We start from the raw sequence: 144179 nt of genomic DNA, 5'->3' as shown, positions 1-144179 counted from the left end.
TTAAGCGCTAAACCGGACAGAGACTTTCTTTGCTACTTCGTTTCTTTTCTTTTTGAAGTAATCTACGCCGTTTACGTGGATCAGCGCTACGCTCTCATCTGAGTAAAGGCCGCGTGAGGAGCTAACACACCGCTAAAGCGTTCTACCGCCAAGGAACTCCCCGACATCGCCTCCGCTGCCGCCGCCGCTTCAAGGAGGTCGCAGCACACCGCTCCACGCGACCCCTCGCTCCCCGGCGCAGCACACCGCTCCCCGGCGCCAAGGACCCTACAGCACGTCGCAGCACACCGCTCCCCGGCGCCAAGGACCTTACAGCACGTCGCAGCCTCCTCCGCTCCACGCGACGCATCGCTCCCCGGCCGCCGCCCGCTTCACGAACCTTCGCCGCCACACCGCTCCACGCGACGCCTCGCTCCGGACCTCGTCCGCGGACCAGGACCAGTCGGACCGAGTCTCTACAGAACCGTAAGCCGAGTCAATTGCGTGCGGTCCGTTTTTGTGGCGTGATTTGGGTAGAGCTCAGCTGTTCCTCCTCCCTTTAGCTTCTCACTTTCCCTCTTGTTGATATAGATTAGCATAGACACGTTTGGTTATCAAAGGCAAAACCCTGGTTTAACATCATCTGCATGAAATCTGCTGTTAAATCTGATATAACATCACCTGTGATTTACCTGTGCGCATTTCTGCTCCGGTGTTTTGATTACCCTTTTGATAAATAAACTACACGAAAGAGTTATTGACTATTGTTTGTTTGATTAGACTATGTGTAAGTCCCTGAATCGTGAAACACCCTTCAGACCTTTTTAACGAGCGCGATTAAGGACCGTATCTTAGCTCTTTGGGTTTAACCCTGGTGCCCCGTCTTGTCTCGTTTCCGCTAAGAAATCTTCCTTAATCATAAACTGAATGCATGTAGTTTTGAGACCCTACAAAGACAACTCTTTATATAAGATAAGATAAGCCTTTATTTGTCCCACAATGGGGACAATTGTATTTATACATTGACAAATGATGCTCACTCACCAATATGAAAGAGAAGTTGAATTACTTGAAAACTGCATTAGTTTATTAGATTGACCTAGAATATTTTACCTGTAAAAATACTATTCTTCTTATTTCTTCTTATTTATTTATTATTTGACAATGGGGTAAGAATGTTTTACTTACCTCATGGGCAAATGTTTTTTCTTATTTCAAGCTAAATTATCTCGTAACCAGTCGAAAATGTTTTGAAACCAGTGAAAAATTCCACGCCACAAAAACTTTAACATCCAACCTGATCAAAACGACTCAAATTAAGATCGTTTAAGGTCATTTTAAGCACGTCTAGACAGGCCATTTCCCCCGTGTGTCATGCGGATGTGACTCGTCTGCTGGTTTTGTCCTTTTCTGCACACACCACTTCAGAGTTGTTCACACACATTTGTTTTCTGAATTGAGAATCGAGACCTGCAATGCAAATGTAGCTTTTATCTGTGTGTCTCTGTTTCTGTCTCCGTAGTATTATGATCATCACATTCAGACATCTGAGTAATGCGCGTGACATAACGATGGCAAATACACTCGACAAAAGCAGGTGTTTAGCTCAAAAGTTGGATGATGCTTAAGTTTCCCAGACGCGTTGATCACTTCAGAGGAAGACAAACTGGTTTTATCTCGTCGTTATCATCGCTCGCTCAAGCCCGAAGACGGATCTGACACACGTACTTTTACAGCCTCGTATTATATTACTGCTGCCGTCTTGTTCATTCAGGCCCGTGGAGGTTACCTAATTCACCAGTATGATAATTATAACCTGACTAAATGGTGAATGCGCCGTCTGTTGTTGAGACACGGACCATTTTCGAGCTCTCCTCCCCCGTCTCAGGGAAAACCTGCCCAACCGCAACTCAATTCTCGCTAAAGGAGAGACATCCGGCGTCGCCAGTCTCAACCTGTCCGGTGACAAAGGAGTTTAGCAGGAGAAAAGGCCACGCTGAATGACATCTGGTCAGTGGGTTAATCCGTTTCTCGATCTCAAACCCACAGAAACCACAAGCTTGTTTGTCTGTGTCTTCCCGATGACTCGACTCTAGTTTGTAAAAGGATTAAAACTTGATCATGTGTTTTCATTACGTTTGACTTTTAAAATCACGTGTCTCGGATGTGGGGCTCCGGCGATGCAGAGGATGGATGGATACTTGTGGAGTGGACTTTAGGTTGCAGCAAAAAAAAAAGGCAATAACGAATAAAAAGAGGTTAATTGGGACAAAACCCCCAAATACTTCTAACTTAATCATGGGACAGATAGAGACATTTTATATTCTATTTCCTTTTGATTTAGTCTTTTCCCTCTCTGTTTTTATGTGTTTTAATAATATATATATTTAGAAAAAGAAAGAGAACAAAAGGAGTGAAGTTGGAAGTAGCAGATTTGACCAAAAGAACATCAAACTACCGTATTTTCCAGACTATAAATCGCACCTTTTTTCATAGTTTTGGCCGGGGTGCGACTTATACTTATATATATACTTATATACTTGTACTCCGGAGCGACTTATATGTGATATTATTTGTTATTTTCACACTTGCAACCGCATTTCATCCTCCAGTGCAACTTATATATGTTTTTTCTTCTCTATTATGCATTTTTTGACTGGTGCAAAATACGGTAAATCTGTGCAAAAAGCTGCATCAATATGGCAAAAAGAGTAAGTACGTGTTTAAATCCACTCTCTTAAATCAGACTTTATCAGATGACAGAGTGAAGCAGGGGTGGCTCCTGTTTGAAGTCTTGAAGAATGAAGTCATCTTTATTTATTTGACGTAACTGTCTTGACTGTAATTGTCAGTACACGCTCATTCCCGACTGACAAAAACAATTATCCACATGCAGTCTGCAACAGCACTGGACAAACGAGTTTAAAATGATTTACAACGCGATTAAACTTGTAAACGGAATGACAGAATGACCAAGCTCCATATCGACTCGAGATAACAAGGTGATAATAAAGCATTGTTTAAAGTATCTAATCAATACAGTTACATTCTTGAGTACTTTTAACATGTCACGCCCAATAAAAGGCAGATCAACGGTGAATCCTTGAGTCAAATTCTGCAGGTGGTTTGGGACAGAAAGTAAACTTGTGTTCAGAGTTGTCGGGTTTGGTGGATTAGTATTTTAACAAAACCAAAATTGATCTTTCAGTGAATATATTTGACAAGGAGGAGCAGTTCCAAGAAGATTTGGTTATGTACACTGTCCGAAAAAACAAGTCACCACAGGAAAGAATTGTCACACGCTCTAATATTTCATAGGAAGCCTTTGGCTTTGATTACAGCAGAGTTTCACGAAGCCTCTGCAGTATTAAAAGATTTATTTCCATCAGTGTTGTATCGTTTTTCACTAATTGATCTTGTATTGATGATGGGAGAGAGAGACCACTGCACAAAGCCTTCTCCAGCTCGTCTCAAACACTCTCACTGGGGTTCAGACTGGGTTCAAATACCGTGAAGCAGCTGAAAGATCAGCGTCAATAAAGTACAAAGTGATTCAAATATTATAAAAGCCAAATTTGTCCTGAAACATGTCAATAGTTTTTCCACTGAACCTTAGAATTTGATGTGTTACAAGCACAAACGAACAAGAGTGAGAGACTATTGCACCATTAATGTCTTTAAGTCTCTCAGGATTCAGATCAGCACGGTTAAATGAGCCATAATGTGCTTTTAATGTAGAATTAATGTTACTCATTACACTTTAAAATCAATGTGGTGTCGTGCAGTACTTTAAAATGGCTCAATATCTTGACTCTTCTTGTTTTTGCGCACAATAGACAGAAACTTTAGAGGAAGTCTGCAGGAATCTGTGGCATCCTGGAGTCAAACGTGTGGGGCTGAGGGGAGGAGGGCGTTACCGGGACGCGTGGGACGTCCCAACTTCTGCCCTTATTTAAGAGAGAGAGAGCAGAACACGCAGCGGGCATCTCCTCACTAATCCCAGCACCGCTTCAAGTGTGTCGAGCCGGATAGAAACAGGTAAGACGACTTATTAAGCTGTAAAAGGTTGTGAGTGCGGTAAAGATTATTATTACTATTATTATCGTGGTTGAACAATGCGTGAGGGCTAGACATTCTAAGTGAAATAGCTAACTTTATATTTCCACCCAGAGCCAACTCCCAACAGATAAAACAAGCAGTGCAAACATTCCTGCTCGATTACCTTTGACCGCAAGTGAGTGAACAGTAGTGCGGCGTCAACCACGACAGAAAGGCGTGTATCGAGGAGGAATGGGCTCAAAATGTCACCTTTTATTGTCATTTACTGCGTTTGAATTGACATGTCATGTGTTTGAGCCGAGTGTGAGGTGCAGTGTGTTTGGGGAGGTTGTGATTTGTGTGCAGTCAGAGGGGATGAAGTGTTTTGTGCAATATAGAAAAACTAAGCAGTGTCTGGCTGATATTACAAAGGTGTTTCATTAGATTGTGATATAATCTGGCATCGGCTTTAAAGATGCTGAGCAATACTGTGGAGTAATTGGTTGACGGATGAGCAAACCGTGACCAAGATGTAATATACTGTGTCTGTCTAACATGAATGAATATGCATTTTGACATATTTGTTTATTGTTTTATTGCGTTTTATTGAAAGAAAAATGTATGCATGGTATGCACTTTTATGTATTTGTCCCAATTTGTCCAGTGAAGGGTGAATTTGTCCATTTTCTGGATTAATAGAGAGTTTAATTTCTTCATTTGTTGAGTCCAGTCCTTAAAAGTTAAAGCATTTGACTTGTGAAATTACAGTTACATCTGTGTCAGGCAGAGGTTGAGACACATCCGAGTCACTACGTCATAAGAAATATCCAAAGGGAAAATCCACAAATGTTAAAACAGATAATGATGTCAAGGTTTACAGTATCTCGGTAAACATTAATTAAAACGCATGTCAAAATCTGCCAAAATTTCCCCCAATTAACCACTAAAAGCCAAAGAGAAGTTGCTGTGATGTCATCCAAAACGATAACGTCAGAGATTATGTAATTGTTCTGTTCCAACTAGTGGCTTTCTCTGACGTGCAGCACTAAAATAAATGTATTTAATAATAATTACTACAGTATTATTGTTGTTCTGGAAATCTTCACACAAAATCCTGAAGCGGACGTATTTTAAATGTCTTTAAAAAACACACTAAATTGTCCCTAATAATGAAATATTTATAGATGTAATGTTCAATAAAAATAAATAAATAAGATGAACACAAGAAATATTTAGTTGTAAGCTAATAACTTTGTCCTGTAAACTCACAAAATGTTCTATAATTGAGCTAATATACCAAAGAAACTGCAGAAACATACGGCCCGACCAAATATGCAACTGTTAATGTTCTAAACCTCTCAATATTTACAAAAACACCATTTAAATTGTTCTAAAAACGGACTTTCAGAGCAGATTTTAGACCTGGATATCCCGTTCACTGCCTCTTACGTGTTTTATTGCCGGTGATTGTGTGAAGGAATGCGGTGTGATCATGGACGCTGACAGAGGGAAAACGGCTGCATCCCATTGGCAGCCGGCTCAGCACACCTGTCAATCATCAGACCGAGCCCCGCCCCCAATTAAATTTATGACGTCTTTACAAGGCGATAAAACATCTGCAAGTTTGTGTTCTGACGCCACTGATTTATTGATTATGTCTGGAAGAAATGTTGCTGTATAAACTGTAGGGTTACAAAATAAATTAAAAAAACGTATCAATAAAACTATAACTATTTCTATAACTAGCAGATTAATCGCTCTTTTAGTTTGAGTGAGTTTGAAAGCAGCTTTACATAAACAAAGTCTGCATTTAGCCATTATTATTTCAGTTTTTTTATATGTGAATTTAAAGTGGTTACCGTATTTTCCGGACTATAAGTCGCGGACTATAAGTTTTTTCATAGTTTTAGCCGGGGTGCGACTTATACTTATATTTATACTTACATACTTATACTCTGGAGCAACTTATATGTGATATTATTTGTTATTTTCACACTTGCATTTCACACTCCAGAGCAAATTATATATATTTTTTTCTTCTCTATTATGAATTTTTTGGCTGGTGCGACTTATAGTCCAGAAAATACGGTAATTGTTTGAATAGTGTGGACATTGTTATTGGGGGGTCTTTGAGTTGGTAAAGGCAGAAATGTCACATAATTTAAATATGCTGTCTCTGGATAGAGGTAGCTGCAATTCGAGATGTACTTAAAGGCGCGCTACGTCACTTTTCCTGAGATGTTTTTGCTTTGCCTGGAACGTTTCACAGTTTGAAATGAAAGCGCACGTGACAGATCGGACTGCACACGTCACTAAAACGTAGTGATCCTGAATATATTTAAGATTTTACGAACATTTTGCCCACATTTTTTCCAGTTTGACAATCGTGGTGAAGTTTATAATGTTACTTCCTGGTTGGACACGGGCAGAAGATGTGATGTAGAGGTTATTCTGCAACTGTAACCTAGCAACCATTCTGTAAACATCTATATAAATTACACTAAAGCTGTGATCTGACAAATAATACTTGTAATAATACTCAGAAAATGATGTCAGTTGTGTGTAAATTAACCCTGCGTTTTGTAAGTAACGTCGCTTATTGATGACATCACAGAGGGATTCTGTTTCACAACTCAGCGCTTCTTTCTGCCATTTTCAACTTATTTTGCAATTGTTCTCGACAATCTGCAACTTAATGTTTATTATGTTTACTCTCCCACAAACATGAGAATCAGTCACACAGACTTTAAACTTATCTGTCTTCCGTGTATTTAATTGGTGTTTATTATGGCAAAGAAAGTACCATAAGTAACATGCATTTCTGCAGTTGGAAATGTCCCCCCTGTCCTTGTCTCCATGGAGATAGATAGCATTAGTACCATACTCTGGGGCGTTCCAAGCACAGCCCTAACGTCTTCATGCATCACCACGAACACCAGAAAAGGCACATAAAGCACCTATAAAAACAAAATGTATAAAAAACAAATGAAATAATTCTGCGTAACTATTTGGACAGTAAATGTTGTTCAGCTCGTGTTTGTTTGTCCGTCCCACAGGAAGAGACAGAATCTGTTTTGGCTCTCACTGTGTTCAAGTGGTTTCAGATCCAAAGATAAAAGTGTTGAGGGCGTGTGAAGATTCATGTCTTATCTGTTTGATTACATTAGACAAGAGGCTTGGCTCAACTCAAACACACCAGACATTACTTTTATTATCACCATCAGCGCTTTCACTTGTACTAACACTATTTTTGTCGGTGTAATCCCTCATTTGTCCAGGAGTTTTCCATTGCAGAAAAACAACTACAACTGAACCTTTTTCTACAACTATTTTTTGAAGCATTTTAGACTCAAAGTTTCATTTCCAGATGTAGATTTCCCAAACATTTTTCCTAAAGACTTTGATGGATAGATTTAATTATTATTTATAGCTAATCAGTGATAACTAACGTCCATGATATGATTATTTTTTAGTGATATTGACTTAATCGCTCAATTACATTTTCTTATTCAATTATGTCTCTTTGATTAGCCTTAATACTAAGATTTTAATGTCTTTTTTTTTTTTTTTTTTTTTTTTTTTAAGCCTACAGAAAATATTTCAATTCATCTTATTTCCAAACTCCAAACGAACCCCTAAAGTTCTTTATTAATTGTGAATATATTGTATGTCAAAGTAGTTCACATTGTCCATTATTTGTGGGTTTCAACTTCCTTTTGTAGTTGACATTTTGGGACTCATTTAGTTAGTTATAATTTAGTTAAACGTGTTCACAGCAAAGATAATGGTCCTAATTTTACATCATTCTGAACCCAATGGATAAACTACGACACGCCTATTTACTCAAACAGAGTCAAAAATAGTTTCAAACCGGTTCACAAAAGACCCAGAGGCCTGTGTCAAAAAGCTCCCGTAGATTAGTGTCGAAAAGCTAATCTTTACCTGCTAAAAATTGCCCCTGAAGACAAACATTCCAAACTCTAATGTGCAACAAGTAACAAGGCAAAGTTATGGAAATACAATAGTGTGGTCGGCACATTAGCGTCCTTATCTAAGCAATTAGCACTAAAACGCCAACAGATACAAGAGGAGGACAGACCAGAGCGTGTACTTTCAAAACCAGAGAGTTTCCCTGATGCAAGAGGCGACTCCATAGATAAATATGTGGAGGAAGGACTTTTGTTACTTAAAAATACAGATACAGAGCAAATTAATACTTAAGTAAAAGTATCACATACAATTATTTAGTTAAGTAAAAGCATTGCAGTACTCATTTGATTTATACTTTTAGATTAACCAGAAGTATTTCACTCGATTTGAAGTCAACACTTTCGGGGAAAATGTAAGAATTAATATGCTTAAAACGCAAGAAAAAAAGACTTTGCACCTTTCAGTCGAGTTCAACAATATACAGTGCGGTAGAAAGTATAGATTACTGCATTACATCCTAGAGAAAGTCCAAAACTCTAAGTCTTACCCATTCAAACGTGCATTCCATTGATTTTTGCACCACAGTTGTCTTTTCACTTTGTTTCTCATATTGTAAAGCGTCTGTGAGTGTTCAAAAAGCACTATATAAGATCTGTTAAATAGAAAGGTTAATGGTTATAATGTTACAGCCACATTCAATTCAAATTTCCTCAAAGTAAAGGAACAACATAGCTTTTTTTCTTAAACTTTCTGTAACTTATTTTCCAGAGCTTTATCCCCCCACTTATCACTTCAAGAGATAACATTTCCTTTCCCTGTGCGTAGTTAGTTTGTATGCACTTATGACACGGTTAGACACGACATGAGATGCAGTAAAAGTCAAACATGGCTCTGTTTAAAAGCTCAAGTCATTTAGAGACTGAGTGAAAGTGTGTCAAGGTGATTTGTATCAGCGTCGAGCAGCAGTGCTTATATAACAATAAAACAACAGGGGCTCAACATATGCTCAGACACACCTTCAGCACACTGTGCAGAAGGCACGGCCAAGTCTAAATGTACATTCACTTACAAGGTTGTAACTTCAACTTCTAGCATTGCCTCTTCTGCCTGAGGGAAACGACAGGAAAGGATTTGTAGGTTAAACCAGGACAACGACAGCTAAAAACTGTATCAAAGAAGAGACAGAAGTGACTAAAAAATATAGGAAACATTTGCAAAAAAAAAAATAAAACTCAATTTCCGCACATTCTGTCAGCAACTAGTAATATGAAACTACTGCTGTTTTCATCACAATTCACTTACTACAATATATGTGAACGCTACAGCTGCAGTATTGTTCACTTTCAAATGGAACGTAACATCATATTTAATACAGATTGGGGGCAGCTTAGCTAAAAATGGTTAAAATGCAGAAGCCAAATAAAGTGCACTTTCCTCCACTTTGCTCCAATACTTTACAAAGATGTGTGCTCTTCTGGAGAATATAGAACCAGTCTGGATCCCAGGCATGCAAGTTAAAGGTTGTCACTAATATAAACGACCAAGTTCAACATTTGTGAATTTGCCTTGGACATTTCTTACAGGGAAAAGTGCCTCTTGCTCCACCCTCACAATCTGGACTCCAAAACCACCATAACAAGGTTCAAAATAGCCTTAAATCGCTCTTACATCTTGCAAATACTGTACGTTTTCAAGTTAATATATGCGATTAAAACATTTGGAATACTCTGGTAGTTATTTCTTACTGTCTTTGGCCTTATGGAAAAGTAACATGTATCAAACAGTGGGTCTATTGTGATTTGAGCTGAGAAAGTTTCATGCATGAGTTGCTCCGCACGCCCAGTTTCCCTTCACCTTACATTTCACAATGACATCATCCTGTACAAAATATCCCTGACAAATCTGACCAATCAGGTGCCAGGACACAGCTTTCTCTTTCCACTCATGTCTGGATATGTTGCACAACTAGAACGGCAGTTTTAATTGCACAAATGATATGATGTTACATTTCAGTTATTGCTACGGGTGTTTCGTGTAAATACAAGCTCTTCTGTCATGTCCCTGAATTATGCAGCTGTCAACATTGCAGGGCAGTTAAGTAAGCGGGCTGCAACAATACATCAGATTAAACATGACAAATTGATGATTGAAGTAAGGTTGGGCTGAAAGATTGTTGAACTGGAAATCAAATCATATGTTGCAGCAGCAAAGTGTGTAGGGAGGAGTCTTCTTGTTAAATTGCATGATTCTAGACTCATTCAAACTTTGAAATGATGGCACTATTATTAATGCTACTGAAAACTTAAATGAATGCATCTATCTACTTTGACTACTAGCAAATAAAATAGATAAACCTTTTCTTTCTTTCTTTTTTTTTGTACTTTTCTGTCATATTCATGTGCAATTACTGTCATACTCACACGCAATTAATGTCATATTCATGTGCATACAACTGATGTAAATAAGAGTGTTTACTTTACCATTATTATCAGTATTATTTGTCTTATGCCAGCTATTTTTATTATTATTATTATTATTTTATCTTTATTTTTATTTTCTTCCCTCCATTCCCTGTTAAGATATGAGAGGACCTGTTTATAGGAGTTTTGTTAATAAGAGTTTTTGTTTTTGTTCACAAGAGTTCTTCTATTAAGAGTGTTTTTTTAAACTTCCTATAAGTTATCTGTCCTTTCCCCCTGTATCTACTGCGTTGCAACACCAAAATTTCCCCATGTGTGGACAATAAAGGCATATCTTATCTTATCTTTTTGTGCCACTGAAGTGTTAGATTGATTACTAAAATATTTATTGAAGCGATCAGAAAAAGTCAGAAAAATGCTCAAATAAGAAGCATGCATTAAAAAGAAAACCCAAATAGATTAAGTATTGTTTATTATAATTGTTTATCATTATAAGTGACTCGTGAACAGTTGAAGTGTTCAAGAGTTCAGTGGCGGAGGGGAAGAAGTTCCGGCTGCTCAGCTGGTTGTGCTGTGTCACGCCGCGGTTTATGAAATACAAAAGACGTGATCTAAAGAAAAAAAAAGTCTACAGGGAAAGTCGTATCTAGAAACCAGTTCTACAAGTCATTTCTCCAATTAAACAAACTTTTATTTCTTTTTTTGCAGGAGCAGTCCATCAAAGACTTCTGCATCAAGTCCTAGGACCCATAACATAAACAACTAAAAGGTACAGTATTTACTATCTCTAAACGAAAAACAAATATGTTGAGAATGTGAGATATGAGCTACCAATTAAAAAAAAAAAAAAATCTGCTCTACCAGAGAGAGCTTTACAATTGTCTAAAAAAAAGAGTCTTGTACATCAATTAAACGGCCTCAATAACAATTGACGAACTTGTGTTTCTTTCTCAAAGTTGAAAACAAAACAATTTATTTGTGTCAAGCAGAGTGACCCAACACACCACAGAGTTCACAACTAATTCCTAATAACCAGTGTGTCCAGTATGCGGCTTTGACACAACACAGACGACTGCAAAAACAATTAGAAACAAATATGTAGCCATAAAAGCATCTATTGTGTTAAGTCACAGAACAGTTATGTCAGGCTCCAAGTGCAGTCGACCGCAGAGTTTGAATCCCGACGATTGATGATTCAATGCATGTCTTCCCCTCTCTCATGCCCCATTTTACCCTGTCATCTCATGTCTAATAAAACCTTCAGGCAACAAAATCTTGCAAAATATTTTTCTTAGAGATAAAGCATGGGTAATGTTTACCTAACTCCCCTGGGGTGTTACACCCCCTCCCTGGAATAAACATTCCTCTGGCCCATCTTTACGATATCTTCACAAATGCAGTTTGTCACACATGCCATTTTTCTCTTAGACTAATGATGCAGATAATATACAAATATCGTCATATCACTATTATGCAGATAAAATACATCACAGAAATATAATCATATATTTACATTTTATCACATTTATGATTTTTACAGTTTGGCATTTTTTTTTACTGGACTTGAACAAGTTTAATCTAACTTCTCTTAATGTGTGAATGAAGAAATGTAAAATTGCAGTGCTTAAATTAGTTTGGACTGAACGATAAAAAATACAAGCGTCATGAGAATTCAGTGAAATAAACTCAACAGGAGCTGAGATGAAAGTCACGGTAAACATGCATCAAGACAAAACATGTAGCGCTTAAACAGAAATATGTGTCATGGCCTGTAACAGATACAAGCTTTTCCTATGACATCTGGGTACATTGCTTTAAGCCATGTTTAATGGGCAAAATGTATACAATGAGTCGGATCAATTATTAAAATCAATTATTTTATTCAAGCAATTGGTTGAAATGTAAGACATTTAAGACCATACATCAGGCTGGGAGTACACAACTGCTCACTTTTTCTTACCCCTTTTGAGAACCTAAAAGTCATACACTGCTCAAACGAGAAAATGCTGTATGCAGCAACTGAATCTGCTAGAATAAATGAAATTACATTCACCTAATTTGTCTTTCTGATTTTTAGCTCAAGATGGCTCCCACCAACCATGAAAATGACATGAAGTCAAATGGCTCCGCACACACCCAAGGTCCTGTGGCGGGTGTTTATCTCAACAAGGCCAAAGAGAAGATCTCGATTTATCAAGCCATGAAGAAACGTTTGCTCAAACCGTCAACAGCTTTAGCTCTGCTCGAAGCACAGGCCGCTACAGTCGGGATAGTTGACCCGGTAACAAACAAAACACTCCCTGTTTCTGAGGCACTCAAAGAAGGAATAGTTGGGCCAGAGATGAGAGAGATACTCATAGCAGCAGAGAACGCCCTCAAAGGATACAAAGACCCCTACTCTGACCAAAAAATATCCTTATTTCAGGCCATGCAAAAACAAATAGTGACAAAAGAGTATGGGCTGAGGCTACTTGAAGCACAGACTGCCACTAAAGGCCTGTTCGATCCCATTGAGAAAACATGGATGTCAATTGACGATGCTGTCCAAAAAGGCTTTTACGAAAAAGATTTGCTCAACGACCAGATGTTAGAGCTCAAAGTGATTTACAACCCAAACTCACAAGAAAACGTCAACTATCAAAGTATAATGGCACAGTGCATTGTGGACCCAGACACAAGCCTGTTGCTGTTTCCAGTTCACATCACTTTTAAAGGTCTCAGAAGAGGGATATCGTGTACAGAACTGCTAGAGTCCAAGATTATTGACAAAGAAACATTTGATGATCTACAAAAAGGCAAAACCACAACTCAGGATGTCATGTTACTGGAGTCAGTGAAGGAGTACTTGGTGGGAAAAGGCTGTATTGCTGGAATTGCAGACCTTTCCAACAACAAAAGATGGAGCATCTATCAAGCCATGAGACAAGGTGTACTAATGCCTGGGACTGCCTTGGTTTTGCTGGAGGCCCAAGCTGCTACTGGCTTCATGATCGATCCTGTGGAAAACAAAAGATTCACAGTGGACCAGGCTATTAAAAACAAACTGGTGGGTCCAGAGTTTCATGCCAAACTGAGATCAGCAGAGCGAGCAGTCACAGGATACAAAGACCCATACACAGGCGAGATCATTTCCCTGTTCCAAGCCCTGTCTAAGGATCTCATTGTGAAAGATCATGGGATTCGTCTACTTGAAGCTCAAATCGCAACAGGTGGGATAGTCGACCCAATCAACAGCCACAGACTCCCAACTGAAGTTGCGTTTAAAAGAGGCTATTTCGATGAAGACATGAAATCCATCTTGGACAATTCAGGAGATGACACTAAAGGATTTTTCGATCCTAACACAGAAGACAACCTTACTTACCTCCAGTTGTTGGAAAGGTGTGTAATAGATCCCATTACTGGACTGTGCCTCCTTCCTCTCCATGATAAAAAAGGTGTCAACAACTTCATCTTTATTGAGTATGATGTAAAACTGGCCTTCAAACAAGAGATGGTAAAAGTGACCATCGGCAAATATGCAGGGCTGACTGTGTCTCTATGGGAACTGCTGATGTCCGAATACTTTGATGAACACCAGCGACGGGAATTCATCAAGAAATACAAAGATGGGACACTCAACATCAAGACAATTGTAACGATGGTTTTAGAAGTTATCGAGAAGTCTGTGAAAACAAAAGAATTTGTTTTTGAGGGCATCAGGGAAACAGTCACTGGAAAACAACTTGTAGAAGCAGATATTATAAGTGCAGAAGTATTAGAAGATTTGAAAAAGGGTAAAACATCTGTCAAGGAATTAACAGAGGATAAAACTGTCCATGGGTACCTACAGGGAAAAGACTGCATCGCCGGTGTTCTTCTCCCCAACTCCCAAATAATGAGAATTTATCAGGCAAGACAGGCTGGACTGCTGATGCCCGGAACGGCTCTGGTTTTACTGGAGGCTCAGGCAGCTACAGGATTCATCATTGATCCCATTAGAAAGAAAAAATTATCAGTAGATGATGCTGTTAAAGCTAAGATTGTGGGCCCTGATGTTCATCAAAAACTACGTTCAGCGGAAAGAGCGGTCACCGGATATATAAATCCTTATGATGATGAAAAGATTTCTCTGTTTCAAGCCATGCAAAAAGACCTAATAGTTAAAGATCATGGTATCCGTCTTCTCGAGGCACAAATTGCCACAGGGGGCATTATTGACCCTGTTAACAGTCTTCGTATTCCTGTTCACATGGCATACAAAAGAGGATACTTCAATGAGGAAATGAACCAAATCCTCCTTGACCCAAGTGATGACACCAAAGGATTTTTTGATCCCAACACCCATGAAAACCTGACATACCTGCAGCTCCTGGCCAGGTGCGTTACAGATCCTCTGACAGGTATGTGCCTACTGCCGCTCAAAGGCAAAGGAAAAATAATTAACATTGATGACAACATAAGGGAAATATTCACAACAACTATTGTGACCGTCCGATATGGGCGTTTTAGAGGTCAGCACACAACACTTTGGGAGCTGATCAATTCAGAGTACATCTCAGAAGAGAAAAGACAAGAGTATTTCAGGCTCTTCAGATCCAGGAAAATCACAGTTGAGCAGCTACGTACATTAATATTGGAGATTATCCACACTAAAGAGCTAAAACAGCAAGAAGGAATGACCTTTGATTGTCTTAGAGGAAAGCTTTCTGTTGTGGACCTTTTGGATCTGGAAATTGTGGATGAAAAGACATACAGCTGTTTAGTTGAAGGAAAGATGTCAACAAAAGATGTTACTGACAAGGTGAGGTGTTATCTTCAAGGAAAAAGTTGTGTTGCTGGTGTGGTTCTTGAACAATCTAAGAAGAAGTTGAGTATCTATGAGGCACAAAGAATTGGCCTACTTACCCCTGGCACTGCCCTCTGTCTTCTGGAAGCCCAAGCAGCTACAGGCTTTATTGTTGACCCTTTGCAAAACCAAAAGTTAACAGTTGAGCAGGCCCTCAAAGAAAAGATAATTGGCCCACAGATGTATGAAAAGCTGTTGTCTGCAGAAAGGGCAGTGACTGGTTACACCGATCCTTACTCCGGACAAAAGATTTCCCTCTTCCAAGCCCTAAAAAAGGATCTAATTGTAAAGCAGCATGGCATTCGTTTGCTAGAGGCCCAGATTGCGACCGGAGGCATCATTGACCCTTTGAAATGTCTTCACCTGCCTCTTAATGTTGCATACAGGAAAGGGTATTTTGATAAAGAAATGAATCAAATACTGAATGAGCCAAATGATGACTCAAAGGGATTTTTCTTCCCAAAGACAGCAGAGAACCTCACCTACCTGGAGATGTTAAACAGATGTATCAAAGATGAGGACACTGGGCTATACCTGCTTCCACTGAGTGACAAGCCCAAAGCAAAAGAGCCTAAAGTTTACACCCAAGAAGAAATTAAGACAGAATTTGAAAAAATAGCTGTAAATATGAAAGTCGGACGTTATGCTGGAAAATCAGTGTCACTGTGGGACTTGATTCACTCAAGGTACTTGACCGAAGACCAACGCAACGAGCTCATTGAAAAATACAGGACAGGAACAATGACCTCACAGATCATTATCACAACAGTAATCTCTATCATTGAAAAACTAGAGAACAGTGAAACTCCTCAAACAGTGATGGGTCTAAGAAAGCCAGTGTCTGCACGAGAATTACTCGAGAGTGAAATTATTGATGAAGATACATTTAAAAAGATACAGGAGGGAAATCTCACCTTTCATGCAGTAACTATGTGGGAATCTGTGATGACATACCTAAGGGGAACTGGAGTCATTGCTGGAATAAAAATGCATCCATCGCAGAAAGTTATGAGCTTTTATGAAGCGAAAAAGAAGGAACTGTTGACCCCTGGCATTGCACTGCTCCTACTTGAAGCTCAGGCAGCAACAGGTTGGATTATTGATCCTGTCAGGAATAAAATCTTGACCGTTGATGGCGCTTCAAGAGAAGAAGTGATTGGACCTGACATGCACGAGCAGCTTCTCTCAGCTGAAAGAGCAGCCATTGGTTACAACGATCCATACACAGACACCACTATATCACTCTTTGAAGCAATGAAAGAAGAACTCATTCAGAAAAGTGATGGTACTCGTCTTCTTGAAGCACAGATGGCAACTGGAGGAATTATCGACCCAATACACAGTCACCGGTTACCCCTTAAAGTTGCCATTAAAAGGGGATATTTTGATGAAGAAACTAACAAAACCGTTCTAAACCCAGATGAGAACACAAAGGGATACTTTGAACCAAATACAAAAGACAAAGTGACATACCATGAGCTGATAAAGAAGTGTGAAAAAGATACTGAGACTGGCCTCCTTCTGTTGCCTCTATATGAAAAGCAGGATCAGGAATTCCACACTAACGAGCAAATAGAGCTTGCATTTAAAAACACAACGGTCAACATTGATGCAGGAAAATTTAAGAACAAATCCACAACCTTATGGGAGGTTTTAATCTCTGCGTATATATCAGAGCAGAAGCGCAAGCAACTCCTGGATCAATACAAGACAAAGACAATAACAATCGAGGAGATGATTGAAATACTTACTGTTATAGTCACAGAAGTCTCATCAAAAGAAAGAAAATTCAAAGGTCTGAGAAAACAAGTGTCTGCCAGTGAGCTTTATGAATCCAAAATTATTTCTAAGGAGCTTTTTACACAGATCATTCAAGGAGAAGTGACTGAGGAGAATATCAACAAAATGGAATCAATCCAGAAGTATCTTGGAGCCACAAACTGCATTGCCGGTGTAAGAGTGGAGTCCTCAAAGAAAATCTTGAGCATTTATGAAGCAAAGAGTAAAGGCTTGCTAACCCCTGGAACATCTCTAATTTTGCTAGAGGCTCAAGCTGCTACTGGCTTTGTCATTGACCCGGTGAAGAATAAGAAACTTTCAGTGGAGGAGGCTGTGGCTCAGGGAGTTGTTGGCAGTGAATGGAAAAAAAAATTGTTGTCTGCAGAAAGAGCAGTCACAGGGTATAAAGACCCCTACACTGGAAATACAATATCTTTGTTCCAAGCTCTCCAGAAGGACCTCATAGTCAAAGACCATGGCATCCGTCTGCTTGAAGCTCAGATCGCCACAGGGGGCATCATAGACCCAGTTCATAGCCACAGAGTGCCTGTGCAGGTGGCCTACCAAAGAGGATACTTTGATGAGGAAATCAACGTGATTTTGTCTGACGCTGATGATGACACTAAAGGCTTTTTTGACCCAAACAATCAAGAAAACCTCACCTACCTACAACTAATTGAAAGGTGTGTCATAGATCAAGACAGTGGTCTAGTTTTACTCCCCATTGTGAAGAAAGGAGAATTTTACTTCTTTGTTGACGAGGCAACTAAACTCATTCTGAAATCAAAAACAACCAACAAAGCAGATGGTAAATACAAAGACCTCACTGTGTCAATGTGGGAGCTACTCTACTCCAGTTACATCACAGAAGAGAAGAGGAGAGAGCTGGTTCAACAGTTCAAGTCTGGAACAATAACCATTGACCAATTATTAGAGATCCTCCTGACAATGATCCAACAGAAGACTACTACCACAACAACCACAACCATCACCACCACAACAATGATGGAGACAAGCCAAGCTCCTAAATTTCATGGGATCAGGAAGGACGTCAGTGTTACTGAGTTGTTTGAATCAGAGATCATAAACGAGGACCTTTATAAAGACATTAATGCAGGAAAACTGACCGTGGATGAAGTTAGTGAGATGGAATCAGTCCGAAAGTATCTTGAAGGAACCAACAGCATCGCAGGGGTTTATCTGCAGTCCACTAAAGAAACCCTGAGCATCTATGAGGCCAAACAAAGGCGCCTTCTAACTCCCGGCACTTCATTAGTTTTACTGGAAGCACAGGCTGCTACCGGCTTTGTCATTGACCCAGTGAAGAACATGAAGCTTTCAGTGGAAGAAGCCGTGGCTCAAGGGGTTGTTGGCAGCGAGTGGAAAAACAAACTGTTGTCCGCAGAAAGAGCAGTGACGGGGTACAAAGACCCCTACACTGAAAAAATGATATCTTTGTTCCAAGCTCTCCAGAAGGACCTCATAGTCAAAGACCATGGCATTCGTCTGCTTGAAGCTCAGATCGCCACAGGAGGCATCATAGACCCAGTACACAGTCACAGAGTGCCTGTGCAGGTGGCCTACCAGAGAGGATACTTTGATGAAGAAATGAACCAAATACTGTCTGATGCTGATGACGACACTAAAGGCTTTTTTGACCCAAACACACAAGAAAACCTGACGTATCTACAGCTGGTAGAGCGATGCTTCATGGACCCAAGAACTGGTCTAAGCTTGTTAGTGATTGCGAAGAAAGGAGAATTTTATTTCTTTGTTGACGAGGCAACTAAACATATTCTGAAATCAAAAACAACCAACAAAGCAGGTGGTAAATACAAAGACCTCACTGTGTCAGTGTGGGAGCTACTCTACTCCAGTTACATCACAGAAGAGAAGAGGAGAGAGCTGGTTCAACAGTTCAAGTCTGGAACAATAACCATTGACCAATTATTAGAGATCCTCCTGACAATGATCCAACAGAAGACTACTACCACAACAACCACAACCATCACCACCACAACAATGATGGAGACAAGCCAAGCTCCTAAATTTCATGGGATCAGGAAGGACGTCAGTGTTACTGAGTTGTTTGAATCAAAGATCATAAACGAGGACCTTTATAAAGACATTAATGCAGGAAAACTGACCGTGGATGAAGTTAGTGAGATTGAATCAGTCCGAAAGTATCTTGAAGGAACCAACAGCATCGCAGGGGTTTATCTGCAGTCCACCAAAGAAACCCTGAGCATCTATGAGGCCAAACAAAGGCGCCTCCTTACTCCCGGCACTTCATTAGTTTTACTGGAAGCACAGGCTGCTACCGGCTTTGTCATTGACCCAGTGAAGAACATGAAGCTTTCAGTGGAAGAAGCTGTGGCTCAAGGGGTTGTTGGCAGTGAGTGGAAAAACAAACTGTTGTCCGCAGAAAGAGCAGTGACGGGGTACAAAGACCCCTACACTGAAAAAATGATATCTTTGTTCCAAGCTCTCCAGAAGGACCTCATAGTCAAAGACCATGGCATTCGTCTGCTTGAAGCTCAGATCGCCACAGGGGGCATCATAGACCCAGTACACAGTCACAGAGTGCCTGTGCAGGTGGCCTACCAGAGAGGATACTTTGATGAAGAAATGAACCAAATACTGTCTGATGCTGATGATGACACAAAAGGCTTTTTTGACCCAAACACACAAGAGAACCTGACATATCTACAGCTGGTAGAGCGATGCTTCATGGACCCAAGAACTGGTCTAAGCTTGTTGGTGATTGCGAAGAAAGGAGAATTTTACTTCTTTGTTGATGAGGCAACTAAACATATTCTGAAATCAAAAACAACCAACAAAGCAGGTGGTAAATACAAAGACCTCACTATGTCAATGTGGGAGTTGCTCTACTCCAGTTACATCACAGAAGAGAAGAGGAGAGAGCTGGTTCAACAGTTCAAGTCTGGAACAATAACTATTGACCAATTATTTGAGATCCTATTGACAATAATCCAACAGAAGACTACTACCACAACGACCACAACCATCACCACCACAACAATGATGGAAACAAGCCAAGCTCCTAAATTTCATGGGATCAGGAAGGACGTCAGTGTTACTGAGTTGTTTGAATCAAACATCATAAACGAGGACCTTTATAAAGACATTAATGCAGGAAAACTGACCGTGGATGAAGTTAGTGAGATGGAATCAGTCCGAAAGTATCTTGAAGGAACCAACAGCATCGCAGGGGTTTATCTGCAGTCCACCAAAGAAACCCTGAGCATCTATGAGGCCAAACAAAGGCGCCTCCTTACTCCCGGCACTTCATTAGTTTTACTGGAAGCACAGGCTGCTACCGGCTTTGTCATTGACCCAGTGAAGAACATGAAGCTTTCAGTGGAAGAAGCTGTGGCTCAAGGGGTTGTTGGCAGCGAGTGGAAAAACAAACTGTTGTCCGCAGAAAGAGCAGTGACGGGGTACAAAGACCCCTACACTGAAAAAATGATATCTTTGTTCCAAGCTCTCCAGAAGGACCTCATAGTCAAAGACCATGGCATTCGTCTGCTTGAAGCTCAGATCGCCACAGGGGGCATCATAGATCCAGTACACAGTCACAGAGTGCCTGTGCAGGTGGCCTACCAGAGAGGATACTTCGATGAAGAAATGAACCAAATACTGTCTGATGCTGATGATGACACAAAAGGCTTTTTTGACCCAAACACACAAGAAAACCTGACGTATCTACAGCTGGTAGAGCGATGCTTCATGGACCCAAGAACTGGTCTAAGCTTGTTGGTGATTGCGAAGAAAGGAGAATTTTATTTCTTTGTTGACGAGGCAACTAAACATATTCTGAAATCAAAAACAACCAACAAAGCAGATGGTAAATACAAAGACCTCACTGTGTCAGTGTGGGAGCTGCTCTACTCCAGTTACATCACAGAAGAGAAGAGGAGAGAGCTGGTTCAACAGTTCAAGTCTGGAACAATAACCATTGACCAATTATTAGAGATCCTCCTGACAATGATCCAACAGAAGACTACTACCACAACAACCACAACCATCATCACCACAACAATGATGGAGACAAGCCAAGCTCCTAAATTTCATGGGATCAGGAAGGACGTCAGTGTTACTGAGTTGTTTGAGTCAAAGATCATAAACGAGGACCTTTATAAAGACATTAATGCAGGAAAATTGACCGTGGATGAAGTTAGTGAGATGGAATCAGTCCGAAAGTATCTTGAAGGAACCAACAGCATCGCAGGGGTTTATCTGCAGTCCACTAAAGAAACCCTGAGCATCTATGAGGCCAAACAAAGGCGCCTTCTAACTCCCGGCACTTCATTAGTTTTACTGGAAGCACAGGCTGCTACCGGCTTTGTCATTGACCCAGTGAAGAACATGAAGCTTTCAGTGGAAGAAGCTGTGGCTCAAGGGGTTGTTGGCAGCGAGTGGAAAAACAAACTGTTGTCCGCAGAAAGAGCAGTGACGGGGTACAAAGACCCCTACACTGACAAAATTATATCTTTGTTCCAAGCTCTCCAGAAGGACCTCATAGTCAAAGACCATGGCATTCGTCTGCTTGAAGCTCAGATCGCCACAGGGGGCATCATAGACCCAGTACACAGTCACAGAGTGCCTGTGCAGGTGGCCTACCAGAGAGGATACTTTGATGAAGAAATGAACCAAATACTGTCTGATGCTGATGATGACACAAAAGGCTTTTTTGACCCAAACACACAAGAGAACCTGACATATCTACAGCTGGTAGAGCGATGCTTCACAGACCCAAGAACTGGTCTAAGCTTGTTGGTGATTGCGAAGAAAGGAGAATTTTACTTCTTTGTTGATGAGGCAACTAAACATATTCTGAAATCAAAAACAACCAACAAAGCAGGTGGTAAATACAAAGACCTCACTGTGTCAGTGTGGGAGCTACTCTACTCCAGTTACATCACAGAAGAGAAGAGGAGAGAGCTGGTTCAACAGTTCAAGTCTGGAACAATAACCATTGACCAATTATTAGAGATCCTCCTGACAATGATCCAACAGAAGACTACTACCACAACAACCACAACCATCACCACCACAACAATGATGGAGACAAGCCAAGCTCCTAAATTTCATGGGATCAGGAAGGACGTCAGTGTTACTGAGTTGTTTGAATCAAAGATCATAAACGAGGACCTTTATAAAGACATTAATGCAGGAAAACTGACCGTGGATGAAGTTAGTGAGATGGAATCAGTCCGAAAGTATCTTGAAGGAACCAACAGCATCGCAGGGGTTTATCTGCAGTCCACCAAAGAAACCCTGAGCATCTATGAGGCCAAACAAAGGCGCCTCCTTACTCCCGGCACTTCATTAGTTTTACTGGAAGCTCAGGCTGCTACCGGCTTTGTCATTGACCCAGTGAAGAACATGAAGCTTTCAGTGGAAGAAGCTGTGGCTCAAGGGGTTGTTGGCAGCGAGTGGAAAAACAAACTGTTGTCCGCAGAAAGAGCAGTGACGGGGTACAAAGACCCCTACACTGACAAAATTATATCTTTGTTCCAAGCTCTCCAGAAGGACCTCATAGTCAAAGACCATGGCATTCGTCTGCTTGAAGCTCAGATCGCCACAGGGGGCATCATAGACCCAGTACACAGTCACAGAGTGCCTGTGCAGGTGGCCTACCAGAGAGGATACTTTGATGAAGAAATGAACCAAATACTGTCTGATGCTGATGATGACACAAAAGGCTTTTTTGACCCAAACACACAAGAAAACATGACGTATCTACAGCTGGTTCAAAGATGCATAATTGATCCAAAAACTGGACTAAGCTTGCTTTCACTAAATAAGAAAACATAAGACTATTGTCGGTGTAATCCCTCATAAGACTATTCCATTGAATAATAATTGAGTTGATAGAAAAATTGTGACATAACTATTTTAGAAATATAGGTGATGTTTAAGTATTAACATTTTGTTACCTCTTCTGCCTCATACCATCTTGCTTTTGTGCACTGGAAGCCGTTTAACATGTTTGTTTTCATGCCATGTGTATTATGTGTATTTTCTTAGCTTCGGCCCCAGCCGTTGCTATTGATAATCAAAAGTATCCTGAGATTTTAAATAAATGCATTTTCACACATTTACATGCCTTTTTATTTGTGGAGTTGTGGAGTCGTATTTTCAAATTAGTGGCAAATACACACAGTTTCATCAAAAGAAGAGTCTAGACTCTTAAATCAGGGGTGGGCAATTATTTTCCTCCGAGGGCCATATTCGAATCCAGGCAAGTAGCGGAGGGCCGGCCCGCCATCATTGGTGTGAAAAATAATAATAATATTAAATATCAAACAAAATATAACTTTTCTGTCAATTATAGGCTATTGAATCTATTATTTAATTGATTTAACGTCATATGTATTAAGGATACACGTGCAGACAGATCCCTGAGGGCAAAAAAGGAAAAAAAAATAATAATATATATATATTTTTTAATATTACTTGGACAAGCTTGGCGGGCCGGATTGAAAGGCCCTACGGCCCCTAGTTTGCCCACCCCTGCTCTAAATTAATCTTTGTGACTCAGAAATATGAACATCTGAACGAATTCCCTCTTTCCGCCCTAGAATTTGCAGAACACTGACCTCTAGAGGAGAAAAATAAAAACACAGAATGAATATTCAACTTTGAACATTCTTTATTTTACAAAACAATCAAACAATCTAACCATGTAAACCTTGTTTATATAAAGTATTTGGAATATTTTGTCTGGTATATTAAGATCCCTTTATTGAAGAAAATACACTTTACAGTGTGTTTTCCTCCAGAAAAAAAAGAACAATAGGTTAAATCCTCCAGCAAAGGTCCTGATCAAGCTGAGCTTAGGTTCTGTAGATGGGTCACCGGGTGCAACCCCAACCGCACTGGTTGAAGGATGGGTCAAATGCAGAGAATGGATTTCCATCCCAAGGTATAAATAATGAATACCTTAAGCTTAAAATAGAACAAAGAACAGTAAAAAAAACTATTCCAACTTGTCAAGTAGCTGCCGAATATCTTCCTGATCTCTGTAAATCCGCTTTAGTCCTCTTGGGAGATATCGGCATGACGACAGGTTGAGGTAGTTTATTGAACTTACTTGTCCAAGTAGAGACCTGTAAATATAAAGTTCACAAATCACCATTATTGCATTTTAACAAGTGGTTGAGTTCAAACTATCCTAACTATCCTACTATAAACTATTCTCTGGTTTATTCATCAGCTTGATTTCAGTGGCAACAATGTATAAAACTTAAAGATTTTTAAAAACAATTTTCTCACACAACAGAACCTACAAAATACTAAACTAAACCTTTAAAGGTTTTTATTGGCATCAGCCCTCCTGTACGGTGTGGCCTGCTGAAGCAGCAGCATCACAGAGAGGGAGAGGAAGAGGCTGGACAGAGTCATCAAGAAGTCCAGCTCCGTCCTGGGCTGTGCTCTGGACTCGGTGCAGGAGGTGGGGGACAGAAGGGTCCTGGCTAGATTCACATCTATGTTGGACCATGAGTGTCACCCCCTGCAGGACACTCTGTCCGCTCTGGAGAGCAGCTTCAGTGAGAGACTGATCCACCCTCGAAGTGAAGGAAAGGTTTCGTAGGTCTTTCCTTCCTGCTGCTGTCAGACTTTATAACAAAAAACTGTTAGTACTGAACACTCGCAATACGGACCTAACCTAATACTGATGTGCAATTCTGTCATATGTGCAATTGCTGTTGGAATTCATGTGCAATTTATGTGCAATTACTGTGAAATTCATGTGCAATCTATGTGCTGTCGTGACACATATTCATGTGCAATTACTGTCGTGATCACATGCAATGGTATTTATCTATTTATTTATTTGTCTATGGGAGTTTTTATTTATTTATAGGAGATCTTCTACTGAAAGTGTTTTTCAGACTTCCTATAAGTGATCTGTTCTTCTGTATCTACCTCTGTATCTACCTGCGTTGCACCAATGAAATTTCCCCATGTGGGACAATAAAGGAATATCTTATCTTATCTTATTGTAATTGAAATGTGTTTTTCAGTTTTTTCTTGTTGCATTTATTTTACAGCTTTCAATAGAAGTGAATATGGCTAATTTTAAAGTGAGCAAAGGACAACAATTCCAAACTATTTAGTAGCACTAACTATAAAATAAAATCTGAATAAAAACATTGAAATAGCATGCATGGCTATAAAATGCATTTACATACAATTATACCTTTACCAAAACATATTTTGGGAGTAATCAGTACATTGGGATATTTTTTAAATTTAAGAAAAAGCAAATGATGATAGAAAAGAGGTTATGCAGATGATGTCCCAAGATGACAGGTGACAAAACTGTATTAGTGTCAGTGGTGAGTAATACAATCTGCTCTTGTGTCTTTTTTTGGGGGGCATTTTATAACTGCAACTCTGCTACATATTGCACCTGACAATAAAAAAAAAGCAAAGTGAACAGTTGTAGAAAACAAAACCACGGGACAAAATGGGACACTGCAGGCTTCGCTCCTTGAATAAAATGTTTCTGAATCTGTGTGTTAAGGAAATGAATTGTGCAACACCATAACAGCATTTGGACTGACATACTTGAGTGGTGCCTGCGTGATCCTGGTGCCACAGAGGTTGAGTGAGCGCAGCGTTTCGGGGCGTTGGGAGAGGAAACTTATGGCACACTCCAGGTCCTCCTCCGTGAAGATTTGGTTGGCGATGTCCAGCTGCTGCAGGGTCGAGGCCCATTTTTGAGTCAGCAAATGAAGTCCAGTTTTAGGAGACGACGACGATGACCAAATACTGCTACTGAAGTACAGGCCCCAGAAGAGACACTCCAGGTCTGGAGAAGAGCAAAAGGGTGAGAGACTCAAGGGAGAAGAGGAAGTGGATGAGGTCCTCAAAAGGGTAAACGTCTGATCATACAAGTGGGCTATAAGAACTCATTGAAAAATACTGTGTACTAGGGCTGAACAATGTTGGCAAAATATCTACCGGTAATTACAATTTTTCAGTCAAGCATTGTGACTGTGATCAGATTTGTGTTTCAAGTTTCAATAGTTGCTTTTGGTCCAAAGAGCACATTTTAAATATGTTCAGGAGCATTCATATTTGAGACAGAAACATGAACTCGTCTACGATTCATATTCACTTCAGCAGATGTTTGTAAATGACAGGATTAGCACAAAGTTATGGTACAATCGCAGTCCTTTGTGATTTGCTAGTTGCAACCATTCAAATTGGTTTCGATATACTCTATCTTGCAGCTCTAAACTATAACTGCGAATACTTTTGGTAGTACTCCTTTTATTACTACAACCATTCAACAATATATGCTACAACTACAGGATTTGAAGACTAGTATGAAGTTACTTTATTAGAAAACAGCATTTAAACTTCTACGTAAGACAAGTAAAAACACATTTTGTAGGATTTGATTTAGTGCTACATCAGACCTTTTCAAGTCTTCATGTCAGGTATAACCCTGGTTTAGACTACTTAATGCTGAATTCCTGATTTAGTCAATTTCTTTCCTAGAGTTGTCCTGGTTTAGTCCCTGTTTTGTCAATACCTTTAGAGTACTAGAAAAACACTTTTTATTAAAGCATACCGGAGCAGGGTAGATTAGCCAGTCCAGCTGGTGTAATCCTGGAACAGCCCCTGAGGTCAAGCACCCGCAGTTTGGTCGACCCGAACAGGATGTGGAGAAGGTCTTTGTCAGAGGTGAAACCATACGATGTGGTGGCTAAAGAGAGCTCCTCCAACATCTGAAAGCCACAGGACGACTCCACGCCGCGCATGTTTTTGTTTATTGGAATGACATTCATCATCCGAAAGGTCTGCGGAAAAACAGTAACTAAGTGAACAGTGGTTATGATCACATTATTCAACTATATCAATAAGCTCCTTTTTGAATTCATGTGGAACAATATGTATAACAATGCATGACTTTAATGCACAAAAATGTATCATATAAACATTTAAATCATCTTACTTTGAGTTTAGGGCAAGCCATCTGCAGTCCTTGGATACACACATGTAGTTCACAAAGTTTAGTGTCCAGTTTTCGGTTTATCTCCAACAATTCTAAGTTGGGACAGCATCCCCTCTGGAAAAAAAACACACAACAAAATGACATTTCTAATATAAATGGAACTGACAACTTTCTATTATTCAACAGAGTCTTACGCCGAGGGCAGCCAGTAATCTGTCAATCTTTTGTCCGTGTGTGAATAATATTTCTCTGATCTGGCCGCCATTAGATTCAAGGAAATCGAGAAGACCTTCAACCTGAAACTGCAATAAAATACAAATTAAGTAATACTGAGGTACAACTATTAGAAAATTCTACCTTCTCATTTACCTCGGAGTACTGAAGGTCGATCCTTTGCAGGGATTGGTTATGGAGACTGAGGCTGTCGAAGGCCATTTTTGTTAAACCTGAGCAGTGTGACAGTTTCAGCGAGCACAGGTGAGGGCTGAACTTGGACACAACCTGGAAATGATGGAGTACATCACCCTGTGTTTCAGATGACATCCCCCAACACCCCTAACCCTGTGTAACATGGAGGAACACTAACTTGAACGGCATGATTCACATTACGTATCCAGTGGCACAGAGAAAAGTCTTGCAGTTGTGTGAATCTGCATAACAAAACAAGACTTTAGGTCCTGGTTTGGTCCTGGTTTAGTCCTGGTTTAGTTTGGGTTTAGTCCTGGTTTAGTCCTGATTTAGTCCTGATTTAGTCCCAACTTTGAAGTGGGATTTGAGCAGATAGGAAAGCACCCAAATGAAAAATTATCTTTGACAATGTAGTAACAGTCATGTTTAGTCTTTCTTAATTTAAATATGATTGCATTACAGTACAAGATACAAGTATTAACATTTAACTACCTGTTTTCTGCGAGCCAGTTGAGGGTGTCCTTGATCCTCTTCTCAGTTTTGGGCAGTTGACTCCTCCTCGGCTCTATCCAGCAGTGGCCGATAGTGACACTGCGCCACAGGGCTGGACTGGACGCTGCAGTGTGCCATAATCGACACACTCGGGCAACTCTAAGAGACCAAAGACAAAAGTAATTAGATTAATGAGGACAATAATGTAAACAAAACACAACTGTGTAATGCAGTGTTACCTGCACAGAAATGGTACAGCTCCATCTTGGACCACTATCATGTGAAAAATGTGTATGAGCACCTCTTCTGGGACACTCTCTCCCCATCGGTTGTCTGATGCTGCCAGTGGCGAAAGTGGGGCAGTTTCATCTTTTTCTTTTTCTATTACGACAGCTTGTGAGAGAACAGGCTTTGGACGAACTGTCTTCTTCTTTTTTTTCTGGACCAATATCTTTTTGTCTTTAACAAGCTTCTTCTGTTTCTTGCCCTTCTTTGGCTTAGTCCACTGTGTATCTTCAGATCTACTACTGGACACAATTAGGAGCATATCTTCACCTTGGTGTACAGTGTAGCCGAGTGGAGCCATCCTGGCGACTCGTGACTTCTTGGCTTTCTTTGTTCCCTTCTTCTGTGCCGCCTCAGACTTTCTTTTTAAACGTGGTTTTGATGACACGGAATTGCCTGAGTAAAGACAAGATCTGTGAGTGATCATTTATCTCTTTAGTTATAGTGCATGGAGGGTTGTACGGCAACAATTATGGTAATCACAATAACTGTGACTAATGGACTACACAAGCTCTGAAGAATCTTCCTGGTTGGGAGCAAAAGTGTTATAACTAAGTAAGTTCAGCTTTTTATTATTAAAATAATGATCAACTATTTATGTAATAATTGTTATTGGACTATACAGACTCTAAAACTTTTTGGGTGATTTTTTACTTTTTAAAAATGATTTTTTGGCTCATACGCTTTTATTAAACAGGTCAATGGTGACTGGGGTAGGACATACAGTGAATTGTTACATCAATAATGGATTTTGTTTGTTAATATTCTATATCTAGAAGCCTTCTGTAAGCATATCTTTACTAAGCTTAAAATTATTGGGAAAATGTAAATTTACAATTGAAATAATATTTTGACCAACTACAGGAGCCCCAGTATAGGGGTGGGCAATATTGAAAATACATACATACATCATGTATAGACATATATGATGTACTATATATTGCAATTTAGAAAAAAATCTACCCCAAATTGAAAAAACAATACATGAATATGCATAATAATTTAAATGCAAAGGTGAAGTATTCTGTGCGTCCAATTACCTGTGTCATCTCCAACTGAACGTGATGATCCTTGCGCTGACGCCTCATTTCCAACCTTTGGCTCTTCATCTCTGGAGTTCATGGCCTCTACCTGTATTATTTATCTGCTGATTTCAGGGACAGGAAGAGTGTAAGTGGACATCTAGTACCTTAGAAAAGAGAGAGGGGGAGATTAAATTGAGAGATTCTGAACATAATCCGTAATAACCATACAACAAACACAAGATGCATGTAAGCATAATGAAATAAACAATCTCTGTTCATTCCAGACTGGTGTTTTGTTGAACTGACTTGTATTACTGTTATGTGTGTTTTGTATAGCTCAATCAATAAATCAATAAAAAATAAAGTAAGCATACGTAATAACCATCCAAAAAGGCAAATAAAACCAAATATTGCGATGCATGTGTAACAAATCTCATGGTGCAACACGTTATAAGCATTCAACACTCAACCACAAGCTAAACTTATTATACCTCTAATCAAATGTAACAACATGAAATGCTTTTTGGAATCGACAAAGGGAATAGCTAACACAGTACGACTCAAAGAACACATTTTTACAACTCAAATAACGAAAGCTCAGTAAAGCAGTAGTTGCACGAGCAGCGAAATTCTACAACACTGGCGTTTGGCGTTAAAACACTAAACTACTAAACACTGAGCCACATTTACCAGATAGAGTCTCCATGCAGGGTTTGTAGCAGATTTGTTATGCTTCTGTGCTGTTTCCAAACAACCGGGTGCGCTCCCACAATGCTCGGCGACAAGCTCACACGTGATTGGAGGGAGAAGTCTCGCGAAACCCCTTTTCCGGGAAACAGACCAATCACAGCGCTGCAAACGGATCCGGTCGAGGCTGTCCCTGTGGCTACCTGCCTCATGCTGTTGAAAACCATCAGTAAGATATTTCATTTTAATATTTTATCCCGATTTTAAAAACGTAATGCAACGATACGCTAAGTGACACAACTGTAACACTCAAGGCATATGAACTTTCTTGTTTTTGTGAGATGTTTTACCTCGTTTGTGTGACTGTCTTAGTTAGCCCACCATGCTAACTGTAGCTTGGAGTGTTGTTAGCTTTAGCATTTTTAACAGACTGTTGATTTCAATGTTATTTACGAACATTATAATCAAGCTAAGTAAGAAAATCTTACAAAATTTTAAAGCTCATTATTATACAAATTGTATTTTAACGCAAAATTAATTATGTATTTACTTTTTCATCATCTTTTTGTCTGATGAAAGGGTGGTGCACCATTGCTTTATCAAATATACAGTACATATTATTTAACTTGTTTATCATAAAAATAATGATAAAGTAACTGTTATTGTTTTGTTTTTAACAGATAATCATGGACGTCAGTGAAGACTATTCTTTAAGCGGGAAAGCGGTTGTGGATGAGGCTAATCTGAGTAAGTTTGAACACGCTCATTGCAACTTACCACAGCTAAATGTTATTGTTGTTTTTTATTGTTATGTTGTTGATAATGTTACATTGTTGTCTTATAACTTATATTTACGTGAAGATTAAGCTAATTAAAATAACGTTTTGTATAAATTATTTTTAGCCTTGTTGAGTGTAGGGGTGGGGCCACTATCAGCTGCAACAAGCCAAAAACTCCATACAGTGGAGGTGTTGATTTAAATATAATATTTTAAAAGTATTCAAGCAATTATAATATTAAAAATAATTATCAGTTGTAAGTGTAGCCGTGATTGCTTAAACATGTATATATTTATTCATTTTGTTTTAATTCCACAACTTGTTTTTCAGGAGATGAATATTACTGGAAGCTTGTGGCGGACTTCATCGGTCCTCAGTCCGGGGAGGGATTGGATCTTGAGCAAGGGCCCTGTAGAAACAGAGTCTTAATTCAAGTGGGACTTCTGAGGGAGGACAACAATTTCCCCTGGGGGTCTATTGTCAAATGGCTCAAAAATATTTTTCCTGCTCATAAAACTGCGGACTTTCGGCGATTGATTGAAAGAGGCGTTGCTTCTGCACTGAGTCTGCTCGGAGATTCCAGGCAAACTTTTCTTGAGGAAGCCGTCAATTTTGATTTTGTAGGACCAATCTGTGATAGCATAGGCATTGAGCGTAAAGACCTCCTGGAGTTGAGGGATTTTTCAGAGAGAGCACAGTTGATAGAAGTCACAAATGGTTTGGTCCTGGAATTAGATGACTTTGTCCAAAGGGAGAATATTGCCCCTATTGCCATAATTCACTGGCTTATAAACTTTGATTCCAACTTTTGTAAGAATGCTGAATATTCAACAGTGCTTTCAGAGCTAAAGACAAGGATCAAAACACTGAAAATGTACTGCAGTAATTCTGAAACTAAAAGCCGGAGAAACAGAAGGTATGTTGCAAACGAAACTTTACTTCTAAGTCCATTTGATCTCATGTCCCTTGAGGATTCGAAGGAGGAATCAAACCAAAGCCAACCAGTGTCAAAAAGACGTAAAAAAGAAGACCAGCCTATTCTTAAACCAGTTACTGTAAAAGAGGAGCCTGAAGATTATGAAATCACAGAGGAGCAGAGCGTCTTGTCAGAATCAGATATTAAACAAAACAGTCAAGACGAAGACAAAGCCAATGATTTAGAAGAAAAGGATTACTATGACGAATCATTAACGTTGCTCGACATTGCAGTAGAGTCAGTGCACAAACTGTCACGCGTCTATCGTGGTGTCACAGAGGAATGTCAAGGAGTGTGTCTCAACCTCCTTAAAAAACAGTTTACATTGATGCGTCAAGAGAAACCAGCAGCGGATGAATTTGAGAAAACTTTGTCTGAACATCCCTTCAGGGTTTCACTCGGTACACCTGTAGAGTTTATACATCACAACGCCAACTTCATTGTCGAGCTACATCAGTTAGTAGAAGAGCAGATTCTGTATCTGGAAAAGGAGGTCATCCAGAAAACAGGATCAAAACTAGGTCGAGATAAAATGCCAAAATTTCATAGTTTAGTAAATTTCAAAGAAAGCGCAACGTCCCGTTACATCCACATGGCGTGTGCGTTACTAAGTCCCAAGTCCTTGGACAATTCAGCTTTTAGAAAACATTGGCTGGCATTTTGTGTTGAAAAGGGAAATCCTTCAGAATTAATGGAAGAATCCACCACCAGAATCAGCAATTACTTTGAAGCATCTGCTGGACTCACTCACCATCACAAAGAGGTAGGGCTGTTTTTCTCTGACATGCTGGCTCTGGAAAGTGAAACAGACCCAAATATTATTCTTGAAAGCATCGCCAATGATGCAAGTGATTCAATAATTCAGAGCTTTGTTTGCGTTTTGGCCTTGATATACTGCAAAATACTTGGCCCTTACTTTCAGCTGTTAAAAAGTGCTGCAACATTTACCATGTATCCCACGTACTTGCTGTGGCTGTATCAAACTTTTCTGGATTGGTCCAAAGAGCCGGCTACCTTGCTTGAGCCTTACCCCAAGTCAAATGTGTTTGCCATGATTCCTACTACAGAGAAAATCTACAGTGGTGTTTTCAGTTTCTGCAGTCATGCACACACAAATAGAGAGCTAATAAGAGCCAGTTTGAAGCGAGTGGTGAAGGTGATTGCTGCAGCCACAGACAAGCACCTCAATAATTATTTACCAGGAGGAAAATATTCACATGTGCCTTCTCCAGAGATGTGCCGCATACTGTCAAGATGCACTTTTTCAGCTTTGATGGCCGAAAATCCCTTTGGTCAAACATTTTTTTATAAAAAGAGGCAAGCCAACAGTGATACCTCCTCTGCTGGCTCTGAGGATGAAGAAGACGATACAAAAAGTCAACATGTACAAGAACATGTTAAAAATAGACGTAATGAGACTGAAGTGGTGGAAATTGAAAAGAAAACAAATCCTAAAGGACGGCGGCAAATATGTTTTCCAGAAATCATGGACAAAGATTATATCATTGAGATGGTCAAGAAAAACGGAGGGCCGTGCAGGACACGCGATGACGCGGAGAAAATGATGCTGCGCTTTGCAAGTATGAACAGAGCCCAGAAGATGGAATGCATCCGCTGTGAAGTCTTCTACCAAAAGATGATCCTGAAAAACACAAGTCCCTCTCTGAATGACACTCAGGGAAATTCAACTACCCTCGCATCGAGACTGAAAATGGCACTGCCGCGTGTTAAACCGGGGTTCTCACTGGTCTTAGCCCCAAAATTGGGTTGTCCAAAAAAGTACCCCAAACAGCAGCAAGCAGCAGCGGATATTCAGCCACCACTATCGTAACATAAGTATTTGTTAGGGCTGCAACTAACATTTATTTTCCTTATCGGGTAAACGAGAGACTATTCTTTTGATGAATCAATTAGGCCCAAGAATACGAGATTTTTACTGAATTTGATCAAGATTATGTTAAGCTACTGATGAAGTTGATTAGGTTTCTCATTAATGTTTCACATGTTTCATGTGTCATTTTGGTGTAATTCCTGCTCTCAGGACATGACATGTTTTGGAGTCCGTATTCGATTACTAAATTAGTTTTATCGCAATAATCGATCAGTTGAAATTAATCAGCAAATTTTCTTTAGCCCTAGTATTTGTTGTTTGTTTACCTTTACATGTACATTTGTCACACGCTTCTGTTTTGCACCTGCCCCGGATCATAAAGACAATCTTGAGTATTTCTCTGATTTATTAAAAGTAACATTTGCTTGTATGTTGAGTAATCTAGCCTTATTTAACTTGTTTTTATTATACCACACTATATTCTATTGTTTATTATATACACAGCTCTTTTAGAGATTTTACAGCATGTGACTGTCTTTGTCTGCATATAATGTTACAAAAACAAGAAGCTTATGGAAATTGGGACTTAATTCTCCCAAGGTCAGGCCAGTGCAAACATTATGTATTGAGTTATTTCCCTGTAGGTAAAATGTTAACTCGAGGGTCTATATATGCTTTTTATTCATATTCATAATTATTGTGTGTGTGTTATTTGTTACAGTGCTTTATTTTTTAGCAGGCCTGATAATGGAGAATGTTTTTTGAAATTGTAATCACAGTAAACTGCAATTACCTCATTTCTTGAGTAAACAGACAGAAAGTACAATATGGTTGTTGACATGAGGCATCATTATTAAAGCACCACACACAAAAACGATGCGGCATGTTGCTCTCAAATTCAGCATAATGATTGTTGCCCTTAATCTTATAAAAAAAAATAATAAAACCAGTAAATGTTTATAAAAATAAATGGAAGAATCACGAAAAGCAGATTAGCTAAAAGAACTCTCCCAAAGGCAAAAGGGGGCGGGCACTTCCTTTGCGTAACTCGTACTTGTCGTTACGTCGACGTGTACTTAAGCGTGTGCCTCTTCTCTATAGATCCATGAGGCTCTGACCCAAACACCAGTCCAGAGTCCGTCTTTCTCTCTTTGTTTCAGCCGGACACAGAGGCACGATGTCGGGAGGCTGGTGGGACAATGCGGCCGTCACTCACGTGCTCACGGCGCTGTTCGCGATGGGCTCGTGGGTCTCCGTGAACAGTCTGTGGGTCGAGCTGCCCGTGGTGGTCAGTGTGCTGCCCGAAGGTCAGTGTCTGTGCCGCGGACAAGGCTGTGTCCTGAGGTGGCCTTTGGTCCACTTCAGGCACAACTTGAAGCTCAATAACTGTTTATTTTGCTCACCGAGTGTTGTTAGCATCTTAGCTGCGATTCAATGGAAGTTCAGTGGAAGAACAGTGTTGTAACCTCTACTAATACTACACATGGACACATACTACATAGTACTACATATGGAAACATATACTGCATAGTATTACACATGGACACAGATACTACATAGTATTACACATGTACACATATACTACATAGTATTACACATGGACACAGATACTACATAGTATTACACATGGACACATATACTACATAGTATTACACATGGACACAGATACTACATAGTATTACACATGGACACAGATACTACATAGCATTACACATGGACACATATACTACATAGTACTACATATCGACACATATACTGCATAGTACTACACATGGACACAGATACTACATAGTACTACACATGGACACAGATACTACATAGTACTACACATGGAACTACACATGGACACAGATACTACATAGTACTACACATGGACACAGATACTACATAGTACTACACATGGAACTACACACGGACACAGATACTACATAGTACTACACATGGACACAGATACTACATAGTACTACACATGGACACAGATACTACATAGTACTACACATGGAACTACACACGGACACAGATACTACATAGTACTACACATGGACACAGATACTACATAGTACTACACATGGACACAGATACTGCATAGTACTGCACGTGGACAGATACTACATAGTACACCATGAAAGTATGTATGCTGTATGATTTGTTCATTTCTAATCATTAAAAAATGAAAATACAATATTGCTTAACTTAGTTTAGTAATATATTCCTACAGGTCTAGTTAACAGATATAGTTAACTTAACTACTGTATACTTGTAGGAATGTCTATGGAAGGGTTAGGTTACTCCCACATAGTTATTATCAGTAGTATAATTTAAAATAAACCAATTGGACTTTTTGTTGGTTCATCTCTTTTTTGCAGTCAGTTTATCCTGATTGCCATATTGGTTTAGGTCGATGTGAAGATGGTTCAATGACTTTGTTGTGTTTAGGGTGGAACTTGCCGGCGTACCTCCCCGTCCTCATCGCGTTTGGAAACCTGGGACCCATCGCAGTGACCATCTATCACCACTGCTCTCCCGGGCGGCTCAATGAGCGCGTCGTCATCCACGTCATTCAGGTGTTGGCCATCGTCACCGCAGCATTTTTGGCCATTTTCTGGTCTTACACCGTCACTGTGGCAGGACAGGACCGATCCATACCGTTTTTCCTTTTCACTTTTGTTTTGTCTGTTGTCTGCTGCACGTCCAATGTCACCTTTCTACCGTTCATGTTCAGATACCCCCCTCAGTACATACGCACCTTCTTCATCGGACAGGGTTTAGGTGCCTTGTTCCCCTGCGTCGTGGCTTTGGGACAAGGCGTCGGCAAACTGGAGTGCGTATCTGTCAACGGCACCACGCAGCCGGAGTATCTGAAGGAGAATTTCCCTGCTCAAAACTTCTTCTGGTTCTTGTTCGTGATGCTCGCCGTCTCCGCAGTGAGTTTTCTGGCGCTGACCAAAAGACAAACGGCTCAGATTCGCTCGTCGCCGGAGCTGGACAAATCCAATCCGTCGAAGAGCGAGGACGAGACCGACCCCCTCCACAACGGGACGCCGGTGTCAGAGCAACAGGTGCAGCTGGAGGAGCAGCAGCTGACGGAGCAGCGGCTGGAGGAGCAGCAGCCTCCAGCGCAGATGTTTTGGACGCCTCATAATGTTTACCTCCTGATTTTACTGGGCTTGTCCAACGCTTTGACCAATGGAGTCCTGCCGTCCGTCCAGAGCTTCACCTGCCTCCCCTACAGTTCCATGACCTTTCACCTCTCAGTCGTCCTCGGCAACATCGCAAACCCGCTCGCCTGCTTCCTGGCCATGTTTTTTGTCATGAGGTAAGGATTTGTCTTATCTTATTTGAGGAGATATGTAATATTATCATTATGCAGTGACTAAGGCCATGGCCATGTTTACATACATTCAAATGTCATGGAAACAGTTACATCTGATTTGAGTAATCTGACTTCTGTCTGACACATGTTCACACGGGAAGGTTTAAAGAAGGAATCAAGAATGTTATATATTGAAAGAGTTATGCTAATATGAATCTATTTATTAACAGTTATTCTTTAAATCCACTGATTAACTGGTGCATGGTATTTTTGATGATCAGATTTATCTTTAAACACATCAAAAATCAAATCTACTAAGTGATGATTATTATTATCATTTAGTGTATTATTCTCACAATTCAAACTGAAAGTATCCCATCTATGGAAACTGCTTTTGTTCTACTTTACATAAAGGAGGCCTGGAAAATGATTTGAATAATTTCTGTCCATCCTTGGACCACTACTATTTACAATTTATCCAAACTCAACTGGACAGAGTTGAAACCATAGTAGCAGCCGCTCGTAGCAGTGCAAACGATGTGACTCTGTACGCTCAGGGCACATTCTGCTCCTTCACCTACATTTCCCTCACTTGTAGATTATGGTGACTTTATATATATACATTCTACAGCAGCTGTTATAAAACCTCTGAACTCAGTTTAACAGCTCTAAAGTTCATCACAGCAGAAGGACACAGAACTCAACATACTCTATAAAGTACGATGCAATCATTGGATGCAAGAACAGCTCTGCATTCTGTTTATAAAGCTCTCTTTGGAATAATGAAAATAATGTAAATGTTCATGCAGTTTCCCATTACTAGAGGAAGCTAGGGTGACCACCCCGAGAATTATTTGATTGATACCAAATGGTAATTTTTGCTTATTTATTCTAAACATTTAAAAAGGATTGCATGATTTAAAATATGCTTTCTGATTTAGTATTTTCATCGTTTCAAAAGGACTGGATTTTATATTCTTTTAACTCTAGACGAGACTTTTAACATGATGATGATGTGAAGTAAATCAGTTATGTTTGTGTTTAATGCGTGACGCAGTTGAATGTATCATGTGTAAAGCGTGTTGCTATGGTTCCTCAGGACTGTGAGTGGCCTGGGCTGCCTGTTCATCACTGGAGGAGTCTTTGCTTCATACCTCATGGCTCTGGCCGCTCTCAGCCCCTGCCCGCCGCTCCTCGGATACTCCTCTGGCACCGCTCTAGTGGTGAGCTCCCATAACTACACATATTTCATGCTCATGTCCTTGTCCTTCCCGATCAGTCTGTCATATAACTATCATGGCATGTTCATGATTTTTGTCTGTATTGTTGTATATTTGTGTCACTCTATAGTCAAAGTCGATTCCTGGCTAGTTATCGATACTGAATGTCTCCTACACTCTTCACTCTTCTTTCACTTCGCTTGCTGTCCGGTCTGATATGGCCAGTGTTATGGGTTCGCAGTATATGTCATTGCAGTATTAGTAATGAAATAGCATACTTTAGTTTTATTCCCTTTTGACATGAGAACAAACATAATCAACAGCTAAAAAGTTAGATGCAGTACAACATAATATTTTGTGCCATTTACACCATATGAGAAAAGGCAAACTTTAATTAATTACTTAGACTTAATCACACTTATTGATCAATGAGGGAAATACAAACAAAATAATACAATAAAAACAATTTTAACTACTGTATTTTAGTAGTCAGCAATTATTTTTTTGACTAGTCGACCAGTCAAACAATTATTTCTATTGGACATTGAGACTTTTAAAATAAAACTTTTACCAAATAAAGTTTGCAATATGGTGACAGAAAATGTCTGGATAGAGAATATTTACAAATAAAGAATAATATTCATGAAAATCAGAAATGGTTTAGGATTTTTTGACAATTTGACAAGAGTAGAGTTTTTATAGTCTATTACAAAATATTAACTATTAAGAAAATATGATGATGATATTTTAATAGTCGATTAGTCAAAGAGCGGCCCTGTCAAAAATCGCATCAAAAATAGTAGTAACGTAAGCACAAGTAAGTGCATGTTTTCGACTATGACACGCTGCTTCAACTTGTTTCTTTTTTAAATGGCCTTGATAAAATGAAGTGTTTTGACAGTGTTGTGTGTAACTCTCCGTGTCCAGGTGCTGTCGTGGATCATGTTCACGGCCGTCCTCTCGTACCTGAAGGTGGTGATCGGGACGCTGCTGCACGAGGTGGGACACTCTGCTCTCCTCTGGTGCGGCATCTTCATCCAGGCCGGCTCGCTCATCGGAGCCTTGGTCATGTTTCCTCTCATCAACGTCTACCACGTGTTCTCCCGCGCGCACGAGTGTGTAAACAACTGCATGTAGCACCGGGACAACAACAAGAACATCCTTTTTCTTATGGGATTTCACTGCTCGTAGACTGAACTAAAGTGCCGACCTTTGTATCCCAGAGACAAGGATGGAGAGGCCTTGGAAAGGTTGAAGCGTCTCCCCGATAATGGCGTCTTTGTGAGCGGAGACGAGCCACGGGGAAGTGAATGTGCTTCGAACCACAAGTGCTTTGTGCTGTTGCTGATGGCGAGGAGTTGACTTAGGTTGAGTGCAGTCATGTGAAAACTCAGGGAGACAGGCTCTTTACTATTCTACTGTTTACATCTTTGCAGTAACAAAGCACAATTTGCCTTCTACAAGTACTCTATATTCTTTATTTGATCTGAAATAACTGGATAATGGATATTTTTCCTCAAGATGTATTCACCTTGTTTCACTGTATTCTTCAGTAATGAGTTTAATTATACTTATTTATCTATTTGAGCTGTGTAGCTCTGAAGTGACCGGATCTTTATGAGATCACACATGTTTAACCCTGTGATGAGCTGGGCCCTGTCCAGGCTGTGCCCCGCCTAAGGCCCAAAGGTACCCACCACCCACGACCCCTGACGGGAACAAGCACTAGAAGATAAATGAATAATTACTAATTTGAATGAATATTTCCTACTTTTTTGTAAATTCAATGCATCAGTTTTCAGATTGATGTATTTGGATGTTTTATGCTGTTTTTAAAGGTGTATTATGTAACTTTTCTGATGGAAGGGCAGTTATCTCCATGGAGATGCTATTGCTTTGTCTTGTATAGCATTAAACCTATCTCCATGGAGACAAGCAGGTGATGCTACCAAACCAATTTACAATTTACAGGTCAGATCTGTGGACAGGCCACAGCAAGAATGATGATTAAAGCACCTGTAATATTTTATTATCCGTGCAAGATCTATAAGTTAAATGCCATAATGTGTCCAGACAACGTCTCCATGGATACAAGTCAGTGGTTGTCCCTCCACTAGAAAAGTTACATATTACACTTTAACATGTGTCCTTGCTTTACGGTACATTCCCTTTAGTTTCACCTTATCTTTAACAAATGTTTTGCTCATTCCATCTTTACTTGAAAGGAAGTGTCATTTGTGGCTGAAAACCTTCTAAACTAATTCATGTTTTTGTGTCGTTAACAGTGAAACTCTAAACTGTGCCACATTTCTGATTTGAGTTGCACTGATTTGTCTATGTAACGTCTGTAACTGAACGAAGAGGTTTTTGTTTGTATCTGATCTCATGTTTGTCATTTTATGGAGAATATGTCAATAACATTTATGCTAACACTGCTCTGTGGCCTGCATTTGGTGTCACGGTTATTCATGCTTTTCAGCAAGATGATACCGTATTTTCCAGACTATAAGTCGCACCTTTTTTCATAGTTTTGGCCGGGGTGCAACTTATACTTATCTATATACTTATATTTAGGCCCGAGCACCACAAGCTGGCGAGAGGCCTATTAATCTCGTAAGGCCGTGCGAAGCGAAGCGCTCGCCCACTTCCAAACACTCACTAACGCACTCCTTCACTCATGCACGCCCCGTGCATACTAATTAGTAGTAGGAAAATGGAACATTACCGTTGTAAACGGGCGAAGCCCGTGCAAAAGTGCGCACTAAACGAGCACTTTACATACCCCATATAAAGCACTCATTTGCGCTAAGTAGCTCACGAATACGTTCCCCATCTCTTGCATGTTCCGTGCATATAAGCATGTAATGCAAAAATTGAACATTATTACTGTATAGAGGGCCAAAAACACAAAGTGGGCGGAGCCCACTCAAAATTAACGAAAGTACCCGTCAGTGACCAGGGACCCACACCATGAGGTAGGAAAGCGCGAGCGCTTTCCGAAAATGTATAGTTTATGATATTTGAAAAATGGGAAACATTGTTTTCGCATCGGAATATTATTCTTTCTTCTTCTCGGGACCAACCCCCCTATTTTTCACCCAGTGAACATTGACGAAAAGTCACAAAAATGTTCACATCTCTAAAAATCGTGCCTCTCTACATTCTGGCTATTTCCCTTTTCTAAAATAAAAAAAATTGGCGCGTCAGCGCCCCCAAATGTACCAAAAATGCATTGAGAGATGGGAAATGACCCAAAAAAAATCTGATCGTAGAATCATGAAATTTGGCGCAGAGGTAGATGGTGACAAGAGAAGTAAAAAATATTATTACGGCAACGCCGTCCGACCAACCAAATGTCGGCCATATTGCTTCAAAAATGGCTAAACATGACTTCGGAGTTTTTCCAAACGTCGTACTTTTACGAACTCCTCCCAGGGCGTTGGCCCTAAAAAGCTGAAATTTGGTGAAAATGCTACTGAGGAGTGGGACATCAAAAGTTATCCAAATTACATTGATACCTCTCACGGTCTCTGAGCGGCGAAGCCGCAAACTGTAGCTAGAATTTCAGAAATCTCCCATATTTAAAATTTCTGCCGTTTGCGCAGATAAAGTCCGAATTGCGTCAAATTAGAATCAGTTGTTAAACTCTTTGCCCTAAACCTACTTGAAGTGAAATAAATTAATTTGGCGCCACAGCGCCCCCTACAGATTTTATATGGAGGTTAAATGTTTAGTTATGTTTAGCGTGATAAAAGGACAATTGGGGCGCGTAAGCGCCCCCTCCTCTTGCGGCGGTGTGGCGGCGGCGTGGCGAGGGCCGATCATTGCCGCTTGCGGCTATATTTATACTTACACTTGTACTCCGGAGCGACTTATATGTGATATTATTTGTTATTTTCACACTTGCAACCACATTTCATACTCCAGTGCAACTTATATATATGTTTTTTTCTTCTCTATTATGCATTTTTTGGCCTGTGTGACTTATACTCCATAAAATATGGTACATAACAAGACTCTCTCCTTCCAACATAGATACAAGATTAGTTAGACAGAAATGGACAGTTGTGACATTGTAAAGGTACAATACTTTTAGCCCAAATATAGACTAAATAGACCAGGACTTATTCTATTGGCGGCCCATGATGGTAAAGTGGGTTATGGGCCGGGTGAACTCTCTGGCCTGAGCAGCAGAGACTTCCTCCCACATCCACACACATGCACGTGTCGGCTCCACTGTTCCTCGTGAATGAATGTGAGAGTCAATGTGTGTCTGTCTCTGTGGGAACCCCGCGACGAGCCGGGCCCTGTCCAGGGTGTGCCCCGCCTCAGGCCCAAAGTCACCCGCCACCCCCCACATACAAGCCGTAGAAAATTAATGACTGAAAAGAGCAATATTGTTTTATTTTGTATTTCCTTCAATGAAACAGTAGATTTGTGTTGAATAGTTCCATTGCGAGTTGTTTATTGGATATAAATGATACAATTGTGGTGGTCTCCTTCACTCCCCATGTCAGCCACATCGTCAAGACCTCATACTTCCACCTCCGCCGCATCGCCAAAATCCGACACTGCCTCACCCTCCCCGCTGCTGAATCCCTCATCCATGCCTTCATCTCCTCCCGCCTCGACTACTGCAACTCCCTCCTCACTGGCATCTCCTCCCATTCCCTCCACAGACTCCAAATGGTCCAAAACTCCGCTGCCCGCCTCCTCACCCACACCCGGTCCCGTGATCACATCACTCCCGTTCTCCGCTCTCTCCATTGGCTCCCCATCAAGCAGCGCATAAACTTTAAAATACTCCTCCTCACCTTCAAAGCTCTTCACCACCTTGCCCCCCCCTACCTGTCTGACCTCCTCATCCCCCACCGCCCCTCCCGAGCTCTCCGATCCTCCTCCTCTCTCACCCTGACTGCACCAACATCCCGACTCAAAACTTTTGGCGATAGAGCATTCTCCCGAACAGCACCCCGACTCTGGAACTCCCTCCCCCAACCTGTCCGCCACTCTCCCTCACTCACAACATTCAAATCCCGCCTAAAAACATACCTCTTCACCCAAGCCTATGACCAGGGCCGGCCCAAGCCTTCAGGGGGCCCTAAGCGAAAACATTTTTGGGGGCCCCTCACCACGTCATCAGAATCAGTTTTATTGCCATTGTCAGTGAACAATTCACATATGGGAACTTTCTTCAACGCAAACAAAGCGCACCAAAACTCCAGGGCATCTGTTTGCCAGTTAGTTTATTCTCAACACCTCACAAGCTCAAATATTGCTAACTTAAATCCCACAATGCAACTTGGTTTTCCGCTGACATCACCTCTACTCCCTGTACAAATAACACACGTCCCAGATATGTTTTTGGGCGTATTTGGGGGCGTTAAGGGTCGACAGCCACATTAGCAGTTTAAATTAATGAACAGGGGGGTCTGGGGGCTCCCCCCCAGAAATTTTCAGACCTTTTTTGGGTCTTCTGGTGCATTTTAATGTGGTCCAGCCGGCTAAAGTAAGAGTAAAATGTTGAGGTTGTAATGCTATAAAATGATGATGTGATGAAACTGTGCCAGGAGAAAATGATTAAAGCCAGTTATTAATACATTAGTGTACTTAATTACTCAATACAATATTGGCTATTAAAAATAATTATGGTCAAATTGATTCATTTTAACTGAAAATGTAAAAGTAATAGTTATCCTTACTAATTTATCTTTTACAGCTCCCAACTGTTCCTGCTTGCCAAAGTGACAAAACAAGTTATATTAAATTAAACAAATGGCATAAGCATTGCTTGATTAACAATTAACACTGATAAAACAGTGCAAACATGTTATTCCCAGAGAATGACCAGAACGAGAAGTGAAGGTCCAAACCTCGCTTTAGTGAAGCGACTGCGTTTCTGCAACTTTGCCACTTTTATATAAAAATATATAGTATTATTCTATAACAGACGTAATCATAATATGTCTGGTTATTTTTCACTATCAATTTATTATAATTTATAACAAATAGTCTAATGATGCTTTTTAAATAAATGTAAATGTTTTATTGCTCTATTAAAAGTTAATTACAATATAAATGTTTGTTCTGATCAGAACACCACACACTGGACTCCTGCACCTTTACGTTCCTCTCATTGCACGTTAAGAAGTCAAAGTAAAACAGACACCACGAGTCACGATTGATCTCACACATGGTGATGTGAGAGAGAGGGACGCAAACTCAAACCCGCTCATCTCTAACTGAGGCTGCACAGGGACCCGGGACAGGGGCCCGGGACAGGGGACAGGGGCCCGGGACAGGGGCCCGGGACAGGGGCCCGGGACAGAGGCTGCACACTGTTCACTCCAAAGTCTCACGTCAGAGGTTCCGGACGAGACGGCGCTCGTCCGGACCGGATCTCCGCCTCTTAGTGACCCGGGACATAGAGGCCCCTCACCGGCCTCACCTGCAGCTAACACTACGGGGCTGGTGTAAATGTCAAGCTTATTATCTTTCATTCAGACACATATTATGCGCGGGGCAGATCTCTCGTCGCCTCCAGCCTGAGCGAACTAACGTGACAGAATCGTGTTGTTTCAAACAGCAGCATTAACCGTCTCTTGTTGAGTTTGCAGTTTCTTTACATCGTCAAGAAGTTTCTTCTTTCGTTTTTCGGCACCGGGAGATATATTCCTCTGGACATGAGGACCACGCAGGGACCACGTTGTGTTGTGTTTATGTTTTACTCTCGTTCTGCTCGTGCACATTGAAGTTGCCCAATCAGCGCAGGTTTGGTGTCTCGGTTGCCAGATTGTCATTACAAATAAATGCGGTTTGTGCGTTATATGTTACTGCTGCCGCGCCAGCAGCGCTCCTACACTAGTGGCGCTCGCTGCGCTTGCACTTCTCATAAGACGGGTTGCCAGATTGGGGGCCCTATTAACGGCCCGGGGCCCTACGCGGCTGCTTAGTTCGCTTATAGGCTGGGCCCTGCCTATGACCTCCCCTACCCCTAGCCTCCTCTACCCCATTGCCTACTCTTCTACCCCCTGTTACATCCCCATCTTTTTCTCTCTACTTCTTCTGTCTTGTTCATTTTATCTGTATATTAATGTGTATTGTACGTGTTGTCCCCCCCTGTCTGTAAATACCCCCCCCCCCCCTTTTTTTTATTATGTTCAGCGTCTTTGGGTCACTGAAAAGCGCTATATAAATAAAAGTTATTATTATTATTATTATTATTATTAGTTTTGTCTCTGAATAATAGTTAACCCTGAAACGGACTAACATTTTTATTTTTCTGACGGTTTTATTGCACAAAAAAACAATCTTTACTGTGAGCAGGCTTGCGTCTCCACAAATCTGACTCGTACTTGGCCCGGTGGAGCCTCAAACATGCTTGTATCCTTTAGCTAGAATATTCCACAGTATGGCATAAAACCTGCATGGAGAATGTTCTGAAGTAAGGGTTTTAAATGTTTATTTCTATGGAATTGTGCAGGTGATGCCGCCTCCACAAAGTTACAGACTGTTCCTTTAAGTCTTTTTCTTTTATTGTATAATTTATATTCGCACTTCATGTAAAATATGGGAAGCATTGGCATTTGTTTGTCAAAAGACTTTTCAAATGAATGCCCCATGTGACCAGAGGCTTACTGAAAAGGAATTGTTAATCTAAATTAATACTTTTCACAGTCAAAACATTACACGTGCGAACAAAGAACCGTGTGTTTATGTAACTCTCCTGTGCGATCGCATTAAAATAATCATTTACCACACGCGCCGTCCCACCAAACCAAGTCACAATTAGAAAAAGAGTCATGTAGACTTCAAGCAGAATTGACCAACTCCTCTGCCTTTTTAAAACGACCCCCGAGGCAAAACGCTCACGGATGTGTCAAACTCCAAACATGTGATGTGCTGCCCCCCGTCCCGGCTGTGGACGGGATTTGAAAAGACAATGATCTGCTAACTGGCCCGGACGCGAGCGCGAGGGTTGGCCGCCTATTTCAGAAGGAGGGTCTAATCTAACCTCTGCGATTTAGCACCAGGACTTTGGATCAGAAAGCCCAGAACTCTGCTGCTGCTGCTGCATGTGAGTACTGACCAAACATAACAGACCATTCATCATTTTTAATTGCACTTACATGCATAATACGAGATGCAATCCGTAGAATATTGCATGACTTTTGCAGTAATATCACAATAATATATACATTTGGTGTCGTTTTGAAAATTATTTGAACTCGGGATGTGCAATATTTTAAAAAATCGTATGTATTTGCAGCCTTTTTGAACACTTTACATGATTTACTTTACATTCTAATTTTGCACGTGTCCAAAACTGTCATTTGTTTTATATATTTTCCACCTCTAACTGGCATTAACATGAATATAAAGAGAGTTGAGTCTTTGCATCAGCTTTTTTCATCTCCATAGGCTCCAATACAACAACTATTTTACTCCTATTTATAGTATTCAATTGTAGCAAAGCAGCACAATTCAATGCTAATTACTCCAGTTGATTATAATTAATTATATGTGCGGTTAAATATGTACGTAGTTTTTCGTTTTGCACCACTAAAATCAGCGTTTAATTGATCCTGTGTGACTGTAATCCGAGATTTAAACAGATTTTAATACTTCACACTAAACATTGTTATAATACAGTAATAATAGTAGTTAAAGATCAGTACAATGTTGATTACAGAGGGAGGTTTGTTCTTGGGTTGTAATGTTTCTCTCTTTCTTTTTGTGTGTGTGAATTTGTACAGTATTACCCAAGATCAGGCTTGATTGTGATTGCGTCCGAGTGGCTGACCTGTTGTTGAGCGGACAAAGCAGTGGTCAGAGGTTGCTGTGCTTACATAAGGCGTTCCTGAGCCGCATGAGGCCGTGTTGTCTCGGACCAGTTTTAACCCAAACTCCCCCCGAGATCAAAATCCAAATCTCGACGAATTGAATTGATTGTTTGCAGTACATTTGGGTAACTTTACTTATTAAACAAAAGTGTAAAAGCAAAAAGTAACAGCTGTGCGTTTGATAGTGTGATTGTGGTCGTTTGTCGCTAAAAATCATGCAAAATCGATGCAATAGTGTACTAATATTTCACTTATTGTTTTGTTCTTTAGTATTAACATACACACACACACACACACACACACACACTGAGACACACACACACACACACACACACACTGAGACACACACACACACTGAGACACACACACACACACACTGAGATACACACACACACACACACAGAGAGACACACACACACACTGAGATACACACACACACACACACACACACACAGAGAGAGAGACACACACACACACTGAGATACACACACACAGACACACACACACAGAGACACACACACACACTGAGACACACACACACACACACACACACACGCACACACACACACACACACACACACACACACACACACACAAAAAGAGAAACATTGCAACCCCCAAGAACAAACCACAAACTACTTTAACTACTATTATTACTGTATTATAATACTGTTTAGTGTGAAGTATTTGAATGTGTAGTGTAGGATTACAGTCACACAGGATACATTAAAAGCTGATTTTAGTTCTGCAAAAAAACACATATATATATTTAACCGCATACGTAATTAATTGAATTCAACTGGAGTAATTCATCCATCTTGGGTATTTACTCGTCAAATCTCATTGGCCGATCTTCATCCCCTTCTCACACGTAAACCTTACCTCATGTCGTTTTTACTGCAGATTTCCCTCTTTTTTTAATTGCTCTGTTTTTACGACTGTTGTGTACTGCACTTTGGTCATCTCTAGTCTTTTTAAAGTGCAATAAAAATAGAGTTGGATTGTATTGTATAGTATTTAAGTCATCAAGTCATCAAACATTGACTCAAGCGCGACTCAAGTCCACACCACCTCAGATCTGTTTCCCTCCTTCTTACGCCTCGACTCGTGTGAAGATTGTGTCCCGAATAATATCCTCCACGGGCGCGATGGCGATGTTAAACCGCCGTCGTTGTATTTCCTTTTTTCCAGACGCCGCCCTCGCTCCGGGATGTCTCTCCTCACGCACCTCCTGGCCGTCCTGTTCGGGATGGGCTCCTGGGTCTCCATCAACGGCCTGTGGGTGGAGCTGCCTCTGCTCGTCCCGCAGATCCCCGAGGGCTGGTTCCTCCCTTCTTACCTCTCCGTCCTCATCCAAATGGCCAACGTGGGGCCTCTCTTCGTCACCCTGATGCACCGCTTCTGCCCGGGAAAGCTCAACGAAGCGGCGGTCATCTACGCCATCATAGCCCTGGGCGCCGTGGCCAGCCTGTTGCTCGGGTTCTTCTGGAAAGAGACTCTGGTCGTCGCCGGTTCGCATCGCAGCGTCGCCCTGTTGGTCCTCACCTTCTTCCTCGCCGCCGTGGACTGCACCTCCTCGGTCACGTTCCTGCCGTTCATGATGCGCTTGAGGCCGGAGTATTTGACCACGTATTACATCGGGGAAGGCGTGAGCGGTTTGCTGCCGGCCTTGGTCGCCCTGGTTCAAGGCGTGGGCGTCGTCCGCTGCATAAACAGCACCCGAACGTCAAACCTAACGTCCAATACGTCTGCGTTCGAGCTCCAAGCCCAGTACCAACCGGCCAACTTCTCCGTTGAGGTCTTTTTCTTCTTTTTGAGCACGATGATGCTCGTCTGTCTCGCGGCGTTCGTTCTGCTGAACTACCACCCGGCAGTGGCCAGAGAACTCCCCAACGGGCGCTACACCAACGGGGTAAAAGCCAAAAGTCACAAGTGGGCCGAGCAGAAGATGATGGCGATAGACTCGTACAAAAGCCCCAAGCGGAGGAGTCGGTTTGGGACGGGGGCGTACAGCGTGCTGGAGGTGGTCTACATATTTGTGATTCTGGCCTGGGTGAATGCGTTATCCAACGTGGTCTTGCCGTCGGTGCAGTCCTACTCCTGTTTGCCCTACGGGAACAACGTGTACCACCTCTCTGCCACTTTGGCTGCCGTGTCCAACCCTCTGGCCTGCTTCATCGCGCTGCTCCTGCCCATAAGGTGCGTGACTGTCCCAAGGTGTTGTGCAGCGGTGGGAGAAGTACTCGCATTTGGTGCTTAAGTAAAGCTACAGATACAGGAGCGAGTAACAGTCAAAGTTACAAGTATTTCATGCGGATTTAAAGTGTAAAATGTGGTGAAGGATTGTACATTTGGTCAATCAATTTCTCAATGTTTCTAGATCATATATATATGTATATTCTGCACTGTAAAGGTGCTTAAAAAAAAAGAAAATAGTTCAGATACCAGCTCTGACATGTAGTGAAGTAACTGTAACTGAACTCACTGTCAAATGTACTGAAGTCAAGTAGAAAAACCTTTCCGTTTTACTTTAGTACTTTCAACCACCACTGTGCAGTAATTAACACCTGACTTGTATTTCTTCTAGATCAAGAAAACACCTTTACTCCAAACTGTATTGAAAAAGTTTTATGTGAAAAACAAACATACAGAATTTATTACCTGTAAATTTGAAAAGGCATTTTTGTTGGATGAGGAAACAATTACAGATGATTTTATCCAATTGGAACCGTGTAGAAACTCCCTCCAGACAGTTGTTTCTCTGTCATGGTGCAACATCAGAGTAAGACATGGGTTCACTCGTGGTTTAAAATCGAATACTGGCACTTTAACAAATGTAATTGTAGAAACTGAGTGGAATATGTGCAAACAGTCTGAAAAAAACACAAAAATCCGTAGGCCTAGGTCTATAATAGTTGATTCTACATGGCTAAACTCTTGAATAATAAACTGGGAACATATTTTTTAAATGTCTAATATCCTGCATGAAGAGGAAAGAAGCAAACTGTTTGGAGTCACCACTCGATGCACTTTTCATGGGTGGTTTATTCTTTCTAACACTTGAATCACGGCGTGGTGCAGTAAAAGCTCTCATGTTTGTATGTGGCAGGTCCCTGGTGGTGATGGGGGCCCTCACCGTGGTTGGCAGTGGAGTCGGGGTCTACATCATGTGGATGGCCGTCCTCAGCCCATGTCCGCTCCTGGTCCACGGCGCATGGGGAGGAGTCATTATGGTGAGTATCAGAGCATGTGTTACAAACTGTTACTCTACAGCTTGTTACTGCACTAACTCTTTCTCTTGTGGTACCTCTTTGGCTTTAATTAGCCTATTTTATGTCAATAATAGGAGTGATTTTAACTGTAATATTAGCATTTACTGTCCATGCCTTGGCCTTGTTTTTTCTGCAACAGCAGAACTTAAAATATGTAATTTGACTTAGCAGTACGACAGTTTCTGTTCAGCCTGCGTCTGTAAATTTGCACAAAATGTAAAAAAAGAATGAGGATATACAATAAACGTAATTAAAGGTCATATAGGCCCTTTAGTTTTAAGTTAAAGAGGACATATTTTGCTTTTGTCTGGTATGTATTATTATAATCTATGACACATGTGTATCATTATCCTAAATTTAAGACATATTAAATCACAATATTGATACAAAATGACTGGTTTGAGGAAAGGAAAGACGGAAATGTTTGGAGCAAAGTTGACTTGAAACCGGGAGTAAAGAATGAATCAGTCTACATGTAACTTTGAAAGGCCAAATTAGAACGCAAAGCAATTATGACACGGTTAGAAGCTCTTTAAAGTCTCCTCTTATGTTTAACTAATAATCTATAACATCATTAATGACTTGAGGCTCCACATCTGTGTGATCTGGATAAATGATCAACTCAAACTGAACTCTTTTTAGGTGCTGGCCTGGGTGCTGTTTATTCTCACTCTGTCCTACGTGAAGGTGATGGTGGGTGTCATCCTGCGGGACGAAGGCCACAGCGCCCTCGTGTGGTGCGGGGCCGTGGTGCAGTTGGGTTCTTTGCTCGGAGCGGTCACTATGTTTCCTCTGGTCAGCATCTTCAGCTTCTTCTCTTCAGGAGAACCCTGCAACACCCAGTGCCCCTGAACTAAACACCATCAGACTTTTACCAAATCAAGCCTTGTTTATACAGGAAACAAGACTTTACATTCAGATTGTTCCAAGGCTAAGGCTGAACTCTTTTCATCTGTTATTTTTTATAGAACAAGACTATCATGATGTGCATTCAATGAAAATAGTGATTTAAGAAGTCTATTGACAGTTAAGCAAGCTCAAGGATGTTAAATTATTTGTGCAGATATCACCACCGGTGTTTCACTTGTGGTCTCAGTTGTTTTTTATATGATGGGTTTCCTATTTAGCCGCACATTCTTCTTCTTGTGTAAATATTTAAGCTTTTAAATCTTTCTAAAACATTCCTCTGACACTTGTGATTGGTCAAAGTCCTGCCCAAGGTAAGATTATCTGAAGATTGTGTAAATGACATAATCCTTACAGGCCAGTGTGTATCATGAACAAGTGTAATATCATGAACTTTACATTTGTTTTGGAGTTATTTTTATTTAAATACATTATGTGATGGAAAGTACAATAAACAAACAGGACCAATAGTGTCATTTTGAATAAATAAAAACATTGTGATCAATCTCATTTAGCATGAAAACTACAACACAGTTTCACAAAAAGATCACTACAAAACAATATTAATAAAGAAACACGTTTTTTGGAATAGGACAAATATAGAAGTTATAGTTATGTCTATTCAAGTCACGTGGCATATCAACATTATTTAATTTCAGGAGGTAGAAAAAATGGTGTGTTCTTACTTCACTGCAGTCGTGTCATTGGGCAAGGAACATTTCACCCTCAAAGTTATTCAAACATTCAAAAAGCTTGTCCTCTGACTGCCACGTCTCTGCAGTTTGCCCCAGGGCAGTTGTGGCTGTAGATTTGTATCTTTAATTTCTTGGAATAAGATCAAACTTCAGATGGAAAACAAGTGCACATTTTAAACTTGTTCAAAAGCCTTAACCAGGGCCGTTTATAGCTTTGTGGAGTCCAGGGCGAAATGAGGTTTGGGGGCCACTTCCTGTTTTCTGTTGTTGTTCAATCTGTTAAGCGTCAGGAGAAAATATGAACACATAACAGTCTTAAACTTTAAAGATGATACATAAATATAAGCATAATTTATCAGGTTAATAGTCTGCTTTGGGCCCCCTTCAGGTTATGACTACGAAACACTGCTAATAGCTGTTCAAACCCACAAATACATAAATTGCTAAAAGAATCTCATGCGTTTCAGCACGTTTGTAGAGCTTTAACTAGAGCTAGCAGGTTTTAGAATACGATCCGCACGGCTAGCTTGGTTTCTTGCAGCATCTCTTGCAGTTGAACTCTCCTTTGTTGTACAGATAAAACAGTGGGTGCACAAGACTCGCCACCGACAAGAAAAATATGCAGGTTGGGATCATCCTACACTTGTACGTCCTCTCACTAACCTTTAAGTAACTCACGGCCACGACAGGGACGTAGCAGCTCATGGCAGTGACAGAGGTGACACAGATGGTGATGAAGACTCGTCTTTTGGACGGGGGAAGCGAGTCTTTTCCTACAGGAGAATTTCTGAGAGCTCTGGCCACTTTGTAGGTCGTGTACACCATTACACAACTCAAACAAAGCACTAAAAAGACAAGCACATACTGCATACTTTTCTCCAATGACTCCGTTTTTTCATCAGGTAATAAGCACACAACGGCGAGCAGGAGTGTGACGATCCAAACTAAAGTTACAAAAACCTCTCTGCACTTGTACTTTTTGATCAATGGAAATTTAGTGAGGTGGATTACAGCGATGTACCTCTCTACGCAGATAAAACACAACTGCATTGGTCCACCGACTTCGGCGAGGACAAAAATCAACTTGTGGATCTTGGCCAGGGCCTGAGGAAAGAGGAAAAGGACGACCAGGTGATAATACGTCAGGCCGTAGAGCAGCTGGTGGAAAAGAGCCAGGTTAGAGTTGAGGATGTCGGGTTGTTTGGAGGTCAGGGTGATCCAGAGGAGGCGGGCCGACATGGGCTGTCCCATCAGCAGAGACAGCAGGTCAAAGCAAGCGACCACAGACTGGTACCCTGGGTGTTTCTGACACGGCACATCGTCAGGGAGGGATGAGTTTGAGGGGATTAGGTTCTCATCGCGGTCTTTGTCCATCTTTAAAACACAAACAAACAAACAGGGCGTTTTGTGTCGTACAAACCTCAACTAAAATGAAGTCATGGCGATCCAGTTTCTTCTAACAAACCCACTCACCTCCCCAGCACTCCGGGCACAGTTTCCCCCCATCACTCCGGGCACAGTTTCCCCCCATCACTCCGGGCACAGTTTCCCCCCAGCACTCCGGGCACAGTTTCCCCCTTTCACTCCGGGCACAGTTTCCCCCCTTCACTCCGGGCACAGTTTCCCCCCTTCACTCCGGGCACAGTTTCCCCCCATCACTCCGGGCACAGTTTCCCCCCTTCACTCCGGGCACAGTTTCCCCCCTTCACTCCGGGCACAGTTTCCCCCCTTCACTCCGGGCACAGTTTCCCCCCTTCACTCCGTGCACAGTTTCCCCCCTTCACTCCGGGCACAGTTTCCCCCCTTCACTCCGGGCACAGTTTCCCCCCTTCACTCCGGGCACAGTTTCCCCCCTTCACTCCGGGCACAGTTTCCCCCCATCACTCCGGGCACAGTTTCCCCCCTTCACTCCGGGCACAGTTTCCCCCCTTCACTCCGGGCACAGTTTCCCCCCATCACTCCGGGCACAGTTTCCCCCCATCACTCCGGGCACAGTTTCCCCCCTTCACTCCGGGCACAGTTTCCCCCCTTCACTCCGGGCACAGTTTCCCCCCATCACTCCGGGCACAGTTTCCCCCCTTCACTCCGGGCACAGTTTCCCCCCATCACTCCGGGCACAGTTTCCCCCCAGCACTCCGGGCACAGTTTCCCCCCTTCACTCCGGGCACAGTTTCCCCCCTTCACTCCGGGCACAGTTTCCCCCCTTCACTCCGGGCACAGTTTCCCCCCTTCACTCCGGGCACAGTTTCCCCCCATCACTCCGGGCACAGTTTCCCCCCTTCACTCCGGGCACAGTTTCCCCCCTTCACTCCGGGCACAGTTTCCCCCCATCACTCCGGGCACAGTTTCCCCCCTTCACTCCGGGCACAGTTTTCCCCCCTTCACTCCGGGCACAGTTTCCAGCACTCCGGGCACAGTTTCCCCCCAGCACTCCGGGCACAGTTTCCCCCCTTCACTCCGGGCACAGTTTCCCCTTCAGCACTCCGGGCACAGTTTCCCCCCTTCACTCCGGGCACAGTTTCCCCCCATCACTCCGGGCACAGTTTCCCCCCATCACTCCGGGCACAGTTTCCCCCCTTCACTCCGGGCACAGTTTCCCCCCTTCACTCCGGGCACAGTTTCCCCCCATCACTCCGGGCACAGTTTCCCCCCTTCACTCCGGGCACAGTTTCCCCCCTTCACTCCGGGCTCCGGGCACAGTTTCCCCCCTTCACTCCGGGCACAGTTTCCCCCCATCACTCCGGGCACAGTTTCCCCCCTTCACTCCGGGCACAGTTTCCCCCCTTCACTCCGGGCACAGTTTCCCCCCATCACTCCGGGCACAGTTTCCCCCCTTCACTCCGGGCACAGTTTCCCCCCTTCACTCCGGGCACAGTTTCCCCCCATCACTCCGGGCACAGTTTCCCCCCTTCACTCCGGGCACAGTTTCCCCCCTTCACTCCGGGCACAGTTTCCCCCCATCACTCCGGGCACAGTTTCCCCCCATCACTCCGGGCACAGTTTCCCCCCTTCACTCCGGGCACAGTTTCCCCCCTTCACTCCGGGCACAGTTTCCCCCCATCACTCCGGGCACAGTTTCCCCCCTTCACTCCGGGCTCCGGGCACAGTTTCCCCCCTTCACTCCGGGCACAGTTTCCCCCCTTCACTCCGGGCACAGTTTCCCCCCTTCACTCCGGGCACAGTTTCCCCCCATCACTCCGGGCACAGTTTCCCCCCTTCACTCCGGGCACAGTTTCCCCCCTTCACTCCGGGCACAGTTTCCCCCCTTCACTCCGGGCACAGTTTCCCCCCTTCACTCCGGGCACAGTTTCCCCCCATCACTCCGGGCACAGTTTCCCCCCTTCACTCCGGGCACAGTTTCCCCCCTTCACTCCGGGCACAGTTTCCCCCCATCACTCCGGGCACAGTTTCCCCCCTTCACTCCGGGCACAGTTTCCCCCCTTCACTCCGGGCACAGTTTCCCCCCATCACTCCGGGCACAGTTTCCCCCCATCACTCCGGGCACAGTTTCCCCCCTTCACTCCGGGCACAGTTTCCCCCCTTCACTCCGGGCACAGTTTCCCCCCATCACTCCGGGCACAGTTTCCCCCCTTCACTCCGGGCTCCGGGCACAGTTTCCCCCCTTCACTCCGGGCACAGTTTCCCCCCTTCACTCCGGGCACAGTTTCCCCCCTTCACTCCGGGCACAGTTTCCCCCCATCACTCCGGGCACAGTTTCCCCCCTTCACTCCGGGCACAGTTTCCCCCCTTCACTCCGGGCACAGTTTCCCCCCATCACTCCGGGCACAGTTTCCCCCCTTCACTCCGGGCACAGTTTCCCCCCTTCACTCCGGGCACAGTTTCCCCCCATCACTCCGGGCACAGTTTCCCCCCTTCACTCCAGGCACAGTTTCCCCCCTTCACTCCGGGCACAGTTTCCCCCCTTCACTCCGGGCACAGTTTCCCCCCATCACTCCGGGCACAGTTTCCCCCCTTCACTCCGGGCACAGTTTCCCCCCTTCACTCCGGGCACAGTTTCCCCCCTTCACTCCGGGCACAGTTTCCCCCCTTCACTCCGGGCACAGTTTCCCCCCATCAGCCCCAGGCGCGACAGGCAGCGGCGCCTCGAGGGTGACGTTTGATTGACCACACCCAGTGGTCAGAAAATTATGAAATTTAAAAATAAGTTTTAACTTTCCTGATTTAAAGGAGCCTACTGTAAGAAGTCTCTGCCTTAATTTACTTACTGGACAAATAAATAATAAAAAGGTGTGAATGGAGCAAATGTGTAAATCACAATGATTGATGATGATATGTTAATGTCAATGATGATAATGTTTAACTTCAACTTATTTATTGATATATCCCACATGGGAAGGCTAATTAACATATAGGTTATATTCTGCCGATTTCAATCAGATTTCAAATTGAATTTTGAAACAAAAATAAAATGGTGAATATACAATTATGCAGAATATATTAACAATCTTTCCAATTTAGAATGTATTAAAATAAACAAGTACATTTACTTTTAGAATACTTTGAAACCACCTAACTCTACACCAGAGAACCGTTTGTTTAGATCGCATACTTACCTTTTTATAGATTATAGATAGATTCCAGGTCAGGGTTTGTGAGGTGCGTCCAGCCGTGTGAAAATCCCTTTGACTGAAGACCAAAGACCCTTGATTTTCATAATGATGTGAAACTGGAGCTGTGCATCAGAACTGAGTCAACAACCCAAGGTTCTGAGGCAACCGGATTTTCATAAACCACACGTTTACTCGGAAAAAACATAAAGGATATGAAATAATAGTTTAACTCAAATACTGTTATATACCATAATTAAATAATATATTGTGTTCAGCTGCAAGAGTAGCTCTGGCCTGAAGAGGGCAGTGTGCACCTAAACATGACATAACTCGCTTAATGCTTGCCTAATACAGAAGGAAAGGTATTGACAAACTTTAATGAAAAAGTATCACATATACTTATACTCTACCCTGTTGTTACAAGAACTGACTCAAAAAGTGAAGTATATTGACTTTAAATGTTACTTCACAAAATATCTGATCTGCACTTTAAAATATCAAACAAAACAAAATGACCCAAATTTTCTTTTTTGATCTTTCACAATCAGTTTTTTGTTTTTTTTTACAGGGGAGGACTTAACATACGGAAAATATAAGTATGTAGTGATAGGTGTATAGTCCAGATATGTCTGACTTATATTGTGGTAGATGTTATGTATGTGCTATAAGTGTACATGTAAATGTGTGTTTGTATTGTATGTGCAGCTGGTTGTGTAACATCATTATATACACACAGGTGTGCGTTTGCATGTGCTTTGCATTTATGGCAATACTTATATCTTTAGATTCTATTTTTAAAAATGTTTAAATTACATTTTACATTCATACACTAGATTTGGATATATTTATACAGATTTAAGTATATTTTTAAGGACGTTTCTTTTATTCTTCTTCTGTTTCTAATCTGTCTATCCGAGCCTAATCTGTGTTGCAACACTGGCATTTCCTCACAGCGGGACAAATAAAGGTTCTCTTATCTGATCTGATCTGACCTGCTACTCAATGACCAGGGCCTGGTCAGCACTTGTATTGGAGACCAGGAGCCACAGTGGGGCGCTAGAGGAAGTGTTGTGGTGTCCTTAGGCAAGACACTTCGCCCACACTGTCTGGTAAAGCGCTTTGAGTGCCTTGAAGGAGGAAAAACGATATAAATACACTGTAATAATAATATGTATGTGCTATATGTGTGAGTGTATTTAGCCAAAGCCCATTTTAGTCATTTGCATCTCACAAAGAAAAAACAAAAAGTCTTGTGTTGCAAATAAAATGCAATGATTAGAAACAAAGCTTCTTGTAAACACAACACAGAAAAGTAAAAAAGACTCATAGACAATGGCATCGGCCTGTGCTATGACGGCCGCAAAAGATTGAGGATTGGGAACGATTGTTGAAGTAAAACTAGTGATAATGATGTAGTATGTACTTAATAGTATTTGTACATACTTTTACTTAGTATTGTTCAACTATGTGAGAAATAAAAGAGGCACAATAACAGATGATGCTTGTTTATTACAAATACACAAAATGAGGATGAAGCAGGATAATAACTTCAGTAAATGTCTATGGCTTCTCCCATTGGTTAAGACTCTTAAATACAAAATACATACAAAGCTGTGAATATAAATGTCTTTAGTATTATCCACAGTGTCAGGTAGTATGAGTTAAACAGGGTTAAACAGCACTCAAACATTTTATTTGGACTTTAATTATGTATTTTTTCCCATCTAAATATTGTATGCTATTTTATCTAACAATTTAAGTTGATGAACATAAAAAATGCTTATGATCAACATAAAAAATATAACTACATGGAAAAAGATGACATAATAGTTTGAAAATCAATGAATTTCTTTAGTAAAAAAGTCATGCGAAGAATAAATATAAAAAATACAAAATGGTAGGCTATACATACATTGCTATATTTAAATTGCTTTTGGCAGTATTTCTTTGGGTAATTAACATTTGCTAACAATGCTAATCTTGCATATGTGTCGTTTCCAGGTTCAATAATTGTCCAGCGTCATTCAAACTGAGATGAATTACTTGTGCTGTAAGTGCAACTGGTTCATAAAAGTAAAGCGAGGTCCAAAAACATTTCATACGCTTCATTTGGTTGGGATTCCCTTGTATATTTGTACTACAGTTAAATTAGTTTGAGCAAAGTTTAGTTCATTATTGACTGCATAACATCCAAACGTTGTGTGGCCTTTATTCAACAAAGGGGGTGAAAGCGGGCCCCGTGCAACTCGGCCCCTCCACACTCTGTCGACGGCCCTGTCAGTAACATGTTTTCATTGGACTCAGAGCCACTATTATATTATAAATAGTAATGAGAATATTGACCGTTCAAAGGACTTGAAACCGATGGATACAAGCGTTCTAAGGATTCTTCTTACCGTATTTTCCGGACTATAAGTCGCACCTTTTTTCATAGTTTTGGCCGGTGTGTGATTTATACTTATATTTATGCGTATATACTTATACTTCGGAGCGACTTGATAATATTTGTTATTTTCACACTTGCAACCGCATCTCATACTCCAGTGCAAATTATATATGTTTTTTTCTTCTCTATTATGCATTTTTTGGCTGGTGCAACTTATACTCCAGCAATTACGGTACTACGATTGTCACGATTGGACCTCCAGGCAGCTTATAGGCTACGCACAGGATTTTAACATGTTAGAAACACCCTGATTGAGAAAAAAGTTAAATGCATTGACATTTTAGTGCTTTAGTTATATATATATAAAAAAGATTGCATTCATACGCATACAAACGTAGCATTTTAAAATCCGAGATGGACCTTACAATTCCAGTTAAAGGCACAATTTGACCGGTATAAAACGCTAGATATGGAGCACTGCAGCTTACATTATATACAAATACACGTGTCGTATAGTAGGCACTGAATCATTTACAAACCGTAATAATAAAGACACAGAGGGAATGCTTGGCGTTGGTCTAAAAGCTTAACTACGGTGGCGGCTGCTTCATTTGTACACGTCGTTACGCGGTCGTTAGTCATTCTTCCAGATAACGTCGAAGGCAAAAATCCAAAAATCAAGGCACGTTTTGTTGGACCCCGGTCGTCGTTAATGTTCAAACTTCATTGTCAAAGTTTGTGCAGTTTGTGTTTATTTCTCCCGTCCGATGGCGAAAGGCAAGGAAGGGTAGTGTCTTTGGTGTGACCTTTAACCTCTCGGACAGGAAGCTACGCGTGGCTGTGGACGGAGATGCTCGACAAATCGTTCCTGATGATTTCATTCACTGAAACAGACAGAGAGTGATAAATGTTATTAAAAAAAGCAGAAAAAGACAATGTTGTCGCATAAAACGGTGGCGTGAGTCAATAGTTTGTACTTGAAAACGGCAGGAAAAGATGAAGAGGATGAAATGAAAGGAAGTTTTAATTAAGGAAAGAAAAATATAGTTGCTAGTGTTGAAGATGCCAGTTTGAGCAGCGAAAGTATAAAAATAAGTCTGGTAAAGATGTGTACTTTAAAACCAGTGAGGAGCACTTTAAGGATTGCCAATTAATGATGTCACTAAGTGGAACAGAGCTCGATACAGGGACACAGACTCAATATATGCAGGATTATTTGAACGTGGATAAAGCAAAGCACACGTATTTGGTAAGAAAACTATTTTATGACATGTATTTAAATTAAAAACCCTTTAAAAACGGCACAAATTGAAACTTTTTGCACAGAGAAAGAGCATTAAATGTTGTTTTATTTGTTAGTTTTTCCATTTCAACATTGATTACGTGATCGATGAACACATTTTACTCAAAGGAAATAAAAAAATACAATAAAAACAGTGAGGATCAAAAGTAAAATTGTCATAGTAAAAAGTAAAAAGAGAAAAAAAAGCACAAACTTACACAGAAGACGTTAAAATCATCCCTTCTGTGCCACCGAAGGACTCAAAACCCACTTATTTGTTTAGTGTATGAAACTCATAAGAGAGCATTTGTCACCGTGATTATCGTTTGGCAATCCTAAAGTAACGTGGATCCTAAACTAACGTGGATCCTAAAGTAACGTGGATCCTAAACTAACGTGGATCCTAAACTAACGTGGATCCTAAAGTAACGTGGATCCTAAACTAACGTGGATCCTAAACTAACGTGGATCCAAACGCGCTTGTCGGGTCTAAGATCTATTTGTGGGTCTAATTGCGGTGGGACGTGTTGTTTCCTACATTAGCCTCCTGCGCGTCCCACTGAGAGCGAGAGCGTCTGGAGAGCTGACGCAAACTCTGCCCCAGGTGTTGTTTTGTTCTGGGTCTTAAACAGCAGCTGAGGACACGCGGGCACGGGGACGGGGCCAATACGAGCAGAGAGATGGGGCCAATATGAGCAGAGAGACGGGGCCAATATGAGCAAAGAGACATGGCCAGTACGAGCAGAGAGACGGGGCCAATACGAGCAAAGAGACGGGGCCAACGCGAGCAGAGAGATGGGGACAGGGCCACGAGCAGAGAGACAGACGGGGCCAATACGAGCAGAGAGACAGGGCCAATACGAGCAGAGAGACGGGGCCAACACGAGCAGAGAGATGGGGACAGGGCCACGAGCAGAGAGACAGACGGGGCCAATATGAGCAGAGAGACGGGGCCAATATGAGCAAAGAGACATGACCAATACGAGCAAAGAGACGGGGCCAACGCGAGCAGAGAGATGGGGACAGGGCCACGAGCAGAGAGATGGGGCCAATATGAGCAGAGAGACGGGGCCAATATGAGCAAAGAGACATGGCCAGTACGAGCAGAGAGACGGGGCCAATACGAGCAAAGAGACGGGGCCAACGCGAGCAGAGAGATGGGGACAGGGCCACGAGCAGAGAGACAGACGGGGCCAATACGAGCAAAGAGACAGGGCCGATACGAGCAGAGAGACGGGGCCAACACGAGCAGAGAGACGGGAGCAGAGAGACGGGGCCAATATGATCAGAGAGATGGGGACAGGAACCCGAGCAGAGAGACAGACGGGGCCAATACGAGCAGAGAGACAGACGGGGCCAATATGAGCAGAGAGACAGGGCCAATACGAGCAAAGAGACAGGGCCAACGTGAGCCGAGAGAGGGGGGCAACAGGAGCAGAGAGACGGGGACAGGGACGCAAGCAGAGAGACAGGGACAGGGACCCGAGCAGAGAGATTACGGTGCCAATACGAGCAAAGAGACAGGGCCAACAGGAGCAGAGAGACGGGGACAGGGACGCAAGCAGAGAGACGGACGGGGCCAACACGAGCAGAGAGACGGGGCCAACACGAGCAGAGAGACGGGGCCAACACGAGCAGAGAGATGGGGACAGGGACCCGAGCAGAGAGACAGACGGGGCCAATACGAGCAGAGAGACGGGGCCAACACGAGCAGAGAGACGGACGGGGCCAGACGCGGGAGCTCAGGTGGAAAATAGAGCGAGCCCGGAGAGACACTAATCATTTTGTGTCTCATTTAAAGACTCTGAGACACTGCGGTTCTCGAGGGTTTAGGCGGGACCCAGAGCTCATTCATTATTTTGTTGGGAAAAGGGCCCTTTAGCAAAGGTGGGAAGCACAAAAGCATGTGGCACCGGTAACAGTACTATAGGATTAGAAGGCAGTATATGTAGTAATAGTAGTGCCAGTAGTAGTACTTCAAGTCATCCAGTTCTCAATCTAAACTCTCAGTTGCGGTGATGCTATTACATTTTGAATTTGTCACCTTATTGACCCACTGGGGAAGAATCTCTCTCTCGGGGCATCCAAAAGAAACCTTCACAGACACAGGCAGAAAATGCAAACTCTGCACAGAAAGGCCCCTGGGAATCACCGCCTCAAAGCCAGAACGATATCTCTTTCTGTATTTTTTACACAGATCGATATCGGCGTAGAGTTCAGATGAGCTTGATTGACAGGTGAATTAGCCAATCATGGACATCTAACGGTCCATATACATCGCGACAAATATGGCCGCTTATGAGGAATAAAGAAAGGGGGAAAAAATATATCACAGGGACTGAAAAACATGGAGGATTTCTGCAGATCAACACTCGCCACTGAAATAAACAAATCCGATCGCTCTGTCCGGTTTGAGTTCGACTCGGAGGGCGGAGCAGGGCGGAGCAGGGCGTGGCGACCGGACCCGGGCAACGGGAATCAAACGCAGTAGATTCTCACTTCCCTTTTCTACAAAACGATAGAGACTGAGTGCATATATTTCACGTCTCCCGCTCTGTTCCCAGGGGCCGGTGCAGCTGTGCGTGATATACGAGGCGGCGTGAACGGGAACAGCCCGCCGTGTCGTCCCGGGACAGCGGCCGGTCAGAGCAGGTCTTCCCTCTGCCCTCGGCTCAGAGAACCAAACCCTCTGTAACCCGAGCACCCACGCGCTCGTCGCGGCTCCATTACGCCGGGATTTAGGGCCCTCCTCAGAGAAAATAGAACTCACTTCCAGCAAACGGAGAGGTCAGAGTGGGGACGGGACCACAGAGAAGCCGGGTTTCTGTACACACTCTGCAGGCTCAAATTATGAACATATTTTTGGACCAGAAGGACGGCGTGAGCCTCTGTTTTTGGCTCTTTGCTGTTTCCCGGGGTCCAAACGGTCGGTCTGAACGCTTCTGGAAAGATCTCTAATTGCAATTTGTCGAGCCGATCTTGCGAATAGCGATTCAAGCTTCTGAAGTACCGTATTTTCCAGACTATGAGTCGCACCTTTTTTCATAGTCTTGGCCGGGGTGCGACTTATACTTATATTTGTACTTATATACTCTGGAGTGACTTATATGTGATATTATGTGTTATTTTCACACTTGCAACTGCATTTCATACTCCAGTGCAACTTATATATGTTTTTTTTCTTCTCTATTATGCATTTTTTGGCTGGTGCGACTTATACTCCAGTGCGACTTATATATGTTTTTTTTCTTCTCTATTATGCATTTTTTGGCTGGTGCAACTCATAGTCCGGAAAATACGGTAATATGACAATTTACATGCATTTCAGAGCATATTATAAAGGTCTAACTACCTTGAAATACCTAAATAATTGCAACTTTTGTGATTTGACTGGCTGTTGGTAAGCTGTAGATTAACATTTACAGAATAATATCCATTCTAACGCACTCCGACGCCGTTAAAGAGATCCAGACGTGCGCCTTTTTTGCACAGATTTGAGTTTTTAAAAAAGAAGATCCCGGAGCGATTCTAGCAGCCTGAAGTCATTACAACGCGAGGACAGCGGCCGCACATCTGACCGAGAAAACCTGGCAGCCCGGTCCGCGACAGAGGTTCAAAAATGCGCTTTGAAAAGATCCAGATTTTGTCAAGCTTTTCAAGTTTGAATACTTTCATCACATATTTGTCTGAAGCCGCGGACTCTTGCATAACCCACAGACAACCCCCAGGTCCCAGTGATATCATCAGCATCAGATAATACACTCAAAATGCCTAAGAATCAACTCCAATGAGGAAAATATAACTAAAGGGTGAAACAAAGTGATGGATTGGTTTGGAAAAGTTGTAGCTACAAAGCAAAAGTGTTAATCATTCATTTCTGTCGATGCAGAAAGCGAAACGTTTTCATGCAGAGAAGTGATTTTGGCCGTTTTGGACCAATATTTGGGACTAAACCCGGGACACAATCTGAACTAAGACAAGATAAGATAAGATATTCCTTTATTGTCCACACATGGGGGAATTTCATTGTTGCAACGCAGTAGATACAGAGGAAAAGGACAGATAACTTATAGGAAGTTTAAAAACACTCTTAATAGAAAAACTCTTATAAACTAAACTAAAGAAAAACTCCTATAGACAGAACCTCTCATTTCTTAATAAGGAATGGAGAGGAAAAATAAAGATAAAATAAAAACAGCTAGCGTAAGACAAAATAATACTAATAATAATGGTCAAATAAACACTCTACCTAAATAAACCAGAACTACACAAGGACTGGAACACGAGGACTACATATCTCAGTCCGTAATGCATAAAAAATGTACTCAAACCAGGAAAAATCAAGATAAAATCAAGAGTTAACACAATAATCTAGTCCTACATGTGGGTGGCCTGCTTGAAGAATACATATTATGCATGTTTCGGGTTTAAATTTATGATCTAAAAATGAGGTTATTGATCTAAAAACTGTGCAATGGATCCACTGACTTCCTGTTCTAAACCACGGCGCTGCCAGCTTTGTCAACGTACGTCGCTGTAAAAGCTCTTAAAAGTCAATTGGGCGTAATATGTCTCCATGAAATAAAACAAAAAGGCTTCTCTGGAACGGGTCGACCTCTGTGTCATATTTGATTTGGCTCTGACCTCGGCCACGTCGGGATTCAAAACAGAGAAGTCCGACCCCTGGAGAGCCCGCTGTCCCGCTCCGGAGTCTCCGCTCAAGTGAACCACGATGGCGGCTGTAAATATTCAACTCAGTCATCGCTCGGCCCCATAACGTCTGCGATTTAGGCGTTCAGACGGTCCCCTCGTGTCCCATTGTGGAATAAAAGGTGAGCGAAAGGCATCCACAGAAAAACACAAAAAGAAAGGGTGGGTGGTGTTGTTATTGACGGAGCAGCAGAGGTTGAAGTAGTAGTAAAAGTAGCAGTAATAGAAGCAGTTGTGGTGGTTAAAGTACGTTTAAATGTACAAAAGAAACAGAGTGACATCGAACCTTACGCTGGGAGCTGGATTGTCACGAGGTTTGTGTTTTTCAAACCCACGAGAATCCATCTTATACAGCCAATTTGAAAGTTACTATTACTACTACCGCTAAAGGAACTATTTGGGATTTTTCTTTCAAAACCAGTAAATCTCCCACAGAGTTAAACAGGCTCCTAAACGCCGTCCAACTGAGATTATAACATCATCAAATTATAGATAAAGTATAGATACGTCTCTCTGTCTTAAAGGAATAAGACATGCCTAAAACCCTTTAATAATAATTAATAACAAGGTACAAAGTGTGAGAAACAGAAGATATGGCTCCACACATGATTATAGACACATATTATACTGTTTTATTGTCAAAGTTTGTCAATTGGCTGCTGCGATTGACTAAAATTCCACTTAGAGTTGCTCCATTTCAGATTGATGACGAGTAGAGCTCAAATAATCAATCAATCAATCAATCAATCCAGCATTAGGTAAAGTAGACACAGCAGCTTGGTTGTTATAAAAGGACAGTACTTGTTGCTAGTGTATTACACCAGAGGTACAATAATACTAGATATAATTAAAATAGTATTCCCAGCAGTGACATTAACGCAGTGATCTAAGTCGTAGTGCATAAGTTCACTTCTTCCACAATAATAAAAGGACAAGCGTGTGTTGAGTCACAGCCGCAGTATTGAGGCCACCACTTCCTGTGTTGCCGAGTGCGTTGCCATGGCCCAGTTCTAGTGTTGGTGCTAGATTTGAAGTGGAGCGTCTAATTGGACTCAGTCAATGTATCGATCAACGCGCGCCACAACAGTGACCTAAAACGGGCCCCGGCTCCAGAGAGTCGGTCGCTGATGAAACGCGCAGCAGCTTTTCAGTGCGCTTTAGTTTAGGTCCGCGAGCTTTGAGCCGTTTAGTCGATTAATTGGCCGCCGAATGAACCGCCCCGCCCCAATTGTCGCCGTGACACTGGGGACTTGTGCGACGATTAGAAGTTTCTATAAATCCAACGCGTTTACTTGGATTTACTGCCCAAAAGCCGCTCAGACATCGCCTCCTTTCGCTGTGGGAGCAGGAAACCGACAAGATCACAGCGACTTCAGCCAAGAACATCCAGTGACTTGTGGCCTGGGCTCAACACAAGGCTGTAATCCACCTCTGCTTGTTCTTAGTGCTCTGTTTAGTCACATGCCAGCACGGCGTACAGACCTGGGATTGTGTTTGCAAAAAAACTGCAGCGCTGGGCAAACTGTGCACGAGTTCAAACGAGTTCAAACGTACATTCTTTTTAGGCTATAGATGTAATTTTCAGAAGTAGAGATGTCATAATATCACGCCACACAGATCAAAAAGACCTCACGTGTGGTTAGATATGTCTTTTACATCACTGCGATTGCCTGTTTTGGTTGTTTAGTGCAGAATTAAGCAGCTATAAGGTCAATTCAGCTGAAATGTTGTCACCGAAACCACAGATTTACAAGATGTGACGCTGTGGAAAACGTCAGATCCAATCAAAAACATTCTAACACTTTGTAATCTGTTCCATTTCGCGATCGAATATTTCACCCGTGGCCTAATCCCATAAACAACCACGAAAACTGCAGTTCACTTAACGGCCACCGGTGTCGCCCGCCGGAGATTTTACGGCGACGCGTCCGGTCGTTCCAAACCACGCGTTGCCGCTGGTGACGCCGCGTTAACGTTTATGAAATCTTGCAAAATGTAAACGTCAAAACTGATTATGAAGAAGCTCAAAAATACAGTGCGTTTTTGTTCTAAGTTTCACCAGTTTTTTTTTATCAGATCAAACAAAAAGTCTGTAATATGTTATTCATCTTTGTCCAAATATTTCAATCAACTCTCATGTTACTTAGATTTTGTATGTTTTTTTAGCTTATTATACTTCATTTTTGGTAGACTACTTGTACCTGTTTATATATACATATACTTTAACTGAAGTGCAGTACATTATTAGTCATAACTGCACTACTTCTACTCGAGTACAAAGTTTCATAGCTCTTCCCACCACTGCAGTTTTAATACCCTCATAACAATGCTTTAATGTAATTTTTAGCACAAAATAATTCTTTATATTATCACGTGATCTTCTATTAGTTCTGAGCAAATCAAGAAAAGTCTAAAACTATTTCGAAAAAAGTCAAGTTTTGTCATCTCACTGTGACTTTTTGTCCAGCGTCGATACTTTTTCAAATAGTTTTAGCATCGATTCGTATTTTCTCCAGCCAACCCCCATAATGCAGTTCAACCCTGGGACTTGACATAGACCTTGTGCTCCCAGCCTCACCACTGTATGACTAACACATGTGGAAATGAACAGCCCTGGAGACAAAAAAATGAAAAATCAAAGCTTTGCAGGTTTTATGACGCGTCACCGTGGCTCTGCTCAGGACTGCACAGAAAAACCTCTTTATGTCCCACATGAAAACGTTTGTGAATTAAACCAGCAGCGTCTCAACAGGCAAAAGGGTTTATTTGAGTTATGGAGTTTATGGTACTTTTGTCCTTGTCGTCTCACACGGAAGAGGACAAGGGTTTAGAGGGATTTGCAACAGCTGCTCAAAAGTTGCAGTGAATTAAATATAATATGAGTTTTAAATGGTAGAAAATATCAGTACAGAGTCGAGCTATTAAGGTTAGATAATGGTTCAACCCTCACCACAGTCAACACTCGATTCCTGCATAAACGTGTAATAATATGTGTAATAACGCAACAACGCATGAGAGCAAGTTAGATATATATATTAACATATGTACTTCTTGTTGTTGATATTGTTTGGGAGCGACAATGATAAAGCCGCCATACTGCGTTATTACACATATTATTACACATTTATCACACATATTATTACACATGTATGCCACTTTAGAACAGCAGCAGTGGACCAACATTGCGTGTATTTTAGCCACACGCAATGTTGGTTAATGGTTCAATCCTCACCACAGTCAACACACGATTACTTTGACACACGATTCCTGCATAAACGTGTAATAATATGTGTAATAACGCAACAATGCATGAGAGCAAGTTAGATATATATATTAACATATGTACTTCTTGTTGTTGATATTGTTTGGGAGCGACAATGATAAAGCCGCCATACTGCGTTATTACACATATTATTACACATTTATCACACATATTATTACACATGTATGCCACTTTAGAACAGCAGCAGTGGACCAACATTGCGTGTATTTTAGCCACACGCAATGTTGGTTAATGGTTCAATCCTCACCACAGTCAACACACGATTACTTTGACACACGATTCCTGCATAAACGTGTAATAATATGTGTAATAACGCTGTATGCGAGTAACTTGGATATACGTATTTAAATATCTACTTCTAGCATGTCGTTTGGGAGCGTCTCGACAATGACAAAACCGCCATATCGCGTTATTACACATATTATTACACATTTATTACACATTTGTGCCGCTTTAGAACAGCAGCAGTGGACCAACATTGCGTGTATTTTAGCCACACGCAATGTTGGTTAATGGTTCAATCCTCACCACAGTCAACACACGATTACTTTGACACACGATTCCTGCATAAACGTGTAATAATATGTGTAATAACGCTGTATGCGAGTAACTTGGATATACGTATTTAAATATCTACTTCTAGCATGTCGTTTGGGAGCGTCTCGACAATGACAAAACCGCCATATCGCGTTATTACACATATTATTACACATTTATTACACATTTGTGCCGCTTTAGAACAGCAGCAGTGGACCAACATTGCGTGTATTTTAGCCACACGCAATGTTGGTTAATGGTTCAATCCTCACCACAGTCAACACACGATTACTTTGACACACGATTCCTGCATAAACGTGTAATAATATGTGTAATAACGCTGTATGCGAGTAACTTGGATATACGTATTTAAATATCTACTTCTAGCATGTCGTTTGGGAGCGTCTCGACAATGACAAAACCGCCATATCGCGTTATTACACATATTATTACACATTTATTACACATTTGTGCCGCTTTAGAACAGCAGCAGTGGACCAACATTGCGTGTATTTTAGCCACACGCAATGTTGGTTAATGGTTCAATCCTCACCACAGTCAACACACTATTCCTGCATAAACGTGTATGTGTAATAACGCGGTATGCGGGCAAGTTAGATGTATATGTATAAATATCTACTTCTTGCATGTCGTTTGGAAGCTTCCCGACAAAGTTAAAACCACCATACCGCGTTATTACACATGTTATTACACATATTATTACACATTTATGCCGCTTTAGAACAGCAGCACTGGACCAACATCGCACATCCAGAGTGTATTTTAACCACACGCATCAGGCTCTTTCTCCTGCAACATTTCACCCGTTTACAAGTCGAAAAGCTTAAGCAGGTTTTAAGCACATTTTGAATAATATCAGTAGCTTGCATAACATACTACAGCCCATTAAAACGCCTCTCTCGCACCTAAAACACAGACTCGGACGTCACCTCCCAGACAAAGCGGTACCAGTCCAGCTCTAATTGTAACTGGGGTGAATTTAAACGAGGGACATTCGTCCGTTTCCAGTCAGACGTTCCCATGTGTTATATTTGGACCGGTGTAATCATTAGACGCTAAAACATATAATACGGGGACGAGGTCATTTAGGGATTATTACTGAAACATACCAGCGTTACATAAGGCGAATGCTTCTGCAGATGTCTAATGGGGGGAATGCAGTGCGGACGGCGGCCATTTCTGAATAATGGCGTCTCATTTTAGGCGTCGGTTTCAAAGTTTCAGGTATCGCGCTCCGACCGCAGCGCACCTGAGCCGGAGCCATACAGGAAATCACCGCATCGGGGCCCAGCGCTTTTAACGAAGTGAGGGCCGCATGACGTTAGCCGCAGGCGCTACGGTTTCACACAAACACCCAACACAAACACAGGCCAATCACGGGCTCACTGCCGTAAAGTGCAGCGTGTTTAGGGCTGAGCACCAGAGGCAGAGGCGAAACGAGACGGAGAAACGCGAGAAATACATGAGTGAAGTAAAAGTATTCAGGGAAATAGTAGATGAATATGTAAAAAGTGAAATACACAACTGCTAGTATTGATTTTTATATGTCTATTTCACCAGTAATGTCCCACTGAGATCTTTTTCAGGGGAGGAGCCTATTACGCATGCTTTTAGTGGTAGAGGAAACCTACGCAGACACAGGGAAAACATGCAAACTTTAAACAAGCTTGGATCAAAATAATACACGATTTAGACCCTTTAAAAGTTTCAAAATGGAGGAAAAAGTGTGATTTCAAGACTTGGAGAGGCCACAGATGGTATGTTTTGGTTGTTTCTGATGTTTTACAGTGCACTTTTAGCTTTTTACACATATCTGTACATTAAATTACAAGTACAAACGGCAAATAAGCTAAACTAAGAATGTATTACTTTGACTGGACAATCGCTGACAGAACTCTTGACTCCACAATCGTTTTTCGTTGACTCTAAAGATCTGTCCATTACATCCTGTGTAATAGAGGTGCAAACTAACTGACTTTTTAAACATTGTACATTCAAATGTGTGCTTACTTTTTGTTTTAAAGTCATAAAACAATTTGTATTTAGATCAGTCAGTTCGTAAAGAAAGTGTCATGCCTCTTGTCGCCCACATTCTGAAGTATACATTCTTGAATATTTTTACACTTAAATTGCAGTTAATTGATTGTTTTCAGAGTCTAAAATATGAAGATACAGATTTTCTTATTGATTACATTGTACTACTAAAATCTGATTTCTAAACACGACTAGGCCCTAGAACTCACTTTATTACAACAACAAAAAATATTTCAACATGATTAATTTTACTCGCCCCCATCTGTTCTGAATATCATTGGCCCGTGATGAAACACAGCAGTAAGAAAGGTGACTACTTTTTACTACAACCTATTCAAGTCAATTCAGTTCAACAGCCTACAATAACAACAATGTCCCAGCTTTATGCGTCTCTCTTACAGTTAAATGAGACCACAGACAGAAAAGTGGTGTGAATGTTTTTACTCCAGACACAGAGTGGAAGTGACACGGGACCAGCCCAAACCAGGAAGTCCGAGTCTAGACCCAGTACAGACCAAACAATGCCCGAGTTTGGGGAACATTAAAGCACCGCTCACATCCACTGCCCTATTATAAAGCTCCAGTTCACATTATTCTGCAAAATGTACATATGATTAAGACAAAATGAGACGAACGATGGATTAAAGTACAAGAAAAACTGCAATTACTGTATTTTCTGGACTATAAGTAATAGTTTTTTCATAGTTTTGGCCGGACTGCGACTTATACTTATATCTATACTTATACTTATGCTCCGGAGCGACTTATATGTGATATTATTTGTTATTTTCACAATTGCAACCGCATAAAAAAAAAAAAATCTTCTTTATGCATTTTTAGTCCGGAAAATACGGTAATGGACAAGAAAAACTGCAATCACACATATATATACCTCCCAAAGACAAAAACCGTACAGTTAGGCTTAAAAATGAACTTTAGGGTCGGTTCAAGATCACACTCTGTTTCCATTATGACACTAAATCCTTGAAAATACTAAAAATACAGTCATTTACATATTTAACCTCTATTTGTACTTGCACATCTCCTTTGCACTTTGTTAAGAACACAGAGCGCAGCGAGACTGTGGACGAAGAGCCAGGAGCGGGGGTCAGATAGACGACTTTTACGACGCGATCAAACTCTGGGCAGCTTTCTCAGGAATCCAAATCCCGACGTAGCAGCGCGAGTCCCGCTTTCTTTCATTAAATCTCCACAGAAAAGGAGAAAATACAAAACGTGTCAGGAGCCCGAGCTGTAAAACCAAATCAAACCCGACCGCAGTGACCTCCCGTGTCCCTCGAACAAATCTGCTTGTAATAAAACGGACCGACTGAGAGGTTTTTTGGGAGAAATGTGGCGCCTTTGCCAAAACTTCACAATAAGCAACGTGTACAGTGAGGTCAACGAAAGGTAAAAGACTCTGTGAAAGAGTTAAACGTGTAGATTTAGGTCACAAATGTCTTTCCAAATCCTACAGATGCACATTTTGAGTCATTCTTGGCACATTTTGAATCATTCTTAGCACATTTTGAGTCATAATTGGCACATTTTGAGTCATTCTTAGCACATTTTGAGTCATAATTGGCACATTTTGAGTCATTCTTAGCACATTTTGAGTCATTCTTGGCACATTTTGAATCATTCTTAGCACATTTTGAGTCATAATTGGCACATTTTGAGTCATTCTTGGCACATTTTGAGTCATTCTTAGCACATTTTGAGTCATTCTGAGCACATTTTGAGTCATTGTTAGCACATTTTGAGTACTTGTTAGCACATTTTGAGTACTTGTTAGCACATTTTGAGTCATTCTTAGCACATTTTGAGTCATTCTTGGCACATTTTGAGTCATTCTTAGCACATTTTGAGTCATTCTTAGCATATTTTGAGTCATTCTTAGCACATTTTGAGTCATCGTTAGCACATTTTGAGTCATCCTTAGCACATTTTGAGTCATTCTGAGCACATTTTGAGTCATTGTTAGCACATTTTGAGTACTTGTTAGCACATTTTGAGTCATTCTTAGCACATTTTGAGTCATTCTTGGCACATTTTGAGTCATTCTTAGCACATTTTGAGTCATTCTTAGCACATTTTGAGTCATTCTTAGCACATTTTGAGTCATCGTTAGCACATTTTGAGTCATCCTTAGCACATTTTGAGTCATTCTGAGCACATTTTGAGTCATTGTTAGCACATTTTGAGTCATTCTTAGCACATTTTGAGTCATTCTGAGCACATTTTGAGTCATTGTTAGCACATTTTGAGTCATTGTTAGCACATTTTGAGTCATTCTTAGCACATTTTGAGTCATTTTTAGCACATTTTGAGTCATTCTTGGCACATTTTGAGTCATTCTTAGTAACTTTAGACATTTGGGGTGCACTTTTCTGACTGAGGGTCCGCCACCTGCTCATCTCCATGGTGTCACTTTGACTGAAATGTTCTACAGTGCGGGAAATACACGGATCTATCTCCATGGATTTAAGCAGGCGAGGTCAGATCTGTGGAGAGGCAAGTCAGAATGCATGTTTTAGGCCCAAAAAATGCTGTGGTCAAAGTACGTTCTGACAAAATCTGCCCAAATTGGAAAAACAAACGTAGCTTTTGACACTTAATAACAGGCCAGGCTTGGTTTGCACATTTATTTCTGCACATTTTGACTCCATAAAGATAAAAACACCCTTCAACGCCGTCTATCCAACAGCTTCTATGAAATAGTTCTGGGCGCAAACGCAACGAGCCGGTGCAATCCTGTGAAACGCTCTCGTCTGAAACGATTTGATCTGAAACGTCTGCTTTGTTCATTGTTATATTTAAACGAAAACAGAGGGACATTTCTTTTTGCTCTCGGACTAAACCTGCAAAGTCACTTCTCGGAGCCAAAGCTGTCCTGGCTGCACACGCTGTGACTCATGCGATACCTATTAAAATGCGGCGCGCACCTGCGGACGCTGCGCAGGGCGGAAGCCATTTTGGGCCTTCGTACAAAACCTTATTGTCATTTAATTTGGCGACTTAATATTTTCCACATTTGAAAACGGAGTGTTTGGTTTTTGAAAGGCTTTGCTCACTCGCTCTGAGCTGCAGCTCTCACATTGACTCTGTGCCATTCGGCGCCGAAGCAATTCATTATTTAAACAGTAAAACGTGAAGAATTTGTCATCTTTACCCAGAGTACATTGCAGTATAAGTACTCTTTTCCCTTGTGTCTGTGTTCAGTGGTGTGTGAAGAAAGGACAGGTATGACATCGTCTGCATTTGCTTTAAGGAGGTAAACGCTTCGATATTAGCGTAACGACATGTTAATTAAGACATATTACGCTTTTCCCCGATATTTAGTATTAGATTCAAACATATGATTTATAATTTGTTCATTTTAAACCGCAATATCAACACTCAAGCCTTGAAAGCAGACAATGACCAGACTGTCTTTAACATCACCATCCGCTTTAACTTTGGAATGATGTACTTTGGCCTCAAACCTCCTGCAAAGGACACAAAGGAAGACGATCTGTGGAATATACTGCTGGCGGCTGGGAAGAAAGCGCTTACACAAAAATGGATGACTCAAACCGCTCCAACGCCACAGGACTGGATAAAATAACAGACATACGCAAAATGAAACAAATAACCTCAGGACTCAACTTATAAATAGACAAATTTAAAAGACAATGGTCAAAATGGGACAATTATCTTGAATTATCTTGAGTAATTCCTCTTTGTGTATGTATATGTATGTGAGAGGTACGTATATGTGTATGTATATGAATATATGGCCGACTATGTGCACATGTGTGTAAATATATATATATATATATATATATATATATATATATATACATATATGTGGGCGTCTATGTATGGATACGTATACCAATGAAATGTCTTTTTATTTATTTATTCTTTCCCCCCTTTTGTCCCTTATTCTCCCTTATAACTTTTGCTCCTAAAACTTAAGCCTCAACAAGTCCAGCACGCTCTTGAGTTTTTAAATGTATTATTATTATTATCATTATTATTATTTATTTTATTATTATTTATTTTATTTTATTTTTATTTCCCGTATCATTTGTATCATTTTTTTTACCCCCTCTTCTGGTGTGATAACTGTTGTTGAGTTTGTGTATGTTTTATGTTCTGCTGAAGAATAAAATAGTAAAAAAAAGAAACCAGGACAATGCAGGATTTACTCAAACATGAATCAAAACACAACTTTAAGTACATTCTGATGAGAGAATACTGTTGTAAATTTAAATGTTCATCAAGTAACTTTTTAAGTGCTTTCTTAACTCCATGGGGACTTTTTTGCTTCGCTTTGTGCCGTCAAACAAACCTGTATTTACACGTTTGTTCCACTAAATCCAATTGATTTCAGACACCGACACCACACAGTCTTTTACCTCACGTCCTCTCAAAACTGCAGAATATGGAAGAGAGTAAGTGAAAAACCTGGTGCTCACCGTCGTCGAGGTACATCTGGTCCAGCTCCTGCGGTTCTTGCTTGATGCTGACGGGGACGACCTGCGCGGGGGCCCCGGCCTCGTCACGGCTCCTGTCTTTGGGTTGGAGTGGCGAGGCGCTGGGGGCGGGCGGTGGGACGTTATTCGCGGTCGTTTTGGTGGGAAAAGGCGACTCCGGGCTCGGCGTGGACGGCGGAGACAGCGGACTCGGAGCGAAGCGCCCGGGGGTCTCCTGTATGATTGACATGTGCGGGAGGGGCAGGGCGAAGGTCGCTGCCGTGGGCGACAGACCGGGTGAGACGGGAGGGACGGGCGGCGGTTTGGCGTTGATGCGCTGGGGCGATTGTGCGGAGGAGAAGGGCGTCCCGGGCCCGCTCAGGATGATGGGGGTCAGAGCGGGCGGAGGGAAGTACGGTTTGGGGTGCAGAGGCAGCGGGGGCCCGACCAGAGCGCCGTCAAAATCATCGCGAGGCTCCGTCTTTATGGTCGGGACTGAGGGGCCAAAGACGAGAACAGGATCGTTAGGTTTCAAACGACTTCACAGCGTTTTATAGGGTTATGATTATGGCTGCACAGTAATAAAATAAATAAAATAAATAAAATAAATAAAATAAATAAAATAAATAAAATAAATAAAATAAATAAAATAAATAAAATAAATAAAATAATAAATAAAACAAATTTAAAATACATTTAAAATGAATCAGATCAATTAAAATAAATGATAAAAAAAATTATAATAATATTTTTTTTAAAAAATGAATTAAATAAATATTGAGTGTCAGTCATTCCATTCAAATAAACCTGTATTTTTTTGTAATAGACAAGGTACAACCAATCCTCAGTAAGTAAAAGCACGTAGTTTGGAGCAGAGTTCAGACTTTGGAGAAAGAAATGTAAACTAAAATTGTGTTAAAAGGGCTGTACTTGATTTTTTGCATGTACTAAAGTTAAATCTGTTTTCTACCAGTACATATATATATTGTTAAAGCATCTATTCGCGTCAAAATGAGAGCCCAGCACTTTCTCTACATCTAATTAAAAAGTGTTTTGCTCTTTATAGCTTTACCGTGGCGGCATCTCTGGCCTCAGAAAGTGGTGAATGTGCTTATGAACTCATCACGGTGAATATTCGAGCTGTATTAGGTAAGTGAGAAAAACATGTTGCCCAAGTGAGAAAAACATGTTGCAAACAGTTTAAAATGAACAAGTCCTGTTTTTCATGTTTTAAGACAGTAAAAATCAGGTACAGCGCTCTTAAACTGAAGTTGTACCGGTTAAATGACATTAAAACTTAGTAAATGAAAGAAAAATGTCCAGGTTCAAGGCTGAGCTCCTCTGCTGTTACTTTGAGCAGCGCTTGCATTTACTGTTGAGCACATGATGGACGTGAAGAGGACTCCATAACCTCAGACATGCTTGATACGTCTTTTGGATGTACGACGATGCTAAGATTAGTCTTGGTCCCTGTCCCACACGAGATTTCCCCCACGATCTGTAAAATCTCATCGCAGACGGACAAACTTGTGCATGAGAGAGAGTTTAACTGAGATAAGAGCAGAAACACTGAAATCCAGCCCTGTTCACAAGTCTTTAAGAGCTATTTTGGGACCACTCTTCCACTTTCTTTGACAGAGTGCTAAACGTTCCAGCTTGAATTCAGAATCTTATCCTGGTTTTGGGTATAATTAAGTTTATTTACGCCTTGCCGTTTGGATTTCTGACTCGTATCAAGATCTCCAGATATTCCTTTTTATCGCAGTGTGTTAAAGTCACAACGCAGGCTCCAGTTTGTTGCACGAAACGCCGCATAACTCGAGTCAACATTATATATAGCCTTGAACAGTGAGCGAGTTGGACGTGGTTTCTTCTATGACCGCTCTTACTTTGAAAGGACTCCAAACCTATAAAAGCACTGAGTCACCAACATGAGAAACGTCCAGCAGCTCTGACACTAAAAGTCCTGTTTGAGTTGGATTTAAGGTCGCGATAATTCTCCTAAATGTGCTTTAGGAAATGTGTCACGGCGGCAGGAGGGATTTGTCGCTCTGAGATGAACGATTCTTCACCGCGGACGATGGAACGGGGGGAGAACGGACAAGAGATTCCTCCCGTGTTCAAACCTGAGAAGTAAAACAGGTGTCCCACTAGGCGTTGGACGTTTATCACCATGTTACGGTTTCCCAGACGCCCCCAAAACAGCTTAAAAACATGTGGTTGAAACGATGGAGACGATAAATAATGATTCTGTTGTTTGGTCAAAAGCTTTACATTCAGTTTGGCCACGGACGATGTAACTGAATGGAAAACATGTTACTGTGAACGCTCTCGCCTCGCCACAGATCTGACCTGTAACTTGGCCTGGTGGCGTCTCCTGCTTGTCGGCATGGGGACGTTTGATGCCATACTGTAGAGCAGGGGTGTCCAAACCTTTTTCACAGAGGGTGGCATTTTGCAACTTATACAGAGCAGAGGGCCATAAATAACCCGAAAATGTTAATTTTTTGCATTTGACATAGTTTTGATGCCTCCACACCTTTAATAAGACTTGGAACATTAATGTTATGTTGGTATATCATCCAAATGCAACAATCTCTCCAATTTAACAGTAAAAACTACTACTTTTTGTTGTTTGGACCAACTTAGCAGGAAGCCGGAGGGCCGCCAAAAATTGGTCTGAGGGCCGCATTTGGCCCCCGGGCCTTAGCTTGGACATGCCTGCTGTAGAGCATTCGTGGCTAAATCAGAGAATTAGCAGCATTGATTCCTTTAATTAATCGACCAATCAATAGTCGACAGTTTAGACCTTTAGTTGTTTAAGTTTAAAATGTTTGGTCAAATCTGTGCGTAATCCACTGTAACAAATAGAAACATTAACTGGATAAATGCACCTACACATTCACTCTTTCTGTCCGTGTTCTCATGCCTGAGTCTGTGTGTGTTTTGTCTCTTTATTTGTTTTATGAAGCCTCAGTATCATTATCTCGTCCGTAAGAACATGTGGATGAATCAGAATCGTCAATGACCCATTGACAAAACTCTTGGCCGATCCAAGTATTTCAAGCCCTTCAGTATAAATGACTAAGCTCTAAATGCTAACCGCTAGCGCCACTGAAAACACTGCCTATTCACGTTTTAGCCCATCGTGCCAAACCACTGTGTTTTCCCCCAACTTTCTCCTACATTGACCTGTAGAAGACGCTGACCACAGCCTCCCCGTGTCCCTAACTCTCCCTCGTCTCGCCCTCTCTCTCTCTGTCTTCCTCGCCCTCTCTCTCTCTCGGTCGCAGGACAATGACGTGTATTCACTTCGGGACAGTGACTCGCCCGTACATGCAGCAGCGGGGCAGACCAAATGAGTCATGAAGCTTTGAACCTCCCACTCCAAAACGGCACCAATTACTTTTTACATTCAAGTTGGTGTTTATATTTAGCTTGGCTGTCGCTTCCTTACGGCAAAGACTCGCCGTTCCCATGTCCGCTTGTCCCCCCTCGTTCCTCTTCATCCCCCCTCGTCTCCCTCATCCCCCTCGTCCCCCCTGATCCCTCTCGTCCCTCTCGTCCCCCCTTGTCCCCCTGGTTCCTCTCGTCCCCTCTCGTCCCCCTCGTCACCCCTCGTCTCTCTCGTCCCTCTCGTCCCCCTGGTTCCTCTCGTCCCCCTCGTCACCCCTTGTCTCTCTTGTCCCCCTGGTTCCTCTCGTCCCCCTGGTCACCCGTCGTCTCTCTTGTCCCTCTCGTCCCCCTCGTGCCTCTCGTCTCCTCTCGTCACCCCTCGTCCCTCTCGTTCCCCTCGTGCCTCTCGTCCCCCCTCATCCCCCTGGTTCCTCTCCTCCCCTCTCGTCCCCCTCGTCACCCCTCGTCTCTCTCGTCCCTCTCGTCCCCCTGGTTCCTCTCGTCCCCCTCGTCACCCCTTGTCTCTCTTGTCCCCCTGGTTCCTCTCGTCCCCCTTGTCACCCCTCGTCTCTCTCGTCCCTCTCGTCCCCCTCGTCCCCCTCGTCCCTCTCGTTCGCCTCGTGCCTCTCGTCCCCCCTCATCCCCCTGGTTCCTCTCGTTCCGCTCGTCCCCCCTTGTCCTTCTCGTCCCCCTGGTTCCTCTCCTCCCCCTCATGCCTCTCATCCCCCTCGTCTCTCTCGTCCCTCTCGTCCCCCTCGTTCCTCTCGTCCCTCTTGTCTCTCTTGTCCCCCTCATGCCTCTCGACCCCCTCGTCACCCCTCGTCCCTCTCGTTCCCCTCGTGGCTCTCGTCCCCCCTCATCCCCCTGTTTCCTCTCGTTCCTCTCGTCTCCCTCTTCCCCCCTCGTCGCCCCTCGTCCCCCTGGTTCCTGGTTCCTCTCCTCCCCCTCATGCCTCTCGTCCCCCTCGTCACCCCTCGTCTCTCTCATGCCTCTCGTCCCCCCTCATCCCACTGGTTCCTCTCGTCACCCCTCGTCCCCCTCGTCTCTCTCGTCCCTCTCGTCCCCCTCGTCCCACCCAAACGTTTTCAGCCAGAGCAGCTACATCCAGGTTTGAAAAAGAGCATGTTTTATTGAGGGTTCCCTAAACAATGCCGTAGCTTTGTTCCTCCCTCACAAACCACAAGACAAAGGGCAATACAGTCTGTTTGTCCGCCGTCTTTGCATGTAAAAACAATATAAAGTGTAATAACATTTAAGAAAAAGTGTTTAGCCGATGTTTGTTGAATTTGTATGACTTTTCTCCATTTTAAACAGAAATAAAGCTTAAACAAAGCAGTCACAGCCTTTATTTCTAAGTGTGTGCATGTTTTTTGCACATAACTGAGTTTCTTAGATGTGATTATCTATAATTGTGCCTGAGAAGCAGATATAATGAGTTTATCATTTGTAGTTTTAAATGATGCGTTCACACTTACACATGCGCCACATTAACATTTGGACTGAACCTGAACTAATCCCGGTTTGAATCTGGATCAAACCCGTCTAAAACCAGGATGAAATGGACAGTGACGGGTTCATTTTAAAGACGTCTCTACTTAAATCAAACTATAATGTTGTGATGAGACTGACCGGCGGCGGGGACGTAGGTGAAGCGCTGGTACTGGCTCCGTTTGCGTTTGCCACTGCAAACGTAGAAGTTGACGTGAACCGGAGCCGACAGCCTCTGGTTCCTGTACGGGGGGACCTCCACCACCAGTGTGTTCTGTGAAGCGACAGGAACTTAAGTCAATATGAGACAGCAATCAAACAGAAAAAGTCCCATACATGATAATAATCGAGCTAACATGGACGTAAAGTGTTTTAATACACACAAACTGTACCACAAGATTGCAAAGGTCAGATGGAGGACTGGTCTTGACACAATTGTGGGGTTTGAGCCAAATAGGATGGAGTTAACACAAATGTCTCTTTGGTTTTATTACCCAGTTTAATAAAGGTTAATAAATAAACTCCATATGAGTCCAGAAGGCAGGACCTTCTTGCTGTGAAAAGAGGCTCTGAAGCACTTTAACTGTGCGACCGGCCAAAACCGCACGCTTTTTTCACAAAGACGTCTTGGCCTGGAAGCGCCCCCCGTCCCCCCTCGTCCCGATGCGCATGATCGATATGCAGCTTAACCCACACACATGGTCCGTTTGACTTTGAACAATCACGAGTAAAAGAGGTCACAATCCCACAGACGAATCAGCTTTATATTATATTCACCGGAGAACATATTCACTCCCGATCACATCATTCTTCATTCTCGATGTTTCTCACACACGCACTTCGAGGACACGCCGTTCACTTTAAGGAACAATTTATACATCTTCGACAGTCGAGGCATGAATCAAAAAACGGCAGAGAGCGGGAGCCAAGAGCTTCTGGTGCGTTCGTGGAGGCTGAAGTTCACGTCCTGGTTTGAATGTAAATCTGTGAGCGCATCAGGGGATGAGCCGGAGAGAGTCATCCGTCTGCACAGAGGATGTTTGGAGGACGCAGGGACACGACAGGCCCAGGAGTGGACACATTTACGTTTGGCTCCTGCGTAGAGCCAATAGAAGCCAGATGAGTTCAGCCCGGAGCATCTGTGGGTTTATGTTCTACTAAAGAGGCAAAATGTCTCTTAAAAACGCACCTTTTTCACACACTTTTTTAGGTTTCTTGTTGCTTTTACCCAGGACTTAACACTTATTACTTCACTCGTGTTTTATTGTTTGAGCTGTGTTGATTCTATGTTTAGCGTACAGCACTTTGCTCAGCTGTGCTCTTGGTATAATATGGAATAATAATACAGCAAATTAAAGGTTTTTCATTAGAATTTGTCTGGTAGTGGCAGCAGTAGTAACGGTGAAAAGGTGGGACGGAGATGGGTCAAAGTCTAAGTCAATTCCAAGTCCTCTGCTTTGAGTCTTTTCAAATCATTAAACCAAATTGCAGAATATAGATTTTTGAAAAGAAAGTCCTGGTCACGTATAGAGAAGTGGGAGGTTCACGTTTGCGCCAACACAATTATACAACGAAGCATCTGCCTGGCTTCAACTGTAAAGAGAAAACTGTTTTTAGGAGAGAGTTCAAGGCGTTCAAGTCGAGGCCCGAGTCTAACTCCACTTTATCAAGTCACGTCTCAAGTCATTCAAATAGTGACTCAAAAGTTTGACTCGAGTCCAAGCCGTGACTTTAGAGTCCACAGCACAGACGGTACAAGACGAGTCCATTTGCAAAACAAGATCCATTTTAAAAAGTCACCAGAGGCTTTATCAGATAACTCTTTGTGCAGAAATGTTTTCAAAACCCATCAATCCATTTTCTACCGCTTTATCCGGGGCCGGGTCGCGGGGGCAGCAGTCCAAGCAGGAACTTCCTTTTCCCCAGACACTTCCTCCAACTCCTCCGGGGGGATCCCGAGGCGTTCCCAGGCCAGCCGAGAGACATAGTCCTTCCAGCGTGTCCTGGGTCTTCCCCGGGGCCTCTTCCCGGTGGGACATGCCCGGAACACCTCTCCAGGGAGGCGCCCAGGAGGCATCCGGAACAGATGCCCGAGCCACCTCAGCTGGAGGAGCAGCGGCTCTACTCCGAGCTACTCCGCGATCTTGTCCTTTCGGTCATTACCCAAAGCTCATGACCATAGGTGAGGGCAGGAACGTAGACCGACCAGTCAATCGAGAGCTTTGCCTTTCGACTCAGCTCCTTCTTCACCACAACAGTCGATGCAGTTTTCAAAAGCCAATTGTATTTTTCTTCAGTCAAAATATGAATCCATCCAAACGTGAGAAAATCCAATAGAATAATTATTTACATGGATCAAAAGAAAAATACATTCAAAACAGAGAGATATGTTTTTGCAAGAACAGAAGTGGTAGTTTTAGCAAGAGAAAGTACAGTCAAAGCAGCAGTGATACTATTAAACAGAAGTCGCAGTAACAGTACTAGTCGTTCTAGTATTTGACAGTAGCAGAAGTATCAGCAGTATCAGCAGTATCAGAAGTATCAGCAGTTGTCATCTGAGCATCTGCGTTTCATTCTGTGTCACTATTAAAAGGAAATATAGCACGAGCGTCAAATCCTTCAGGTTTATCACATCTCTTTGGAAATTAAAAACTCAACGGTGTCTCAGAACGACCACAGAGGGAAATACTAGAGACAGAGCGAGGGCGGGGACGGCGGGGGGACAGATGGGACACAGAGGAGCCTTTCTGGACGTCCGAGGGGAAGATTTGTCAGTATAATTTGATGTGTCCCGTTGGAAATGCCTCTGCGCAGCTGGCGTTTCAGCCTGAGCCCGCTGGGTTTGTGCAGGTGACGGAGAACGTTCTGGAGAATGCACTAATGATGGCAGTGCGAAGCGGGCTAACAACAAGCACCTGAACAAACCGAGAGCCCTTGTAACACGCTGCTATTGCCTGTCTTTACTTCTTTTTAATGAACACCGGCGTACGAGAGGTTGGAAAATGGCTGTGAGGCGACTCAAACTGTGGAAAGTGAAAGAACTTGCAGAATATATAATTAATAGAGCGGTAGAGGACTTATACTTATATTTTTAGTGCCTTGAAAATGATAATCAGAAGACAATTCAACAGAAATGTGCTCTGACATGTCTTTAAATGTATTTGTTTAAGTATCAAAGACATAAATTACCCACAAACGTGCCAAAATATCACTTTATACCCTTGTTTGTAAAGGTACAACACAGAAAATGTGTCAAAAGTCCCGTATTTGGTTGGATTATTAAAACACAAGGAAGTTTTAACACACTTTTGTCACATTTTTCCAATAAACAATACATCGTATGCTCCAATTTTGCATATCTTTGAAACAACATTCATGATATTGTTTAGTATTTGATGCATTTCTCACCTTGTAATGGTTATAACGACCATTTTAGCTGCACATTCATTTGCACATATAAAAAGGTCATAATTGTTATTTCATACAGAACAGTAAAATCCACTGTGTACTTGTGGTATTACTACAACTCTTTCTGCTACTCATACAGAGAAAGCTTTCCTAAAACGGTTGATTGGACATGACTCACGTGTTTTCTTTAATTTGCAGAATGTAAAAAAGCAGTGACGTAGAAATCTCAATCAACTTTGACTGTTCAGTTTTCAGTCAATGCAAATATTTTTAGCAGTGGACTTCCAGCTCCCCTTTCCTCTGTCAAACGTCTTTATTTTCCTGCCGTCTACAGAGCGGGGAAACCTCTATCTCACAGGAAAAGCCCGGACTCAGTGCCAGGCGTCTCCTCCCTCACATCACACACACACACACACTGAACTTTTCAAACCTTTTCAACACATTTGAAACACAACATTTCTTCCGTCCCAAAAGCAGGATCCTGGCCTGCTCCACAGTTAACGGTCGGAGTCTGGGACCACCAAGTCTCCCTATAATAAAGTCCACACTGTGTCCAGGCCCAGTGTAAGTGAACAGGACTCACGCTGCGACTTATGGACCGTTTATTTGGCTAAACTCTGGTACGACCCGGGTAGAAGAATTCAGTTTCAGAGTCACAGTCGATCGCAGTGATTTAAGAGCTATAGTTTTACTTTTGAGGAGTTTCTCAACACTCTCAGCACAGAAAGAGAGAACGTAAAGCTGCAGCGTGTTACTCGTGTACTGGGGTATGTTCCACAGCGTAGCATTTAACCTATCTCCATGGAGACGAGCAGGAGAGCGCACCGTAAGAATGTCATGGCTCAGCTGTGGCTTGCAGCAGTTTACTCTTTGTTTTCAAAAGAATAATGTGTTTTACTGCAATCGAAATAGTAAAAAAAAAAAAAATTGATAATATTCGTTAAAGAAAAATACTTTTGGACAATTTTTCGAAATAGCAATATCTGTTTTTGCGATTGAACACTTTGCATAAGATATTTTTGAGCAATAAATACACCTGTAAATGAATAAAAGATCAATTTAATGCAACACTGCGGAACAACAGTCAGGAACACAGTAGAAAAGTTACACAGTGCACTTTTACCATCTTATAACAACTTTGAAAACAGACGTGTGTTTTGTAGCAGTAATCCGACTACATTTAATTAATCTCTTTTTGAAAGGAATGGATTCAGCTCAATAATGTTACATCACAAAGACTTATTAAACCAAACCATTCATAGCCAGATGCTAATCATTTTTTTAAACTAATATTGAAACGAGATACTAAGCTGAAATCTGGTTAAGAACTAAAGGACTATTAGAGAAACTACTAATATTTTGTGTTAAAAATGACCTTTTAAGTTTTCTCTCATCATTGTGAGATCAAAAGATACAGAGGATGGCCTTTTTACTTTGAAATAACACAATTATGTCCACGCATGTTTCATATTCTGTGTACAATAGGGAACTTAGTCAAATGTTTTATCATGTAATTATTGTGAAACCAATAATTACATGATTTTGTTTCCTTCTTAACAATTTGCCCCAAAACACAGGTACGAAATGCTAATGTTATTCACAACTAATTAGATAAATGGTGCCTTTTTGTGCTCTGCAATCCCAAACCTTTGCCAAACGCCACAATGGGTCATTTGTAAACAAAGCCTCGTGACATTTGATCACACAGATTTCCTCAGCTGCTGTTTTGGTCGTTATCATCCCCGTGTAACTTCCTCTCTGGGTCGTAGCGCCATGTGTTGTGACTCACAGGTTTGGCGGTGTCCCTCTCGACCTTGGCCTCCGTCTCCCAAAGGTGCTGTCCATCTGAGAACAAACAGACACAGACGGGAAGTGGTTTAGACACTGCAGGTTTCACTGATCCACCCACTCTGCACCCAGCACACGACACCAGCCGAGACTCTCCCACGGACCGAGTGCGACGTATCCACGGACACGAAAGCCAGCGCTGTTGGAACGAGTTACAGAAGCTTCTTATTCTATGGATCTCCACGGAATAAATAAATAATAATAATGACACTTGCTCGAAGCTACTGCATGTTGTACTTAAACACTGTACGGCCAATACATGTAGCTGTAACTGTATAAATCTCCAAGTTATCAAAATATTTCACCATATTTTACGTTTTCATTGTGTCTTTTGGACTAAAAACAACTGCATTGTTAATATTTGAAATTTATTTGATGTGTAAAATTGGTACTTTTAGTGCGGAGACAAAGCGGGACTGTGGAGCTTTATATTTATATACAATAAGCCATGTAAAGTTCAAACAGGACTCCACTTTCATTTTAAAGAAGGTATTGTATATAACTATAACAGATATAGATCATTATTTTACACACGTGTTCATTGTTAACCTCAATATTGATCCAAAACAGCTTACTAACCTATATCTGACAAGTATAAGAGTGAATGTAGTCTGATCGAAATGGTCTCAAACCCTAAAAAAGGTCAGAATATGTTGTTTTCCCCTCACAAAATGTATCTATTCAGTCACAATTTCATTTGAATATGACATATAATATTCTTGAGGTTCATAAATGTAGACGAATGGGGCCCAAGTTGGCAAAGCTATTCAGGTTTAACTTTTCAAGAGCCTCAAACTGTCTTAAATGCCATTGTTTATTGTGATATTTTCAGTAGTAAACAACAGAACGCACATCAACATTATTTACCGTGACTGGGCTATTAACATAACACTTAGACCTCCACATTGTATCCTTCAATATTTCCCTTCTAAACTCATTAAACTGTGTGCACTTATACTCAACGCAGCAGCTCAGTCACATTCAGCATCATGGCCAAAAATGAAGGAAAGCGTTTTGTCCTAATCATCTGTTATGTCAGTGATACAGAAACCAGACCTCCAACGTCATGCAGTCTGCGCCCGGACCATGAGCTCATCCCTCAGACCCTCTGAGCCCAGTCCAGACCAGGAGCATGGACCAGGAGCGTGGACCAGGAGCATGGACCAGGAGCACAGACCAGGAGCACAGACCAGGAGCATGGACCAGGAGCGTGGACCAGGAGCGCGGACCAGGAGCATGGACCAGGAGCACGGACCAGGAGCGCGGACCAAGAGCATGGACCAGGAGCACGGACCAGGAGCGTGGACCAGGGGCGCGGACCAGGAGCGCGGACCAGGAGCATGGACCAGGAGCGCGGACCAGGAGCGTGGACCAGGAGCGCGGACCAGGAGCGCGGACCAGGAGCATGGACCAGGAGCACGGACCAGGAGCGTGGACCAGGAGCGCGGACCAGGAGCGCGGACCAGGAGCATGGACCAGGAGCGCGGACCAGGAGCGTGGACCAGGAGCATGGACCAGGATCAGGAGCATGGACCAGGACCAGGAGCATGGACCAGGAGCATGGACCAGGAGCGCGGACCAGGAGCGCGGACCAGGAGCATGGACCAGGAGCACGGACCAGGAGCGCGGACCAAGAGCATGGACCAGGAGCACGGACCAGGAGCGTGGACCAGGGGCGCGGACCAGGAGCGCGGACCAGGAGCATGGACCAGGAGCGCGGACCAGGAGCGTGGACCAGGAGCGCGGACCAGGAGCGCGGACCAGGAGCATGGACCAGGAGCACGGACCAGGAGCGTGGACCAGGAGCGCGGACCAGGAGCGCGGACCAGGAGCATGGACCAGGAGCGCGGACCAGGAGCGTGGACCAGGAGCATGGACCAGGATCAGGAGCATGGACCAGGACCAGGAGCATGGACCAGGAGCATGGACCAGGAGCGCGGACCAGGAGCGCGGACCAGGAGCATGGACCAGGAGCGCGGACCAGGAGCATGGACCAGGAGCATGGACCAGGATCAGGAGCATGGACCAGGACCAGGAGCATGGACCAGGAGCATGGACCAGGAGCATGGACCAGGATCAGGAGCATGGACCAGGACCAGGAGCATGGACCAGGAGCATGGACCAGGAGCATGGACCAGGATCAGGAGCATGGACCAGGACCAGGAGCATGGACCAGGAGCATGGACCAGGAGCGCGGACCAGGAGCGCGGACCAGGAGCATGGACCAGGAGCACGGACCAGGAGCGTGGACCAGGAGCGCGGACCAGGAACGCGGACCAGGAGCATGGACCAGGAGCACGGACCAGGAGCGTGGACCAGGAGCATGGACCAGGATCAGGAGCATGGACCAGGACCAGGAGCATGGACCAGGAGCGTGGACCAGGAGCATGGACCAGGAGCACAGACCAGGAGCATGGACCAGGAGCGCGGACCAGGAGCGCGGACCAGGAGTGTGGACCAGGAGCATGGACCAGGATCAGGAGCATGGACCAGGACCAGGAGCATGGACCAGGAGCGCGGACCAGGAGCATGGACCAGGAGCACAGACCAGGAGCATGGACCAGGAGCACGGACCAGGACCCAGACCTGACCCGAGACTCAGACCAGACGCACTCAGGAGGGACCTGATGTAATCCTCCAAATACCAAAGAGGTGATGCTCGGAGTCCCGTAACACATCTGCAGAAATCTAACTCCATCTGCGAGTCCCATTATCATGATTATGAAATAGAGTTTATTTTTAAATGTGGAGCAGCATTTGTACTATTAATATTGCAATAATATTGTCTGAATATCGGCGAAAATAAAACATGATATTAAGGTTTTGTGAATATTGCATCTTAAACCACTAGTTACTGTGTAGTTACATGAGTAAGTACTGGTAATTATACATGTAAGTACTGGTCACATGGAATGGACCGTAATAAAGGGCTGTTTTACTCATGTTAAAATAATAATAATAATAATAATAATAATAATAATACATTTGGTAAAGCTTTAGATTACAGTTCCCTAATTATTGTGTAATTACATGTGTGAACTGGTAATTACACGTGTGAACTGGTAATTACATGGAATAGACTAATAAAAGGCCAAAGCTAAGATAAAGTGATGCATTCAAAACAAAACGGAAAAAAAACTAATTTGATAAAGCTTTAGATTACAGCCAACTATTTTCTGTGTAATTACATGTTTAAGAACTGGTAATTACAAATGTATAAAAGGTGTAAATACTGTAAATAAATAAAAAAAACATATACTAAACACTGCTGAAATAAAAGTGTAATAGCTGAAGAAAGAGATGATAACGTTGCAGTAATAATACACGTTGTAGTAATAATACACATCTGTAGCAGTATTGGTTTATTTATATCACTACAAATACAACTGAGAATGTGTTTTATGGAAAGGGAAGCGGTTAAAAAGGTCGGATGGGTTCATGTTTGGTTTGCGGCGCTGATGTGGCACAGCGGGCACAACAGCGGGCACAACAGCGGGCACAGGGGGCACAGGGGGCACAGGGGGCACAGCGGGCACAGGGGGCACAGCGGGCACAGGGGGCACAGCGGGCACAGACAGTGTTATTACATGAAAGACCAGACACCTGTTGAACGGGACAGTCTCACTTTTCACTCCAGCTCTTTGTCCCACAGACTCGGCAAACACAAACACACAAAACGCCACATTAGGCCTAAAGGTCAAAGGGAAATCACTGTAGAATCTGATATTAAACACTGTGAGGAATCTTTGGGAAGTTGTCAATTTAAGCTTATGGAATTGTTTAGTTTTTCTTTATTTGTTGTTGTTGTGAAGAAAACGTTTTAATCTAAAGAATAGGATCACTTTTGCTCTGCTTCTTTTAACTGCAGCTGCATTTTAAACTATAAAGTCCACCCAAAAATATTGGACAGAGTCTGTAAAATTTGGCCTCCTTTACAGTATGTGCCATCTACATTTGACCCATCAATCAAGGTTTAATTTGGATCAAACTGTGCACAATCGTTACGGACAATTAAGTATAATTTACTGCTATTTTACTTGATTTTGAGTAAATAGTGGTACATTTACACAGCCAGAAATCCCATTATTTCTCGTTCCTGTTTGTCTTTACTACGCCGGTTTGCCATTTCTTCTTGCCATTTTTTTTTCCTGTCAAAAGAATTCAGATTACTCAGATTCCATGACATTTCCATAATCTGATAACCCAACTAAATCAGATATTCATTTTCCTGTGTGGATGTAAACATAGCCAGTATCTCAACTGAATTGTTGGATTGGAGCGATAATTTCGGAGATTTTCTGATCGTAGTTTAGTTAAATTGAGTCAGATTCAGGGACAAGTGTGATGTGATTTATGTTCATATTCATTTATTGATATATATGTACTTCATTCACACATTTTGGCTCAAACCCACTTTAAAAACGCCCGTAAAACAAAGCCTCTGTGACCGAGGAGACATGTGTTCGCCATGAGACCAGGAAGTCCACAAACAAACACGACTCCCCAGAGCATCACGGGCCAGCGCAGACAAACAATGAACGGTTTGTTTCATAATTCCCCCATTTAAAATGTTCAAAAACCATCAATGACTCCCCGCCCCGCATCAAAAAGACCACACGCTGACCCCACACGTCGCCAAAACGGATTCTGTCTTTTCTCTTGTCAAATAACGTCTCTTTCAACCGAATCGCCGCAATCAACAGCAGCTACTAAATCGAGCCGCTCGCTGACGTTTTCTGTTCGTTTGTCAGGAATAAAACGGCAATAAGACCCATTTTCTTCAGGAAGTTCTTTTACGTGATGCCAGGAAATGGAGTCCACAAAAGCAGATGGTTCGAAAGGCTTTGTTTGAGCTGAGTGTTTTGGACGTCGATGACAACCGCGCAATATAATCAATAGCAGCAGCGTCTTTTTATCTAAACTCAAATCTAACTTTTTCATGGTCCGTTGTGTTAAACTGTATTATCATATTTCTACAAAAAGTAATTAAAACATGTACAAATTAGAGGTAGACAATTTATCAAAATGTAGATATTATTGTGAATGTTGAATGAAAAATCTGAATATTGACTACACTTTAGAGTAAAAAATGCGACAAAAAAGCTGATTAAAAATAAAAATGAAAACAGAAATTATGTAAATTTTCAAATCAGGACGTAAAGAGATTTTTTTTTGCTAGTTTTTGGATTAATTTTACAGACATTTCACATTTGTCTGTTAACTGAACCTCAACTAGTACATTTAAAGACATGTTTTAACACATTTCTGTTGGATTGACATAATATATGAGGAAAAACACATGTTAAGTTGATTTATTCTTAATTACAAAAAACAACAACATGATTATGAAGTTGTTATAAATTGGTGTTTTAATGCTTTAGTACTCAAAACCAAACTCAAAGCAGAATGAGCTACTTATTTCTAGTTACAAGATCTTACTACGAGACCAGAAAGAGCCAAATATAACACAAATATTGACCTTTAGATCTGCAAAATATGCGTTTGAAGCTGTAGAAGTCCTTCCTCTCTGCCATGTCTCCAGTCGTACTCTCAGTGTGTAAACGTCTGACGCCCACTGCCCTGGCATCACCCCAAGACACAAATCCTTCATTCAGTTAAACTCACACGGGCCGTTATTCCCCTCACAGACAAAACACAGCCATATGTGCAACACTGGAGCCGTCACACAATGTACAATGGTGTTATTTGTCGTATTTAGAGTGCGTGAAGTGCGTTTAATTGGAGCTGGGCGGAGAGACGGGGCCCTCAGTGAAACAGCAAGCGGCTCAGGACCAACTCCCCCCGATGTACAGTAAATACAAATGCATGCAAAGACTTTCACTGCGGCTGCGCTCACACCGCGCCTGGTTTAGTCCTGGTCCAGTCCCGGGTTTAGTTCCGGGTTGTGTGTGTGTGTGTGTGTGTGTGTGTGTGTGTGTGTGTGTGTGTGTGCGTGTGTGTGTGCAAACGCTTCACAGTTCACACTATAAAACCTACAACCTGTGAACCACTGGAAACAAGGCTTAAGTGTGGAGTGGGAGCTGCATTTTAATGAAGTACGGGTATATTACAAGTGCGACTTACAGTTATAAGAGCTGTTACTATATGCACCAGAAGGACAAATATGTGTGTGAACTCTGTGTACTGCTATTACTGTATCTGCAGCTCCGGCTATGCAACTGGTACTAATACTGCTAATACAATAACAAACGTGCAACTATTCTTTTGTATTACATGGACTTTACGGGCCTTTTTTTTTTGAGTAAAAAACACAATTATCTAATCTGCTCCCAATTTGCTTTTATTCTTTTATTTAATCCACTTTCCATTTAATCCATTGATTTTTCTGAGACATCGAAACCAAACTTTACAATATTGGACTTAAGAAGATTTTGACAGAACTGACTGAAGGATTTGTTGTTCTAATTACAGGCCGCATTTATTAAAGTTTTCGGTGTAAAATTAACCATTTTAGGCCAATTTTCAGTCGGATCTAGTTTGCTCAAAAACAAAACAATTATCCACAATCCTCTCTGTACATTTCTTTAGCGTTGAAAATGTCATTTAACCCTGGCTCTGTGCCAAATAAGTTCAAATGTGAATGTTTTTACACATAAAACACATTATTTCTTGACTTGATGAAAAAAGTGTAATACATTCTTACATTCATGTGAGTAAACTACAGTAGCAGTTTCACATTGAATTATATTTGATTGGGTGAATAGGAAGATTGTATCCTATTTCTAAATTCGGATTCAAACCAAGACTAGATCGTACCTAAACCAGGACGAAACTCAAACCAGGGCCAAACCAGGACCAACCTAGGACCAAACAAGGACCAAATAAGGACCAAAATGGGCTTAAATCCGAACCAAACCAGGACAACACCAAGACCAAACCAGGACCAACATGGGTTTAAACTAGGACCAAACCAGGACTAAACCAGGACCAAAATGGGCTTGAACCAGGATTAAGGCAAGGCAAGTTTATTTGTAGAGCACATTTCATACACAAGGCAATTCAAAGTGCTTCACACAGCAGGAAAAATGCATTCAAATCACAAAGAAATTACAGAAACAGAAATACAATAAAATTAACTGAATTAAAAAATATCAATCCAACTGATTGTCTAAACTAATAAAATCACAAACAAAAGAGAAGAGTGCAAAGAAAAAATCCTTTCAGTCATATGCGCAGCTGAACAAAACTGTTTTTAGCTTAGATTTGAACATTGTCAGAGTAGAAGCCTGTCTCACATCTTCAGGAAGACTGTTCCAGATTTTAGCTGCATAAAACTGAAATGCAGATTCCCCATGTTTAAACCAGAATTAAATCAGGTCCAAACCAGGACCAAATCAGGTCCAAACCAGGACCAAACCAGGACCAAAATGGGCTTAAACCAGGACCAAACCAGGACCAAACCAGGACCAAACCAGGACCAAACCAGGACCAAACCAGGACCAAACCAGGACCAAACCAGGACTAAACCAGGACCAAACCAGGACCAAAATGGGCTTAAACCAGGACCAAACCAGGACCAAAATGGGCTTAAACCAGGACCAAACCAGGACCAAACCAGGACCAAACCAGGACCAAACCAGGACCAAACCAGGACCAAACCAGGACCAAACCAGGACTAAACCAGGACCAAACCAGGACCAAATGCACCCTCTGTCTCTATGTAAACGTATGAGCTCTCTGTTTTATATACTAATAAAAATACCTTCATCTTGTATAACTCTTTTCAAACCACTTGTGCACTATTTCCCTCCACACCTCGAGTAACGGAAGCGAAGCGGCCAAACCCTCGACCCCTGCGACCTCCATCACTCACTCACACAAACACTGCACTCACATCGGCCGTGTCGTGCCCGTGAACACAACAGCAGTTTGCCCTAGAACCACACGCTACACGGTTCTCCCACCCCAGCACGAACCGGCCCCGGCCCCGCTCAGCTCTGACCTGTGGACCGCACCGAGTAAAGGCTTGAACCGCCCACTCTCTGATTACTGGCAAACAATCAACCAGATGTGTCACTGTCGCACCCCGTAACGGCATAATAACCACTCTGAATAGCCTACTGTTTTTCAAATCTCGAAGGGTTTCGCAGGCTTTTTTGGGTTCCAGTAAAGTTCTGGCAGCTTCACATGAAATAATCCTCATGCTTCACTTTTCAGACTCTTTCTGCCGCGCCTCCGTCCCGGGCCAAGAACAATTAGACTCAGGAGTTTGGGAGTTCCCTTCAGAAAGTCAGTAAAAAACCCCGTTGAACCGTGGGATACTCCGGTCGACGGGGCAGTGACAACAACGGCGGCGGCGGACGGGGCGGGGGTGGGAGGATGGGGGCGGGTCAACATCCAGGTCCCGCGGCGGAAACAACACACCGGGAGTTATTGAACGTGATGCTGAGCGGCGCTTTCAGTCCAGCGCTCCAGATGTGAAAACACTTCTTCGCTGAGGGTTTCCTCTCGGCGAAATTAAACTGTTATCAATCAGGCGGAGAAAACACAGCGGTGCAGTCGCAGTGAGTTAAAGTGCCGTGAACGGACAGCGCGGCGGCGGTGTGTTTTTCAATGGATTTAAAGGGGATCGTTTCCAGATACGACGCATATTTTAGAGACGGGAGGACCAGGTTTAATTCAAAGACGACTGAAACGGCCAGTAAAACGTCTAGCAATACGAAACATCCACATTCAGATGGTTTGCTGCTTCATATAGTTATTTTTAACGATTGTAAACAGAAAAAAAATAGCAGTTAGCTAGCATCTGCCGTTAGCATTCTTCGATGTTTATGCACTTTTGTGTCGTTGGATCATTTCAATCTTTTTGTGTCTGTATTTGGCACGTTATTTATGCTAAAGTCTGTGTTTTGCTCTTGTAGTTCTTCTTCTACATTATAATGAATGGGTCGGTTATTGGGTGTTTCCTCGGATGCAGCTGTATCTGTATTAATAAAGGGATGGATAGAGATGTAGTAAATAATTAACTGCCCTTTTAAATAATAAACTGCCCCCGATTGCAAGCAAAATGATCTTGTTTATTCAGAAAAATCAAAACGAATAATGTATTTTTTTCAATTTACAAACGTTCCATTGACATAATAGATGAACTTTTGGCTTAAAATAATATAGACAAAGTTAATAAAGGGGTTAGAAGGAACATTTGCAAATCCTAAACCGCACAAAAAGTCAATATCTGAGGTCAGTGTTTTTCTTGCACCCTTTTATTTTTAAACTCTGTCAAACCGTTACTGCATTAGCATAATTTATTTGGGTAACTGCGACCGAAGGAGGACGTCAGCACAGAAGGAGCTCAAGCTGTTAAAACACGGCCATGCAAATCAGAGTCCATTATCCTTGTTTCTACTGGAGCCCGGCGGGGACAAAACACACGCAGTCTTGAGCGCAGCGGAGCAGGTGAGTGAAGCTTCAAGGGCCACAGCGTTTGGACCTTCTGGGCGGAAAATATGAAATGCTAATAAGTTAACAAACAAGCAAACGTCACACCAGCAATGTTTTTTTTCATTTATTTGCAGCGTTTCCACAGTAATTAACGATTCAAAGCTAAACAAGTTACGTTTTGAATGGCACAAAGTTCTCAAAATTCTCATAATGTCGTCTATAAACAGGAAGCAGAAATGTTTATTATGGCGCCCTGAAAGAGTTGGTGATTTGGGTGGAACTGGCGTGTGGATTTATAATTTCAGTCTGCTGTATCTCACTTTACTGCTATTTTTGGATTGTTTTATAGTTAGTTTTTGTAAGAGTTTCATTATATATTCATTATATTGCACAGATGGAAGAATAAATACTAATACTAGACAAACTATAGTAAATGTTCTGCAGGATTATTTATGTTCTTTGCCCCTCAGACAACTCAAACTCACACTAGATGCCACTAAAAACCTCACATTTCTCCTCAAATGCGTTGTCCGGAGCTGTTTGTTTCTGAGGAAATCCCTGTTTCCGCGGCAACTCTGATAGGATCAGTTTCCCTGGGTGACAGCTGATCCTCTGACGTAATCCTGAAACCGGACCAGGACGGTCTCACATGGACTCCACCTGGATCAGATCGGAGCCTGATAAACCCGCTCTCATTTGGAGAATTAACTTCCACCGTCTGTCTTCAAACGCCCCAGCATCCTTCACGGACGGACGAACTGGATGAACTGGACGGACTGGACGGACTGGACGGACTGGACGGACTTAACGGACTGGACGGACTGGACAGACTGGATGGACTGGACAGACTGGACGGATTGGACGGACTGGACTGACTGAACAGACTGGACGGACTGGACTGACTGAACAGACTGGACGGACTGGACGGACTAGACGGACTAGACGGATTGGACGGACTGGACAGACTGGATGGACTGGACAGACTGGACGGATTGGACGGACTGGACGGACTAGACGGACTAGACGGATTGGACGGACTGGACGGACTGGACGAATTGGACGGACTGGACTGACTGAACGGACTGGACGGACTGGACGGACTGGACTGACTGAACGGACTGGACGGACTGGACGGACTGGACGGACTGGACTGACTGAACGGACTGGACGGACTGGACGGACTGGACAGACTGGACGAATTGGACGAACTGGACTGACTGAACGGACTGGACCGACTGAACAGACTGGACGGACTGGATTCACTGGACAGACTGGACAGACTGGATGGACTGGACAGTAGGGCGGGGAATCACATGGTCCCTCACCATTTGAAGCGATACACGATACACGGCTCACGATACGATAATATCAGGACACATGCAATATCGATATGTTGCTCATGATATTCTACGATACATCACCATTTTTCAAAGAACCCAAAATATTTTAACCACATTTTTCTTCACAGCTTCTGGACAGCTACAACTAGTATTTATTATTTATTTATTATTTATTAGTATCGAAACGAGGGATGTCAAGATGAATCGGTTTATTGATATGTGTGATTATTCAGGTAGAGAAAAACTTATCTTGCTGTTTATGAGACAATATCATGACTTTTTCATTCAGAAAGTTCGATTTTATGGAAATAGGGACCAACAATAGTGCAAACAACATGAATAATGTAAACTCACGATGTTTCTCCTCACAATAATCGAAAAACTCAATTAAATATCGTGCCATAATCTAAACTAGACACTCGTTTGAGCAAGTATTTAAAAAAAAAAGTAAAAGAAAAGGACATGAACTGAAAATATAATGACTTTTTCTGTACTTATATTGAAATTATTATTATTTTGTGTTTGAGAGTTTTAAACTAAACATAATTGTGATGCTCAAAATTGGTTTGAAATGTCAGCATTGTAGAACTCTAGCTCATTCTAAACAGCGGCGCTCGAGACTGAACGTCAAAAACGATGTAAAACGCAAATAAACGAGCCGTGGAGCGCTGCTGACTCACTGAAGGTCAGATATAGTTTAGTATTTAACATCTTAAACTCTGCATTAGTTTAACCTTGTGACTGAGATGTGAAGCTCTATAAACTGCAGACGCATTTCTTCTATTCTTTTGTGAGCTATGCTAAGGCTATTAGCATCATTTAACATGTTTCCCAGCCCATACTTCACTGGGCCGCAGCTTAAGCGTTTCCAGATACACTCTGCTTATTTGTGCCACTTTGTTCCACGTTTTGCCGGTGGAAGTCCTTCTGAACCACAAGGTTTTCTCCTCCAACAAGTGGAAACAAGCCCCGAGTGTTTAGTTCATTCTGAAAAAACATGAGACTTTTTCAAACAAAGTGGCGTTTGCAACAGACGATGGAAACACAATTGTATCATATTATATTATATTATATCATGTCGTCATGTCATGTCATGTCATATCATGTCATATCATATCATATCATATCATATTGTATTATATTATATTATTGGAGATTCCAAACAAAGGCTCGAGTTTGGCAGTGGTTTGAGGCCGGGCGACCCTCCGACCGCCGCGGGAAACAGCCGAGAACAAGCAACTCGACTCATGTGTGCGACGACCAACGCCACAACCAACGCCACAACCAACGCCACAACCAACTCCACAGCCAACTCCACAACCAACTCCACAACCAACTCCACAACCAACTCCACAACCAACTCCACAACCAACTCCACAACCAACTCCACAACCAACTCCACAACCAACTCCACAGCCAACTCCACAACCAACTCCACAGCCAACGCCACAACCAACGCCACAACCAACGCCACAACCAACTCCACAACCAACGCCACAACCAACGCCACAACCAACTCCACAGCCAACTCCACAACCAACTCCACAACCAACTCCACAACCAACTCCACAGCCAACGCCACAACCAACTCCACAGCCAACTCCACAACCAACTCCACAACCAACTCCACAACCAACTCCACAACCAACTCCACAACCAACTCCACAACCAACGCCACAACCAACGCCACAACTCCACAGCCAACGCCACAACCAACGCCACAACCAACGCCACAACCAACTCCACAACCAACTCCACAACCAACTCCACAACCAACGCCACAACCAACGCCGCAACCAACGCCACAACTCCACAGCCAACGCCACAACCAACGCCACAGCCAACGCCACAACCAACGCCACAACCAACTCCACAACCAACTCCACAACCAACTCCACAACCAACTCCACAACCAACGCCACAACCAACGCCACAACCAACGCCACAACCAACGCCACAACCAACTCCACAACTAACTCCACAACCAACTCCACAACCAACGCCACAACCAACGCCACAACCAACGCCACAACCAACGCCACAACCAACGCCACAACTCCACAGCCAACGCCACAACCAACGCCACAACCAACGCCACAACCAACGCCACAACCAACGCCACAACTCCACAACCAACTCCACAACCAACGCCACAACCAACTCCACAACCAACTCCACAACCAACTCCACAACCAACGCCACAACCAACGCCACAACCAACTCCACAACCAACGCCACAACCAACGCCACAACCAACGCCACAACCAACGCCACAACTCCACAACCAACGCCACAACCAACTCCACAACCAACTCCACAACCAACGCCACAACCAACGCCACAACCAACGCCACAACCAACGCCACAACTCCACAACCAACGCCACAACCAACACCACAACCAACGCCACAACCAACGCCACAACCAACGCCACAACTCCACAGCCAACGCCACAACCAACGCCACAGCTAACGCCACAACGCCCACGCCACAGCCAACGTCACAGCGCCAACGCCACAGCCAACCCCACAGCGCCAACGCCACAGCGCCAACGCCACAGCGCCAACGCCACAGCGCCAACGCCACAACGCCAAAACGCCACAGCGCCACAACGCCACAACGCCACAACGCCAAAACGCCACAGCGCCACAACGCCACAACGCCACAACGCCACAACGCCACAACTCCACAACTCCACAACTCCACAGCGCCAACGCCACAACGGCAACGCCACAACCAACGCCACAACCAACGCCACAACCAACGCCAAAGCTACAGCGCCACAACGCCAACGCCACAGCCAACGCCACAGCCAACGCCACAGCGCCAACGCCACAACGCCCACGCCACAGCCAACGCCACAGCCAACGCCACAGCGCCAACGTCACAGCGCCAACGCCACAACGCCCACGCCACAGCCAACGCCACAGCCAACGTCACAGCGTCAACGCCACAGCCAACGTCACAGCGCCAACGCCACAGCCAACCCCACAGCGCCAACGCCACAGCGCCAACGCCACAGCCAACGCCACAGCCAATGCCACAGCCCCACGCCACAGCGCCAACGCCACAGCGCCAACGCCACAGCGCCAACGCCACAGCCAACGCCACAGCCAATGCCACAGCCCCACGCCACAGCGCCAACGCCACAGCGCCAACGCCACAGCCAACGCCACAGCGCCAACGCCACAGCGCCAACGCCACAGCCAACGCCACAGCGCCAACGCCACAGCCAACGCCACAGCCACAGCGCTAACGCCGCAGCAACAATGCCACAATGCCGGACGAACAGCACAGCGCCGGGGAAAGGCTGCAAAGAACGATGGCAAAATGGAGCGAGGAGAGAGATTTATAGGAAAACTGCTTGAAAATACTTAATCAAAGTCAAATTAAAGAGCGAAGGATTTATGAGGGAGATCGTTAAGTTGTTTCTCAGAACAGGAGCAGCACGAGAGGGCAGCTCTGGAAACAGAGGGAATGTTATACTATGGGAACAAAAGAATCTATTATAAACCGTGCAATTGTCCTTTGTTTACTCAAAATAAAAAAAGTTTAAATGATTATTATTCGAGCGTGCTGCAGAATGGTCGCTGATCTAAATATATTAAGCCATCTTAGTATTTTATGTTTATGTTGTTGTCGTGATTGTTACATAATGATTTACTTTATTTTTGACATGTTTCATTGCTTCTGGTGTCATTCTACAGGTTGTTTTTAAACACTTTATGAAGCTAAACTGCTCATTAAACAGCCGCGTTATCTCACAAAACCTCGTCCTGCACTAACATCTTCTCAAAGTCAGAGAAAAAGAGTTTTGTGTGAGGTGTGTTAAAGCAAACAGAGTGTTGCATCAGTCCTTTTTCTTCTGGAGAAAATGTGGCTTTCAAATATGAGCTCATCCTTTTGTAACTTGTAATCACAGCCACTGGAACTTTATTTATATGGCAAAAGAGGACAAAAGAGCTGCAGGATGAAAACAAACTGAATAAATCTCACCACATTTCAAAATAAACTCATGACATTCTAAAAACACAGTGGTAGTTTTTATGTCTTATTTGCACATATGTCTTTATTTTTATTTTATATGGGTATTATGTATTTTGTTTTGTTTTACAATAGCTTATGTTATAGAATAATACACAATTGAACCATATATACATATCAAAAACATATATATTTTTAAGACTGTTGAGCTGCAGCCATTTAAACTCTAAAATCCCAGTCCAAAAGCTCTAAAAAGCTGCAGCCGCATTCATACTTTCCCTTCATTGTTCAAACATTTTCACTTCTCAGCTCGACTCGCCCGTGATACAAACACAACACTTGTTTCCTACGACGCAATCAATTTCCCAGAGTTGCTATTTTTACCGCGCAGCTGCAAGAAGTCTATTGTGGCCCGTGTGTCTGTGTGTGTGTGTGTGCGTGTGTGTGTGTGTGTGCCTGTGTGTCTGTGTGTGTGCGTGTGTGTGTGTGTGTGTGTGCCTGTGTGCGTGTGTGTGTGTGTGTGCCTGTGTGTCTGTGTGTGTGCGTGTGTGTGTGTGTGTGTGTGCCTGTGTGCGTGTGTGCGTGTGTGTCTGTGTGCCTGTGTGTGCGTGTGTGAGTGTGTGTGTGTGTGTGTGTGCGTGCGTGTGTGTGTGTGAGTGTGTGTGTGTGTGTGTGTGCGTGTGCGTGTTTGTGTGTGTGCGTGTGTGTGTGTGCGTGTGTGTGTGTGTGTGTGCGTGTGTGTGTGTGTGTGTGTGTGTGCGTGTGCGTGTTTGTGTGTGTGTGTGTGTGTGTTTGTGTGTGCGCGTGTGTGTGTGTGTGTGTGTGTGCGTGTGTGTGTGTGTGTGCGTGTGTGTGTGTGTGTGTGTGCGTGTGTGTGTGTGTGTGTGTGTGTGCGTGTGTGCGTGTGTGACAGTGTTTCCATGGTGGGACGGCCCGGAATCTGCGACTCGTGCCAGAACGTGGGGAACCCCTCTGAAAAACAAGAGCGAGGCAGCCGCCCGACATCGGGAGGGAGCCGGGGTCCTAGAGGCGGCTGTGTCTTGCGGAGATCAAACTCTGGAGCAGGGCGGGCGGGTGGGGGGGCGGGGCGGGGGGGTGGAGGGGGTACGACTGCTATCGATTTGCAAAGTGGAGGTAATGTTAGATGATAAGAGAGGACGGGAAACGCCGAGAGCTACAGCGGCATTAGCGAGAGTTACAGCGGAGAAGAGCAGCTCTGACAGGCAGAACACCCAAACAACTCTAAGTGCACTATGTATCCCATCTATCACGCGCTCTTTTCTCATGACACACACACCCCTCTCCACAGACCCGACCTGTACATCGGTGTAATAGAATCTGAAGTTCAAATGCCACACTGTCCCGCATGAAAAGTGACATAGAGCGCACTTAAAATCTGACTTAAATATGGCATTTCTTTTCATTTTTGAAAGTGACGACCGTAATGAGCTACAGTCGCTAAGAAAATGTGTAAAAAGCCATGTCTTGCCAAAGGGCACGGCGGTGGGGGGCTCGAGCGGGAGCTGGGGTGGACGTTTCGATCAAATCAAACTGTTTTAGATTGTGTTTTAGCTACAGGACTTTCGATGGGCTGAAACAACAGACGTGCAACTGCACAGCACGAGGAGGCAGAAGCGGGCGAGGCAGATCAGGTGAAAAGGACATTTATTTACTTCTAAATATGGAATGACATGACAACATATTTTCTGTATTTCTGAATTTGATGCTATAATTTCATACTTTTCTGAAGGACACTTGCTTGATTGAGTGTCGATAAGTTTGCTCCTTTACACCTTTAACCAATAAAGTCTAAAGTCACAAACTGCTCACATAAAAATATGACCCGTCCAAACATATTGTATTTGTCTCTTTTCATATATTCAGTGTCTTCGATTAAAAAAGATTTAAAAAACACATAACACAGATGTAAAAGTGTGATTATGTGAGGCTCCTGAAGAGGAAGAGACACAGATGAATCAAAGGTTTTAGGAAAGAGGAAACACAAAGGTCTGATGTAAACCAGAGAGTGGATTTCCTCTGGACTTCCTCTGGACTTCCTCTGGATTTCCTCTGGACTTCCTCTGTACTTCCTCTGGACTTCCTCTGGACTTCCTCTGGATTTCCTTTGGATTTCCTCTGGACTTCCTCTGGATTTCCTCTGGACTTCCTCTGGATTTCCTTTGGACTTCTTCTGGACTTCCTCTGGACTTCTTCTGGACTTCCTCTGGACTTCTTCTGGACTTCCTCTGGACTTCCTCTGGACTTCCTCTGGACTTCCTCTGGACTTCCTCTTCTCCTCAGGTCAATGCTCTGTCTCCAGACTAACGTCCAAATCAGTGAAACTGCTGATATTCCTCCAAACCAGGATTTGACTTTGAGGACTAAAGCGGAACCAAACCTAGACTAAACGGATGGACGAAGCAGGAGCTAAATTAGGGCTGTAATGAAGGACAAAATCAGAAATGACCAAAGAGCTAACAAGGAACAAAACCAGGAGTAAAATGGGACTAAATTACAAAACTAAACTATAGAACTACACCAGCGATAAACCAGGACTAAACAAGGTTAAATCAGAGTAATTTATAGGATCATGCTAGAGCCAAAAATAGACTAAACAAGGACCAAACCATTCATCAATTATATGACAATTCAGAACTAAACAAGAACCAAGACAGGACTAAAGCGTAAGACTGAACCAGAACTAACGCAAGTAAACTAAAACAAGGACTGAACTCATACTGAACCAGGTCCAAGTCAGGAGTAAACCAGGACTAAATCAGAACCAGGTCCAAGTCAGGAGTAAACCAGGACTAAATCAGAACCAGGTCTATGTCAGGAGTAAACCAGGACTAAATCAGAACCAGGTCCAAGTCAGGAGTAAACCAGGACTAAATCAGAACCAGGTCTATGTCAGGAGTAAACCAGGACTAAATCAGAACCAGGTCCAAGTCAGGAGTAAACCAGGACTAAATCAGAACCAGGTCCAAGTCAGGAGTAAACCAGGACTAAATCAGAACCAGGTCCAAGTCAGGAGTAAACCAGGACTAAATCAGAACCAGGTCTATGTCAGGAGTAAACCAGGACTAAATCAGAACCAGGTCTATGTCAGGAGTAAACCAGGACTAAATCAGAACCAGGTCCAAGTCAGGAGTAAACCAGGACTAAATCAGAACCAGGTCCAAGTCAGGAGTAAACCAGGACTAAATCAGAACCAGGTCTATGTCAGGAGTAAACCAGGACTAAATCAGAACCAGGTCCAAGTCAGGAGTAAACCAGGACTAAATCAGAACCAGGTCCAAGTCAGGAGTAAACCAGGACTAAATCAGAACCAGGTCTATGTCAGGAGTAAACCAGGACTAAATCAGAACCAGGTCCAAGTCAGGAGTAAACCAGGACTAAATCAGAACCAGGTCCAAGTCAGGAGTAAACCAGGACTAAATCAGAACCAGGTCCAAGTCAGGAGTAAACCAGGACTAAATCAGAACCAAGTTTATGTCAGGAGTAAACCAGGACTAAATCAGAACCAGGTCTATGTCAGGAGTAAACCAGGACTAAATCAGAACCAGGCCCAAGTCAGGAGTAAACCAGGACTAAATCAGAACCAGGTCCAAGTCAGGAGTAAACCAGAACTAAATCAGAACCAGGCCCAAGTCAGGAGTAAACCAGGACTAAATCAGAACTGGATTATAAAACAAAATCAGAGCTAAACAAGGACAAAACTGGGACTATTCCATAAAGTCTAAACCAAGACGAAACCAGAACCAGGTCCAAACGAGACTGAAATGCAGATCTAAAGAAGGACTAAACCAGTAACTTAACCATAGATCTTAACTGATTTCCTTTGGACTTCTTCTGGACTTCCTCTGGACTTCTTCTGGACTTCTTCTGGACTTCTTCTGGACTTCCTCTGGACTTCTTCTGGACTTCCTCTGGACTTCCTCTTCTCCTCAGGTCAATGCTCTGTCTCCAGACTAACGTCCAAATCAATGAAACTGCTGAAATTCCTCCAAACCAGGATTTGACTTTGAGGACTAAAGCGGAACCAAACCTAGACTAAACGGATGGACGAAGCAGGAGCTAAATTAGGGCTGTAATGAAGGACAAAATCAGAAATGACCAAAGAGCTAACAAGGAACAAAACCAGGAGTAAAATGGGACTAAATTACAAAACTAAACTATAGAACTACACCAGCGATAAACCAGGACTAAACAAGGTTAAATCAGAGTAATTTATAGGATCATGCTAGAGCCAAAAATAGACTAAACAGGACCAAACCATTCATCAATTATATGACAATTCAGAACTAAACAAGAACCAAGACAGGACTAAAGCGTAAGACTGAACCAGAACTAACGCAAGTAAACTAAAACAAGGACTGAACTCATACTGAACCAGGTCCAAGTCAGGAGTAAACCAGGACTAAATCAGAACCAGGTCCAAGTCAGGAGTAAACCAGGACTAATCAGAACCAGGTCTATGTCAGGAGTAAACCAGGACTAAATCAGAACCAGGTCTATGTCAGGAGTAAACAAGGACTAAATCAGAACCAGGTCTATGTCAGGAGTAAACCAGGACTAAATCAGAACCAGGTCCAAGTCAGGAGTAAACCAGGACTAAATCAGAACCAGGTCCAAGTCAGGAGTAAACCAGGACTAAATCAGAACCAGGTCCAAGTCAGGAGTAAACCAGGACTAATCAGAACCAGGTCTATGTCAGGAGTAAACCAGGACTAAATCAGAACCAGGTCTATGTCAGGAGTAAACAAGGACTAAATCAGAACCAGGTCCAAGTCAGGAGTAAACCAGGACTAAATCAGAACCAGGTCTATGTCAGGAGTAAACCAGGACTAAATCAGAACCAGGTCTATGTCAGGAGTAAACCAGGACTAAATCAGAACCAGGTCCAAGTCAGGAGTAAACCAGGACTAAATCAGAACCAGGTCTATGTCAGGAGTAAACCAGGACTAAATCAGAACCAGGTCCAAGTCAGGAGTAAACCAGGACTAAATCAGAACCAGGTCTATGTCAGGAGTAAACCAGGACTAAATCAGAACCAGGTCTATGTCAGGAGTAAACCAGGACTAAATCAGAACCAGGTCCAAGTCAGGAGTAAACCAGGACTAAATCAGAACCAGGTCTATGTCAGGAGTAAACCAGGACTAAATCAGAACCAGGTCCAAGTCAGGAGTAAACCAGGACTAAATCAGAACCAGGTCTATGTCAGGAGTAAACCAGGACTAAATCAGAACCAGGTCCAAGTCAGGAGTAAACCAGGACTAAATCAGAACCAGGTCCAAGTCAGGAGTAAACCAGGACTAAATCAGAACCAGGTCCAAGTCAGGAGTAAACCAGGACTAAATCAGAACCAGGTCCAAGTCAGGAGTAAACCAGGACTAAATCAGAACCAGGTCCAAGTCAGGAGTAAACCAGGACTAAATCAGAACCAGGTCCAAGTCAGGAGTAAACCAGGACTAAATCAGAACCAGGTCCAAGTCAGGAGTAAACCAGGACTAAATCAGAACCAGGTCCAAGTCAGGAGTAAACCAGGACTAAATCAGAACCAGGTCCAAGTCAGGAGTAAACCAGGACTAAATCAGAACCAGGTCCAAGTCAGGAGTAAACCAGGACTAAATCAGAACCAGGTTTATGTCAGGAGTAAACCAGGACTAAATCAGAACCAGGTCTATGTCAGGAGTAAACCAGGACTAAATCAGAACCAGGCCCAAGTCAGGAGTAAACCAGGACTAAATCAGAACCAGGTCCAAGTCAGGAGTAAACCAGAACTAAATCAGAACTAGGCCCAAGTCAGGAGTAAACCAGGACTAAATCAGAACTGGATTATAAAACAAAATCAGAGCTAAACAAGGACAAAACTGGGACTATTCCATAAAGTCTAAACCAAGACGAAACCAGAACCAGGTCCAAACGAGACTGAAATGCAGATCTAAAGAAGGACTAAACCAGTAACTTAACCATAGATCTTAACTGATTTCCTTTGGACTTCTTCTGGACTTCCTCTGGACTTCTTCTGGACTTCCTCTGGACTTCCTCTGGACTTCCTCTGGACTTCCTCTGGACTTCCTCTTCTCCTCAGGTCAATGCTCTGTCTCCAGACTAACGTCCAAATCAGTGAAACTGCTGATATTCCTCCAAACCAGGATTTGACTTTGAGGACTAAAGCGGAACCAAACCTAGACTAAACGGATGGACGAAGCAGGAGCTAAATTAGGGCTGTAATGAAGGACAAAATCAGAAATGACCAAAGAGCTAACAAGGAACAAAACCAGGAGTAAAATGGGACTAAATTACAAAACTTAACTATAGAACTACACCAGCGATAAACCAGGACTAAACAAGGTTAAATCAGAGTAATTTATAGGATCATGCTAGAGCCAAAAATAGACTAAACAAGGACCAAACCATTCATCAATTATATGACAATTCAGAACTAAACAAGAACCAAGACAGGACTAAAGCGTAAGACTGAACCAGAACTAACGCAAGTAAACTAAAACAAGGACTGAACTCATACTGAACCAGGTCCAAGTCAGGAGTAAACCAGGACTAAATCAGAACCAGGTCCAAGTCAGGAGTAAACCAGGACTAATCAGAACCAGGTCTATGTCAGGAGTAAACCAGGACTAAATCAGAACCAGGTCTATGTCAGGAGTAAACAAGGACTAAATCAGAACCAGGTCCAAGTCAGGAGTAAACCAGGACTAAATCAGAACCAGGTCTATGTCAGGAGTAAACCAGGACTAAATCAGAACCAGGTCTATGTCAGGAGTAAACAAGGACTAAATCAGAACCAGGTCCAAGTCAGGAGTAAACCAAGACTAAATCAGAACCAGGTCCAAGTCAGGAGTAAACCAGGACTAAATCAGAACCAGGTCCAAGTCAGGAGTAAACCAGGACTAAATCAGAACCAGGTCTATGTCAGGAGTAAACCAGGACTAAATCAGAACCAGGTCCAAGTCAGGAGTAAACCAGGACTAAATCAGAACCAGGTCCAAGTCAGGAGTAAACCAGGACTAAATCAGAACCAGGTCCAAGTCAGGAGTAAACCAGGACTAAATCAGAACCAGGTCTATGTCAGGAGTAAACCAGGACTAAATCAGAACCAGGTCTATGTCAGGAGTAAACCAGGACTAAATCAGAACCAGGTCCAAGTCAGGAGTAAACCAAGACTAAATCAGATCCAGGTCCAAGTCAGGAGTAAACCAGGACTAAATCAGAACCAGGTCTATGTCAGGAGTAAACCAGGACTAAATCAGAACCAGGTCCAAGTCAGGAGTAAACCAGGACTAAATCAGAACCAGGCCCAAGTCAGGAGTAAACCAGGACTAAATCAGAACCAGGTCCAAGTCAGGAGTAAACCAGGACTAATCAGAACCAGGTCTATGTCAGGAGTAAACCAGGACTAAATCAGAACCAGGTCTATGTCAGGAGTAAACAAGGACTAAATCAGAACCAGGTCCAAGTCAGGAGTAAACCAGGACTAAATCAGAACCAGGTCTATGTCAGGAGTAAACCAGGACTAAATCAGAACCAGGTCTATGTCAGGAGTAAACAAGGACTAAATCAGAACCAGGTCCAAGTCAGGAGTAAACCAAGACTAAATCAGAACCAGGTCCAAGTCAGGAGTAAACCAGGACTAAATCAGAACCAGGTCCAAGTCAGGAGTAAACCAGGACTAAATCAGAACCAGGTCTATGTCAGGAGTAAACCAGGACTAAATCAGAACCAGGTCCAAGTCAGGAGTAAACCAGGATTAAATCAGAACCAGGTCCAAGTCAGGAGTAAACCAGGACTAAATCAGAACCAGGTCCAAGTCAGGAGTAAACCAGGACTAAATCAGAACCAGGTCTATGTCAGGAGTAAACCAGGACTAAATCAGAACCAGGTCTATGTCAGGAGTAAACCAGGACTAAATCAGAACCAGGTCCAAGTCAGGAGTAAACCAAGACTAAATCAGATCCAGGTCCAAGTCAGGAGTAAACCAGGACTAAATCAGAACCAGGTCTATGTCAGGAGTAAACCAGGACTAAATCAGAACCAGGTCCAAGTCAGGAGTAAACCAGGACTAAATCAGAACCAGGCCCAAGTCAGGAGTAAACCAGGACTAAATCAGAACCAGGTCTATGTCAGGAGTAAACCAGGACTAAATCAGAACTGGATTATAAAACAAAATCAGAGCTAAACAAGGACAAAACCGGGACTATTCCATAAAGTCTAAACCAAGACGAAACCAGAACCAGGTCCAAACGAGACTGAAATGCAGATCTAAAGAAGGACTAAACCAGTAACTTAACCATAGATCTTAACCAGGACTAAACCGCACAAACTGAGCTGAAACGTACGGCATGTAAACAGAAAAACAGAACGTACAGACACATTATCTCTGGTGTTGTTTCCTGCTGGTCTGTGCGTCTGGAGACAGCGGTGGGTTCAGACTACACGTGTTTAAGCTGCTCACGTTTCCCTTCTTTAGCCTAATCAGTGAAATTGCTGTTTGTAAACCTCCTTCAGCGCAAACATCTGGGAGCAGTCGCCTGTCCCTCCACAAACACTGCATTTGTGATGGGCCCGCGCTCAACGGAAACTCGGTGCAAATGTGTAAAAATACAGCACAGTGAGCATTAATGTGGACCACATGTGGACTCTGGCAGAGCGAGAGAGTCCAGGGACGTCTCCAAATCTACACCATTGAAAATAAATAAAAGACACTTCATTCCAGATTGTTTAAGGGTGAGATTCAGCCAGCGGTGTCGGAACATGTGTAATGTTGCACTCGTCGTGTTGTAGATATGTAAAATTGGAGAAAAGTGGGTTTTCTGTGATAAAAACTATTCAAAAATGAACCAGAAAGAGACAGAGAACGTCCCAAATAAGCAAAAATATCAGCGCTTTTGTGCTTTGCCGGCACATTTTACCACGTTCCAGATGCTTTGGTAAAATATTGAAATACTGAGTGAGCACTCCCAGTTTCAACATTTGTATTATACCTATTATTTGACATTGGTGACATTTAAGGGTGTTTTAAACCTACACTATTATAAATCCATTTTACAGCATGAAAACATTTACCTTTATTCATGATTCTTCCATAATTTGATCATTTAAAGTGCAATTGAAAAACACAGAAAAACGACTCAAAATCATATATCATCCCGCAGTGATCAGGATCAGACCAAATAAATTGCCATTTTTAAGTTTTTTTAACGTTTTTATAGACCAATGTGATCAATAAAGTCATTTCCTCTCGTTCATCCCTCAGTTGTATTCAGTGTCCTCATTTTTCTTTTACCTTGGGCCTTCTCCACAAACATGACCTTGGAGTCGGGCTGGAAGTTGTGCCCCTCCAGGACCAGGGGGAGCCCTCCGGAACCGGGACACGTCTCCGCGCTCTGCTTGTCCACCAGCGGCAGCTCCTGGGCCGATCTCTGAGCTGAGGGAGAGAGAGAGCGCGGTTAGACCCACCCACCAGGCAAGCCCGAGCATCCAGACCAAAGAGACAAACTACACCTTTCTGTGATTACGGCCCAATATGACATGGTGTGCAGGAGTTAGAGCCGAGTTGTGGGTGATTAGAGTCGGGAAAAATGTGAAAAGCAAATAGAAACGTGGACAAATATGAGGTTAAATCGGCTGTTAAAGCGTTCACGGTGAATGTGTGTGTCTGGAATGGCATCTGGCTTATTAAGCAGCAGGATTTATGAAGCACGAGTACCAAGTGAGTCATGTGGTGTTCTGGGAGTATTTCTATGTTAAAGCTCGTCACGATATGTTACTGCAGAAAACAGCACAATAAGACTAAACAAAGCAAGAACTACACTATGGAACTAATCTGGACTAAATCAGGACTAAACCTGAACTAAACAAGGATTAAACCAGGACTAAATCAGGACTAAACCTGAACTAAACAAGGACTAAACCAGGACAAAATCAGGACTAAACCTGAACTAAACAAGGACTAAACCAGGACTAAATCAGGACTAAACCTGAACTAAACAAGGACTAAACCAGGACTAAATCAGGACTAAACCTGAACTAAACAAGGATTAAACCAGGACTAAATCAGGACTATATCAGGACTAAATCAGGACTAAATCAGGACTACACCTGAAGTAAACAAGGATTAAACCAGGACTAAATCAGGACTAAACCTGAACTAAACAAGGATTAAACCAGGACTAAATCAGGACTATGTCAGGACTAAATCAGGACTAAATCAGGACTACACCTGAACTAAACAAGGATTAAACCATGACTAAATCAGGACTAAACCTGAACTAAACAAGGATTAAACCATGACTAAATCAGGACTATGTCAGGACTAAATCAGGACTAAATCAGGACTAAATCAGGACTACACCTGAAGTAAACAAGGATTAAACCAGGACTAAATCAGGACTAAACCTGAACTAAACAAGGATTAAACCAGGACTAAATCAGGACTAAACCTGAACTAAACAAAGACTAAACCAGGACTAAATCAGGACTAAACCTGAACTAAACAAGGACTAAACCAGGACTAAATCAGGACTAGACCTGAACTAAACAAGTAATACTGAGACTACTTTATGTCACAGATACAATCACTTTAAAAGCAGAATAATCCAGTACAACCTTTTTTAAATGTGTAAAATGATTCAAAATGCTCTGCAACAAATGAAAAACGAAATGAAACGCTTTCGGGCTGGTCGATACGTCGATAGATTACAATACATTAGATTTGATCACGATTCACAGTTATAAGATGTAAATAAAGGTAAATGAAGTGTGATTTGAAGGCGTGTGTGAGGTAAAGAGTCGCTGTTAAAGCATTAAACAGAAATATATACATAAAAAGCGGATTGTCACAGGGATCAGATCACATTTGGATTGTTATTATCTGTAATAATAAGTCATAGAAATGATCTTTTTGACACTCTATAACTCAAATCTTATTGTAACACAGAACTAAAACTAAAAAACGTAGCCTACTTGAGTAAAGGAAACGCAAACACGGTAAATATTGAGCCCCAGATGATGATGAAGTCGATATAATGATTCATAAAAACTACACTTTTGTTCATCTTAAAAAAACGCGGACAAAACCGTAATTTGAAATGAACAAATAGTTGATTAAGAATGATTCAGGCTTGATTAATGTGGAAACTCCAAAGCCTTAAACCTTAAATCATTCTCATTAAACTGTGTGTTCGTTCTTTATTAAGGCTAATTAAGGTGTTGTCAAAGTGCAACTGTATTTTTCTTATTTTATGTGTTATTTATTTATGTGTGATTTAATCTCTGGCTCCGGTCCAAAGCCGGGTCTCTCCTCTGGCTCGGCTCAGGGGGAGAAAACCGGGCCAACCGCTGTATTTTGTTTTCACTCAACCATTTTCTTTTTACTGGACATTAAAAAGCACTTTTATTTACAGCTGGATTGAGATTTATGAACACAAACGCGAGTCCCGGCCGTCGCTCGCCTTTTGGCAAACGCCGCCTTCTTTGTAAACTTTTATTTTTCCTCGAAGCGATCAATAACTGTCAGGAAGGATTTGCAGCACTTTAACTCGTGGTGTTTGAAGGTGCATCGCGCAGGAGCTCGTTCACGTTGATTTAAACAACTCGACCGTTTCATAAAAGTGTCTCGTTATTATATGTCGGGTTTCACTTTAGTCCAGTTTGTTTTTGTACGTGAATAAAAAACATGGCATAACGTTAATAATAATATGATATGATTTATCCCTCAGTCTAAGTCTGAATCAGGACTAAACCAGGACTAAACCAGGATTAAACCAGGACTAAACCAGGTCTAAACCAGGACTAAACCAGGACTAAACCAGGTTTAAACCAGGACTAAACCAGGACTAAACCAGGACTAAACCAGGATTAAACCAGGACTAAACCAGGTCTAAACCAGGACTAAACCAGGACTAAACCAGGTTTAAACCAGGACTAAACCAGGACTAAACCAGGACTAAACCAGGACTAAACCAGGATTAAACCAGGACTAAACCAGGTCTAAACCAGGACTAAACCAGGACTAAACCAGGTTTAAACCAGGACTAAACCAGGACTAAACCAGGACTAAACCAGGACTAAACCAGGTTTAAACCAATAATCAGGACTAAACCAGGTCTAACTAGGACTGTGGAAGTAATAAATGACTAAACAGTAATCAGGACTAAAATACGACTACACCAGGATTAAATTAAGACTAAACAAAGCTAGAATTTAACTATGGAACTAATACAGGACAAAAGATTAGTCTGGACTAAACCTGAACTAAACAAGGATTAAACCAGGACTAAATCAGGACTAAACAAGGATTAAACCAGGACTAAATCAGGACTAAACCTGAACTAAACATGGATTAAACCAGGATTAAATCAGGACTAAACCTGAACTAAACAAGGATTAAACCAGGACTAAATCAAGACTAAACCTGAACTAAACAAGGACTAAACCAGGACTAAACCTGAACTAAACAAGGACTAAACCAGGACTAAATCAAGACTAAACCTGAACTAAACAAGGATTAAACCAGGACTAAACTAAACCCGGACTACAGACTAAAGAATAATCAGGGCTAAACAAGGACTAAACCAAGACTAAACTAAGCCAGGACAAAACTATTAAATTTACACAGGACTAAAACCGGGATTAAACCAGGACTAATCTGTAGAAATAACGCGCAGTACTCAACAATAATCAGAACAATAATTAGGACTAAACCAGGATTAAACCAGGACTAAACCAGGACTAAACCAGGACTAAACCAGGACTAAACCAGGACTAAACCAGGACTAAACCAGGACTAAACCAGGACTAAACCAGGATTAAACCAGGACTAAACCAGAACTTAACTATGGAACTAACACAGGACTAAAACAGGGGACTAGTAGAACCTGAAATGAGACGAATGAGAACTAGAAGCAGGTCTAAACTGTGTGTATTAGGTCTGTAGAAGTAGAACTGTCGTCTTGTGTCTCTGCAGCTCGTTGCACAGACGTCGATGGATTCTGGTCAGAACTGCTGCTTATTGGCTGCTTTTCAGACCTAAACAATGGCGCGTTTGAGGAGGCTGAGCTCATGGTTTAACAACACTCTTTCATTTGGCTCAGCAGACTTCATCCGAGCGCTCAGAGCCATATCCACAAACAGGACGTCCAGAGAGACCAGGTCCACAACAAAGACGGGACCAACAACTGTCATGATCTTTTACTGTAAATAATCTCAGTTTTGTGGACATATTATGAGTCTGTGTCTGTTTTAATGTTTAATGTCTTGTAATGTCAAGTCTGTTTTGTGAATTGTTTGTGTTTTTTACTTGCAAAACAGATTCAATTTAGCTTTCACGTAAACTCTGGCATATTTATGTCGAAGCTGCTGCTGACACATGATTAATCTGCACTGTCCTTTGAAATAAATAAAGAAAAAACTTGCAAAAACTACGCTTTATAATTAATGTTTGATTATTGGCACAGATTTGTTTTTGTAGAATAAACAATGTATTTTACTTGCTGATACAGAATGAATAAATATATACAGATTCCTAACCAACATATGGAAAAAAGCCTTTGGAATAGACTTAAATTGTATAAAAATCTCTCCAAAAGTCACATGTCTGTCTTTTCTCAATCAAAATTAGCAGATGATTGTGTAATTATAAAGTATCATTATATATTTGTAAAGCCATAGTGTCATTTTCTTTATTTTACTAACATTTATTTAACCAGGTAGAAAAAAATAATAATAATAATATCAAAATCTCTGTTTCTTGGACTGCAGCACACATCATAAAAACATTTGCAGTGAAATGAAAAATCTTAAGAGATTAAACTAATATGACTTACGCACAGGAAATGTCTTTGTTTAGTTTTTTTGCTATTACAGAGCAAAAGAAACCAGCTCGCCACGTTTCAGCTCTGTGTGAAAACTGTTCCAAGCTGAGGGAGCAGCATCACTGGGACAAACGCTTCAGAAGTGTCACTCACAGCACTCGATGGGGTTGGAGGCGGCCTGCAGAGACACGGTGCGTCCTGAGCTCTGGTTGATGTGGACCCTGAACACCATCCGCACACGCGTGTTCTTCCGCCCGATGTCCGTCTCGCCTTTACGCAGCTCGATGTCCGAGTTACGCAGCTTCAGGATCCCGGCGCAGTCGATTCTGAAAAGTAAGACAGATGCAGGGTCAAACAAGCGCGCACTGAACGAGACTCAAAAAGGCGTATTGTGTTAATTTGTGTTAAAGTCACAGTTTTCATCGATGTCATATATTTTCTGACTAAAACTAAATAAAAAATCATTGCAAAGACTAAAAAACTATGACTAAAATGACAGTACATGCGTTTTTGTCGACCAAAACTATGACTTAAAGCAGATTTTTTTAGTTCTTGTCAACTTAAGTACTAATATTTTTGTATTCGTAATATTTTTGTATTTCTAAAACATACATGAGTATGTCCCAGAGCCTCAAACCAGAGCAAAAACAAACTCATGAAGCAATGCAATACAATTTATCACAGTTAAAATAAAATTTACTGTCTTCTTAAATTTCTTAAAACTGTCTTCTTAAATACAGATTTGAAGCAGTGACTGGCAGCCACATTTCTGTCATTTAGCCCTGGGGAAGCTGTGGCTGTAGTGACTAAAGTCGAATAACACAATCTAAAAGAACTGAATGAGGTCTAGAAATGTCTGTAAATTAATTAAAACGAAAAACTTTGCTCAACAGAAGAGGGTAAATGGATCTTTGAGAACCACTTATACACAAATATTGTGGTTCTGAAATATTTAGTGCATCAATTAAATTATCGAGGAAAAGCTAGTTAAAGTCCAGCGTATATTCTTCAAATTCAGGATTCTGAGGCAGCTCAAAGTCCTGCTCAAACGTCTTCTGTTGCTTCTGTGAGTATTTGGAGTCTTTTCTCTTGGCGCGGGTCTGAAACGGCATTCCTCTGGTGCGGTTCATGTAAACCCTCTCCCTCCCGCACATTCCTGCATCAGGCCCAGCTCTGGCCCGCGAGCAGGTGATGGACACAACAGCACCACCGGCACCACCGGCACCACCGGCACCACCGGCACCACCAGCACCACCAGCACCACCGGGGTGTTATATACAAACAGTATTATGTAAGGCCTGTGGGGGGTTCACGGCTGGACCATCATTCAGATTTAAAGCTCGGTTTATCCCATTTTCAAAGCAGATATTTACTTCTGCTTCAATCAACTTTCTCAGACGGAGTCAACAAAAAATGGAAATAATGGCAATAAAAACCTAAATTGACTCACTTACGGGCGAAGTCGGGCGTGCAAACTTTGATCATAATACTCCAAGTACCACCAAAGAACAGATCTGCACTTTTCCGAGTACCATCAGATCCAAACCAGGTCTATAACAGGTCTATAACAGGTCTATAACAGAACTATAACAGGTCTATAACAAGTCTATAGCAGGTCTGTAGCAGGACTATAACAGGACTATAACAGGACTATAACAGGTCTATAACAGGTCTATAACAGGACTATAACAGGTTTATAGCAGGACTATAACAGGTCTATAACAGGACTGTAACAGGACTGTAACAGGACTGTAACAGGACTATAACAGGTCTATAACAGGACTATAACAGGTCTATAACAGAACTATAACAGGTCTATAACAGGTCTGTAGCAGGTCTGTAGCAGGACTATAACAGGACTATAACAGGTCTATAACAGGTCTATAACAGGACTATAACAGGTTTATAGCAGGACTATAACAGGTCTATAACAGGACTGTAACAGGACTGTAACAGGACTATAACAGGACTATAACAGGACTGTAACAGGACTATAACAGGACTATAACAGGACTGTAACAGGACTGTAACAGGACTGTAACAGGACTATAACGGGTCTATAACAGGACTATAACAGGTCTATAACGGGTCTATAACAGGACTATAACAGGACTATAACGGGTCTATAACAGGACTATAGCAGGACTATAACAGGACTATAACAGGTCTATAACAGGACTATAACAGGTCTATAACAGGTCTATAACAGAACTATAACAGGTCTATAACAGGTCTATAGCAGGTCTGTAGCAGGACTATAACAGGACTATAACAGGTCTATAACAGGTCTAACAGGACTATAACAGGTTTATAGCAGGACTATAACAGGTCTATAACAGGACTGTAACAGGACTGTAACAGGACTGTAACAGGACTATAACAGGTCTATAACAGGACTATAACAGGACTGTAACAGGACTATAACAGGACTATAACAGGACTGTAACAGGACTGTAACAGGACTGTAACAGGACTATAACGGGTCTATAACAGGACTATAACAGGTCTATAACGGGTCTATAACAGGACTATAACAGGACTATAACGGGTCTATAACAGGACTATAGCAGGACTATAACAGGACTATAACAGGTCTATAACAGGACTATAACAGGTCTATAACAGGTCTATAACAGAACTATAACAGGTCTATAACAGGTCTATAACAGGTCTATAGCAGGTCTGTAGCAGGACTATAACAGGACTATAACAGGTCTATAACAGGTCTATAACAGGACTATAACAGGTTTATAGCAGGACTATAACAGGTCTATAACAGGACTGTAACAGGACTGTAACAGGACTGTAACAGGACTATAACAGGTCTATAACAGGACTATAACAGGACTATAACAGGACTATAACAGGTCTATAACAGAACTATAACAGGTCAATAACAGGTCTATAACAGAACTATAACAGGTCAATAACAGGTCTATAGCAGGTCTGTAGCAGGACTATAACAGGTTTATAGCAGGACTATAACAGGTCTATAACAGGACTGTAACAGGACTGTAACAGGACTATAACAGGTCTATAACAGGACTATAACAGGACTATAACAGGACTGTAACAGGACTATAACAGGTCTATAACAGGACTGTAACAGGACTGTAACAGGACTGTAACAGGACTGTAAAAGGGCTATAACGGGTCTATAACAGGACTATAACAGGTCTATAACGGGTCTATAACAGGACTATAACAGGACTATAACGGGTCTATAACAGGACTATAGCAGGACTATAACAGGACTATAACAGGTCTATAACAGGACTATAACAGGTCTATAACGGGTCTATAACAGAACTATAACAGGACTATACCAGGACTATAACAGGACTATAGCAAGACTATAGCAGGACTCTAACAGGACTATAACGGGTCTATAACAGGACTATAACAGGTCTATAACGGGTCTGTAACAGAACTATAACAGGACTATACCAGGACTATAACAGGACTATAGCAAGACTATAACAGGACTCTAACAGGACTATAACGGGTCTATAACGGGTCTATAACGGGTCTATAACAGGTCTATGGCAGGACTATAACAGGACTGTAACAGGTCTATAACAGGTCTACATTAGGGCTAAACCAGTTGTAATAGGACTACATCATTTCTACGGTGGTTCTAATCTTGGTATAGATATATTAGATACAACACACATTAAATGAAGAAAAAACATGAACTGAAGAGATGTCCGCGTGCCAGAGTTTGAGAAACACTGCCTTTGAGAAAATCTTTTTTTTTTTTTTTTAAGATTCATAATTCGGCAAAGAAAATACAATAGTTTTTGAGCGGATCAGCTCGGTTGCCATCTAGAAACTGACTTTGATTCAGAAAATAAGTAACACAGGAAGTATTGCTTGAAAATACCACCTTTTACTACAGATACTGCAGTATTTGTTTTAATTTGTAGGTTTACTTTCGTGGCCATTAATTAATAAATCCAGTTAGTGATGGCTAATCTATTGGAACAAATAAATTACTACTTTTGGGGTTAGTTGGACATCACGAAACTTGTCCTGATACTTTTTCAGCTCGAGCCCGTGTACATCTTTGCAGACAAAGATAGTATTTATTTATAGCACCCGCCGCTTCATAAATGCAAAGAGCTGTGTCCAAACGTCTGGTCTCTGCAGCGCTGGTGTACAGGACGTTCCCGGTGCGTTTGAGGAGAGCGTGAGGGGAGCATGAGGCGCCCGTGCTCCCGCTAACACAAAACGTATGTGTTATATCCATTAAAGCGGAGAAAGTGCTGAGCCAAGCAACGCTGCCCCAGACACTGTCCCGGGACGGTGCGAGCTCCTGCTGTAACCTGAGCTCCAGCATTATAAAAGCTCACAGTGGAGTGAGGCCAAACAGCAGAGGGAGGAGGAGGGGGGGAGGAGAGAGAGGGAGGGGAGAGGGAGGGGGGGAGAGAGAGAGGGAGGGGGGGAGAGGGAGGGGGGGAGAGAGGGGGAGGGGGAGAGGGAGGGAGGGAGAGAGGGAAGGAGAGGAGGAGGAGGGAGAGAGAAGGAGGGAAGGAGGGAAGGAAGGAGAAGGAGAGAGTGAGAGAGGGAGGGAGGGAGAAGGAGAGAGGGAGTGAGAGAGGGAGGGAGGGGGAGAGAGAGGCAGGGAAGGAGAAGGAGAGAGGGAGAGGGAGAGAGAGGGAGGGAGAAGGAGAGAGGGAGGGAGAAGGAGAGAGGGAGAGGGAGAGAGAGGGAGGGAGAAGGAGAGAGGGAGGGAGAAGGAGAGAGGGAGGAGGGGGGGAGGAGGGAGAGAGAGGGAGGGAGGGAGAAGGAGAGAGGGAGGGAGGGAGAAGGAGAGAGGGAGGAGGGGGGGAGGAGGGAGAGAGAGGGAGGGAGAAAGTGGGGTTTAATGTCCCAGTGGGATTTATGCAGAGAAGTTATTTGGACTGAATCTTTAAGGATTTTTTACTGCAGAAAGTTGTCAAAAATGAAACCAGACACTTCTAAAACTATTATAAGTCTCAATAATGAAAGAAATACATATATTGGACAAATTTTGATGTTTTCTGAATATTCTACATCAGAACTACTACATTGTCCCATAAAATACACCTTATAATTGCATTTTTTTTTTTTTTTTATCATATTATTATCTTATTGAGGCAAGATTAATTTGGAAAAATGCATTAAAATCACCACAAACAGATTAGGTTTTTATCCGTTTGCATTTGTTGTTGTTATTACCGTTCTGTAACATAAAGTTGTTTGAAGAAAATAGCGTTTATTTAACTATTGTGACATCAAAATCGGTATCGAGTATCAAACCTTTTCCATAGTATCGAAATTGAGTTTAAAATCTTAGTATCCTGACGACGCTAGAGCACATTTACATCCAATAATAATAAAAAACATTCTTTGTAAGCGTTGTCTATTGAAATGTTCATTGTTGTTGGGAAATAATTTCATTAGAAGTTCATTATTTCACAGATAATAATAATAATTAGTGTCAAACGGCTCAATAATCGACTGAACCCTAATGACGCACTCACATGGCCCTCATGTTGTTCTCGGGCAGCAGTGGGATCTCCAGGACTTTGGTGTTGTTGTGCAGCGCCTCGTGACTCGGCGTGGACACGGTCTTCCCGGTGATGCGGTGGACCTGGTAGAAGGCGTGAGGGCGGAGCAGGCGGTCGTCCGCGGTGCCGATGAACAGCTGTAGGGTCAGCGGCTCGCTCTCCATGTAGCCGTGCAGCTGAGGGGAGAGAGAGAGAGAGGGGAAGCGGGACTGTCAGCGGGACGGGGGAAACGCCTTTTTGGTTTATTTCGCCTTTTTTCTCAAACAAATGTGTTGCCCTTGACGACCACCGTGAATCTTTCGCTCTTCCTCAGCTCTAAGGTCAAATTCAAAATGTGTAAAAATATATTAAAACACGATCAATGAGTGTGCCCTGGAAACTGATCACAAAATGACAAAACTCTTTTCGACTTTATCTGACGGGACAGTTGTGTGAGGCGAGAGAGAGGAGAGAGACATTCAGCAAATGGTTGAGGCAACGCAGCGAGCGACGAGGCACTGTAACAACCGCACATGTGCAACGGCTAAAACCCACAGCGCCGCCAGCGACCGCAGCATGATTCTGTTTACATTTTTAAACCGAAATCAAAAACACGCATCACGACAAACAGACGGCGAGCGGCACAAGACGGTCGACGCCCGCCGCACGTGTCCCATTTTGTCCCAAGAGTGTTTTCCATTTCAGGCGTGTCAGTTAGAATTTGTGTCCTCGATCGTTGGTTCTGTTTGTGTCAGGGGATTTATGTTGTTAGTCGTTTAGTCGATTAATCGGTCAACGGCGTTTTAGTCGACCCAAAATTTGTATTGGTCGATTTATTTATTTATTTATACAAGAAAACGTTTTGGCGTTACAGACAATCTTTGACACTACGATCCCGTCAGACTTTAGATCCATGTGTTTGGGTCTCAGAACTCCTGCCATGGACGTTGGGAATGGATAGCTCTGGAGGACACTTTTGGCGGGAAAAAGGCCGTCACAAAAAAATGGATGACACAAACGGCACCAACAATAAAGGACTGGACCGACGTCATAATGGACGTACGGAAAATGGAAAAAAAATCACATATGGACTGAACTTGGAAATGAACAAATTGGACATAAACTGGACGAAATGAGACTCACATTATGGATCAGGTGCTTTAACCTTGTATCTTATTTTCATTTGGATGCATTATTCTAAAAACGGTAATCTCAAACAATACACACTCTGTATTTTCTCTGGTTCCGCCCACTCCGCACTTTCTTTTCTTTTTTTCTCTTTTTTCTCTTTTTTCTCTTCTTCTTTCTCTTTTTTTTTCTCTTTTGACAATGTTACACACACGTTTTGATTGGTCTGTGTTTTGATTGGTCTGTGTTTTGAATGGTCTGTGTTTATTCTTTCAATAAAAAAATTATAAAAAAAAAAAAAAAAAAAACTTTTGACTTATCTGAAGATTTGGGAGTGAAATATGAGAATAATCTGCCTTTTTACATATAACTGCAAGGCTTTCTAGTACTTTTAATCCATTGTTTTTTGCTCGTAGTCTTGAGAGTACAGCTTTGGTCAGATGCACAGAGATAATGGTTATGCCACGCCCCCTTTTTAATCGTTTAATCGATCGGCAGAGCGAGGTTTTAGTCGATCGTGGATTTCTTCTAACGCCCTATTTGTGTCATCCACTTTTTGTGACGGAGAACTTTCAAATCGCTTTCAAACGCGGGACTTTTGGACGACATCTTTAAAGTTTTGACGACTTCGAGATCAACAAATCCCGAGCCGCCGCGGATGGAAAGCGAATCCGCCGCGCGTCGCTCAGGCCCGTACGTCCACCGCAGATCGACTCTCTTGGCTCGAGTTCATTCGGGAGCCTTGATTTTTGACTTTCTCTCCCTCTCGTCGGGAGAAGGTCGGAGCTGCGGTCGGCCACTCAAAATAAACACGAGGTTCCTCCGGAGTTCAGACCTTTTTGGAAACAATGTCCCTTTTAGTCCGTTCTAATCTTTTCATCCGCAGTTTACGACCCCGCGCCCCGAAAGCACTTCCTAAATCAACCCACGTGAAAACTTCCTGAGACCGTCGAGGGCTCCGGTTAGCGCTCTGGTTAGCTCGCCACCTACAAAGCCCGTTGACGTGATTTACGAAGGCCTTGAAACGGACCTCGGCCAATCAGAGCAAGCGAAATCTCCAGCCGCGATCTCCGTCTCGAGGCTGATCCCGAACGACGGACAGAAGTGATTTTTTTTGAAGGGTTTGGACAGATCCGTCGGGGCGTTTCGAGGTGCCGCTGACGGGACGATGACCTCAGCCACCCACAATGCACTGGGCCCCAAGCCACAGCGGGAAACCCAAGACGAGAGGGGGCTACTGGGAGAGCGCCGCGGCGAAGGAGTCGTGCGGTTTCAGGTCGAGGGGGGAGGAGGAGGAGGGAACGCCAGGGACTGACGCAAAAGGGCAGGAGAGAAATTATAAGGCTCCGTTTGTGGAGTCTAAATATGTTTTGGAGCTTGATATAAGTTAAAAAAAAAGTAAAAAAAAAAGGATTTATTTGTTATTTGTTCATACAGAAAACTTCATGTTTTGGATAAAGAAAACATGAGGAAAAACCTGATTTTTTAAACATTTGTACTTTAACTGTTTCTTGCAACACTAACTTTTACTGAGATCGTCACCAAATAACAGCGATATCTTTCATTTTCTTTCCTTCCCATTGTTACTATTCAATATGTTTGTGAGCAGAATTGTGAAATATAACTTTATGAATTCTAAAATAAAGTTAAAGTTAGTTTTTGGACGATGGACTGAATTAAAAAGACACAAATTTTGCTTCTAAAATTATCACGATTATTATGTTTTTGTCCTTATGATTATATTGTGAAAAGAAGAAGAAGAAGAAGAAGAAGAAGAAGAAGAAGAAGAAGAAGAAGAAGAAGAAGAAGAAGAAGAAGAAGAAGAAGAAGAAGAAGAAGAAGAAGAAGAAGAAAAAGAGGAAGAAGAAAAAGAGGAAGAAGAAGAAGAAGAAGAAGAAGAAGAAGAAGAAGAAGAAGAAAAAGAGGAAGAAGAAAAAGAGGAAGAAGAAGAAGAAGAAGAAGAAGAAGAAGAAGAAGAAAAAGAGGAAGAAGAAAAAGAGGAAGAAGAAAAAGAGGAAGAAGAAGAAGAAGAAGAAGAAGAAGAAGAAGAAGAAGAAGAAGAAGAAGAAGAAGAAGAGGAGGAAGAAGAAGAAGAAGAAGAAGAAGAAGAAGAAGAAGAAGAAAAAGAGGAGGAAGAAAAAGAGGAGGAAGAAAAAGAGGAAGAAGAAGAAGAAGAAGAAGAAGAAGAAGAAGAAGAAGAAGAAGAAGATTATTTTCTCGAGCTTCTTTTAAAATATCTGTTTATGTTTTGATGATCGATGAAGGTTTTTTCTCTCTTTTCGATACCATTTTACAGCATATTATATTCAATCGACATGAAGCACTTTGTGAGCTGATCTCTGTGACTCAAATACACGTTGCGTACTTACTCAACTGTACTGTTAACAGTACAGTTGGATTTTCTCAAGAAAGGGATGAAATAATGTACATTCTTTAACCAAAATAGACTTGGCTTTGGCTCCGCTCGACAAAGGAATGACTTGCAAGCCGCAAATAACAAAAAAAAACAATACCTTTTCTCAAATAAACTGCATAATTTCCATAGAAGGAAGAAAAACTACATCTACAATCTTCAAATTCTGATCATCTTGTGCACATAGTTTCAAATATGCATGACGCAGCGAGATAACGCCTTAGATGGAAACAATTGCCCTAAAACATGCTTCTGAAGGATTATAAACTTAACCTGTCTAACTTTAGCTTCCCAGTCGTTTAATTACACAAAGATTGCTCGAAATTCGAAACACGAAACCCCGTCTTCTTAAACAATGACAGAGGAAGCGTCTTCAGTTGGCGTTTCTTACATAAGAGGGGAGCGCACGAGGAGAGCCCGGAGGAACAGCCTGTGATTTAGAAGGAGGTCCCGGCCCGCACCGGCTGTATATTTGTGTAAGGAAGTGGTCCGCTGCCTAGCAATCCTGTTTATTTAGGACGCTGCAACACGGCGCGGCTACTTTTAAAACGTAATTACAAACCGAGCTCGACATTATCAGCGCTTGGACTCGGACGGGGCTGTGTAAAAGGCGGTCGGTCCCTTTAAACAGATATAGACGAGTTTGAGCACACGGTCGTCGTAAATAGACGATGTTTCGACTCGTGCGAGGATTTGTACGGTATTGTCGAGACGTCTGGAGAGCACCCATCGACCTACACGTGGCTAATAATCCTCCACAAAGACGAGATCCCCTACGACAGTAAACGGTGCACTGACCTAAGCGCAATCTTCACTGCAAAACCTTTTGAGCGAAAAGAAAGACACTCCCTACATGTTTGGCATTTCGTTCTGGGGCGGGATTAGAGTTCACGTCCCAAAGATCTAAATTTAACCAAATTAACTGTTCCTCACGCTGCAGTTTACCTCATCTTAACTCGGATTGTGAAATAGCAAAATCATCTACAGAAACGCAAGGGGGAAAAGCTACGTGCTAAGCTCCAACCGGGGTAAAAACACTGGACAACAACAGATAAATATGAAAGGTTGAGCCATTCAAAAACAACAAGGCACTCAAAGTACGGTATTTGGGACATGTTGAACGCTGAATTTACCAGGACGCAGGCGGCGTTTAGGAATCTGAATACATTTGGCAATCTTTCGCATGATATAGAGGCGGTAGTATTGGTATATTTGTCTTTCTGTGAGTACGTCTGGACACTTTCCCTGTAAACAAGCCAATAATGAGCCTCTTTCATTGCAAATTTCCACGTTTCCCTCCAAAATCAAACTGGACCGCGACTACATGCAATTCAAAACTTTTTAAAATTTTTATAGAGAAGTCGATTTTGTGCATGAGGATCCGGCGTGTTTGCCAGGAAAGTGTTTATTCTATGCCACTGTGAAGCTTCTCGCACAATATCTAAACTGTCTCTGTCGTTGTATTCAAACTGTCATTAATGTTTCGTCTGTAGAGATTGAACGTTGATTTGCGGCGGTCATTGAAAGACCGTGTTGGTTTTCTATTCTCGTAAATCTTGCCGTGCTGCTCTGACAGGGGTGTGAGCTGCCTCCTCTTCACATTATCACCCACTGGAGGAATCTCAAGACTTCGGACATGGACTGAACCTGGACCGGGGCCAAACCCACGCGGACACAAATCGCCCTGAACACGCTGCAGTTTAGAGCCGGCCGCTGGGAAAGAGGGGCCTGAACAGCCTTAAATCACCTTCAGCGGTGCAGAGTGTGGAATCCAGCATAAAAAAGGACATTTATCACACTGTAGGTCACGTTGTGGACGGCCTGGCAGGGGCCGCTGCGTGACCAACACGACTAAAGCTTTCTTAATGAATAAATGCCGATAATGCAGATCTCAGCAATTATTTAGCTTTATTTCACATGTATTTAACCTGATGTATAGATTTAAGGGTTTGGATGATGTCAGAGGCTTTATGCAGTGGAAATATCTCTTTTATGTCTCATTTTATCTCTTTTTCACAGATCCTAAACTCGAGACTGAGAAGGGCTTGGTGAGAAGGGCCCCTGGATACTCAGATGGGACGGTCCAGGGCTGGGACGGTCCAGAGATGGGACGGTCCAGGGCAGGGAGCGTCCAGAGCAATGGTAAAAATTAAATGTATAAATAAATTCTACATAAATTCTCATTTTCTCTTAGTTTTCAATAATTTCACAAAATGTTAATAATTTGACTCTTTTTTTTAATCATTATCTTGTTTTTACAAAGATGTGACAAAAAATATTGTTCTTTTTACTTGAGATTTTTCCCCAATTAGGCCAGTAATCCTTTAGTCATTTAGTCAATTAATTGGTTGATACATTTTTTCAATTAGTCAATTATTTATTGTGTAACGATTATAAGCATTTATTCACAGAAGCATAAAGTATAATGGAGAGTGAAGCATTTATAGTGAATCATGAGTTTAATCAACATTTTCACAAGATGCTGCTTATGCTGAACAAGATCCAATACAATAGAATAATGTCGAATACCTGACCACGCCCTCTTTCGGTAAATGAATCAATCCACGGCGCATGTTTTTAGTTAAACACATTTCTTTAGTGGACTCCTGCCCTATTACTAATACGACACATGCTTATGGATTGATTCAGAGCTGGTTCAGCGTTGACTAAGTCCCACTGACGAATACATTTAGATTACTCATAAGTTAGTCTGATTTAGTTAATTTGGCCATTCAGTAAAACCCATTTCCACAAGTCATAAACAATATCTCAACCATAGCAACAAAGTCTTTAGCATAAGCTTTTTTAAAACCAAGGGCTGGACTTCGAGCTAAAGCAGCACCAAGAACCCAAGAACCCAAAAGCCAACCATGTAATCAAGACGTTTCTCCAACATCCAGCCCCCGCCCGCCTGAAACGTGTGTGGTTTGGTTGGGCAGTGATGTCAGCAGCGGCGTCCCGGGACCTTTCCCAAACAAAGGGAGGTCTGTGTGGTTGGCGGTAGCTGCTGCTGCTGCCGAAGGGGGCCAAACACACTTCAGTCTCTGCACAGGGCCGACCTCTGTCATTAAATCATTAGCACCTTCACAAAGACAAACACGCTCTCGCTCGGACACATGTGCAGCGGGACAAACAGCAGAAAAATATGCCGGCCGTTCAGCTTCAATAGTGTAAAATATTGCGATCCGCGGCTGGTAACTAAGCAGTAAAATTGTACAAAGCCTCTAGTGTTTTTGTCCTGTGATGTCGCAGGACTGTAAAGAAGTATAAGTACAGCCACACCCACTTCACGTTATGGACGCCCAGACAGTTGTAAACAGTATATGAGGCATTTGAGGCAGAGCTCGCTGCTTTACCAGCTCTTTTACTGCCTATACGCTCCACAGTCCGGCAGCCACTCTCTTGTGCTAAGCCTTTTTGAAGGTCAGAACAACTAAATGTTAATTTAACACTTTTCTTTATGCCAAAAATGACTTCAAGTGTAAGTTAAGCAGGCCATTCAATCTGAGGTACAGCCCACACCCCGGAATTGGGCCAGCAACTTTACAAAGTCATAGACGGCGTGTCTCTCTCTCTCTGACTTTTATGCAGTGAGTTGCTCCTCATTTCTGAAACAACCATGCGGAAAGACAAATCCCGTGGTCATGCAAAAGATGTCAGTGTGTTTGAGAAGAGTCAAATCATTGGCATCGAGCAGAGAAAACATCTGAGGAGAAGCAGAAGCTAATCTACCACAGATCTGAACCTCAGTGAGAGCGTTTGGGACGAGCTGGAGAAGGATTTGTGCAGTGGTTACTCTCACATCATCAATACAAGATCAACTGGTGAAAAATGACGCAATACTGGATGGAAATAAAACTTTTAAAACTGCAGAAGCTTCGTGAAACTATGCTACAGCGAATGTGTGCTGTAATCAAAGCTAACGGTGGTCCTACGTAATAATAGCGTCATTTTTTTCCCTGTGGCGCAGTGTAACTCCACATAGAATCTCATCTTACTATCTTGTAAAAGCAGCAGTTTGTGTCTAAATCAGACCGCTGCGTGCTGTCTGCATCAAACAGTAAAGTACCCTAGCATCACTTCACTCTGAAAAATGCATTTGCGCCTGAAAATCCATGCATATGATGTATTAACTATGACTTTCAATGATGTGCTTAACAGTTTCTGAACGCTTCTGAAAGGAAACTTGTTTAAATACACACTTGAAAATCAAACACGCTTTAGAGTCATATTAAACTGATGCGCGTTATAAACATCGCCGTTGCCATGGTCAGCGTCGCAGCCCAAACTACTTGAAAACCATCGCGTCACAGAGTCTGTCTTGTGCGTTGGGTCTGTTGAACCGAAACAGGCCTGAAATCACGTCTGCTGCAGCTATGTCACTTTTCAACACCTTTCACCGTATTAATCAAACAGTCAAGCGAACTCTACACGACGTTCTTAACCACTTTGAACAAACCGAAACAAGAACCGACGCCTCGATATCAACTGCTAAACGTATCAACACCGTGACGCAACACATCAGTACGTTGTCACACTGCGTTAGGCGAACTGGCCGACTTATTTCCTTACGCTGACATCACACTTCTATCGTCTGTCCACATGCTTTTGCACTCAGAATACATCTTCAGGTTTTGACCACCGGAGCTATTGCGGTGGAGTGAGTAAATCCTGCTGCATCGACGGAAAAGTCTGAGTCATTTTTGTCTGGACAGGAACTGACGGCGCGCACCACGTCCAGCAGCATACCTACGACGTCCCGATTCAAGAACGATGACATCCCGGAATAATATTACCGCCGGTGCGTGAAGTAAGTGCGGGCGTCTTTTTTTTTTGGCACGCGAGCTGGAGCGCGGCGACGCGAGGGGCGACGAGGTGCGGAGAAAATTAGGCCAATGGGGCGAAGGAAAACAGAAGGTGGTGAAAATGGGGGGCGCAGTGTCTGGAGAGGGCCCCGCGTTTACACAATTTGAGTTAAACGTGACATCGGGGTGGGACTGCGTGGGTGAGAGTCAATGAGGGATTTTTTTAAGTGGGTAAAATTAGAGTTCAAGCTGCAAACTTTCCAGCAAATACAGCGTCAGTTTAAGGAGGGAGATGATGATATCGTAATTGTTGAGTTTATCGTGGATAGTTCGTGTCATCGCCTAATGTCATCGCCCAATCAAGTATAAAGTGATATTTCTGCACTTTTATGGTTCATTTTTCTGGTCCATTCAAGCAATACTTGAACCTCAACCGAGACGTTTAGAGACACATTGGAGCACACTCAAAATAATACTTGCAAAAATATTGTTTGTTGTTATTGAGAAAAAAAACGAGGTTTTGTTTTTTGTCAATGATGCCAATTCATATTTTATGTACATGTTACGGGTTTGTGCGTGACGATTGAGTAAAAGTATTATTGAAACACAAATAAAGGTGGTGAGTCCGACTTAAACCTTTTTAATGAGTACAATTCTATATATTCCCAATAGCGTACAGTGTAAAAGCAACACTTTTGGACAAATTTGACAAACTTTTATGTTTTAACGTTTTTATGCCTTAACTTCACTTTTGACTTGGTTCTCTGTTATTTTTTGTTTTCTTTCAACCATTTAAACATTTATATTAAACTAAGTAAAAGCAACACTGGGACAAAATCAGATTGCTGCGCGCTGTCTGCATCTGATTATTACGCATTTTATCCTTCGTGAACCCAGCAGAAAGAGCCAAACGCTGAGAGTGAAGGTCTGTACCAGCTTCTGTACCAGCGATGTGCCAAAACACACACATGGAACAAGTTGGATCCATTTAAAAACATACTTTCTCATTCCGTGGTTTGAAAGTCAAGTCATTCTTAACGTGGTGTGGCCGTAACGAAGTCCCGCTTTTGTTCACCGTCATCTCACGATCTCATAATGCTCATAACGCCCGTGTGTGGTACTTGCGTTTCACGTACGGACCTGCACTACGGGGTGTCCGCTGAGGGCCTTCACCGCCCCTCGGCTCCCCTCGGTCTCATAGTGCGCTCTGTGATGGGACCTGGGCTGGACGTCGATCTGCAGAGTGTACTGTCCCGAGCTGGAGGGGAGCTGCCAGTCCAGAGCGGGCAGGGACGGGCTGGGCGAGCGAGGGAGAGACACAGAGGGTGTGTTAGGTTTATGAGGTGTGAGAGGGCGAGGGAGTTAGAGGGGCGGAGGGAGAGGGGGGAAGAGACCCAGGTTCATGAGAAGAGGAGAGAGAACACAGGATAAGAGAGAGAAGGAAGCAAGGGAGAAGGAGAGGTGGAGAAGGAAGCGAGGTTGAGAGAGTGAGGGAGAAGGAGAGAAGGGGGGGAAGAGGTAGAGGGAAGGAAGGGGGTAAGAGAGAGAGAGAGTTATTTTAGACCTGTTTATCAAAGTAGAATGTGCAGAATGTGAACACAGAGATACGCCAAAGCTCGTGATGGAGCGGCCAGAGAGGAACGTACACACTGTGGAGATATATATATATATATATATATATATATATATATATATATATATATATATATATATATATATATAAAATATATACACATACACATATACTGTGCGAGTAACGAGCACTTTTTACCATTCAAAGTGACTTGCACCCATATAACCCATGCTGCTGCGTCATGCTACAAATATACTAGCTCTAATAACAAACATGTAGCATTAGGGCGGGGCATTAGGGCGGGGCAATATAACATCAACATAAGTATTTCATCAGACCACACGCTTTTACTGACAGAGGATTGGCTGCAAATGTCTGGAATAAAAAGACCCAAGATGATTAAAAATGACTGAATCTTGATCTTTATTCCAGATTAATTCTTCTAAATATAATATGATCTCATTGTTTCTTAATATAATAACAATATTAAAGTGACTGGCCAAATATACTATCGATGCAGCTTATCCAACAATATTACAACTTTATGCAGAATTGGTGTGTATTTTATGCAATATATAAATGTAAACATTAAAAAAGTAGCTGTATTTGTGTTGAAAATGTGTGTTATTATTATTTTTGCCGTGTCGAAAATGATTTCTCTGGTTATTTATAAAAGTGCCCGTGCGATACTCACCTGATGTAGGTCTTTGGTTTGGTCCATGAGTATGGATGCTGTGGGACGTCCAGGAACCCCCCTCCGTAGCCCACCTCCTTCTTCATGCCGGACCTCTCTTCCAGACACAGCTCCGTTTGCCCCATGTCGTCGCTCACCGGCTCCACCTTCAGACTGAGCATGGTACTGTGCTCCATGCTGGTCCTCCTCGCTTTTAACGGTATCCCCTCCGTCAAATCCACCATCCCGTCCGTCGTGAGCGCATTTATAGCTGCCAATATGGCCGAATTGGTGTACTGGTTGGTGTTGGGCAACCACGATTCGTCCGTCAAGCTGAGTCGCGGGGACACGTGCGGGGAGGGGCCGGGCGAATGGTTGGGCGAATACGGGTATTTAAGTGGCGTCCCGCTGCCGTTGAAGCTGTACTTTCTCTTGGCGCCGCACGGGGAGTTTGACCTCGACCCCCTCTGCCCCATCCACGTGTCCTCCGTGATGCTCATGCGCGGGGAGCCGGCGGGCGAGTGCGCGTCCCCGGGCAGGGCGAGCGTGGACCCCTTCGGCGACACCGACGGACTCTGCCAGGGCGAGTTCTGGGGCGAGTTGTCGTAGTTGTAGGAAAAGCTCGACTCGTAAGACGACGCCTCCGAGTGGCAGCTCCGCGACGAGACGCTGCTGGCGGGACTCAGGCAACTGGGGTCCCGGTAGCCGTCCGCGTTCGGGAGGGTCAGCGTGACGATAGAGTTGACCCTTTTCACGACGGGTAGGGCACTTTCCTCCACCTCGTCCTCGGTGAACTGGCTGTACGCCGTGATCTCGATGCGCGGGCTTTCCAACGCCGGCGCGCCGTTGGGGCGGGGCGAGGAGTAGTACACCGACGCCCGGAGCTTGTCCTGCGGGGAGTCGAAGTTGCCGTGGTGGTTGTGGTGGGCTTCGGTGATGGAGATGGTGGGGCTGGACTGGAGGCTGTGGAACTGGGACGGCAGACAGGGGGCGCTAAGGGGCAAGGACAGGCTGCTGGGTGTGTAGCTGAAAGCATCTGGAACGAGAATGGATTGTGTTAGTAAAACATTAGTGATAATAATAAAGCATAAAAACAACAGGACAAGAATGGGACCAAACCCAATCTACAATAGGACGCAAATTGGGCCTAAAACTAGACAAAACTCCACGTCTAGTACTCGATGTGTCAATTTCGACAACGAACATGTGCTACTTTGAAAGCTAAAGTGTCCTAAGGCAACACACGATACACAATAACACTGAGCCCATTCATGCACACGCTAATCCTCTTTAGTTTTAACGCTTTTTAGCAAATAAAGACAACTAAATTACTTTCTTATGGGCTGTTAAGTCAATGAATCAGTCGGTGAAGAGTTTAATCTGCATTTCTACATTGAAATACTCTGTTTCCCAGTACTTTTCTGTACAAATACGTGTCTTGCACGAACTCCCGTGTGCCTGTAGGTCTTGCGAGTGCAGTTTGGGTCAGACACTTGGTCCGATCCAACAGACGCGCCGAACAGTTTTGAGAGCTTCGCTTTTTAGTCGACCAATCGATGACAGGCTCGTCATTGGTCAGAGACAAGTGGTCGACTACAGCCCCTCCCGACTGGATCAACATTTACCTCGCTACATCGTCGCACATTTGTCCATTAAATACTTAAACCTGGGTCGCTACTTCCTCTAGCTCATGCGCTCTGGTGAAAGCGACCATTGTTCAAAGGAAATCAAGTTTGAAGCAACAAATTTCACGGATCAAAACGTCCCAAAGCCAGGTGCCTTTTCCAGAACGTGTTGCCGGTCCCAGGCGACCGACCGGGAGCGCATAAAACACAGGAGTATGAAAACAGCGCTGTGCTTTGGTTGGCCCCGGTCACGTCGTCGCAGCCATCGAAAATAAACACGGGGGATGCGAGCGACGAGGTGCAGGCTGCACCCGCTTCTCATGGTGAAAATATATGAGATCACCAGTCAAAAGAAATGAACCTTTGTGATCACTATGGCAGCATTTTTCACAAACAAACAAGGCTGTGTTTTCTATTTCACACTTGTATTCACTGTGAATGTATTGGCACTCTTTTATTTTTGTTGGTTTTTAATTGTATTTGTTGGTGTCTGATGAATGTAGCGGGACTAACAACAACACTATTTGATTTTTTTCAGCTTTTATTGGTCAAATTTCAGTGGTTATAAGCAAACGACAACCCTAAAAGTCTCCATTTCTTTGACAGAAAAACATATATTATCATATTATTGCCTGTGTAATGCTTGGTTGACAAAGTGGTACATTTTGGGGACTTCAAATGGAGGAACTGCAGTAAATGTGGCCATGGATTTTCAATTAAACCACTATAAATGTTGTTACAAGGCAAGTTCAAAGGTCAACCGTCAACGCTGTCCCTGTATCCACTGTAACAACACATCTACACCTCAAACTCTAAAGCATTTGTGACTTAAAATGAGTCAAGTGGACTAAATCCTCCCCCAGCAGCAGCAGAGATGAGCGACCCAACAACGTGGGAACTGCAGCTGAGGTTGCACGGTCCAAACAGATGAAAACGACCGCACTGTGAGCAGAGACAGACCTCTTTAAGTCACACAACTGCAGCAAATTACGAGCAATTACGGCCCGAGCAGCAATAAAGACGTGACATCATCTCTGCACCTCATGGTTCAAATAAAAAGCTAAATTTAACTCGGTGGTGGGCACAGAGCTGGGTGTTTGTGATGATGAGACCGGACTATAGGTCGCCCCGGGGATGCTCGATGCAGGAACAAATAGCAGATCGTTCACAGGGGCCGCTCCTGGTCCCGCAAAGTGTGCTGGATGAAACGGGACTATTTTAGGAGCACTTTGTGAGTCAGAAGAGTCACGCCCACCCGCTTCTGGAGAGCGCGCCGCTTTATTGACTCGTTATAACGGTCCAACGGCAGAAACGGAGCGAAACGCGTCAACGGTTAAGGCTCTTTTCTGCTTATAAGTGGTCGTGCGTTGGCAAAAGTTGGATACAATTGTATGCAAGTTAAAATAACATCATTCTTACCTTCTTCAGCCGACTTCATTTTGCGTTTGCGTGCCAAAACAACGTGACAAAACTCGAAATCGCGTCGGATTATCGCAACGTTTTATCCATAAAGCGGTGGTAATATATTCCCAAAGTGTCGTGAGGATGAAATTACGAGAAAAGTGTCAGTTTGTGGATTAAAAACAAAACAAAACTCGCGTCCCCAAACTAAAGCAAACGCGTCAAAGTGCGTGCGCCGCGAGTTTTGCCGTCGGATTGTATTCGGGAGCGCGCGCCGGTGCGTCTGGGAGATCCTGGCTCGCCTGCTCGGCTCGTGACGCACTGCACGAGCCCGGTGTGCGCTCGTGCGCTTTTAAACCGGGGATCACCTCCTTGGATCGCACGCGCCGCCCCCCATCCCACGGACCTCAGACGGTGACGCACGCGGCGCGTCCCGTCCCGACCTCCAGATGGGCCCGTGCCTCTGTCTCAATTACACGCGAGCTCAGTTCAGACTGCGGGGCCCCCGGGAGCCGAGGAGAGCAGTTTGTGAATGAAGAACAGGCTTAAGCAGAAGGGGCTGTACTCCAGTGATTCTGTTACTTTTACTTTAGTACATTCATGTTGTATTCAGACTGTATTTACTACGACTTCAGCAAAGTCAAAGTACTTTTCACATCTTGATACACCATAATACTCAATAATACTCCATTACAAGTCACAGAAGCTCAGTGAAATTATTACTTAAGTTAAAGTACTGCAGTATTCGCTGTAGAATCTACTTAAGTATCAAAAGTACTTATTTACATTTACATTTTCAACTGTGGTTTGAAAAAATAAAAATAATAATAGTTGTCTCTTATTTTTTTTATTTTTTTTAAGCCACAGTTGAAAATTAGAGTTGAAAATTATATGTAAATAAGTACTTTCGATACTTAAGTAGATTCTACAGCGAATACTGCAGTACTTTTTTCTATAGACAAGGTGCACATTGTATAGTTTAGCAGTAAAAACTAGTTATAAAAGATTAGACTAGATGTATGTTTGTTTCTTAAGGGAACATTGGATAAAGGAAGTGAATTAGACGGTATTCTGTATATTTACTAAAACAAAAGTAAGAATAAGCCGACTCAAAGCATGTTAGGGCTGTCAAACTGGAGTAAAGCCGAGTTACAACAAAGCGTGTGATGAGCCACATGGAACATCTGCACAAGTCAAGTCTCAGTGAGCTTCAGAAGGCGTTAAAAGACACGTAAAACCCACATTAAAAAAGATTTCATAACATCACATCTGACTATTGACTGCATGTCCTCCCTTCGCTCTCATCCCCATTTCATGCTCAGCTGTCCTGTCTAATAAAGCAGGGCAAAAAGAAAATAAAACGTGATGTGTTGTTCTCACAATAATCGTATATCGAACACTTTTATCCCCATCGAAGTGACAGAAACTTCACATTGACATTATTAAATGATTTAAACGCCCATTCTTGTTACTTCTTGTTCATGTTTGTGTCAATCCAAACCAGATTTCATGCATGATGAAAGGTTTTGTTCTTTAAATGACATAAACTTGAAATGATAAATCAGATTTCAGATCAGATTTCTTAACTCAAAACATGCACAAAAGGATTCTTCTAAAACTGTTCAACAACAAAAGGATGAAAGACAAAAGCAACAGGATAAATCTGAAGCTTTTAGTGGCATAAGACATGTTATTATTGTTTCAAACGCTTATTGCTAAATATATATTATACCATCAGTTTTTGCAGATATCTCACTGCTCGCTGTTGGGAAATACCATTTGCATGTTTAATTTTTTTCAATCTAAAAACATAAATTGTAAAAAATAACCTGACTTTACATCCAAAGACATACTTCATATTCACCAATATTTACACTATCACTTTTTATTATAACAATTTATGATTTCGTAGACTTTTGAGTACAAGTTTGAGCTGTGTTACCGTCTCAGCTTAAAATCCATCAAATAAACCAGACATGACATTTGCCAAATAACACTCTGAACACATAAGACGGATGTTTGTGAAGCGCTGAAGTCTAAAGACATCTCGATTGTTGGATTGGCGCTTTCGTCAGTCTGTGCGGCGTTAATGAGAAGGAGCCGGGACGTCCTGAAGTCGAACACGTCGTTAGCGGCAGTCGCACCAGGAATTCTCCCTCATCAAGATTTACGTCCCGGATAAAGCTGGCGAAGATTTCAAACTTGCACTTTCATTAAAAACATTCTGGAGGAGCGGTGGATAAAACGGGCCGGGACACGTGCGATCCTAAAAACATAAACGTTCTTAAGATGTTTGTACGAGGACCGTCATTTCTGCTTCCTCCGACTGAAAGTGTGTTATTAGAGTTAATCACCGCTGTGTATGAACGCTGTCATTTGACACACAGAAAATAGCAAAGGAAAAGTTAATATTACGTTTGGATGAATTAAATTATAACAGCAAGATACCGTGTTTTCCACAGTATAAGGCGCACTTAAAAGCCTTTCATTTGATCAAAAAATGACTTTATAATCCAGTGCGCTTTATGTATGGATTAATTCTGGTTGTGTTTACTGACCTCGAAGCGATTTTGTGTGGTTTAATGCGCCTTATAGTGCGGTGCGCCTTATATATGAAAAATGATTGAAAATAGACCATTCATTGACAGTGCGCCTTATAATCCAGAAAATACGGTAATTCAATTTGTCTGGTGACATTCCTACAGGTAATTAAGCTTGAAATATAAGGGAAATGTGCAAAAAGCATCTTTAAGTGTGACAGGTTAAACAGGTTTATCAAGAATATTGATATTTTAAACACTCTCTCCATTATATCCTGACTTAAAGGTGCACATATCCTGACTTAAAGGTGCACTATGTAACTTTCCCACCACCTGCTCGACTGAATGGAGGTGACATTGCCTAAAGTGGTGCAGAGTAAAGACATCTATCTGGCATTTATTCATTCTTATTGCCAAATCAAATTCCTTGAAAAACACACTTTCTTACTGTGAATGGGCTCGCCTCTCCACAGACCTGACCTGTCACTTGTCCCTGTCACACAATAGTGCACCTAAAAAAATAGAATAAAATCAACCACCCAAACTGGTAAACACAACCTCTGCACACTTTAGGTTTAATTCACTGTAACGTAATATTTTTGCTGAATTTATTTGTAATTATGATTGTTTTTTGTGCTTTTTCTACTGTACTATTGGCAATAAGGAGCTGAGTTATTCGTTTTTTGACCATAATAAAGATGAAACTAAACTCCTGGCTCTTGTTTGTCCCTCTCGTTGGCTTCATATCGTGGGCAGACGTGGTCCGGTGGCTCCCCTCTCGTGCTTTGACCTCATGGAAATCTCTTGCTAGGACTCTGGGCCAAAGCAGGGGTCCCACAGTGAAGTTACGTGCCGGGACACCACGAGCGGCCGTAAACACTCGGAGCATGTGGAGGGGAATAAATAGTCGGCGCTGATGGACTTGTGGCTCCCTGCGTCACATGGTGTTACTATGTGCCGTGTTTCCGTCCTGCAGCTCGTTAGGAGACACAGGTCCAGAGACTCGTGTTTGAAGATGCCGGGCGGGACGTCCTGGGATTGATAATGCAGGAGGAGAAATGCGGTTTTGATTAGATGGAAATTGTTTCTTCACTCAAAGTAAACATAAAACCTCATGTTAAACTTGACCAATAATTCGAAACAAGCGCCGGGTCCAAACCAGGAATAAAGCGGCGTTTACACTTTACAAGTCCCAGTTTTGAAGTCTGTTAAAGTCAAACACTGAATTGTATATTATGCTTTTTTTTTTTTTTTCTTTTTTGTATAAACTATAACATACATAGATCATAATTTTACATTTTGTTCATTGTAATACACAATATTTATTTTGCTGCTATGTGAAATGTGTGCGTCCATATGTATGGCTGATAAATCAGAGGGCAGTAGGCGGATATCGGGGGTCAAAGACGAGGCCGTTATAACATGGTTCAAAGCTCATTCTGTCCGTGTCTCTTTTCATTTCAACCTAATGTAATTATCCATATTCAGTATTTGTCTCCTAAATAACCAGAGCTCCACATCTGATTCCTGTTCCACATTCACAGAAACACTATTACAAACCATTGCATCCTTTGGCAGACGTGAAATGTCAAAGCAACTTGATATTAAAGCGATCATAAAAGCTGTGGCCATCCTCCAGGCGTCCTCTGGACAAAGCCCTCTGGACGTGTCCTCTAGACGTGCCCTCTGGACGTGCCCTCTGGACGTGTCCTCTGGACGTGTCCTCTGGACGTGCCCTCTGGACGTGCCCTCTGGACGTGCCCTCTGGACGTGCCCTCTGGACGTGCCCTCTGGACGTGTCCTCTGGGACGTGTCCTCTGGACGTGCCCTCTGGACGTGTCCTCTGGACGTGTCCTCTGGACGTGCCCTCTGGACGTGTCCTCTGGGACGTGTCCTCTGGACGTGCCCTCTGGACGTGCCCTCTGGACGTGTCCTCTGGACGTGTCCTCTGGACGAGGGCGTGTCCTCTGGACGTGTCCTCTGGACGTGTCCTCTGGGACGTGTCCTCTGGGACGTGCCCTCTGGACGTGTCCTCTGGACGTGTCCTCTGGACGAGGGCGTGTCCTCTGGACGTGTCCTCTGGACGTGCCCTCTGGACGTGTCCTCTGGACGTGCCCTCTGGACGTGCCCTCTGGACGTGTCCTCTGGACGTGTCCTCTGGACGAGGGCGTGTCCTCTGGACGTGTCCTCTGGACGTGTCCTCTGGGACGTGTCCTCTGGACGTGTCCTCTGGACGTGTCCTCTGGACGTGTCCTCTGGACGTGGCCCTCTGGACGTGCCCTCTGGACGTGTCCTCTGGACGTGGCCCTCTGGACCTGCCCTCTGGACGTGCCCTCTGGACGTGTCCTCTGGACGTGGCCCTCTGGACCTGCCCTCTGGACCTGCCCTCTGGACGTGTCCTCTGGACGTGGCCCTCTGGACCTGCCCTCTGGACGTGTCCTCTGGACGTGGCCCTCTGGACCTGCCCTCTGGACGTGTCCTCTGGACGTGCCCTCTGGACCTGCCCTCTGGACGTGTCCTCTGGACGTGGCCCTCTGGACCTGCCCTCTGGACGTGCCCTCTGGACGTGTCCTCTGGACGTGTCCTCTGGACGTGGCCCTCTGGACCTGCCCTCTGGACCTGCCCTCTGGACGTGTCCTCTGGACGTGTCCTCTGGACGTGGCCCTCTGGACGTGCCCTCTGGACCTGCCCTCTGGACGTGTCCTCTGGACGTGGGATGTTGTTGTGTCATTGGGCAAGACACTTCTGCTCCACCCAATGGTTTGGCATTGTTTTATAATAAACTTAATTGCAAATAAAATTGTTTTCTTCCCTTTTATTAGGCATTTCTGCCACGCCCACGTTTGTAAAGACTCTGTCCATCTCAGACTGTCAGAGCTCGTGGCTTATTGTGAGCAGCACGTTCTAATGAAACAATAACCTTGTATATTTACAGGTGTTTCTCGCAGCATCGGCTCTAGAATTCAACCTTGAGAGAAGAAGGACTCGGGGTTTAGGGTGGTCCTCTTGTAAACAGCCGCACATTTCTGCTTGTGGGTCGCCCCTGTGCCCGGCTACTGCCAGATCTTGTGAACATTTTGCTGCTTTATGACGTGGGTTGGCATCGGCGAAGGGGAAAAGACCTCGATTCGGGGTTTGTTTCCACTTTTCCGAACGCAGCGCTTTTAGAAGTCGGAAATTTGGAAAGCGCCGGGTAATTCATAAACTCTGCACGTTGCGTTCCCACCTGTTTGTGTTGGAAAATTGGTCTGGAGAGAACGTGAAAGGTTTAACTGTGAAGCTGTGTGTTCCAGAAGGTCATAACAACGCACATTACAAGCGTTTAAGAGTTTGGAGATGATTGAAAATAGCCGGAGTGACCACATCTGAGGCTCGGGAGGAGATGGCACTCCTCAGGACTCGCACCGGAGTAAGTAAGTTAAAGGTGGTATGGACGGATGGATTTTAGATACATTTTTTATCATATTTCCTCGTGGCGTGGATAAATCATGTGTCCTGCCACGTATCAATCATAAAACGCACCTACCGCTCACCTGCAGCCGCCTGCGGGTCGTGCCCACGTTTCCACGTGCCTAAGCGCATGGATCTATCATAATATAGTTCCCTCAGTGTACGGGGCAAAATGAAGACGGAGAAAGACAGTTCGAGCTGACGCAGAAGTGGACAGGAATCTACGGGAGACGAGATGCGCTCCGTTGCGCTAATAAACAAACGCACGTGTGTGTTGTATCAGTCCGCACGGGGGAGTGCACATGAGCACTTCCACCTGCGTTCTCAAATCGCCGAAAAATCGTCCATACCACCTTTAAGTAAGTAAGTACATTTTTATTTGTATAGCACCTTTCACCGACAGAAGTCACAAAGTGCATCACAAAAACACAGAATAAAACAATAAATTGGTATTAGTATAAGTCGCACCAGCCAAAAAATGCATAATAGAGAAGATAAAAACATATATAAGTTGCACTGGAGTATGAAATGCAGTTGCAAGTGTGAAAATAACAAATAATATCACCTAAAAGTCGCTCCTGAGTATAAGTATATAAGTATAAATATAAGTATAAGTCGCACCCCGGACAAAACTATGAAAAAATGTGCGACTTATAGTCCGGAAAATACGGTACTCAAGTGTAAAAACAGTTTGAATGTAAAATGTCATTAAAACCTGATTTAGGATTTAAAATAATGTAATCTGATCTGAAAATATGATGTAAAAGTAAGACTTGTGTGTACTTTAGTCGCTATAGAAGTAAAAGTATGTTGTCAGAAAACCACTCTGAAAAGTACAAATGCTACATAAAGTTACTGCAGTAAAAGTAACTCCGTATATTTGGATGTCATTTGTCAGTTTGTGTTTGAAAACGTGGGTCCGAGCCTGTTATTAGCCTCACAGCCTCGTCCCCCTCAGACCTCTCGCTCTGTTTCCTGTTTTGACTGTGCGCTGCCTTGGATACGGCTTCACGGGGGCGCGGTCACAGCGTGTTTCCCCGGCGACACTTCCTGTGTCCATGTGCACAGACTGACCACAGAGTTCACTAACGCGGCGTATAAATAGCCCTGACGCTGTGAGACTCGCGGGAGACATTTTACAAGAAGCTGAACGAGAAGAGGAGAATGTGGAGTCTGAGTCACTGTGTGTCACTGTGTTTGGCCTGAAAACATCTGGGGATCTATGGTATCTGGGGGTGTGGTCAGAAGACACAGAACACACCCACAAACACACTCAACAACACACTAAAGGTGAAAGGACTTATTATAGACTCTTTTAATGTTACAGAATCGCCAAATTGTCTTGTCGTTTCATGAAATATCTCATTATGCGTCAGGTTTGGACCAACTACAAGACCAGACCCAAAGATGACACTCTTCCATTAAGAGTCATTTAACAAGATGCTTAAATGTGTTATTTAAATATGTTATTATGCACCAAAACTGTAGTGGAAACAGACAAGAAAAGAGAAATATCGTTTTTGTTTCACCAAGTGCCACAAATCTCGTTTTTGGGCTGTCTACAAATGGCACAATGAGCGTTTTTATTAAATTGAATGGAATAGAGTGTTTAGAGAAGTACCAGCAGCTAATTACGTGTCTCTGTGTCAGTTTATCAGTTCATATTTCAGTTTAATGCTTCAAATGAATGCTCCCGCAGCTGTTTTCAATGAACAGAATCCTTCTTTTTCAAACATAAATTGTAAATCCAACTGCAGTTTCGTCCTCCGGTTCCAATAACTGTGACTCGAGTCCCGCTCCCGTCACAAACATCGCTGCAGAGAGCTCGGAGCCACTGCTGCTGTGCTCACGGGCAAGACACTTCACCCCCAACGCACTTCAGTAGAAAGTTATAGTAGTATAGTTGTTAGTTTTAGAGCCGTTTTGATCATAACTTGTGAGTTTGGTCATTCCTGAAAGACAAAGTCACCGGCTGTGACTCCGGTGATAACAGACCGACGCGTTTGCTGTAAATCTGTCGCGTCTCGAGCCTCATTGAAGCCATTGAAGTTTGAGGAAATAACAGCGTTGTGTCGGAGAGGAAGGAAGACATAAACTATTCATATCCACCAGAGGACCAGGAACTGCACTGACACTGTACAACTGGTGAACACACAATCAGGGGAAACGTTACAGAGGGTTCGGATTATAGACAAATACACAACCAATATGACAATAAACAGTCATTTTACAGGAAAGAAATGTAAAGCGTCGCTGATGGAGCTGCAAGAATTGATCGTTATGTTCTTTTTTCAGCGTGTTTTAGCTGTAAACACACTAGTATTGGGTTTATTACATTACGTTTATGTTCAATCGATAAAAAAGGATTTCCATTGAGGCTTGTCTGAATCTGCACTTGATTATCGTAACGTTTTCTTCATTCAAAAGTGAATCTCGAAAGAACGGGATAAATCCAGAGTAAAACCGGTGCGTGGATCGTAACCAGATCTCATAATGAGGTCACGGTGAGGAACTCTGTTAAACGGTGACGGGTGTTCTTCTGTGGCAAATAGAATGTGTGGAATATTCGCTGATAGTATTTTGTGTTTGGTAAAAAGCAGTAAGTTTAAAAGACTTTTCATCTTTCAAGATATCGATTATTTTAGTTTGAGAATTGTTCATTTCAACAGTAAAATGTTTTCCTGCAGCAAAGCAAATAATTGAGATTTTAAGATGCTCAATTAAAAATATGTGTGTTAATTTAAGTTGTAATAAATAAATGGAAAAATGACATAATATATTTAAATAGGAGAAACATATACGTATTTTCTGGACTATAAGTCGCACCAGCCAAAAAATGCATAATAAAGAAGAAAAAAACATATATAAGTTGCACTGGAGTATGAAATGCAGTTGCAAGTGTGAAAATAACAAATAATATCACGTATAAGTCACTCCGGAGTATAAGTATATAAGTATAAATATAAGTATAAGTCGCACCCCGGCCAAAACTATGAAAAAAGGTGCGACTTATAGTCATATATTTTGTTCAAAAGTGTAAAAGTTGGTGGTTGTCATCGTGTCCTTGGGCTGTGACGTGTTGTGATTGTGCAGAAAACATTAGGTCTTTGGATTTCAGCATTCACAGTTAAAACGAACATATAATTCACATTTAAAGTGTTGTTTTTTTGCATCAGATATAGTTCTGTAAAAGTATAACAGGCTTTACATATGTAGCGTGCCTTTGCATACGCACAGAACCTCAGAACATAATGTACACGTGAGCAAGCTAGCACGAGATCAACAGATTAAGACATTTAAGTAATAATAAGAAAATCACACGTTGTTTTGTACTGAAATAGGTCAATTTATTAGTTTTGATTGAAAATGTTTTCAAATGTTCATTTCTACAGCAAAGCTTCAGTGGTAGTACTGTGTATAAACGGTTGTCACGGGGATAACACAGACTTTATATGAGGATGTTTTGATATTTATTCACCGTTTAGTCACTGGCAGGAAACGGTCTATATTTGGAAGCATTTTTCAGCCATGACTTGAAAAGATCCGATCTGATTTTATTGCAAACGTCGTTTGTTTAAAAATGTTTCTTGGCTCAGAGAGAGAGAAATGAATGGGGAGAGAGTGAGGGGGGACATTCGGAACACGGTGGAGGCCGGTGTAATGGCAGAAAATGGGTCATGTCATGTCCTTCTAATGTTGTTTTAGGCCATGACATGTCACGGAATTAATATCTGTGTTGTTCTCCTGTGTGCAGATGGGATAAGAATATGAGGTCCTGATTATACTGAATATCTACTGTCCGGCGCCTCTTAATCATCAATTAATGCGTCAGGACCGGATTCGGTGTGGAAATGATCTTTGATTAAACCTCTGAAGAGAGAGCTGGACCCGTCACAGACGTGATGGTCTGGTCTATCTCTTTTTGAGCTGATTTGGGTTGTGATTATGTTATGTTTGTTACCACCTATAAAAGGTGTACTTTGTAAATTGTAAAGTTAGGTAGGGACAGAACGAACTTGTCTTAGGGCGAGAGAGGGTGTTTATCCACTGAGCACGTGAATAAACTTCCACCTTTTGAGAGAGACCGAGAGACTCTGTTTCTGCTTCAAGTTATTGCCTGGTTACCCTTTACTTGATCATTGTTTACAGGAAACTGCGTAAAGTAAATCTCGTCTGTGTCGCTGTTACTTTGGTCGTTTCGGCAGCTTTTATATAAATGATCAGGACTTTTTCAAATTCCACTTTTTAAAACTTAACAATTAATGCATCGACATGTTTAATACCGTATTTTCCGGACTATAAGTCGCACTGGAGTATAAGTCGCACCAGCCAAAAATGCATAATAGAGAAGAAAAAAAACATAAGTCGCACTGGAGTATGAAATAAGGCTGCAAGTGTGAAAATAACAATAATATCACATGTAAGTCGCTCTGGACTATAAGTATATAAGTAAAATATAAGTATAAGTCACACCCCGGCCAAAACTATGAAAAACGGTGCGACTTATAGTCCGGAAAATACGGTAGTCTCATTTGAACTGCTTCACCTAAAAGTATGTCGTACGGTTATAAATATGAATAAAAGAGTATGAATACAATATTAAACAGCTGTAATAGACACATTTTACTGCATTGTTAGCCTCTGCTTTAGTTTATATGTGTTGTTCCCGTGGAAACCCCTGCACAGACGCACAGCTGCACAGGTGCACAGCTGCACAGACATACAGACGCACAGACCCACAGACGCACAGCTGCACAGACATACAGACGCACAGACGCACAGCACAGCTGCACAGACGCACAGCACAGCTGCACAGACCCACAGCACAGCTGCACAGACATACAGACGCACAGACCCACAGCACAGCTGCACAGACGCACAGCACAGCTGCACAGACCCACAGCACAGCTGCACAGACATACAGACGCACAGACCCACAGCACAGCTGCACAGACGCACAGCACAGCTGCACAGAACAGTTGAACACTGCTGCAGCCGCTGCATGTGGACGAAAAGAGCATTATTACATGTGAAACTCACTGGACCATCAAATCCCACACATCATGAGTGGACTTCCCCTCCTCGGGCCGATAACACACGGCTCCTCTGTGTTTCAGGAGCTTTAGCTGCACGTGCACCGTTACCCCTGGCAACCGCTGCTTATGGACAGCCCAAAGACACAGATTCAGACATGTTAATGTTATTCTGAAATGGTCCGAGCGCTGCACTGATGTGGATGGATTTCATATGTTCATGTGAAAGGCGTGTTGTTTGGAAAATACTTTTACCATCTCTCAAAAGGGACAGACAAGTATATGACAATCTGAAAACTGAAAATTATACTAAGATATCATGTTTTATGGAGGGAAG

At 42.6% G+C, this 144179-nt stretch overlaps 6 protein-coding genes across 7 annotated transcripts; 4 read left to right on the top strand and 2 right to left on the bottom strand.

Moving 5' to 3' along the window:
• Positions 1 to 12448: 12448 nt before the first annotated feature.
• Positions 12449 to 23098, top strand: eppk1 (epiplakin 1). Its single transcript, XM_072448156.1, has one exon. It carries the CDS (start codon positions 12451 to 12453, stop codon positions 22813 to 22815), a length of 10365 nt encoding a protein of 3454 aa, XP_072304257.1. The 5' UTR covers positions 12449 to 12450; the 3' UTR covers positions 22816 to 23098.
• A 756-nt stretch (positions 23099 to 23854) lies between these two features.
• Positions 23855 to 29890, bottom strand: fbxl6 (F-box and leucine-rich repeat protein 6). The gene is made up of 11 exons (XM_072448153.1): positions 29872 to 29890; positions 29197 to 29345; positions 28111 to 28552; positions 27872 to 28030; positions 27558 to 27621; positions 27341 to 27472; positions 27166 to 27273; positions 26972 to 27085; positions 26588 to 26816; positions 25576 to 25819; positions 23855 to 24110 (listed from the first exon to the last, which is right to left on the bottom strand). The coding sequence occupies exons 2-11, from the start codon at positions 29276 to 29278 to the stop codon at positions 23981 to 23983; spliced, it is 1704 nt and encodes a 567-aa protein (XP_072304254.1). The 5' UTR covers positions 29279 to 29345; positions 29872 to 29890; the 3' UTR covers positions 23855 to 23980.
• Positions 29891 to 30025: 135 nt separating this feature from the next.
• On the top strand, positions 30026 to 33605 carry LOC140362101 (uncharacterized). The gene is made up of 3 exons (XM_072448144.1): positions 30026 to 30097; positions 30549 to 30615; positions 30978 to 33605. The coding sequence occupies exons 2-3, from the start codon at positions 30555 to 30557 to the stop codon at positions 33452 to 33454; spliced, it is 2538 nt and encodes an 845-aa protein (XP_072304245.1). The 5' UTR covers positions 30026 to 30097; positions 30549 to 30554; the 3' UTR covers positions 33455 to 33605.
• A 961-nt stretch (positions 33606 to 34566) lies between these two features.
• slc52a2 (solute carrier family 52 member 2) lies at positions 34567 to 39618 on the top strand. Of its 2 annotated transcripts, XM_072448146.1 has the most exons (5): positions 34567 to 34761; positions 35891 to 36513; positions 36544 to 36770; positions 37867 to 37990; positions 38915 to 39618. In XM_072448146.1, exons 1-5 carry the CDS (start codon positions 34632 to 34634, stop codon positions 39122 to 39124), a joined length of 1314 nt encoding a protein of 437 aa, XP_072304247.1. In that variant the 5' UTR covers positions 34567 to 34631; the 3' UTR covers positions 39125 to 39618. The 2 variants fall into 2 exon arrangements, with proteins under 2 accessions (XP_072304247.1, XP_072304246.1); XM_072448145.1 differs by having other exon boundaries at positions 35891 to 36770.
• A 6260-nt stretch (positions 39619 to 45878) lies between these two features.
• Positions 45879 to 51341, top strand: slc52a3-2a (solute carrier family 52 member 3-2a). Its single transcript, XM_072448142.1, has 4 exons — positions 45879 to 46064; positions 48022 to 49029; positions 49940 to 50063; positions 50745 to 51341. The coding sequence occupies exons 2-4, from the start codon at positions 48041 to 48043 to the stop codon at positions 50952 to 50954; spliced, it is 1323 nt and encodes a 440-aa protein (XP_072304243.1). The 5' UTR covers positions 45879 to 46064; positions 48022 to 48040; the 3' UTR covers positions 50955 to 51341.
• A 6422-nt stretch (positions 51342 to 57763) lies between these two features.
• On the bottom strand, positions 57764 to 133146 carry nfatc1 (nuclear factor of activated T cells 1). Its single transcript, XM_072448140.1, has 10 exons — positions 132838 to 133146; positions 129815 to 130829; positions 128688 to 128844; positions 119196 to 119398; positions 113842 to 114014; positions 109161 to 109301; positions 85069 to 85124; positions 80013 to 80145; positions 74991 to 75482; positions 57764 to 59544 (listed from the first exon to the last, which is right to left on the bottom strand). The coding sequence occupies exons 1-10, from the start codon at positions 132854 to 132856 to the stop codon at positions 59489 to 59491; spliced, it is 2445 nt and encodes an 814-aa protein (XP_072304241.1). The 5' UTR covers positions 132857 to 133146; the 3' UTR covers positions 57764 to 59488.
• Positions 133147 to 144179: the final 11033 nt, after the last annotated feature.

This window comes from Eucyclogobius newberryi, unplaced genomic scaffold (assembly GCF_026437365.1).
Source record: "Eucyclogobius newberryi isolate DKJ021-1_F unplaced genomic scaffold, fEucNew1.0.hap1 SCAF_16, whole genome shotgun sequence".
In the NCBI taxonomy this organism is placed as follows: Eukaryota; Metazoa; Chordata; class Actinopteri; order Gobiiformes; family Gobiidae; genus Eucyclogobius; species Eucyclogobius newberryi.
The sequence above is the reverse complement of the archived record's forward strand: the minus strand, read 5'-3'. Positions and strand labels throughout refer to the sequence as shown.

What these genes read in the sequence shown, in the direction of transcription:
- fbxl6 (XM_072448153.1), bottom strand. Translation starts at nt 29,278, where the DNA reads ATGAACTCCAGAGATGAAGAGCCAAAGGTTGGAAATGAGGCGTCAGCG. An exon ending in AACTGGCTCGCAGAAAACAG is followed by an intron (nt 27,622 to 27,871) that starts GTAGTTAAATGT and finishes TTTGTTATGCAG; the next exon opens with ATTCACACAACTGCAAGACT. An exon ending in TCGACCTTCAGTACTCCGAG is followed by an intron (nt 27,274 to 27,340) that starts GTAAATGAGAAG and finishes ATTTTATTGCAG; the next exon opens with TTTCAGGTTGAAGGTCTTCT.
- eppk1 (XM_072448156.1), top strand. Translation starts at nt 12,451, where the DNA reads ATGGCTCCCACCAACCATGAAAATGACATGAAGTCAAATGGCTCCGCA.
- slc52a2 (XM_072448145.1), top strand. Translation starts at nt 34,632, where the DNA reads ATGTCGGGAGGCTGGTGGGACAATGCGGCCGTCACTCACGTGCTCACG. An exon ending in GCCATGTTTTTTGTCATGAG is followed by an intron (nt 36,771 to 37,866) that starts GTAAGGATTTGT and finishes ATGGTTCCTCAG; the next exon opens with GACTGTGAGTGGCCTGGGCT. An exon ending in CCTCTGGCACCGCTCTAGTG is followed by an intron (nt 37,991 to 38,914) that starts GTGAGCTCCCAT and finishes CTCCGTGTCCAG; the next exon opens with GTGCTGTCGTGGATCATGTT.
- nfatc1 (XM_072448140.1), bottom strand. An exon ending in GCGGACACCCCGTAGTGCAG is followed by an intron (nt 119,399 to 128,687) that starts GTCCGTACGTGA and finishes CTCTCCCCTCAG; the next exon opens with CTGCACGGCTACATGGAGAG. An exon ending in CTCCAACCCCATCGAGTGCT is followed by an intron (nt 109,302 to 113,841) that starts GTGAGTGACACT and finishes TCTCTCCCTCAG; the next exon opens with CTCAGAGATCGGCCCAGGAG.
- slc52a3-2a (XM_072448142.1), top strand. Translation starts at nt 48,041, where the DNA reads ATGTCTCTCCTCACGCACCTCCTGGCCGTCCTGTTCGGGATGGGCTCC. An exon ending in GCGCTGCTCCTGCCCATAAG is followed by an intron (nt 49,030 to 49,939) that starts GTGCGTGACTGT and finishes TGTATGTGGCAG; the next exon opens with GTCCCTGGTGGTGATGGGGG. An exon ending in CATGGGGAGGAGTCATTATG is followed by an intron (nt 50,064 to 50,744) that starts GTGAGTATCAGA and finishes AACTCTTTTTAG; the next exon opens with GTGCTGGCCTGGGTGCTGTT.
- LOC140362101 (XM_072448144.1), top strand. Translation starts at nt 30,555, where the DNA reads ATGGACGTCAGTGAAGACTATTCTTTAAGCGGGAAAGCGGTTGTGGAT. An exon ending in TGTGGATGAGGCTAATCTGA is followed by an intron (nt 30,616 to 30,977) that starts GTAAGTTTGAAC and finishes CTTGTTTTTCAG; the next exon opens with GAGATGAATATTACTGGAAG.